Below are 102,313 nucleotides of genomic sequence, written 5' to 3'. Positions count from 1 at the left end.
ACATATCTCTAATCTACACGTAGTCTAGTCAGCATGCAGTATCACAATGTTTCACTAGAGAGCACCAAAACATGGTTGGCTATACTGTAAATAACAACGACATACACAGACAGAGAGAGTTTGATACTTTACATTTTCAGATTTATTCCCTTATTAAGATTGGGCATTTATACCTACAGTCAAGATTGTTTGTAAAAATCCTACACAATAATGAGTTTTAATATTAAATGTATGTGGACAACACAAACGTGTGACATAAATACACATACATTTGAATATATATATATATATGTGTTACATTATCAGCGAGAAGAATGATAATAGAACTACACACAATGTTCTTCACAAAAAGATAAAAGGAACAAAAAGACAAATGCAATGTAGAAACATTAAAAACAAACAAACAAATAAAATAAGCTATAAATAATTAATATGAGGTAAAATATTGTCATACTGTATACCTTTTTAGGTAAAAACAAGATTGTGACCAAATGAGAACAGAACAAGATATATGACCCCGTTTAAGGGGTTATGATCTTGATTTGTTATTACAGTAATAACTGATGGAAAGAAGTGAAAATAATAAATTAAAGGTTCCATATTATATATATGTGAGATTTGCATGTCTTTCATATCATAAAGTAGGTGTAAGTGCTATATAAATACTGCGAAAGTATCAAAACACTCAATCCACAGAGAAATACACACAGCCCGTTTTGTTTTCAGAAACTGCGTTTGAAACAAGCCGTTAGGATCTCTGTCCATTTGTGATGTCACAAGTATACAATATTTAGACCATTTCACAGTTTTAAACTTAAACATACTAAATGTGTCTCAGTTTATTTCCTGTTGCAGTGTATGTAAATAACATCAGCTGACAGGAAGTAAACATGGGCCCAAGCTGTTGCCTAGCAACGCAATTCCGTTGCAATTCCCTTGAATTGCACTAAAACGGAGCGTTTCAGGCAGAGGGTGACTACAGGTATATTCAGGCAGACAGTATGAGTAAAATATAGTTTTTTTTAACATTACAGCATGTAAACATGTTCTAGTAGAAACACAAATTACAGGTATGAACCTGAAAGTGAGCATGATATGGGACCTTTAAGGCTGCTTTAGATAGCCATTGAACTATCCTTCTCTATAGGCCTAAAGCTCCCTTAAAGTCAGAACTCAAAACGTGAAAGTAGTTGAATCTTTCAGTGACTAGCACATTAGTCACAACTGGCCCGAAACATCACCGCATGGGGGGATGGAGAAGAACCAGAGCTGCTGACAAACATATGATGGAGAGACTGACTGGAAAGAGTCCATCGCTGGAATGCACGCCTCGGTTTCAGGCTCCGTCCCAGAGTCACATTTCATCTGATACGAACGACACAAATGATTGTATTTTAGCCATATCACATCATCTAATCATTGGATGTACTTGCAGTTTAATTTTGTACAGACATTCGTGTTCCCCAGACGAATGAATCCTAATATCCTTCTGTGATCTCATACCCTGTATAAAGTCTATAAATGATCCCGGTACTTTTCCATTAGCGCCAGTGTAGGTTGATTTAATGTAACATCTCAACAATAAGATGGATTGACATGAAATTTGTAGCAGACATTCATGGCCCCCAGAGGATGAATCCTACTGACTTTGGTGATCCCCTTAACTTTTCATCCAGGGCGACCTACACTATTCCAACATCTATGGATTGGCATAACATTTTGTGGATGGTTTCAAGACAATCTTTAACACTTGATTCCCTTTTCAACATCACCATGAGGTTGAACTATCTGATGGTTTGCCATGACATTTGATTCAGACGTTCATGCCCCCCTCGGGATCAATTGTTAAACGTTTAGTGATCTATTGAATTCCCATCTAGCTCCATCACAAGGTCAAATGTTTAATTTGTAAAATATTTTGGTTTATGACCAAATAACTGCAAAATGACATTAGCATCAGTCTCAGCTGTAGTTTGCTAACATGCTAAACTAACATGGTCTTTGTGAGCATGTTAGCAAGTTGCCGTTAGACCTTTAGCTCAATTCAGCCTCATAGAACAGCAAACATGGCTGTTGTTAGAGTGCTGCAGGAATGAGTCCTAAAACCCAGAAATTAGTTTAGGCATTATAGCACTTCTGGTTCCCTCATCTGGAAGTGAATGTGTTTTTAGTTAGATGCCTGAAATAAGGTCTGTAGTTAACACAAGCTGAAGAGATTTTAACGTTTTGTTCTACAACATAAAATACATCAATAAATACCCCAATCGTGAATTTTGAAGCCTTTTATGTGTCTTCAAGGTCACATATTATAAAAAGTGAGATTTTCATGTTTTTTTTTTGTTAAAAAGCAGGCTTAAGTCCTATATAAATACTGTGAAAGTATCTAAACGCTTCATCCACAGGGAAATACACACAGCCCGTATTCAGAAACTCTGCATTTGAAACAAGCTTTCAGGATTTTTGTCCATTTGTGATGTCACAAATATACAATATTTAGACCATTACACAGTTTTAAACGTAAACATTCTAAATGTGTCCCAGTTTATTCCTGGACAAAGCTGTTGCCTAGCAACACAAATATGTTGCAATTTTGTCGCAATTCCGTTGAAATACGCTAAAATGGAGCGTTTAAGACAGATGGTGAATACAGGCATATTAAGGCCAACAGTATGAGGAAAGTAGTGTTTTTTGAACATTACAGCATGTAAACAGGTTCTAGTAGGAACACAAAATACAAGTATGAACCTGAAAAAGAGCACGATATGGGACCTTTAAAAAAGGCGGTTGTTAACAAGTGGCTAAATGAGATTACTAAACGTCATCACGCCGACTCGTCCACCTTTACAGCCTTGTTGTGTATAATCATGCGACCGTGGTATAGTTCGTTTATAGCCTAACGTTAGCTTTTTACTTCTGGCGATTGCATTTACACTTCAAAAAGTGGTGTTCATTTGTGGAGATTATCTTGCTGAACATAACGTGTAAGTATCATAAACGTTTGTTTGCCACAGAGCTTATTTTCTGCAATAATCCAAAACCCAATGGAGGAATCTTATTGGCTTTTTGTTGAGGGAACCAGGGCGATGCTAACTTCCTGGTTGGCCTACACAAATACGTCATCCCTGGAGCTCTCTATAGGCTTCTGTATTTTACCCTTTTCACCACTTTATTGCTCTAATATACAGATGTTAATGCTTTTTTCCAGGTTTCACTGTGGCCTTCACCTCTTTACCTGTGTTGGTGATTCATAACTAATGACAGCACACTGAGCATTTTCACAGGTTTGGAGACAGCACATAAATTATATCTCCTAGCTATATTATTACCTTGTCCCCTCCCATGTCTCCTCCAGCCCCTCCGACGCACAGATACTGCAGAGACCCGTGACTTAGACCAGGTATTACATGTCAGCCCATGACTCACTCACAAGTCACATTCAACATCGCCAACTACGTAATGCAATCTGGCTGGAAAAAGTCACACTCACACCAGCGTACATTCCAGGCGCTTAACCTCGGGGCGTGTGAGTAATGAGCCGTGAATGTACAGTGTGTGTGTTTCACCACTTAACAGCAGATCTTTGTTTCATTTCCTGTCACTTTTAGGAAATTATCTGGAAAGAATTGACCAAGGCAGAACTTTAATTGAGCTTTTGGGAGCCAAACAGGATTCCTGCAGTTAAACTTATAGGCTATATATGACTCAGCTCTCTGGCGTTTCTTGTACTTTTGAGTCCAGATTAGCAATTTACAACAAATTAGGAAAATAAAAATTGTAGTATAGGTCTTAAAAGAATGTGGTTTGCTGCCAAACACTCCAGTTTGCCTCAATTAATTTAGGATTGTCAGTTTCTCCTGGCATGGAAAGCTCCCTGAATGATTTTGTTGTGTTTGTTTCAGTCCAACTATGAAGAAACACAACAGCTTTAAATAATGATGCCTTCAACAGAGGGTGAATAATTGCAAACAACTTTACTTCAACCCTGCTGAGCTTTACTGGAAATGAAGTTTTATCTAATCTACTTGTGCTGTTTGTCATTTCTTGTGTTGTTGCCGCTCCGCTGATTAAAGGCCAGTCAGAGTACCATTAAAGGGACTGTTTGTAACTTCTTACACGTATAAATCAATCCGGCTCGTTGTCCCATGCGCGCTCCCGTGTGGCTACCCTGTTCAGACTCCGACTCCAACACAAACTACACGGAAGCACCAAAACAAATCAATAACCATCCCATTTTGGTGTTTTTTTTTTTTTATTTATTTCATTTCTTTATCTTATTTTATTCATTTCTTTAAATATTTTTTTATTTATTTTCTTTTATTTGTCTTTTATTAAGAGTTTTTTGATGTTTGTTATTCATGTTGTGTTAAAAAAATGTAAAAACAGGACTACTTTATGATAATATTGTTATTATTTATCAGGTGTTTAATTCCCTGCATAATATAAGGCATTCAAATCTGTTTTTTATATCAGTCAGTTGACAAAACAATCTCACCACAAAGGGAATTCAGTAGCTTTCCAGGAGCTTTTGGAACATATTGTATTGTATTGCAATTGTAGGAGTTCCCATTTCTATATCCTGTGAGCTCTCCGAGGACTTCTCGTCCGCGTTGACCCGACTTTTAGGACAACTGGACGGACGCCATCTGCTGAGGGAAGATCACATAAAAGCTTTAAAACAGCTCCCGAATGGAGCCTGTGGTGAGATTGATTGTGTTGCCAGTTGATAAATAGACTGAAAATGTCGGTTTCTTGGCTTATCCAGTTACTTAAATACCTGATGAATAATAAGAATATTGTCATAAAGCAGTCAGTAGCTGCAGTTTCCAAGTTCAAGTTTATGAATTTAAACATATACTATATCACAATATACACCGATCAGCCATAACATTATGACCACCTGCCTCGTATTGAGTAGGTGCCCCTTTTTGCCACCGAAACGGCCCTGACCCGTGGAGGCGTGACTCCACTAGACCTCTGAAGGTCTGCTGTGGTATCTGGCACCAAGCCGTCAGTAGCAGATCCTTTAAGTCCTGTATAAGTTGCGAGGTGGGGCCTCTGTGGATCGGACTTGTTTGTCCAGCACATCCCACAGATGCTCCATTGGATTGAGATCTACACGAGTCAACACCTCGAACTCGTTGCCGACTGCATGATCGGGCCACCTTCTTCCATTGCTCCGTGGTCCAGTTCTGATGCCCATTGTAGGTGCTTTTGGCGGTGGACATTGGTCAGCATGGGCACCCTGACCCGGTCTGTGCCTACGCAGCCCCATACCCAACAAACTGCTCCTCACTGTGTGTTCTGACACCTTTCTATCGGAACCAGCATTAACTCTGTCAGCAATTTGAGCTCCAGTAGCTCTTCTATTGGATCGGACAACACGGGCCAGCCTTCGCTCCCCACTTGCATCAATGAGCCTCGGGTCTGACCCTGTCACCGGCTCACTGGTGTTCCTTCCTTGGACCACTTTTGGTCAGTCCTGACCACTGCAGACATCCCACAAGAGCTGCAGTTCTGGAGATGCTCTGACCCGGTCGTCTAGCCATCACAATGTGGCCCTTGTTGTAAAAGTCGCTCACATCCTCACGCTCGCCCATTTTTTCTGCTTCCAACACAAAGTTCAAAATGTTCACTTGCTGTCTAATATATCCCACCCACTGCCAGGTGCCATGGTAACGAGATAATCAATGTTATTCACTTCACCTGTCAGTGGTCTTAATGTTACGGCTGATCGGTGTATATAAATACTGCGAAATATAAAATGACATACACCATTGTAGAGGATTTTATCCATATTGCAATCTTTGTGAGGCTAAAAGCTTTGAGAAAATCACCAGGAGAAAAGTAAAAAATAATGTCAACAGTGTCAACAGTTTTCATGATGGATATCTTCTACCAAAGAAATAGTTCCTTTTAATCTATTGACAGTGGATTTACCAGATGTTGCTGTTTAGTTTTTAATGCTGTGAGCACCACAAGTAAAATCCACTTCCACTTTATGTTGGTACAGAGGCAGGAGGAGAGATGCATATCAGCCTGACTAGAAAGCACAAGTGGTTAATGACAGATGTGTTTCGGGAAAAGTTTAACTGACCCTCTTTAAACCGATCCTCATCATTCAAACATTACTACGGAGTAAAAAATCCCACAGACACAGAGAATGTATTGAGTGGATTCCTGTTGATACTACGCACGTCATTTGAGGACTTTAGGAGTAGAAGCTGCAGGGTCTCTTCTGTGGTCAGTCAGTCAGAGTAATGTCGTCTAATTACTTTAACAGCCTCCGCCAGCAGGATCCATCTGAGTCTGAGTCCCCGGCCGCTGAGCGGGGATGACGTGAAATCTTAAATATTCACTGAGGAGCTTCAACCCCATCCTTCCTCCTCCTCTTCCTCCTCCTCCTGGGACCAAACAAGACTCGTTCTCCTACATCCCCGCAAACAAGGTCAAACATATTTCAGGAAGAGTCATGGGAAAAGCTCAAATAAATAACAGCAAGCACACCACATGGAGCTTTTATCATTCTCCATCTGGAGTTGATCCGGTGATAAGGTTTTTTAACGGCGTATAAAAGAACATGCTTGTTGTAGTAAGTCAACACTTTTAAAACCGAGTCATAAAAGATGATCAAACGCAGGAACAGGAATGTATATATCACTTCTCGACAGCTACATTTTCTCAGTTTATGAGGGAGTACCAGGCGCCTGGAGTGAGAGGAGCGGCTGTATTTTCACATAAGCACCTGTCAGGGACAAATCCATATATTTAGTCTCTTTCATATAGGCCATTAAAACAAAAGTGACATAGACCGAAATCACTTTTATGGACAAATGCGTCCTGTTTGTGTGTCCTAAACTACATCATCTTGGTTTTCTGTTCCCTCCTCCCGACATGGACACCAGCCTGGCACGGCTTCCGTATAAACACAATCAGGGCAGATCAGTGCAGAGGTTCTGCACTGTAAATGTTTATGTAGATTATGTAAGTAATATAAGGGAAAGTCTGCCCACAGAAAACCATCTTTGGGAAACAGGGTAAGGGTCTTTTTTTAAAGGAACCTTCTGCCTGATTTTTTTTTTCTAGGGTTATTAAAGCAGCAGTGGGTAGAAATGGAGCAAATATGATTTTATAAAACGGTCACTATAGCCTGACAGTAGTGCATGAGACAGGTAATCTAATAAAAATCATTTGCCTCGGTGTCCTCCGGTGTCCGGTGCTCCTAATCGCATCTGCAAGATTTCACAGACCGGAGGAAAACAACCAATCAGAGCAACCAGCCTCGGTCTGGGTCTCATTCACATGAATTGAGGAAGGAAAATAACTCTGTATTCGACCATCAGTGCATTTTACAACTTTTAGGACCTAATGATTTAAATAAAGGCTATTCAAGTGTTCGTACTGGGAAGTTGATTCACCTCAAAAAAAAATTATCCGCTGATTTACAGACGTCTCTTTCCCAATGTAAGTCTATGGGAAAAGTATTTTTGGGCCCAATGGCATCACGTGACGGAAACTTAAGTTGTAGTACCACCATTTGGCCACTATGAAAATTGGGATCAAAGACCAGCGCTCTTCCTGGGGGCTTGCGTCCAACACAGTGGATATTGCTTATCCAGACATCTCCACATATTTCATTGAATCACGTTAAGGCTGAGTGTTGTCTGTAAACAACCAACCTGTTAATAGCCAACCGTTGGAGATGACAGTCTGATGCTGCTATAACGTTAATGTATGACTGTATTACTGCAGCAGCCTCACACTCAAGCTAACGTTAGCTCGCCACATCATTTAGTGATTTACCACACTGACAGTGATCGTATGTGCCTCAAATGTCAGTGTGAAAGCCTCAGTTAACCCGCTACACACAATAGCTTTTCATCATTTTCTCTCCTGTGACGGCGAGTTTCTTTCCCCTAAAAGGAAGCGCAGCCTCGGCGATGACTTCATGCTGGTCTGGTCTGTAGCTTGGAGCCATAAAGTCCCTCTATTATATCTTGTTTAGGACACGGCAGGAGAGCAAATCAGAGATCAGCGTTTTTGGATTTATTGTTGGTGCAACCAGCTAAACAGCAACTCTTCGGCATAGCGTTATTACTATTACTGGTTTGTTTAAAGTAGAAGTTTGGAGACGTGTTTCAACTTCTTCTGTTACCGTCTACGAGGGGATTGTTTTTCCCCAAAAAGGGGCGTGGTCACGAGAGCGAACTCTGGATGACGTATTGCCGGTCTGATGTATTGAGGAAACCTTTTCACACTCACATAGACAAATAATTTACACACCACTCTTTTGATTTATCACTTCATTCTTTCATCATTTATTATTACTGCAGGTACGACAGTAAAGACTGTTTTAAGCTGAAAAAAAAAGAAAATATACAGTTCATTTTCAACAAATAAGCTGACATACAGCAAGAAGTGGGAGAAGAATAAGGGAAGTTTTATATATTGGAATATTCTTTTAAAAAGTAGAAACACGTTGCCAAGCGTTGGTCATAACATTCAAATTTTGGTTCCTTCTAGCAGTCATAAAAAAGTGTAAAACAGTTTAATTTAAAGGTTTACATATACGTTTTGTATATTTTATTTAGTCTTTGATGTGCAAACCATAAAAAATAAAGAAAAACAAAGTCATACACACACATCATTTCTGTAGAATTTATACAAACATGTCAATGTGCTAAAGGCCGAGGAGAGTTGTGAATACTGAGCTTTTGTATCAGCTTTACACTGTGAGTGAATTAGTGATATCGCAGTGTTCGTGTGCAAGGCTGAGGTTTAGTGTTCGATAATCGCTGCAGGTGTTGCAGGCGTAGGTTTGGTGGTGTGGTCAGTCCTCGTTGTTGCAGTCTGTACACAGAATCTGGTCGCGGTCGGGGAAGAAGCCGGAGCCCACCAGCGACACCGAGCAGCGCGAGCACTTGAAGCACGGCTTATGCCACTGCCGCTCCTCGAAAGACACGTACTTCCCGTCTCCAAACCCTGAGAAGACACAAATACAACACGTGAGCAACTAATGAAGGAATGTTTTACTAGGGGTGGACAATTTAATAACACCAGCAGCTGGCAGTAACAAAAAGAAAGCACTGCCAGTTCTGTCAACCTGCTGGTATTCTGCTTCATAGCTGTGGTCAAAGGCATCTAATTAAAGTCCTCATTTAACTCTGGTATGTTAAGTTTCTTTGCCAATACTATAAAGAGGTGAGATAAAGAGGATAATGGACCTAATAGTACCTGCATTGTTTTTTCTTTAAAGAGGACCTATTATGCTTTTGAGCTTTTTCCCCTTTCCTTTAGTGTGTTATATAGTGTTTTTGTGCATGTCAAAGGTTGTTACAAAGCACAAAGGGAGTTACTCTCCCCCACAAAAATGCTCCTGAACTGCCTGAAACGCCTCGCTTGAAGTCCCGCCTTTTCCTCCGTAACGTGGTGATGTCACCAAGTAACAAATTTGCATAATACCTGCTATAGCGGCTAATTTGCCACGCCCTCAAACAAAGATAGAAAGAGCGGAGCTGGAGCGGAGTCCGAAGAGTTTGGTTTGGTTGACCAAACACAGGTTTGTTTTCAGGATGAATCTCAGCTCATTGTTCAGCTGTCCGGCCCGCAATTTTACTGTTTTAGTTCATTCTCACAGTTCTCATAGTGTTGTTTTCCGCGGCAGCAGGCAGCTGTTTTCACTGAAAAAGCTCTAAAAACCCAATGTACACTTCCTGCTCAGCACCAAACAGCAGCGAGAGACAGTTAAGAGACTGGCTGGTGAACATAGTGGAGCATTTAGCAGCTAGAGAGTCAGATATTTCCCTCAGGAGTTGGTGGAGACCAAAAACAGAGCTAAAAGAGAGTGAATATTGAACGTTCATCAGGTGGACACAAACAGGACTCCAAATGAATGATAATGCTCACAAGTGGAAAAAGAAAAATTACATATTGCAGGTTTAAAGTTCATGAAATCAAAGTTTTTGGTGCTATTTATAGTCAGCATTTCATCAGCAATAGCCATTCAATGTATTACATTGTGTAATTAGCCCTCTACAGTAGCCTATATAGTCGATTTAATTGTTAGTGGCAGGGTCCGCCATTCCCCAATGGGAGTCAAATTGTCTTCATACACATGAAGGATTCATGGTAAACATATACAGTATCAAAACTGTATGAATTTACTGCTAATAACAGGACATTTTCTATTGCTGTTGGTTCACTATAAAAGCTCAAACACAACACGGTGTGGCTTTTATTGTGAAGTAAATTCTTTGGATAATAGGAACAAACTACACAACACAAGAAGAGGATATTATGCAAATGTGCAAACCACAGAGAAAGGATCAGAGCCAAGATTTAAAACCCTGACTCACCTTACTGCCTAAACCTGTTTGTTGAAGAGAACTGTTTTGACGTTTTATTGATAGTACATCGTCGAGACAGACCAGAGTCACAGTGAGAAAATGGGAGGTGATAAACAACCCCAGACAGAATTGAAGCAGGGATACTGTGCAGACAACAACAACAACTCGGTGGTCCTGTGCTCTCCACTGACCTGTGATGGCCGTGTTGCAGCCGGCACACTTCTTGGCGTACAGGCTGCTGAAACACTTGACGCAGTACGGACTGTCCCCCTGCGAGGTGAAGGGTTGGCCAGCCAGCGGAGCTTTGCAGCCCGTGCAGAGAAAACACTCTTTGTGCCACACCTCGTCCTTGTAGGTCACCCCTCCTTTAGTCAGAGCCTGCAGGGAACACAAGCACAAACTGTATCAGTCAAATGTGACAATTCAAGACGCTTCTTTTAATAAGTGATTTATCCTTTAAGTCATTTAAGAAACAAAACACCAGTCTCTGGTTCTAGCTTCTCAATTGTGGAGATTTGTGCTTTTCTATGTTTTATAGTGCTTTAAATGGAATATCTTTCCGTTTTTGGTCTGATGGTTTGATAAACAAGACATTTGAAGATGTCACCTTGAACTCTGGGAAACAGTGATGGATGGATTTTATCAACCAAATGATACATTGAAAAAGTTCTCGACGGATTAATCAAGATGCTGGTTGACCTTTTTGCAGTGGCTGCACTGAGGAGCGACTCTGCCCTCGTAGCACGGCACACAGTAGTAGTTGTTGCTGTCTGGGATGAAGGCCTCGGCACCTATCGGCTTCTCGCAGCCGTGACACACGAAACAGTCCTCGTGCCACGTGGAGCCTCCGTACTCCAACAGCTTCGATCCTGTCAGAGGAACAAAAAGAAAAGGAGCAGATGAGGATGGAAATTGAGATTGTTTGTTGATATCTTCCCTGACATTTGCAAACCCTTGTGGCATTCCTTCTTGATCTCTGCCGTGCTGTGTGATGTAACTACACTGGAATGAAGACCAAAATGATGATTCAGTGTGACGGCTAAACCTGTTTTTATGCAAGCCCTCCTGTACCGTACAATTACTCCAGCTTATCTTGCATCTAAACAACCTGACAAGCTGTAACAAAGCAAAGCTCTAGCTGGCATCCTTACACTGCTTTTTGTATTTATTTTACAGTTTTAACCATTTCATATGTGGCTGTTTTTCTTTGCTAAGAAACGCATGCTTCACTGCAGAGGTTTATAAAAGCTAGGAGCCGGTCATGCCTCTGAGTTCCTTTAATCACTGGCCTTGTTTTACGACCTTTGAGACCTGAACTGCAGCCCGAAGGCATGACGATGTTTTGAACTTGGCTGCACTTTTTAAGAAAACGTAGGCGGCTTTTAAAGGCATTCCAGGCTGAGCAGAAACTGAAGAAAATGACCGCTCAGTTCAGAAAAGAACTGGTGAGTTATGATATCCCACACTAGCCACAGGCCCGGGTAATTCTCAGTCATTCGACACCGCCGCTGCACCTCGTGTCGTCACAGCGGCCGGAGCCGAGAAACCCTGCCGAGAGATATTTTCAGCAGAGCGAGGAAACAATCATCCTGTCACATCTAAGCTGTCACACCCCGGATAACAACAACTCATTAGCCTCTTTATCCCCGCAGAGACAGGGTGTGAACTTTCTGACTATTTGAGCGATTACTCAATGATGCGTCCCGGAGGAGGTTTGTGAACTTGGTGTTGGAGGCATAAAAGCGATGCAGCCAAGTCTTTACTGTCGTCACTATACCTGGCATGACCGTCTTGTCGCAGGACACACACTTGGAGGAATACTCGCTGCAGTAGCAGTCGCTGCACACCAGCGCGTCCTCCTGGCTGGTGAAGGGCTCGTCTGCCAGAGAGCGCTCGCAGCGGAAACAGCGGAAACAGTGCGCGTGGTAATGTCTCTCCTGGTAGAAGAGCTCCTGGAGGAAGAGGAGGAGGAGAAGGAGCAATTAGAGATTGTAAAACCAGTCAGGATTAAAATGTCCCTATAGTAAATTATATGATCAAAGGTATTTAATAAAAACACATTGCTCAAAATCTATTTTGTTTCATTTGTAAGACACACTACATTTCTAAAATACAACGTATTGACAATACAGTCAATCACGTGAGTCTATTATTTTCTCATGGCATTTTTGTATTTAATAGAAAGGGACAGAAGAGGGCTGTCAAAGTTAACACAAATTGGTTTTAACGCCACTAATTTACCACGAAGGAGGCTAAATAACGCTCCAAACTTGCGTAAAATTTTGGCGAGGAAAAACTGGCATGGCCATGTTCAAAGGGGTCCCTTGACCTCTGACCTCAAGATATGTGAATGTAAATGGGTTCTATGGGTACCCACGAGTCTCCCCTTTACAGACATGCCCACTTTATGATAATCACATGCAGTTTTGGGGCAAGTCATAGTCAAGTCAGCACACTGACACACTGACAGCTGTTGTTGCCTGTTGGGCTGCAGTTTTCCATGTTATGATTTGAGCATATTATTTATGCTAAATGCAGTACCTGTGAGGGTTTCTGGACAATATCTGTCATAGTTTTGTGTTGTTAATTGATTTCCAATAATAAATATATACAGACATTTGTATAAAGCAGCATATTTACCCACTCCCATGTTGATAAGAGTATTAAATACTTGACAAATTTCCGTTTAAGGTACAGTTTGAATAGATACAAAAATGTGCAATTAATTTGCGATTAATGACGATTAACTATGGACAATCATGCGATTAATCGTGATTAAATATTTTAATCGATGTTATTGTTCCTCACAGGGAGATTCTCTATTTGCTGCCCCCCCATTTGCTTGGAGGTCAGAGGTCACGGTCAATCACAGGACTCAGTTCCTCGACATGGGAGTCTTAGTCAGCCCTGAAGTTTCCTACTTTCCACGACGCCCCGCTGTCCTCCAAACATGAGAGAGGTTTTTGTGCATTCCCTTTTCTTTCAAAAAAAAAAAATCTGAATAACCCACTTTTTTTTTTTCTTCCAACAGCTGCTTGTGTTCCAGTTCATCTGCAGTTCAGGAGAGCTCTGTGATAAATGGCTTCATTTAACGGTGGGTGAAAAACTTATTTTTGAGGCGTGGAGTTTGGCGGTGAAAGAAACAACCAAAGCAGAGGAACGGAGCGGGATGAAGGATGGATGTTGTTACGTCTTGTGCGGAGGAGGGACGGCCAAAGCAAGCAGGAGCGTAATTTACTGCCACTCCCTCACTGGGAGTCCATAACTCACAGGACACCGATGGCCTCATGACGTCTGTGGGTGTTTCCTTCAGGACACTGTTTTTAATTTTCACCAACTAAGGCTTTAAGCAACTTAAAGGGGATTACGGACAATTTGGTGTTCTGGAGGGAGAGTTTTCCAGGAACGCCAGCTGGTTTGTTATAGCAGTTAGAAAACTGATGCAGTCACGGCGTTCTGCGGTCTGTAGAAATTACAGACCGTTGATATGGGCGCAGTTCAGATGTCGGAATCTGGCGGACCAATTTTGTGTCAAAGTATTGATTTCTTCAGTAAGTAGCTGTGTAATAAGCAAAATAATTTACAGACAGCGGGTCATTGTTGTGAAAGAATTCCCTTCAGGGAGATGAGTGACCGGCTCACTGTACATTATCCCTTACTTAAATGTATGTAAGTATCAAAGTATAACTACTTGTTATGGAGGCAGTATGGTCCCTGGTAATGTCATTATATTCTTAAATATTATTGATTATTATAAGTGATGTATTAACATGTAAGCAACATTTTAAAGCTGGAGCTTGGTGAGTTAATTTCAATTATTACACAGCTATGTTGAATACTCGATTCTGACTGGTTAATCACGGCGACCTGCGGTCTGTAATTTCTGTATAGCAGACCGTTGCTACGGGCGCAGCTCTGATGTCGGACTCGGTGGACCGTTTTTGTGTCAAAATATTGATTTCTTCAGTAAGTTGCCGTGTAATAAGCGGGATAATGTACGGCTAGCGGGTCATTGTTGTGAAAGAATCCCCTTCAGGGCGATGAGAGACCAGTCGAGGATTCTTCCCACAACAATGACCGGCTCGATGTACATTATCCCTTACTTATTGTATACAGGCTACTGTTGGGTAGTTTTTTTTATGTAAAGCGATACATCATATTTATGATAGAGCTGAAACGATTACTTGATCAACAGAAAATTAATTGCCAACTATTTTGATAGTTGATTAATCCTCATTTTTCAATGAAATGCCAACTACTCTCTGGTTTCAGCTGAGGATTTGCTGCTATTCTCTGTTTTAAATCATTATAAACTGAATATCTTTGGGTTTGTTGAACAAAATAAGACATTTGAACCTCGGACTTTGGGACACTGTGATGGGCATGTTTCACTATTTTTAGAGGTTTAATAGACCAAATAATTAATTGATTAATCAAGAAAATTATTGTCAGATTAATTGACAAGGAAAAATGTAGTTAGTTGCAACTATCATTTATAAAAGCTTCACATATTTTGCATCTAAATCTCTAACCATAGCTTTCAAATAAATGTAGTGTAAAAAAGTACAATATTACCCTCTGAAATGTTGTTGAGCAGAAGTATAAATCAAAAACACAAATACTTCAAGATTGTTAAGTACAGTGGTTGAGTAAATGTACTTGGTCACTGTCTATCCCCATACAGCTTACCTTGGCATTATGGCCGATGATTTCTTTACATTCCTCGCAGGTGTTGGCGTGCAGGCCGTCGTAGCAGGGGATGCAGTGAGGCTTGTCCTCCACCTGGATGTATTTGCGTCCGCACAGGGACTCGTTGCAGTTTTTGCAGTTGAACTGGTCACTCATGATGTCTTTATTCTGGCTGAAAAAGAATTCACAGACACAGTTTAGCATTCGCTATCAGCAAGAAGACAGCGCAGGAAGGAGGAGGAGTGAGATTAGTAAGACACAGAGAGAAGGCAGGAAGAAGGGAGGCAGACAGTTTTTGGATATACAGCTGAGAAAGTAAGACCAACATCAGAGAGCAAAAATGGGAGTAAAGAAACAAAAGTTTTAGGGCGCTCAAAGACGCTTTGTACAACACGTTAAAAAGATCCTAGATTATTAAAAACACCAGAGGCACGGGGTAGTACAGAACATTAAATCAAACATTAAAAGCAGTTGTACAGTAAAAAGGTGAGTTTTGAGTCTTTTTGGATGTACTAAAGTTCATTTAGGACTTTGGGTGATGTACCATAAATAATGCTATTGCAGTAGTCGAGTCTGGATGTGATGAAAGCATGGCTCAAAGTTTCAGGGAAGCTATATGTTTGAAGTGGAAGAAAGGCTGTTTTGGTTAATGAGATTTGCGTCGTGCTCAAAAAGAGTCTGCTATTGAAAATTGAGGTTAATTGGGACCATTGATGATCATATCGGATTTATCACAGTTTGTTTTTGTGAAAATTGTCTTGCAGTCACAGTTTAATTTTGGCAGTGCAGTTGGTCAACGTGGAGTGAGTTGCAGTGACGTAGTGTATTTAATGGAAATGTAGAGATGGACATCATCGGCGTAGCAGCGGAAGTGGAAACCATTGAGACGGATGATGTTACCAAGGGGGGAGCATGTAGGGTAATGAACGGGAGAGGATGAAGCATACATCAGACCGGCACATACGGGTACTTGGCAAAAAGTCAAGGCTACGCCCCCTTTTGGGGGAAAGAAACCGAAAATCCCGTAGACTTCAATGCAATTTGACGTGTGTTTGAATTGTAATTTTGACAAATTCGTATGCATTCAGCTCTTGTTATACAAACGTTTGTTTTATACATGTCTAATAATTATTTTTGCTTGAACCTGAGCATTTACGATACCTTGATAATTTAAGGTTGATCGCCGCCATGTCCCTTCAGTCTTCCCCCGTCGAACACTGTGGCTGGATATTGCTTATCCAGAATCTCTACATATCTGATTGAATCACGTTAGGCTAAGTGTTGTCTTTAAATAACCAACTTGTTAATAGCCAACCGTTGGAGACGACGTCTGATGCTGCTATAACGTTAAAGTATGACTGTATTACTGCAGCAGCCTCACACTCAAGCTAATGTTATCTAGCCATGTTAGTCACTGTCACCTGCATCATTTAGCGATTTACCTCAGTGACAGTGAATATTCATGTATCGTATGTGCCTCAGATCTCAGTGTGAAAGCCTCAGTTAACCTGCTACAAAACAGCTTTTCATAATTTTCTCTCCTGTGACGGCGAGTTTCTTTCCCCTAAAAGGGAGCGCAGTCTCGGAGAAGACGTCGTGCTGGTCTGGTCTATGACGTGGAGCCATAAAGATCCTCTATTTTATCTTTTTTAGGACACGGCAGGGGAACAAATCGGAGATCAGTATTTTTGGATTTATTGTTTGTGCAACCAACTACACAGCAACTCTTCGGCATAGCGTTATTACTATTACCGGTTTGTTTAAAGTAGAAGTTTGGAGACATGGTTCAACTTCTTCTGTTGACTCCGTTACCGAAAACACGGGATTGTTTTCCCCTATAAGGAGGCATGGTCATGCGAGCCTACTCTGGATGACGTATTGCCGGTCTGATGTATCAAACCCTGGGGGACACCTTGGGACAAAGAAGCAGTGGTGGAGGAGGAGGTGTATATTTTGGATTCTGGATATCTTTTTATTGATGTTTTATATTTGCACTCTCTCCTACTTTGTATTGCAACTGCTGCAACAATTTCCCATCGGGTTAAATAAAGTTCTATCTTATCTTGAGGAAGAATGGTGTGGTTGATGGTGTCAAAAGTTGAATGAAAATGTTGAGATGACCAGAATCTGAGAGGAGAAGGTGGTTGGTGGTGATTTTTAAAAATGTGGTGAATCCTATTTAGATGAACCTTCAACAAACAAGAAATGGAGATGGTGTAACCAAAAGACATCATACCGCAGTTAACAGTTAACTATTGTTCAAAAATGTTCCACATCCGGAAAACATTTCCCGCAAGCAGAGAAAGAACTGAATGAACTCTGAGTTGATTTATGGTAAATCAGGCCTGTAATGATAAAACCTCTTCTGCTGTTTCATCAGTAATAAGTGAAAGCTTATAATGTCTGGCTCTCCCTCCCCCTCATGCTTGTATGAAACCCCCTGCGGTGGTTTGGCGTTGAGAAAGAACAACTAAACAATATTAATTGTTGGGAGCTGAACTGAAACAGCGGTCTCTATTTCAAAGGATCTCTCGAGGGCTTTTTCATCTTTGTTTAGCCTTCGTTTAAAGGGCAGTACCACTCGTTTATCTAGTTTAGATCTTTCGTCCACAACTCTCCCTTAAAATGCAAAACTTTCTCTTGTTATCAGTAACAAAATCACAATGCCATTAAGATGTTTTATTGCTGAAACTTTAGCTTTTTGTTTTATGTGAGATCTTGATAACGTACTCTACTCTATGGCAGCTAAGGATGATTACTAGGGCTTCCCCCAAAGTCACCCTTACTTGTTTTACATAGAGCACTTCACAGATCCTACTTCATAACTGTATAAGACTGTTTCCTTTTGTTTTCAGAGAACGATCTGTTTCATTCTTAAATAAATACTCCCAGGACACTTTTTAATTTCAGCAGTACTTCCTCCAAAAGCACAACTTTATCCAATTTTTAACTGCTCTGTATTTTCTAATAAAATGTTTGTTAATAGGGTTCATTGTGTCTCAAATCTCAATTTGCCTCATTATGGAGCTTTTTATATTCTTGCTTGCCATGCCACTAAACAAACTGGGGTAATAAAATGAACTCCAGATTGTGGTGGTGGTACTGATTCACAAGTTTTCCACAGTTTGGGAAGAAGCCTGAGAACCAGTTCCCAAACACATAATACGCAAATATTTACTGGGAGAAACTAATTCCACAAGTGCCTCCTTAATAATAAAATAAATGCCACTTCACTAATAAGGAAATGCCTCTTTGATAATAAGGAAATGTGTATAAAGGGGGTTTCATTGAAAACTAGAATGGTGCTCGGAGAGCACAGACCTCTGCCAGGGTGCGTGACTTTAAAAACAGATCACAGCTCACAGCTGGCGGTACCGTGAGATGGTCGGCTTGTTATTAACACGGTGTGTTTCTGTGTAACGTATCGGCAGATGCCGCTCTCATTCAGCAGCCTTGTTATGTCTGTGTGACGTTACACTATGGTGTCTTTCATCCCGTCATCTACCGCTTTCTTCTTTCTCACCGCGGACGGCCAGCAGCTCCTGCACCTCGATGTCTCGCCACACATCCACACACGTATCTCTCTGCTCTCACAAAGAGGCGGGGTCATTCCTGAATCCGGATCATGATCCGGATCGCCACCAAAATCTAATGGATTGTTCATTGTGCCACACCCCACCCCTCCAAAAGATTTCATTCAAATCCATCACAGACTTTTGGTCACACACAAACAAACAAACCAACCAATAAACCAACAGCAGCGAAAACATAACTTCCTTCCTAGGCCTTTGGCCTTGGTGGAGGTTATAACAAAATAAATCCTACAGAGGTAAGACAGCAACAAAGTCTCAAAGGGCCTAAAGACCAGCATTTCTAGCTGAATATCTCCTGAAACGACCTAAATGCCCTAAAGAAAGGGCGTCGTCATACCCTGATTGGCCAAGAGGGGAAATGCACCAAGCTGCTCTCAGTTCTTAATTAGCAGCCGGTCCACACACCCATCAACAGGTGATCTGAATAACCCTCCAATCAACTCAAAGGATTGGTGACATTCAGCTCAAATTAATTGGGAAATGACAGAAAGTATCAAAGAATGAGGGACTGCTACAAGTTGAGTGAAGCTTTTGGTTGTTTTTTTGCTGAAGATTTTTTGGCCCGTCAGCAGTGTAATTGAAAAGCCACACGCCAGCGGGCAAGAAATAAGAATGAGAAAACAACAGGGTTCAAAATGACTCAGCAAGCATGGGTTTATCCTAATTTGTAGGTAAAACAATGTCAGTATCTAGTTTTTTTTTTACATTTGTAAGGTTTGTTTATTCTGCGACTACATTTCAATGTGTAGTTACGCCCTGCTTATTGTCAATAATGAATAAAACATTAACTGTACAGGGAAAGAATTTTTGTTTTTCTCAACGATAGTCACCCGCGTCACAACCCAACAACCATCTGCTCACACTAAAAGCAAACACACAGGCAACCACAGCTGACCACAGAGGATATATGTAAATTCTGGATAAATAAAGTTAAAATCATAGACAACAATACAGAGAAATATACTGAATATATACCCTATCAGAAAAAGTAAGATGGGAAATAAAAGAAAAAGAAAATCAATAAATACGATAGGAGATGAAAAAAATAAATAAATAAAAAGATTTAAAAAATAAAATAAAATAAATAAATAAAAATATCTAAAAAATAAAATAAAATAAATAAAAAATATCTAAAAAATAAATAAATAAAAAGATTTAGAAAATAAAATAAAATAAATAAATAATTCACTTGTCTAGAGCCTCTTAAAAACAAGATGATGCATCTCAAGGGTCACTTAACCTTGAGAAGAAGCCTCCTTTCTTAATCTAAATCAATGACCTGATTGAGAGCTCGTGGAGCAGAGGAAGGATAGGTGGAAATAACAATAACATCATCCCACCATTATTACTGAACACAGCGAGGCATTAGCAGGGTATGTGACCCTATGTTCTGCAGCGGCAGAGGGAAATGAGCAAGGAAATGAAGTGTGGGAGGTTAAAACACCATCCCGTGGAATAGTTAAGACGGGGCAGGCATGGCTCAGAGATATATATATATACAGTGTGGATGAAGATTATGGATAAGGAGAGGTCTCTCTGGGTATATGTTGTTCATGCTCAGGATCACAACGTCTGGAACATTTACAAAGGCAGTCGCTTAAATATTTCACTTGGAAACTGTAATTGTTTATAATTTTTTTTCCGCCCTATTTTGGTCACGGAGGGGATTTGACATGTTTTTATAATGACAGAAAAGAGGAGGTGGGTTCAACAAAGTGCAGCCGAGAAATCGTGTGGCTTTGAAATCTCTCCGAGGGATCGAGGAATGAGCCGAGACCCCCCCGCATCCCTCCCCCTGGAAGACGTCACCGGCTCGGCCTGAACAATGAGACGACCCAGAGCTCGATCCAAACTAATGAAGGCCACTTGTTTTCTCAGGAATACATTTGTTTTGTTGTTTCATGAAGCTGGTATGAATTAAACGTCATGCATGATGATGGATTTCCCGCTCCACACATTTACAGGTAATGCGCTTCATGCTCTGTAACCTCCAAGTATTTGCATCTGGTCTGCTAAAGGAGTCATCGTGAGAGTACAGTTTACATTCCCCGTGTCTTACTGCTATCAAACATTTTGTTTCTTATAACCAATGATGCAGCAATTTCAGATAAACATGAAGAAGATAAACACAGTCTGCTCTCGGTCATGTTCTGCAGTCGATGCCAGAACTCCCGCTCCTCCGCAGCTCGTTCGGAGACTTTTTCCTCCCAATGCCATGTTAGCACAACACCGAGGACATCCCATCCATGCATAACCCCCCCTTGCAGATAACAGCACAGCTTCCTCTTACAGGGCACCGAGCTGGGTCAACAAAACAAGGAGGACCGAAGCAAACTGAGAGAAAACATCCCATCCTATGTCTGTTTTCTGTCAGATTGCTGTCTGGATGGATGGGGAAATCAGCCCCACTTCCCTCCTAAAGTCACTAAAGAGGGTTCGGGTTTCTATTCTCGTCGGTCCATGTCTACGATGAATGCAGTGATAGAACAATGGTTTTCCTTCCGGACATAGTCTTCCCAGTTTTGAGCTTTATGTTCCTCTTCCTGAGCCACGACATCTGTGAACACATTCTGTGGGTCTCCAGCTGTTTGTCTGTCATCAAATTCTCCTTTAAACGTCCAATAGGGAATTCTTATGGGACTCGAGCCAAAAACACAAAAGCGTCTAATTAAAATCCATCATTGTTGAAAACAATATTTTATGGTTCCTATAGGACAGTCAATTATGACTTTATAGTCGGCTGATATGGTAAGCCTCATACTGTAGAAACAGTAGTAGAAAAGTTGTAGAAGGTTTTTCGTAACCCTGTGTGAAACCAGAAGTAAACATTGGTTTATTCGTTACGTAACTTCGGTACTTAATTACGCCACTTCTGTAGTTATTTTAACCCAAACATTGACTTATTTGTCATGTAACTTTCAAACTTAAGTAACGCCACTTCCATAGTTATTTTAACCCAAAAAAACCCCAGACTTTTTCTTTTTTTTTCATATCCCTGTGTGAAACCTTAAGTTAATGTTGGTTTATTCGTAGCGTAACTTCGGTACTTAAGTAACGCCACTTCCGTAGATATTTTAACCCGAACATTGAGTTATTTGTCATGTAACTTCCAAACTTAAGTAACACCACTTCCGTAGTTATTTTAACCCCAAAAAAACACCAGACTTTCGCCTAGGAGACCGCTGTTAGTGTCCTGCATGAAACCAGAAGTCAACATTGCTTTAATTGTCACGTAACTTCCGTACCAAGTAACGCCAGTTCTGCAGTTATTTTAAATATATATATATATATATATATTTTAAATTTTAACTCAAACCACGATCTTGTCCTAAACCTAACCAAGTAGTTTCCTGCGAAGACGGAAGTTTATTCTGAAAAGACTGTATGCATGCAACGAGGGGAATTCGACACGTGTTGCTGGACATTCGTAGGAAAATGCACGAAAAATGAGGAATAACTTTTTGTAAGATATCATACGTGATCGAACGAATTGAACTTATTAAATTTGATGCCATTTTAATGCAGTTTTGATACTTACATTTTCTCACTGTACAAATTGTCTATTGAAAATTGAAGGGAATTCAGACCACATAAAGTCATGTAGATGGTTTTCAAAGTAAATTATGTTTGTGCTGAATTCAATGGGATTTAAAATTCAAAATTAGGTTTTCAGTCGTTCATAAGATTCTTATTACTACCCATTATTTGCTTCCATATATCTCGCTTAAAGGTCACGACACACTGAAAATAAACATCTGTTAAGAATGTGTTCATCTTCACACCCTGCAGACTGTCTGACACTAATAGTCTCTGAAACACTGACTCACATGTAGTCAGCTCCTTGTTTAGGAGGCGTTCACTTTACTCTACAGGTGTCCTCTTGGATCACACCCAAGAATACTTGTCGCCCCTGTTCTCCTCCTCCTCAACACAAGACATTAAACCAAACACTCATCCATCCTGTCTGAGCACTCGCTCTCTAGTAGCGTGGCTGTGAAAGTATTTAAGACCACAATTCACCTTGATGAGAGGACATGTTAGATTCCTCTACTGATACACTGACTGTCCCGGTGAGAGATTTACAGGAGTGCTTTGTAGCGGCGGCCAAATGGCAACTGTCTCCCAGGATCAGGGCCTCCTGTCTCATGTCCCTTCATGGCTCGCTGCTGTTGTTTTTACTCCTTCACAACCTGGACAGTTTCTTACGACCGCAGCCAGAAACTGTCTGCTAGCCATGAGGGCTGCTGCTGCTGCTGCTGCTGGGTGTTACTGTTTATTTTCCCCCCGTGGAGGAATTTAGACTTCATGTCTGAGGTTTACAAACCAGATTATTCCATGAAGAAAAACGCTGTCACACGTAATAAAATCCAGTGGAACAAAACATAAAGGTAAGTGTTAAATCTGTCAGAGACACAAAATACTAATTCATGCATTGTAAAACAGCCTCAGTCCTTTTTTGGGGGGGATTACAGTCCCTGTACCCCCTTCCTGTTGGGACTGTTTTCATATATTATGTGAGTTTTTAGTTTTTCAACGTAGCAACGACCAAAAACCAATATGGAGACATCCAAAACCCAACATGGAGACGTCCAAAAACCAATATGGAGACGTCCAAAATCCAACATGGAGACGCCCAAAAACCAATATGGAGACGTCCAAAATCCAACATGGAGACGCCCAAAAACCAATATGGCAATGACCAAAACCCAACAAGACGACGACGACCAAAAACCAATATGAAGACATCCAAAACCCAATATGGCGACAACCAAAACCCAATATGGCGACGACCAAAACCCAATATGGAGACAACCAAAACCCAATATGGCGACGACCAAAACCCAACATGGAGACAACCAAAACCCAATATGGCGACGACCAAAACCCAATATGGAGACAACCAAAACCCAACATGGAGACAACCAAAACCCAATATGGCGACGATCTAAACCCAACATGGCGACGGCCAAAAACCAATATGGAGATGACCAAAAACCAAGATGGCAACAGCCAAAATGCCAAACTCAAGGCTTCAAAACGGCAGTCCACAGACCAATGGGTGACGTCACGGTGACTACACCCACTTCTTATATACAGTCTATGATTGCGGCATTATGCTTAAATCATTCAAATTCATTTTCCCCTTATCAATACACTCCTTAATGACAAAACTGAAATATCACATTGACATACTGTAAGTATTCGGACTCTTTGCTATGACTGAAATCGAGATGTTGATGAGATGTTAGTACACCTTGATTGGTGCCACCTGTGATAAATTCAACTAACTGGACATGATTTGGACACACACCCGTCTATACAAAGGTCTCACAGCTGACGATGCACATCAGAGCAAAACGGAGCCATGAGGTCAAACGAACTGCCTTTAGCTACTTTAAATATTTATGGTTCATTAACAAATGAAATAAGATACAAACAATGTATAGCTCCTTTTTAAATGAGCTAAACTGATTGTAATATTGGGGTTTTATTTAAGATGTAACTGCCAGCGATGGCAGCTTTACAGGCGTGTTGCCAGTGGTTTGTTGAAACTTTATTATGGCAGATATTATCGCATTGTCATAAATTCTCAATATCTCTGTCTGGGAAATACCACTCGGAGCCTGATGTTTTTCCGATTCTGTTGCTCGTAAACGATAAGTGCAGCCTTACAGGGCTGCTAGCGTGACTGTAGACTCTTGGTTTTTATGCTTTAACGTAACAATCACTGCTTTCTCTTTTGCTGTACCACTCTATAAATAACCCAAACTGTGTGTGCATTCAGTCAAAGCAGGAAAGCGTGTAACAAAGTTGGCTTTTAATTACCACCCCACTTTACTGTTTATTCCCCTTAGAAATGGATTAGGGTACTTTAACGGCCTCTGAAGCTCAGAACAGTCCGTATATTGTGCGACTCGCTGGGTTGCATAACCTGGATTTTGGGAGGTGAATGAGAATATTGACAGCGGCACAATACTGTGTGGCAACAACAGAGGAGCCCTGAAGCATCGGCGGGGAAAGTGACACCCCTCATGGTTTTGCAGCTATTACAGAAAAGAAAATCAAGGCTGGTCTCTTATGGCTGTCAGATGACTGCGCTCCCTTTCATCCCCCGGTACAAAGACGCTCAATGTGGTGCGGCTTCCTGCAGATCACAAGGCTAATTTCAGCTACCACGACGCACACAAATCAACGCACATTGTGCATTTTGTTGTCGCTGATTAAAGATCTCATCAGGATGAAATTGCTTCTTATTGCGGTTTCAAACATTAACAATGTCCAGATGTGTGTCACTTTAGATGTTTAACATTAGTTTTGCTTACTTGAACATGAAAAAAAAACGCATCCTTATAAGGTCAAATTAGTGTCAAAGATGGTTATAATGACAACAACCTGTTAGAGCACCTTTAAAGACTAGAATAATACATGCCTGGTTTTGTTTTAAGAGTCTCCAGATGGCTGTTTGTTTGTCCAGTGAAACAATGTGGGCTGCAGCTGCAGTTTCTCCTCTGCTGCTGTCGTCAGAACTGACTAACAGATCTCAGTCAGACAACAAGTAAACAAGTCACCACCACGCCAAGACTTCATCACACAGTGACCTGATGCTACTGCTCCTTCCTTGGGATGGGGGGTCGCCAGATGATTACTGAGGTACAAAATAGGAACAAAATAAACTACGATTTCTTTTTAAATACCGTGTAGTTTTACTTCCTCTGACCTCTAAAATGTTTTATTTTATGGCTCTATAATATCCTCGTCATTTCCTTGGAAAGAAATATGTAATTTGGGTGCATATTTGGAATTTCATTGACAGAAATCCATCTAAACTCACATATCCATTTTTTTTATCAGAAACTTTTTTTCTTCAATTAACTAAAAAATAAAACATATATGTAAGGGATAATGTACAGCCCGACTGGTCTCTCATCGCCCTGAAGGACATTCTTTCACAACAATGACCCACTAGCTGTACATTATCCCGTTTATTACACGGCTACTTATTTAAGAAATAAATAAATTGACACAAAAACGGTCCGCCAGAGTCCGACATCTGAACTGCGCCCATAGCTACGGTCTGCTATAGAGAAATTACAGACCGCAGAACGCCGTGATTGACCAATCAGAATCGAGTATTCAACACAGCCGTGTAATAAATAACAATAATACATCTAAGTCAGAGTCCACATGCGAATCTGGTTACTTGCTATTGAGCTTTCAGCCAAACTCTATTCACAGAGGAAAACTGTGAGATGTGGTTAAAAGCTCCGGGGAAAAAGCTAGAAAGTGGACTCTTATGTTTTTGTCAAAATTCTGTTCCCAAGGTCGAGAGGAAACTTGAATTTATTGAATTGTATGCTTGTCAGAGGTCAAAATCCCCATTTTTGCAGATTGCCGCTGACAATTAACTGTAATTGAGTAATTGGAAGTGAACAACGTCTCCATTTCCCCTACGATTCTACCAAATTACATCATTCTCTCCAGGCCTGTGACAAGGGGTGAAAACTAAACATAACTTGGGAGTTCCAAGCAAAAGCATTTTTGGAAATCACTTATCTAAGGGACACATTAACAACACTCAGGCTGCTATCGAAAAGTCCTTTTCTGTTAGGAAGGTTCCTAACTGAGTGAAATGACCTGGAAGTATCTAAGTAGCAGCCATGATAAGAGCTGGTCAAATTCTCTAATCGCTAAGGAAAGGTGCTTCAATGCTTCCTTTCGTACTTCCTTTAGAAGAGGATACACTGGACCATCCTTTACCAAAGGAATGGAGAAAATAACATCCCACAATTCCTTGTGATCGCAACATTTTAAGTAGACCTCGCAGACACATTTTGCAGACTCCTATTGGACAAAGTTTGACCTGACGGTGGCGCTAGAGCCAGGGAAAGTCCAGAATAGGATTCATCCTCTGGGGAACATGAACATGTGTAAAACAAATGTCATCCAATAGTTGTTGAGATATTTCAGTCTGGACCAAAGTGATGGACCGAGTGTAGCTAAAAATATATGTGAAACGTCTAAATGTTTCTGCGAATGACGAAAGAATAAACGTAGAAAGGCAGATAAAAAAAAAGAATGTAATCAAGTGCGGTCATGAAGTCTCTTAAAATGAAGTACCTTTAGCGAAGTTACTTTTGGCAGCGTGTTTGTTGCACTTGGATTAAACTCGCAGTCGAACGCTGACCGATACAAATAAACAGTCGGCCTGATCTTAAAATACCGACAACTATCGTCCAAAACAAACACACAAGTAAACATATTTTCCCATCAGCTGCCAGCTGGCGTTGGAAAAGGTCAAGTCCTGGGTGTTGATGGTAACAGACGTTTGTTTTCTGAGGGACTCGGCCAGCCTTCTCTGTTTCATGTTTGCTGAGGGATTTTATTGGACTTCAGGAAGATGTTGGTTTCAGACTCAATCTATTGATGAGTCGTTGTTATCGGGTTGAGTTGAGAACAAGAACTACTGGTCAAAATCAAACTTTTACGCCTGCAGATAAATACCGATAGATGGATTTTAGGGTTTCAAGCAACTAGAGATGGGGGTGTAAATACATGCAGACTTTAAAAAGGACATTTACTCCAAACTAATGTGTGATATTTCCTATGATTCATTAAAGGAGTAGTTAGACGTTTGAGGAAACAGGTTTATTCACTTTCTTGTCCAGAGTTAGAGGAGAAGATTGATACCACTCTCCCTGCTGGCTCTAGCTTCATATTTAGCATACAGACATGAGAGTGGTATCAATCTTTTCATCTCCTCAGCAAGAAAGCAAATCAACGCATTCTCCAAAACGTCAAACTACTCCTTTAAATCTCTGTCCCATGCCGTGCAGCTGAAACGGGAAATGGAAAAGACAAGTGATGTGAGTGAGACTGACTCACGATGAGACTCTCTGTCTGACTTTTATGACCCTCGGTCGTTCTGACAATTCCAAAATATCATCTTTTATTTTGTGTCTGGCTCGTCTCCAGTGATTGTACTGTAGCTATACACATGCAGGCGCAACCTTCGCCCAACGCAAGAATCTCAGAGGAATGTGACCGTGGTCAAAACGTGGCAAAACGTTGTGGTTGAGAAGAAGAAGAAGAAGAAGAAGAAGAGGAAGAAAAAGCAAACAAGAAAAGCATTTTTCTTCCGCCCTCTGTTTTCTAAAAAAAGACAAACAGTCAGGAATTCCTTTCTGTGCGAAAATAACGACCCCGCGTGCAACCAGAGCTGCATTGTTTCAATGAATGTATTAATTTCACCCAAATGGATTGGAACATGATGGTGGTATGTATGGGGATGGGGATGGGTGTGCGGTGATGGAAACTATGAGCAGTGCCGGAGGAGGAGGAGGTGTGGGGGGGCTTTGCTGAGCCTCCAGAAGTAAATGTGTAATCTGTAGGAGACATGACATCACTCTAACTCAACCAGACTGAGTGGCTTGTTAACACGCCTCCAAATTAATATACATAAATACATTATAATAAGCTTTCAGTGTCAAGATATGAAGCTTTACTTTGTGCACCCGAGGCCAATTTAAGAAACATCAAAGCAAGGGGATTGTTTCCTCAAAGGCCTCCTTGTTCTCCTTCTCATAAATCCCACTTGAAAACGGGGGCCGCAGCACTTATTCACAGGATCAGTTACTCACTTTGGACCCCATTCAGGCCCCCAACCCCCAATAACATCCACCGTTTCCTCACTCTGAAGAAAGAACATCCTCTCTGCTCTATCCTGGATGTGGGGGGTCAAATATTTAACTTGGAAGTCTACCAAGTCACCCTTTATAATGTCTTTATCGATAATAAATCATTTACTAAAGCTTTAATAGATCAATTATGAGAAATTAATAAGAGCAAATTTTGGGTTGCCAGGTTGGGGGTCAAATATTTGACTTGGAAGTCTACCAAGTCACCCTTTATAATGTCTTTATCGGTAATAAATCATTTTACCAAAGCTTTAATAGATCAATTATAAGAAATTAATAAGAGAACATTTTGGGTTGCCAGGTTGTGAAAAAAAATCCCACTGGCAGGTGTTTGTCCTCTCAATTTGGTATGAAGCAGTTACACATGTTGATAATATTAATAAATGCTTGAGATTCTGTTTCTAACAAGCAATCAAGTCTGCAGTTATAAATGTAATTAACTCATTAATGCATTGATTTTTAGTTTAGATTCTCTAAGTGGTCATATGTTCTAACCAGTCAAAGGTCAGTCATTGTTTTCACAACCTGGCAACCCAAAGGTTGTTCTCACTAATTACATTAAATAAATAACTTATTAATCACTAAGAAAGCCCATTATTTACATCCTTTCTAAAGGAATCATTTCATTTTGAAGCATCCTTGTCTTAAAAAAACTTAAACATTTTTTATTAGATGCTTCATTAATGCACCAGGTGAAGACAGGTGAAGACAGGTGAGGGTCTTATATGAGATTATAATAATGCAAACTCACTGTAACACACTTTAAGTTCACTCATCATCTCCTGTTTCACATGACAGAGCTGTGAGTTGCAGCCTTCAGGTCTATAAATGGTCTGTAGATGTGTAACGTACCTCTCTTTGTGCAGCAGCAGCCTCTGGATGGAGATGCTCTTCAGGTCTCAGGAGTCTCAGGAGTCTCTCTGCAGGATCTCAGCAGTCTCGTGCCTCTCTGCTGTATAAAATGACAGATAATTAAATAAATCCTCCGTGAAAAACTCCTGCCGAGCTGCAGACTGACTGGTTTCCACTGACTGAAGCATGTGTTGCGTAAAAACCAACCGAACCCACAGACAGACACCTCCCCTTTCTGCTCTCCACTCCCTCTGCCTCTCTCACCTTGTGGAGACATCCAGCTGGAGGAAGGTCGACTGACTGATTCACTGTTTTGAATACATAATAGGCTTATAGCTGCTGATGTAAACCACTTTATTACCTCTCTAAATGGAAAGTCCCTGTAATAATAGGAGCTATATGTGCTCTACAGCGTTTTAATCTCATCATGATATATAAATATATAAAATATATAGATAATAAATATAATAAATATATAAATATAAATATTATAAATCATTTATTTACTATTCATACATGTTATAAAACCTTTATTAACTATTCATACATGTTATAAAATATTTATTAACTGTTTATAAATATTATAAATAATTTATTAACTGTTTATAAATATTATATATCATTTATTAACTGTTTATACATATTATAAAACATTTATTAACTGTTTATAAATATTATAAAAAAATTATTAACTGTTTATAAATATTATATATCATTTATTAACTGTTTATACATATTATAAAACATTTATTAACTGTTTATAAATATTATAAAAAATTTATTAACTGTTTATAAATATTCTATATCATTTATTAACTGTTTATACATATTATAAAACATTTATTAACTGTTTATAAATATTATAAAAAATGTATTAACTGTTTATAAATATTATATATCATTTATTAACTGTTTATACATATTATAAAATATTTATTAACTGTTTATAAATATTATAAAAAATGTATTAACTGTTTATAAATATTATATATCATTTATTAACTGTTTATACATATTATAAAACATTTATTAACTGTTTATAAATATTATAAATAATTTATTAACTGTTTATAAATATTATATATCATTTATTAACTGTTTATACATATTGTAAAAAAATTATTAACTGTTCATACATATTATAAAACATTCTTTAACTGTTTATACACATGTACAAATCTGACACTGAAAACAGGCGTTTGATAAAAGAATCCTTAACTCAAAGTCACTGGATTCCCCCCGGAGCTTTCAGCCGCAACTTGTCATGGCTTTCATCAGCAGATGGAGGTGAAGTTGGTTCAGTTGTAATGAGAGTTGACGATTTATAAATGAATTAATACTTCTTAAAATATAATGAATATTAAAAATAAATAAATATACTTCACATTTTATATTCTTAAAAATATGTTCTGTCTGCTTACGACTACATTATAACGTGTGATAGTTATAAACAAAGTATAAATTGCTTATATACTGTTTAAAAAGGCTAAAAAGGGGAGGTTAAAATACATTTTTACCATATGTATGGCTTCATTTCTCAGTTGGTCGTCACACATGGATGAGGCAGCTTTAAACCCTCCACACTTATTGTCTTTCACTCTCAAGTGTAACCTTTCTGCTGAGTTTTCTCGGCTACATGACATTTCATCTGCGGTCAGGAGCGAACTGGAGGGTCCCGGGGAAATAAAAACACACAAAAAAGAATCAACATATCATTTTCTCTCTCATTGACCTCCATTTTCCACAGTGGTGAGCAGGAGGTCTGGGGACGATTAGAGGCTTCAGCTGAGGCTCCATCCTGCCACCACCCATTAAAGTCACAATGTGAACACTGTGAAGTGATGAAGGCTTTTCATTCATGTGTGTGGCATTTTGAAGCCTCAGAGTTCATGGTGAGGATGTGTTGAAAATATTAACGTGTTTGAATTATTACCCTTTGCTTGAGTGAGGGTGAACTTTATCTACAGCATCCTGAAAATGTCAAATATTTACGTGTAAACATGCTGCCACCTGCTGTTAAAACCTGCTAGTTACAACAATTCATACCACACTGTTAGAGTTAAAACACATGAAGCTTTTATTATCACAATCTTCACTTTAACAATATATGTGGGGTCCACTTATGCTACTTGGGGGGGAAAAATAATCACTTCAGTTTTTCATTATTAGGTGTTTTCTCAGAATTATGAGACATTAATTACGAGAGTTTAGGAAAAGCTTGAATATTAAAACTTAAAGGTCCAATATCGTGCTCATTGTCAGGTTAATACTTGTATTTTGTGTTTCTACAAGAACATGTCTACATGCTGTAATGTTCAATAAACACATTATTTTCCTCATATTGTCTGCCTGAATATACCTGTATATACCCTCTATCTGAAAAGCTCCATTTTAGTGCTTTTCAACGGAATTGCGTTGCTAGGCAAAAGTTTGGGTCCATGTTTACTTCCTGTCAGCTGATGTTATTTACATACACTGCAACAGGAAATAAACTGGGACACATTTAGAATGTTTATGTTTAAAACGTGTATATTTGTGACATCACAAATGGACAGAAATCCTAACGGCTTGTTTCAAACGCACAATTTCTGAATACGGGCTGTGTGTATTTCTCCGTATATTGAGTGTTTTGATAGTTTAATTAAGTATTTATAAAGCACTTAAATCTGCTTTATAATATAAAAGACATGAAAATCTCACTTTTTACAATATGGGACCTTTAAACAGTATGATAGTTGCTCATAATATGGCATAATTATGAGATATTCTGATATATGGCATAATTATGTTACAATATTATGACAATATGGCATACTATGAGAGGAAAAAAACATGATTATGAGACACACTTCATCATAATTATCAGACAATTTGATTATGAGAACACAAAACAAAAGGAAAAAGGCGGTGGATATTTAACTAATTTTGTATCTCAATATTATGAGAAAGTTTCTCATAATTCTGCCTTTGCATCTCATATGAGAAACGTTGTCAAAATAAAGAAATATAATTATGACGTAATATCTAATAATGCATCATAATCAGGAGAAATAAAGCAGTGATACATAATAAAAAGTAAATATTTAACTAACATCATGCCTCATATTTGACAAGTATCTGATAGCTATGTCGAAGTATATCATAAATATACAAAACATTTCTCAAAATGATGATTAAAAAACATTAAAAAAAAAGACATCATCTCATAATCGAGAGAAAACGAGAAAAAACATTCATAGTGAGTGGTAGAAATGAGCTTCCATCTCAAAGATACAATTAAATTTGACTCAGCAAAATATGAAACATATTTTATTAAAGACTTATGTACAATAATAAAAAACAAATCTCTGAAAATATTATTCAACGCTCGCACAGAAAAGCAAAACACAAACCGCCACAAACTGAATCTCTGTGGAGTAAATTTGGTCAAAACGTTCATCACAAGCTACAACGAGTCGGACTGTGAGCAGGCGTGGCAGGTTCATCCGTTATTTCCAGACTCCATTAAGACCAACATGCTGTTAAATCAAACCAAAGGCTCTAATGGTGTAACTGGCACAGTGCTGGTCTGCGGGGATCCTGAGCAGAGCACCGGTCGCTGGTCTCATGAGTCATTATCAACAGAAAATACACAGTAAAACAAACACTGTGCTTCCATACTGGGGATTAAATCCATTTACAGCACTCAATATTTCAAAGTAAAATGTGCAGGAGCATGAAAGAAGTTTATACCGTAAAGTTTAGTTCATGGAAATACAGTCTGAGCTCGAGTCAATGGAGCTTTTTGCTCACAAGTATTTAAAGTGGATCAGAAGTATTTTTATGTTGCAGAATACACAGAGTTAACTGGCCAAGAAGGTAAACATAGCTGACATTTAAATACCGATAAATGTGCAGAAAGTAGGAGCCACTTTTTTTTTTAGACATTTGGCATAAGCTCAGTTCATCAGCTGCGGCTCTGACTGATTCACATTCAGTTGCACACAGTAAAAGGCAACATGTGTTTGACAGGAGGCTTTCATACGATCTCTCCACGTCGTGCCGCACTTCAGGAATCACGCACATCTTCATGCCCCTTTAAACGGCGTTTCCGTTCACCGCTGCGTACTTTAGGCCCTTCAGGTTGTTGCTGGACGAGCGTACGTCTTGAGGCGAGGCGCCGACTTCAAACACCTCGTGGATGGCTTTTCGGAAACAATGGAAGTTGTACTCTATCAAACCTGCGAAGAGAACAAACGAGTCATTTAAAGCAGTTCATTTTAAACGTGATAAGAGATGTTGCAACGTTAAATCCAAAACTCTACACGGTGGCTAAATGTGAAAAAGCCAGCTCCACACTAGCATTGTCTTCTAATTTCACACGCTGATAGCGTCAATCTCTAGCTTTAAAATGAGGGAGCACAATGAAAGATAGAAAGTTGTCTTCTTAATTTTACTGCCCACAGTCAGTCATCCTTTTCCAAAAAGCTCAGTTTTCCTCGTTCACACCAAAACACTTGGCAAGAAATTGAGTTTTTTGGGTGTGAAAAATGCCGGCTTAGTGTGTACAGGAATCCAAAACAGAGAGAAGAATATGTATTTTTTAAAATTTTGCCAGCTTAGAATGGAGGTAAAAACAGCATGCACTTTTGAGTTGGCAGCTTCACACTTCAATCACACATTCAGGACATCCTGTGTAATCAAACCACTCTCTACTAATGCCAACTGAACTGTTTATAAAATCTAAAAACCACTCACCTTTCCTCTCGAAGCTCTCCTCTCTGAGGATGCAGACGAGAGCGAGGAACTTTGTGACCTCTTTCAAATAAAGCACGGTGGTGTTGTTGAGCTTGATGATAGCCAAAGACTCGTTGTCATAGGCACAGCCGCTGCCGTCCTCCATCAGCCTGCCAAGAGGGAGAAGACGGAGAGGCACCTTTAAACTTTGAAACTAAAGGATACGATCACTGCCAACGCTTTAAACAAAAAATAACTCTTCTCACCCGTAAATGCAGGAGACATCGATGACAACATCTATCATATCGCAGCAGAGCTCGTAGGACTGCATGTCCACGGGGGAGCTGTCTGTGGCGATGTAAATCTTGCTAACAACATCAAACAGGAAGGCTTTCTCGATCCCAGAATGCTGCAACACATGAAGGATGTTAATAAGAAATAGGACACACTTACAGAGACCTTTTTTTTTTCTGTAATTAAATGTGACAAAAATTGAACATACAGAAATGAAAATGTTCAAAAGGTTCTCCAACGTCGGTAACTGAGGAAGGAGCTTCTGGACGACTTTGCTGAAGGCCTCGAATATGGAGTGGTCGTAGATACTGGTTAGGTAGAAGCTGAGGAGGGAAAGTGGAAGAGAGTGAAGATACTGCAAGAAATACACCAAGTATCTGCTCTTACACTAAAACACCAATGATGTCTTCTCTCTCACTGTGAGGACGAAAGAATATACCAATCCAGCCGTTCCACAGCGATAGAACAGAAACATTTACCTAGTCTGACCTTACCAATTAACTGTATGAGTTATACAATATTTGCATTTTAAAGCTGCATTAACTACGAACTACAAATTGTGAACATGTTTGCAAACAGTTTCCTATTTACACATCAGAAACTGACGTCAACTGAGGAGTTGCATGATAATAATAATAATAATAATAATAATAATAATAATAATGTGCAGCAACATCTTTCATTACACAGTTTTTACACGATTGAATTATATAAAACATTGATAAGTGCAGCTTAATGTAGCATCAAACAACTGTTGTCTATGTAAAGACATAGAGGAATAACGCCTACCTGAGCAGAGAATGAAGTCGCTGTCCCTTTGTGTGTGTTGTAATCTGAGCTTTTCCCTGCTTTGTTGACATAGCCGGGCCGGCTGTGCATGCTTTTAAGTGCATGTGAGCGTGCCCCACTGGCTAGCTCACGGCCGCCGCTCTGCACTGCTCTCATACTTTGTTTACAACTGATAATGTCGTTGGTTGCGGAAGCGGTTAGAGGTTAACACTGTTAGCCCTGTTGCCGTTGTTAGCGCTGCAAGCACCATTAGCTGCAAGTCACCGGCTCAGCTACCGCCATGTTGAGAGCCGTGTGGAGGCAACAGAAATGCTCTGAATTTTGTATTTAGCACCTTTAACTAATTTGTTGACTACTTGAGAGAAGCAAGTCAAGCTAAATATAATTATAAACTTATAACATTTTTACTGCAAACAGTTGCCTATTTCAAATTAACTGCTTTTCATACAGTGCCTTTCTACCTTACTGGATAAAGCCACTCATTCAGACACAGACTCACACGCTGATGGTGGCAAAGCCGCCATGCAAGGTGCTGGCCTGCCCATCGGGAGCAACTTGGAGTTCAGTGTCTTGCTCAAGGACATGCGAACAGGAGGGAATCGAACCTCTAACCTTGTGATTAAATGACGACCCGCTCTACCTCCTGAGCCACAGCCACCCAACATATGAGAAAGTGAGGGAGACTGATGAGTTGGGTTTGTCACGATGTTGCACAGTTTTTACACACGATTGTTGATATAAAAATATTGAGGGGTGCAGCTTTAAGGTACAGTAGGTAATTTCAATTAACTAGAAATCCTAATCTCTCTGGTATTTTAGTAGAGCACATACAACGTCCATCCCTGTTAGACTACAATTACAAAAGTTAACACCGTTTCTAGGGGTAGTCTGCAGCTAAATCTTTCAGCTTAAAGTATCTAACCTGTGCAGACGTGTCACACACTCACCTGAGGTGAAGCCTCTCCAGGCTGGCGTCTGCCAGATCATCGTTGGCCCTCTGGTGAATGTCCCTTTGTGTTTCTATTTTGTGGTCGTCTGACAGACCGTCTACTTTATGGATGAACACCTCGAAGTTGATGCGTGGATTCACTTTGTAGGCTCTGGATACAGTGAGATGTAACCGCCCCAGAGCCTCGACGTAGTCATCCTAACAAGGAAGGACAAGGTGAACGACGTGTTAATCAATCTCACACAGGAAGCCTTTAAAAGTGTTAAACAGTGTTCTTCTTCAGTTTAAACTAATGTCACCCTACCTGAGCATCGATGACGAAGATCAGAGCGCCGGTCCCGTTGAAGATCATCTCGCTGTCAAACGAGGGGTCGAAGAAGTCCACCTGGCCGGGGAAGTCCCAGATCTGGAAGTTGACAAAGGAGGTGGCGGAGATGTCGTCCTTGTGGATTTTGTTGGTGCTCTCGAGGAACAGCGTCTCATTCGGGGACATCTTGTGGAATACAACCTGGTCAGAGGAGCGGGAGGATTAATGTCTCGTCTCAGTCCAATGTTATTACTTTCAATGTCTTCTCTGATTCACAGGCTTCATTCTCTTATGTTTACATTAAACCTTTTAACTTAGTATGCCTAAAAATGATGTGTTTTACACTGTATTTACTTAATATTGTCATTCTGTTTATTGTACTTCTACTACTGCTACTTCTGTCTACTCTATATCACCAATTTCATGTCTGTCCATCCATGCTGTTCCAGAAGTTTCTTTAAAGGGAGTTTACCTCATCAGAATCAGTGTTAAAAGGATAATAAGTGTTGTATATTGTACAGACTATTTCTAAATCATCATTAAACAGTATTTTTGAGGCCAACGCAGATGGCCTAAACTGATAATGATATATTGGTCAATAATCCTTTTTTTACATAAACACATAACAAAAAGAGTTCTGACCAATGTACTGTATTTAATGAGCGAGACATTTTAGACTCTGGTTAACAAACTCTGGAGACAACATTTCTAAATAACCTCTGTACTGCAATTTCCTGTTACATATAAGCCAATACCGATATATATATCTGTGATTAGTTAACATTGGCCGATATACTGTATAAGCCTGGTCAATTTATGGGTTGGGCTTTAGAATAAACAGATGTCATGATGAAGAAAGTTTTTTTTGGTCATAATTACAGTCAGTGGTCAGCTTATCAAGTACAAGTAGTTAAAACTAATGCAACAGTCCTTCAGTAAATCATGAAGGTAATAATGTTCCGTCTTAGAGGTGTTTATTCAATTTAACGGTCATTCTGGTTGCTGTAGTTTGAGTTGAGTTTTATCAGGACACTCTGAGAAGTGTTTCTAATATTTTGACCACCCCATTTATATCAATGAAGGTAGATTAAATATTAGAAAACACCTCTCAGCATTTAATTCTCTACATGTTATATATGTTAACATTACCATACCACTACCTTTTGCACTACCCTCATTTCCACTATAACCACAGTTTTCTATCACTATAAATTATATTACTCATATTACACTGACTTATTTACACATACTGTACACATTTTCTCTGTGTATTAGAGCTGGGTAATGTAAAGATATCTTATAGATATTGTGATATGAGACTAGATATCGTCTTAGATTTTGGATAATCGTAATGTGACATAAGTGTTGTCTTTTCCTGGTTTTAAATGATACATTACAATAAAGTGTTTTGACTGTTCTAGCTGTTCTATTATTATTATTATTATTATTATTATTATTAGTATATATATAATATATATATATATATATATTATATTTATACTTAGTCATTATATCCACATTACTGATGATTATTTATCAAAAATGTCATTGTTAAAATATTTTTGTGAATATGCCAATAGTCAGCCCCTACAATATTGTCACAATATCAATATTGAGGCATTTGGTCAAAGATATTGTGATATTTGATTTTCTCTATATCGCCCAGCCCTACTGTGTGTGTGTGTATATATATAAATATATTTATAAATAAATATATATATATTTATATATATATATATAGTATATATACAGTATATACTATATGTATAGTATATACTGTATATATACTGTATATCCATCAAGAAAACAACAAAACAAAGATATTTATTGTTCAATTTATATTTATGATTAAAAGATTAAAAGAAAACATATCAAATTTATTATGAGAAAATATTTTTTTCCCATAATAATGTCTATAAAGATATGATCAATGATAAATCCACAGCCTCCACTGTTGTACATCATAGACTGTATATATACAGTAGTCTATGATGTATTGTATTGTATACTACATTAATATACTCCACAGTCTTGTGGTCTAGGTGTGTTTTAAGCTACCATAGTGTTTGTTTACCTTCTGAATAGATGACTTGCCACTCCTCCTCAGTCCCATCAGCAGTATCCTGGGTTTGTCAGCTGATGAAGAGTTCTCCTCCTCCTCATCACCTTCCTCCTCCACTCCATAACCAAAACTCTTAGGAAACGAATCCCGAGCATCATAACTCCCACTTAACGTGGGCTCCTCATCCGCATACTGAATAGACATCCTGTACTTAGTGTTTTAGTTCTCCTTTAAAGCTGTTAGTGTTGTTTATATCCAGCTAGCTGAGTGGCTAACACACAGGAACGTTGTTGCTAGCATGGCAAGCTAACTAGCTATCTGTCTGTAAACACGGCGTTTAATATGTTAAAATCACCACGTCATCCGTCACGTATCCACACGGGGTTTAAGATGAACGTTATTAAGAGGTTAAATCACCATAACACCGGAACAAATGTGATTAACTCGGACTAGAAACCTAAAACAGGATGACTATAAACATGAACGGCTAGTGGCTAGTCGTCATCACAGCAAGTCACATGTTAGCTCGGCTAAGCCCCGCCCACTCCAATCTGATTGGCTGTTGGTAGTGATGGGAATCACGGCTCCTTTTAGTGAGTCAGATCATTTGGCTCAGCTCACCAAAGAAGAGCCGGCTCTTTCAGCTCCCGAACGGCTCTTCGTTTTACCACTTCTGCCTTTTATACTTCAGCCAAATTTAGCTTTAGCTGTTTTGACCTATGATTAGTATGTGTGCACATATATCACTTAAAGGGACTGTTTGTAACTTTCAGAAATGCTTGTTAACAGCGACACCTGTGGCCGTTAAATCAACGAAAGGCAGCGTCGGGCTCGAGCTTGTGCTCGCTCTACATAGACATGAACGAGCATCGCTCAAAACAGTGAGGCGACACACGTCAGCTAAAACCACAATATTACTATATTTCACCTGCTTGGCAGTAATGTTAGCTGACCAGACGAAGGTCTCTCCATGAATCACTGCTGATCCTAGTGTTGGCTTTTCCTGCTTCAGCCTCCCGACCACGGCCAGAAGGAACAGGGGAGACACTGGAGTTTTGGTCGGAGACGATATCGTGTCTCTCTGCGGAGCCCCGTCACTTCACAAGACACAGGAAACCTCTGTTGGTCTGGAGGAGCTGCAGCATTTATTTCTGCACAAACATCCCCTGTACATTCACTAGATATTCTCAGAGCTACTAACTCTTCTGCAGTGTGTAGTGTGCGCGCATGCACGTGAGAGTGGAGCGAGAACAAGCACGGTGTGTGAGTGAAGGCAGGCAGGCAGAGGAGCAGAGTACAGCAGAGACTCCGGCCCTGGAGACCAAAGCTACGGTCTCCCCCGCGTCCTCCGACCGCGGCCAACACTGTTTAACAGACGGGCTTCACTAGATATAACTTTGTGGTTTTGGTGCTTCAATGTAGTTTGTGTTGAAGTCTGAGTCTGAACAACGTAGCCACACGTGAGCACGCGTGGGACACAGACTCGGATTGATTTATACGTGTAAGAAGTTACAAACAGTCCCTTTAAAGACAAAAGAAAAAGAAAACGGCTCTTATCGTTCACTTAAAAGAGCCGGCTCAATGAACCGGCTCGTTCGGGACCGTCACATCACTAGTCTGTTGGCTCTAAACACAGTCACATGACCAACGGTCGGGACAACACAGAAGCAAGGCCTATTGAAGGAGGTTAGGTCATTGGGATACAAACGCATGCGTAGTGTAACTGAAGCTGCGGTCGTGCGGCAGACCAGATCTTACTGCGCATGTGCAGTACCCCAATGATATGACGCGTGTCTTCGCCTCCTTCCATAGGCCTTGCACAGAAGCAGGAAGAACACACACAAGGTTGGTAATGTTTTTGTGGACATTTAGCTGCTATACTTTGATATAAAACAGTAATTAGACATATTTTATTATGCTTTTTAAAATGTTACGTCGATTTTAACTTCCTCCATAGCATAAATCTGCTGCTACATGTTTCAAAAATGTATTTAGTTATTGATTTATGTCATGTAAACCTCCTTTAATTGGTTAGTTAATGTTAGCTTGTTCATGATGATTCATTGACTTTATCTGTGTCTTTATCTCACAGTACTATATCTGGGTTGATTCTCTGTTTAACCTTGCTGTTTTGCTGATATATATATCTGAGACAATCTCTGTGAGGTTACAGTGAATTGAAAGCATTGCAGATAAGAGGAAATGCAATCAGCTTAGTTGGGTTTTTCCACATGACTGTTACAGTTTCAGTATCAGCACCTCCTGACTACCATTGTTAACTGTATTCTACTTTATAGTGATGTATATTATTAGAACAAACAGAGGACAACATACACAACAAACCTATTTGTTAGAAGGGAATGCATAATAAATAAAAAAGTATAAATCATTAAATTAAATTAATAACAGCAAAAATAATGTATGCAGAGACAGGTTACACATAATTCTCAGGGCTGGGATGATAGATTGAAAATATTTTTTTAAAGGTCCCATATTGTAAAAAGTGAGGTTTTCATGTTTTTTATATCATAAAGCAGGTTAAAGTGATATATAAATACTGTTTAACTATCAAAACGCTCAATATATGGAGGAACACAAACAAAGCATGTATTAAGAAATTGTATGTTTGAAACAAGCCGTTTGGATTTCTGTCAATTTGTGATGTCACAGATATGCAATATTTAGACCATTTCAAAGTTTTAAACATAAACATTTTAAATGTGTCCCAGTTTATTTCCTGTTGCAGTATATGTGAAAGTGACATTAGCTGACAGGACATAAACATGGACCCGAGCTGTTGCCTAGCAACGCAATTTCATTGAAATGTACTAAAACGGAGCGTTTCAGACAGAGGGTAAATACAGGTACATTCAGGCAGACAGTACGAGGAAAATAAAGTTGTTTTTTTTAATATTACAGCATGTAAACATGTTCTAGTAGAAACACAAAATACAAGTATGAACCTGACAATGAGCACGATATGGGACCTTTAATTAATGAAGTAAGACATTTTGATTGATCCCAGAGGGGAAATTCCAGCTGCACAAGAACAACAATATTACAGATGGATAAAATATGTGTGTGTGTTTTAGGGTCCCAGGATGACAGCAGTCCTCCTGTGTTTCCTCCTGGCTGGTCCAGTGCTGCTGGTTGCTGGCGGCCCAGTTTATAAGTCCAACAATGGGACCGTACCACTGGTGCTGTGGCATGGGATGGGTGAGTGACCTGTGAAAGGTTAAAAAGAACATTACATTTACCTATAGGGAGTTGTCTAATTGAAAATATGAACTGAAACTGGACTAGAATTATATATTTAACCAATAAACATCCAGTTCCCAGGTTGAAAAACTCTCTCTGACCGTATCACTTACAGTATAGTATCAGTTACTTCCAGTTCTTTATTGAAGCTACATGATTTTTGACTGACATATTTGGTCATATTTGGTAAGTTTTTGGAACCTCTACTAAAGATGAGTCTGGCTTCACAGCTTTGTAATGACGGACCCACTGGCCAAGAAGTCATCTGGGTTTAAGAGGTTAAGTTAACTGTGATTACATTTTCCTGATGACTATACAATGCACATGTTTGGGTGTCTCCTCCACAAAGAAAACAAACTACCGCTTCTTATAAACTTGACCCTTTACAGCTGACAGTTGCGCTGTTGAAATACAAACCTCACCAGACCTGTAACGTGAGAGAGGTGCGGTGTGCAACCTCAAAGTTACACTTATAATTGCACACCGTCAGGGGAAGTGAAAAAAACAAAAACACTTTCTCTTCTCCTTCAACAACAATGGTTTAAGGTGCCTCTGAGATCAAGTTATATAATCTGTTGTTGTGTTTTAACAGCAGAAACTTGTGTCTATGCACATCCTCCTTTGATAAGGTGAGACGATGAGGCTGGCATCGCTCGATATATTTTCTTACTGTCCATAAATCCGATGAAAAGACAAAACCAAACAATTTCTCAATTCAAACATGAGTCAAACAGGAATAAATAGGGCATTTTTGGGGAACTATTTTCAGCGGCCTATTAATACACATTTGTTGCTCTTGTGACGACAGCAGAACGATGCATGTGGGACTCTACAAGTGTATCTTGTAGAGATCTGTGGCACAGATGAATAAGATATATCAGACTTGGTTTTAGCATACACTACCATTTAGCATTGAAAAGTGGGTCAAGTTCAACTAAATCGTTTAAATGATAATGAAGTAAATGTCTGTGTGTCCACCAGGTGACAGCTGCTGTAACCCGCTCAGCATGGGAGCGATAAAGAAGATGATCGAGGAGGAGATCTCTGGCATTTACGTCCTCTCGCTGATGATTGGAAAGAATGTCATTCAGGTATTTTTCAACTGAAAACGTTTTTAAAAGTGGACATATTTCCTAGCCAGTGCCAGTGCCATATATATATATATATATATATATATATATATATTACAGTCGACAGTGATGCAACAAATAAACATCTGGAGAGAAAAAAATGATTTTTTTAGTAATGTTTTAGAAAAATCTAAATAAATATCCCACCTATAACGCCCAATTTTTTCAGTTAGACAATTTTCATTATTACAATCATTCCTTTTTGATAGAAATTGACCTTTTTTCTATTATTTTTTTCTGTTGGGGGGGATTTATTGTACTAAATACTACCTATAAATGGAATATAATATTAGTAAGTATGTTTTCTTTAGTGTATAATCACCTATGTATGTATGTTTGTCTAGCTAAAAGGTAGCTACTTTAAGTTCAGTAACTCCAAACTTAACCTCCCAAAAAATCTGTTATATTTTACTGAGACTTTATTTAATTTCTGTAAAGGTTTATAAATTAATTCGCTGCCTTCAATAGGAAAAAAGCAGGTCCTCTTTTCCTTTTGCACATGTGAAAATATGACCCAAGAATGTCACATGACATGTGAACCAAACAGTCCTACAGCAGGTTTGATTGAAACATCCACATGACATGTAAGGATTCCTATTCTGTGATATTTGCAGTGCTGGTGGCACAAGTTACATCAGAGAAGTGGCTCTTTTACAACTTCACTATGTCATTTTTCAGCGTTAATATTCATAGCGAACCAGCGTGACTCTGCTTTGATCCGTCGTAACGCCGTGACTTTATCTCTCAGCTCTTCTCCTCGCAGACGGCGCTCTTTTTTCTTCTTCTTTTTAATCTGCCTGTCATGCTTTGAACGTTTCATGTTTCTCCTCGTGCAGGACACAGAAAATGGGTTTTTCAAGGATGTGAATGAGCAGGTGTCCATGGTGTGCGGTCTGCTGGCTCAGGACCCAAAGTTGAAGGAAGGATACAATGCCATGGGCTTCTCCCAGGGGGGACAGTTCCTGTATGTAACTACTGTTCTGGACACTCAATGGTTTTGTGATGTGAATGTGGTAGAAATTGGACAAATTCTGTGTTTGTGTAGTTTCCCTTCCTGCCTGGTTCTCCTGCAGAGTGAATGAAATACTTAAAAATATCTTAGAGAATAGTGTGATTTCAACATCCTCAGGTTGCAGCCTCTGTTTGAGCATGTTTGTCTGTTTAAAATATTCATCTCCTGACAAGAATGAGGAAGCTCTGCGTTGATTCTTCTTGGTTCCTCTCTTCACAGACGAGCTGTGGCTCAGCGCTGTCCCTCTCCACCAATGAAAACCCTGATCTCCGTCGGGGGCCAGCACCAAGGTAACGTCATTATGAAAAACCGAAACACCACTATTAAAAAAACACAGCAATGAACCACACTGTTGCACTGGATGACATGTCCCTTCATTACCATCAACGTGGGCACTGTAGTTTATTTTTGAATGCCACATACACCACCACACACCCCCCTGCTGCCGTAAATACTCTCTAGTGCACCAAACGTGTTTAAATCCACGGCTGAAAATAGTCCCCCAGCAAATGCACTATTTACTCTGGTTTCAGTAACGGTTGTTAAAAGCTACAGTGCCACTTGTTTAAGGATATTATTTTGCCCTTTTTAGAAGTTAAACTAAATATTTGTGACCAGTTTTTAAAGATTTTTTATCCTCAGTTGGAACAAATATGTAGCAGCCCTTTGTCAAAGCCAGACAAGTGGAGTCTTGACCTTTTTGATTATAGCTCCTTGATAATTTTTTTAAAGCTCTGGAAGACATTGTGAATATGAATCATCATTATCAAAACTGTCTTGACAAGAGTGTGTTTCAATCCTCAGGAGTGTACGGGCTGCCCAGGTGTCCCGGAGAGAGCTCCCACATCTGTGACATGATCCGCAAAGCTCTGAACAGCGGCGCGTACACCGACTTGGTTCAGAAACAGTACGTTTCTTCCCTCCCTCTCTGATTGATCGTTTAATCGCTCAGCGATGCTGATGTGTTTTGGTAGCCTTGATACTGTGTGGCTACCCGTGGCCTCTGTACAGACTATTGTTCTGTAGCACTGACTGGATGTTGTGTTCTGTGGTTATCAGCCTGGTGCAGGCCCAGTACTGGCACGACCCTTTAAATGACGACCTGTACCAGAAGCACAGCCTCTTCCTGGCCGACATCAACCAGGAGAGGGTCAGTACGCGGCTGTATAGCACTTCAGAAAAACACATTATTCACATATTTCTATAGTCTGAATCAAATTGGCCATAATCAGCCTTCTCAATATGTTTGGTAATATCTAATTTCTGCTTTTAAAGGCTGTAAACGAGACGTACAGGAAGAATCTTCAGTTGCTGGAGAAGTTCGTCATGGTCAAGTTCCTGCAGGACACTGTGGTGGATCCCGTCGATACAGAGGTACCGAACACACACTCTAAATAATATATACTCTACATGTCTGTTTCACTGGATATAATAATGCTGCATCACCGATCGTGTTGTTCTTCATTTTAGTGGTTCGGCTTCCTGAAAACCGGCCAGGCCAAAGAGACTGAAACTCTACAGGAGAGCGTTCTCTACAAAGAGGTAACTGTGTTTACTGTCTGATGAGGAAATACCAGCTGATAGCGTGAGGATTTGCAGCGATAGAAGAAGTACTCAAATCTTTTACTTAAGTAAAAATAGTATAATAGTACTCTAATGCAGGTCAAAATATACTTAAAAGTACCAAAAGTACTCATTATGCAGAATGGCCCATTTCAGACTAATAGATATTTTCCAGGTATTAGCAAACCCTCAGGGTTACCAGGGAAACGGAGTGAATGCATTGTGGAAAAACTTTAGACTTTGGTTGTAAAACGTATGAAAATATAGATTAATGGTCTTGTTTTTTTCTTTGGCAAGTGACCATGGTATAAGTGGGATAATGCCCAACGAGTTATCCATTAATGGCCTCCACGTCGTCAATTAATTCCTGATAATGGACACCTTGTCGACTTAATCCAGAATTTGTTTGACATTTCATCCTTACTCTTCCGCAGTTAAAAAGGTCTTAAAGTTAGTTAATTTCTTTCAGACACCGTGGTATATTATCTTACACTCAGGACTGCCTTTAGACAGTTCTGTTTCTGCGGATGTAAAACTGAATTGTGCGTTTCCTCATGCAGGATCGTCTGGGCCTTGCAGCGATGGACAAGGCTGGAAAGCTGGCTTTTCTGGCATCCGCGGGAGACCACCTGCAGTTCACCAGAGAGTGGTTCGATGCAAACCTGCTGCCTTATTTGCACTAAAACACTTCCAGTCAGTCATCTCAGAGTAAATGTACTCTAAGACTTCAAACAACTATTCTGTTCAACAGCAATATAATGCAAAAATAAAAGCTTAATAACTTGGGCAGGGATGCAGAAAGCACATAATTCATTCCTTTTGCACTGATCACTTGTAGCATGTTGAGGTTTTGGGAGGTTGATTTTAGCAGCTAATTTTATGTGTTGGGTTTACTACTGCATTACTAACACTGTTCCAATAGGTCAAATTGTTGTTTTGTTTTATGCATCATTTATCTGCCTCTGTACTGATTACATGTTTAATCCAATAAAGACAAGCAAAAATACCCTTTTATTGCAACATTTTTTAATGATGTCTCCAGTACTAATGAGCACAACTCTGATTTTTGGACCCAAAAAATAAAAAGAGGTAAAAAGAAAGACAACATAAAAGAAAATTCAGCAAAAAGCTTCAAGAGCTGAAGAGAACTAAAGAGTGCAGACGTGAGCTACGAGCGAGTGGTGGAGAGACGGCGATGGTCGGGCTAATATTTTAAGACTATTCAGTAATTATTAATATCTACACAGATTGATTACAGCAGATATTTCAAATCTAGAGACTTGAGGTGGAGGTGATTACGTCCTTCAGTCTCTCTCTTCCACTTTGTGTCAACATCTCTTTGCTCTTTATCGCAAACTTTTTCTTACATGCCTCCTTTTATATGGAATGTTTTTTTGTTTTTTTAATACTCGGGAATGTCCTATGTGTGGGTTCAAGGGAAAAGCACATGGAATGATCATTTGTACTGCTATTTTAACTGTTCCAACATCATCTAGATGGAGAGTTTGATGTGCACACAATTTGTTTTTACTCCTATGTGCTCTGAGAGTGCTGACTTGTTTTTATTTTTTTTTATATTATTATCCACTATGAATGTTAATATTATTATAGTCAACATCAGCGGAGGTGATATGGATGCCATTAGCCTCTTTGTTTGACAGGTGTTTCACTGGTGAATTGCATATAATGGGACAGAAACCTACCAGCCCCTCCTGACCAGGAAGAGGAGAAAGAATGAGAGCTTGATAGTAGCGGCTGATTGGCTGCAGAGGAATCAAGATCCCCGTTCCCATGTTGGCTATTCTACATGTTAAATTTAGCTTAGCATCATCCAGATAGATACAAAATATGATACAGAGCATCCCAGCTATTGGCAAAACTCATGAATGTTGAAAAGTGCTCACAGGGGAAAAACCAATTTGAACGACAAGCCGCTCCCTGCTGATTGGCTGGAGGGTTTTGCTCCAGATAAAAGTGAGCAGTCCTCTCATTGGCTGATGGAAGGGACAGCTTAAGCTGTGATTGGCTGATAAAAAGGACGAAGGAGGGAGGGAAGGAGGGAGATATAAACGCATGAGGTCCAAATCTCAAGTCTACAGTGTTGAGAGTTAGCTGGTGGGGTGGTCGATCAGTCAGGAAGGCGTTTGCAAAAGAAGTGGGTGGTGGGGATGGTGTCGAGGAGGGGCGGTCGTTTCACACGCTGCCTCCGTCTAACAGATCTCTGCTGTTGTGGTGACGAGCTTTTTGCCGTCCCAGACGGTCTTGAACTGCTCGGGAACAGGGAGCTCCGTCTGAGAGGAAGAGAGAGAGAAGTCATGTTGAAATGGATGTTTGATATGCTTGTTGCGGCATGAAGGACACGGCTGGCAATATTCTACATTTTTATTATTGTCAACAAAACCAACACATTCTGACTTCCCTACACCCGTCTGTGGCTCTCAGACCCAAGCCCACTGGTTCCTACAAATATAGGTTTCAGTTCAGTGGGCAACCTCCGGGTCTGAGAAGTGAAGCCAATGCTGAAGTGCCTTAAACTTGCGTTCTTTATAATAGCCAGCAGGGGGCGGCGACTCTGGTTGCAAAATGAGAAAATGAGCCTACTTCTCACTTGATTTATTATTATTCATAAACATTGTAGACATGAGTTTATGGTCTTAATTGCTGGTTTCAAGTCTTCAATACAGCATGATTAGGAATGCTTATTTTGAAAAAAAAATGTAACCGATAACTGTCCCTTGTTAACAGGTTATTAACAGACAAGATTAGTGCGTTTCACGCAGCGGTGCTATTTTTTAGTGCCTAACGAGCCGCCCAGCTGCAACGAAAAGCCGATGCACAAACCGGTTAAATCAATCGTTTATCACCAGCTGCAGTGTGTGAGCAAAACAGACAACGGAGTCCCCGGTTCATCCGTCCGGGAGAGTTACTGTAGCAGCCACGCTGCTGCATGTATTGTCCCAGTAAGTCTCCACCACATACTTTAGCTGCGAGGTTGTCAGCTGTGTGTCTGCCTGGTGTACTCGGTGATAATAAGAGATGATCATTTTATGCCATGATGACGACGTGTGGGGAGCCAACAGGAAGTCAGCCGGGATAGAAATACAATACTTTTTACTAGGATCAATTCATTGTTGGTTTTGGTCTTTTCGTGGGATATTGTTGCCAATAAAAATATTAATATGGAATATCACCAGACTTATCCTTTAAACATGTTTTCCATTTTCCCTCCTGAAAGGATACTCACAAATTCTCCGTCTTTGTTGGGTACCAGGACGTTCATCTCCGAGCTCTTGGCGGTGACGATCTCGCAGCTCACAGAGTCTTTGCTCAGGTAGACGTGGCAACCGTCCGTCTTGTTGATGGAGATAGTGGGGACCTTACCCATGACCTGGATACAAAAACAGGCAACAAAATGCATGTAATAGCTGCTGATTAAAGGCATGTTGGTTGGAAAAGTTTGATTTTTTTACTGCTGTATCTGATGGGACACAAATTCATCAATGTTCAGCATAAAAAAAAACAAAAAACAAAAAACAATTACACCACATGTTTTCCTACACACCTGGATCTTGATATCCCTGCAGTTGATGACCTCGACGATGCCCACGACATCTTCAAACACCAGGCCCATTTTCTTACAGTTGTCTGTTGGGAGAGAAACAAACACATATTTAGAGTCATGGCCATTTTGACATTGTATTCCTTTTTTGTATTTTATTTATTGACCATTTTATTTTTATTGGTATTTTCAAGCTGGATGAGTGGGTTGACACAGGCAACACAATACTTGGCCATTCAAAGTCATTTAATTGGTTATTTTATTATTGTTATATTGTTCATATCATAGTCCTCAGATCAATCAAAAAAGTAAATTTCTCCATTCAGTGTATTTCATTGACTATTGTAGTCCAATCGTTCTTTGTTGAAGGGTTCACCCTAACCATTTGCATTTGATGTCTTTCTTACCAGTAGAAGTATTTTTAAAGAGAGATATTCTGTATTACTTTCAGATATTTTAATCCAAATCAACTGTGCTTATTGTTTGACTTGTTTGTCTAAATGTCCACAGGTTTCCAACACATCTCTTTATGAATGGATAAGAGTCAGTGTTACAGGTTCATAAGAACCATAACAGATTTTGTCCCTTCTATTAAGATTGTTTGTTTTATTTTTAATTCGGGGGATAATCATGCTAAGAGGTTTTGGAGGGTGGCTGTAGGGCTACAACTTGAGCTCCAGGTTTTTTAAAGCCATCATTTGTTTACTTTTTTGCAAATTGGCACCATTAAAAGTATGCCGAATCAGTGATTAGCAGATCCTGTCTGCAATGTACCGATGGATGTACAAACAACTGTGACTGGATTACTTTGATACTTGAGAAAACTTTAAATTGTGATTATTCTCAGGCAAGGTATGAGGTTACAAATTGCGTCTTGTTCTATTAATTCTAAGCAGATGTATTTGCAGGGCTTCCCCTCGGAAAAGAGATTCAAAGGATTTCTTAGTTAAATAAAAAACATATAAATATAAAACCTATGGCTTAGAAGATTCTGACGAGTGAGTTCAACTAGGGACGTCACGAGAACCGATACTTCGGTACTAAGTAGATGCCAAAATTGTGAAAGCGTGACGGTACTAATTTTTCTAGAGTGCCGTAGGTCCCGTCAAGGCTCGAGACTAACGGCAACCCGGCATCGATAAAAATTACTTGTTTAGGAACACACTAAACTCACCAGGAGACGCACCCTATTTTGTCCCTGATAATGCTGCATTGTGAACAAATACGCGTTGAAATCGGCGGGACGAGGGCAGCCGGTAAGCAGCACAGTCCTGCACAAAGCTAACGGCTAACATTAACTAGCCGATTTCAACACGGGAGGTGCCATTGATTTATGATGCCTTCAGGCTCTATTCGGTAAAAATGATGAAACTTGAATAAATCCAGTTGTTTGAAGGAAATGTTTTCACGACAATATAAAATAGATAATAGAGAGGGAATTATGACATGTTTAACTTCCTAATAAAAAGGATTGTCTGTCGAAGTATATGAGATTTATTGTTTTGTATCGTGGTATCGAAGTATCGAGAATCGTGGAGCGTCACTGGTATTGGCATGGACTAAATATCTGGTATTGTGACATCCCGAAGTTGAACTACCTGTAAACATCCAACGCACAGTTTTGTTCTTACCTAAAATGATGGAGTTGAGTTTGCCCTTGATTTGCAGGGTGGTCTTGTTACACTTGTAAGCATAAACCACTTGTTTCAGCTCAGTGTCGTTGATCACCAGGTCCTGTGCTCCCTCTTGGTTCTCCTGCAGAGGGCAAGAAGAGAAAAATAAAGAGTTGAGACAGTGAGATGGAGTTACTATAAAAAAAATAAACTATTTTATAAAAAGTTATTCTGGTTCAATGACTCATTCTGGCAGTCTGACAGCCTGCTGCATAAACAAATCATTCCAGTTAATCTGGCCCAATTCCTCTTTTCTAGGGCATTCCTTTTACAGGGATAATCGACTTCAAGTTAAAATAAGTTGGTTAAGCTGTACTTTCTAACGTTCTCTGCAACTTTTTAGTGAGAGTGAAACACAAACTTACCACTTTCCACTTCTTCCCCTCCAGTTCAAAGACGGGGGGCAGCGTGCAGGTCGTGGTGCATGACGCAGCAGGTTTGGGAGTGGTGAAAGGTTTTGGTCCGCTACGTACTGGAGCCGTACTCCTCAGGGTAGGATTCTTGTGGGTCTTCTGGTCGTCGCTCACATGCTTCAGGGCTGGATAGGTCAAGGGAAGAGGGGAAACGCATTCTAAGTCCTTCAGTAGAACATGTCTCTGGCTCAGAAACCAAATATTACACACCATTATACCAGTATATTACTTTTTACTTGACTTAAATATTTACCGTAAAGAAAATTGAACTTGAACTTATAAAATGATGATATTAATTGTGAAAGATCAAACTAAAATATTGCACATCAAAACTAATAGTATTAAAAAAAAATAGCTGGTCACCTACCACTGGTGATTTTTGATCCCTGGTTGAGGGCGGCAAACAAAGCGTTACGATCTTCATCACCACTAGCAGTGGGCGCACTGGGGGCGGACATCATGGGGGGAGGAGGTCCAGGTGGAGGTGGGGGAGGACATCCACCTGCAGGAGCTGCAGGAGCTGCAGAGGCTGAAGCTACGGGACCCTGAGGTGGACGGAACAACAGAGATGCTGTAACTGAGGCCATGTAATGTCACAGCAGATGATTCAACTAACATGTTTTAACATTTGTGCTGAGAAAAAGTTAATGGAAATCAGAACCAGATATCAGTGAAATAAATCCACTTTCCCACTGGACAAAAAACCCCACTAACATCTGGCTTTAATCTTCAGTGATATAGGTTACAACTGGCATTCATTCCCGGGACAAATAAGTCTGAGTGACGGAAGCATGACACCAGGGTGGACACGAATTGCCCCTTTTCCGGAGGTTACTCTTACACTTCACTGTAAGAGGGAGTAAGTCTGATAAATATGGTCCCATTTATAGAACTTTGTTACTCATACGTTGGCTCTTTAGAGGATTATTCTTATGAGACTCACGGTCTTGCTCCAGACCAGCCCCGTGGTGTGATGCTTTTTGATGTAGTTTTGCAGATCAGTCCAGATGGCGTTGTAGGCCCTCGCCCAGTCCACATGCGTCGGCTCCCTGTGAGGAAGAGACGGAAACAGGCATAAATCTCTGCATTTTTAGGTTTCTTTTCCCTCCTCTAGCAATTTATTGTTCCTTCTGGCTGGTCTCGGCGTCCCACAGGAAAACAGACAATGCGTGAGACCCGGAACACGCAGGAACAGAACCAGAGATTAACTACTTTAAATAGAACATTTTCTAACCCACATTAGCCACAAAGTCCAGCTCTCACACTGTACAACCAGACAGTTTTCATCCTATGCTTTGTAGACAGCATTCAACTCTGCTCTCTGACACATTTAATATAAGCTTCTTTTTTTTCTGTGCAACTGCTCAGCTTAAACAAGCTGATTTTAGTCTCATTACCTTCTAACCTGCCTGTAACTCTGCAAGTCTGCTCATAAACACAAAAGCTTTGATTTCAGGTCTAAAGACAGGAAGTCTAGCGGTAGCATGCGTCAGCTTGTCGTGTGGCAGCGCTGACTCAGTAAAACTGAACTTTAAAAAAAAAAAAAAAAGAGCCCGGAGGAAGTAAAGATGGAAGACAGATGGGTTGAGCAGGCTGCTTGGCTGCATATGAAAGTTAATCCGACCATTTTAGTCATCAGACGTTTTAAAAAGGTGCAGATTTTTATAAACTCTTACTTTGTATCTGTGTGGACGTGGAAAACGAAGCGTTTGGGAAACGATGACGTCCTCGCCTCATTTCGCACACGCCCATTGTCTTTGTGCTTTGTGTCACGAACATGCGCCAGAAATAATAAAAAAGATGTCGGACTACCGGCTTTTTTACGTTTTGCTAGCACCGCTCAGACTAATTACTACTTTACATTTGAAAAATTTCGCAGTCACAGGAGGCCAAAGCAGGGAACACATTAAACATGTGGAGACCAAATGGTGATTGAATGTCCTTTTGTATACGTGTAGACAGGATGGATGTGCATTCCTAGCGAAAATACTATTCGAAAATCACTGTGAATTAGTCAATTATTATTGGAAAATCCCCCCTACCCCCGGCTTCACTGCAGAATATAATGAAGCTTTACTTACGTTTCCTTGTAGTCCTTGATTACACGGTTGGTGTAGAAAGTGCCGGCGTCCAGCATCTCTTTAACAAAGGGGCCTGGCTTAGGAGCCTGGGACACAAAGAAAAAAAAAAGGTAAACACACAAACGCGTCCATGTCTAAACTGAGATTAAATTCAAAGTCCAACATTTTGGGAAATACACTTATTTGCTTTCTTGCCGAGAGTTGGATGAGCTTTTTATAGAGACTGGAAGCAGAGACAGAAAAGCGCGGCGGGCCCTCTCCAAAGCTACAAAATAAAGCTCTCAAATTAAAGAAATACTTTGATATTTTGGCTCATTTGCCTTTATGTGAAAGTTTGGAAAGATTAGAAGCAGTGCAGAAGTCTGCACGCTTAATATGAAGCTACAGCCAAAGGCCGGTTAGGTTAGCTTAGCTTAGCAGATAGACGGGAAACGGGGAAACAGCTACCCTGGCTCTGTTAAAGTAACACAATTAGCCTTTACACTTTGTTGTTGTCCGAATTACAACATACGCAATGTAGAATTATTGGTGCTGGTAGGCAGCTTCTGTTACCGTTGAACTAGCTGCTGGCTCTAGCTTCATATTTAGCGTCTAAACAGGAGTGGTATCTATCTTCTTATCTAAGTCTATGCAAGAAAGTTCACAAAATGTAGTACTATTCTTTTAAATTGCATACTACAGTAGCAAGTGAGTGGTAAAGTAATAAATTCAGTTCATACAACAAGTGTGTGATGAGATCTTCGAGATATTGGAGGAGGCGTACAAAGAATGAATGCATCCATTATGTGTATTTGAAAACCTGATGTATTATTCATAAGAACCAAAACAACAGCAAACAAAGAGTTAATCATTTAAACTGTAACAGTGAAGCTCTGTTGCTGCCTGGTGGCCGTGTGTGAGCCAAGAAACTGTCGCTCACCAGACGGTGATGACAGAATCAAAGAACGGCTTGTTTCCTGTTTTATACACTCGTTTATCCGACCCCCCCCTCCACACGCACACAAAGCACACTCACAGAGTCATTCTATGTAACACACAAACAGTCTCAAAAAGCTTCCCTTCCTGCCTGTTTACCACTCCCATCCCCAGTCTCACCGTGACGACCCATCCGAGGGCGGGCACGCTCTCGCTCACGGCAGAAAGGTGGTTGAACTGCTTCGAGCTGCGGTTCGCCTCGCGGAACGCCTGCACCTGCTGGATCACTTTGGACACCGGCTGCAGGAGAGCCGTCATAACACCCTGAAAAGGAAAGAGACGACACAAAGTTTAAAAATAATAATAACTTTCACTCATACATGTGGTAGATTTTTAGCAAGTTAAAGATTTATACTTTTTAATTCAGGAGACCCTTTTTTCCTACAATCGGGTGACTTTTTAGATACATGAACTTTACAAATTAAAAGCTCTTTTACAAAAGTCACTTTCTTCCATTTCTTGCATATTCAGCATGGCATGTCTGACTAAACCTGGATTTATAGTTGTAACGTAAATCCAGCTAGATGTAAAAGGTCACGCACGCTATAGCGGCTATGGAGTTACGACGAGGGGACAGCAAGAACTGTGATTGGTGAACTTGGGATGGTCGCATTTCCTCCAACAAGAATCTGAAGTTGAAGAAAGACTAAATATTCTACTTTTCAAAAACACATCTAGCAAAGCCATCTCCACTGATCCACTCTCAGTGACTGAAAGTACACCCCACTCTTATTTAGTAATGACTAAGGTAAAAGTTACCTGGCTGTAAATAGGTATTAAAAGCCTTGACATCATAAGGTGGTGGGAGGAAAACAAGCGGCCTGTGAGCGAAATCTGGCCCTCCAACAGAATTATTTGCTCCGTAACGCAAGCCGAAAATTGACACAATTTTTCATAAATCTACTGTAGATAACGATGTAAACAAAGGCTCATGTAAATCTAAATAAATGTGATCTCATAACAACTAATATTGCCTGAGGAAAAGCATGCAAAACACAGTTACTGGTCCTCCTTCTGCACAAGGCTAATTCAGCAGTGGATTAAATGAAAACTAATAAATAATACAACAAGCCACTTCAGTTAAATGTGATTTTGCGATGGCATCACACCAGCCGCAACGGCCAAATCGGCCACTTCCTACCCTCCTACTTCCGGCGCCCTTGCTCGCACCACACCCATCTTTGAACTCAACCTTCCATTTTAATTTCAACTACACATCTGTAAAAGTTCATGACTGCATCTTGCACGGTTGCGACGCTATTGTGGTCACAAAATCTCTCAGATATCTGTGGCAGGGCTCCTGTTAACCAATTGCATCAAGTATAAATCTAGCCGGAATATTCAACAGCAAGTCGGCAGATTTTTAAATGTAAATATATAATAATACAACAATATATAATTATAAATGTAACGGGGCAGGAAACAAGAGTGAAGGGGCTGCAGGGATGAAAGACAAGAGGCGAGCATAATGAATTATTCAAATTGTTGCAATTGATTAATCAATGCTGTTCAGTCAACTGAGACAATTAAATGACCGAGCAATTACGAAGTGTGTTTAACTCACTTCAGCGGGCCTCTGGGAGGAGGAGGCTGTTGCGAGGAAGTTTCTCTGACTGCAGAATGCCTGCTTCATCATGTCTGCCTAGAAGGGAAGAGAGAGAGGGAAGTTAGTTTCAAAATATCTTTACAGAAAAAACAGTCATCCCGGTGTTTTTGACCTTTTACTAACATTTTACATAATTAACAAAACAAAACAAATCCTTCTTTGTGCACGTTTGTCTCGTCAAGTTTTGTAATTTTGAATACCATAACCATATCTCCATAGATATGTGTGATTTGTAGTAAATATGTAAAGACAAAGATACTTTTGGTGGTGTGTCAACGTGATAACTGGATGTGCAGAACTGACTTTATTTCACTGTCACATTATAAAAAGGGACTGTATGTAAGTTTTGAAATCAAATAAACAAGTTTTAATGATTTTTTTATTGCCAATGTGTGAACAGGTTGTAACCTAACCTAAAAAATGAGACCTTCCACAACTTTCTGGGCTTCCTCCATCAGCCTGTAGACTGCTTTTAATGTGAAGAACCCGGGGCCAGTTTCTCCGGGACAAGCCAACGGATGTGACGTCATGCGCGCTCGCAAGTGCCTTTATGTTCAGCTCTGCTAACAGAGGCTAACAGTGTGCAATTACAGCTAACGTTCAGTTAGGAATGGAGTCCCCTAACGCCAACAAACGACCAGCCCCCACCCCCAACAGGACGCTGACTGTCGTTGACTTAACGACCACGGGTGTCACTCTTAACAAGCAATTTGTGATTCTTACAGAGAGACCTTTTAACGGTAACTTACATGTTTCTGGACATCGCCCCCGATCTTCTGGCTAAGGCTCAAGTACTTAGCCACGGAACCGCTGATGATCTCATCAAAGGCCTCCACGTACGCGGATACAGCTACAGAGAGAAACAAGGCATAAAAACGCATTTAAAAAAGACCATGATACTGTAAAAATTAAATAAATTATTGACTTATTTATTTAATTTATTATTATTATTATTATTTTCCTCTTTGTATATTTATTAATTTTTTTATTTATTCAATTTTTTTTATTTTATTTCAATTTTGAATGCTGATGTTTTCTCTTGTGTACTTATTGTGTTTGTTTCTAAGCTCAATTACTTAAAAATGTGTTTATAAACTATCATGCATATGCATGAAAACGACCTCGAAAAAAAAAGAGGAAAAAAGAAAGTATAAAAAAAGGAAAGATATTGTAAAATAAAAAACGGATAAAATTAAATAAAAAATAGTTATAGTGCAGCTACAATACAATGATACATATCTCCAAAATTAGTTACTGAGGCACATTTAAGATAATGATGATTTCATATTAGGTCTATAATTATTTAGTATTTGGAAGCATTAAGCCACCTACTAACGCCTTTTTTTTATGAGGGGGTTAATAACTACAATCTTCAGTGACTTGACCTGCAGTCGCCGCAGCAGGTGGACGATTTAAAAAGGTGCATCACTACAGCCTAAAGAGTTTACAGTTCACAACAATGAATGTTGACATCCAAATCAAATTATTTCAGGAGCAAGTGGTTGATGAGGAGGGATAGTCAAATATCTTTATTGCTACATTGCTGAAAAAAGGGGGGGAGGAGAAGCTGTACTGAATGGCTATGGCAGCACTGATTTGAGATTTGCATGAACACGTTTATCTGATTTCTTATCGAACAATTGTGAAAGAAAAAGCTCCCCTTTAGACTCAGTTTTGGTATCTACATGTAAATACTTGATTGATTTAGATAGAGAGAGAGAGATATCATATAGTCTACTTAGAGACACGTTCAGATATCTTATTCATGATAAGTGGAGTTAATCCATAATACTGATACTTGATCGTTTACCTCCTCCCCCAGCTGACTGTCCACCGCTGCCTCCAGGTCCCGACATGGACTCCAGGCGACCCACCGCCACCTCCAGCCGCTGCACCAGACACGCCATATCAGCCATACCTGTGAAGGAGGGTGCAAACATTGGCGAAATTAAGCAGGAGCTACAAGATTTACTGGTTCCTCGTCATACCATACATACAGCAGCCAGAGGTCATTCAAATCCCTTTTTTTTTTTGCAATAGCAGCAGTGTTATCTACAACTCCACAAGCTTCTTCACTTCAAAAGCTCTTCCTTTTTGTGTTTGTCTCAGAGCTAATATTTTAATCATCAAGACGCAGTGGTACTTTCTGTTCTAGTAGTCTTCTAATTGGAGACTGGATTACTCCTGGGACACAAGGTGAAGGCAATTAGTGCAATTAAAAATGAGCTACTTTGGTAGCATAACAAACAGCTGTGCTCTGGATCCTGGGCACGTTTTTTCCTTTGGTTGATTTAGTCCTACGAAGCTTGGTGGAAGTAGGTGTAACTGCCTGCAATCAGTTGTTTTGTTTTGCTCTCATGTGACACAGATCTGATTATTTCAAAGTAGTGTGAACACAGAAATAAGATTTTTTTTCCCCCAATCAGATCTGGGTTCACTTTTATATGTGGTCCTAAATCCAACACAAATCCTATCACTGGCCGTGCGACTGCTGTGAGTACGGTTATATCGACATTTACAACAAAACAAAAAAAAAATCTTTGTGCAGCGGAAATATGTCTATCTGCTTTTATATCATGTTAACCAACTTTGGGAGCAGCTGATGTATCGGACCCATCTCGCACAGTGAGACATGGAAATTAACCTGCAAGGTTGCAGTAATCAGTAATGTCGGGGCCTTAAGACACTAAATGGAACTAAAACAGTCTGCAAACTTTGCAGAATTTGAATTAATAGACCCAAAAGGAGGAAGTCCTTTCTGGCTCTATAGTGACGGTCACTGAATTCTACCTTTAGAGTGGTTGAGTACTGAGAAAGAAAAGGAATGGGTGTGTTGGTAAGCAGGTCAGGACTTGCTGAGTAAAGGTATGTCGATCTTTACAACAAGCTACTGCTGACTCTCTGCAGTGTGCAGACCTGCCCTGTTATCTCAACTATGTCATGTGCAGATGCTTGTATCTTTCGCAACAACAAAAAATCTAATTTTTAAGGTCAGCAGCTATAGTCTAAACTTAGGAGGCACTTAAAAAGATGGCACTCATTCTGATAAACAAAACAGCAGGAATGTGTGCCAACATGCAACCTGATTATCCTAACTTATCCCTTTAAGTACATGATTAACCAACTTCAATCCAAGTCTAGAATAATACACACACACCAAATGAGAAAGACTAACATTACATAAGACGGCTGTAACCTGACGCTGCCTTCACTTGTGTGACAGAGCGCCTCCCTCCAGTCTCAGGTACTTACACCTGGCTGACGGTGAATGGAGGCACACAGACCACTCTCACTAATGAGACTACGCAAAATAAACCTGTCGCTACAGTGTCACTTTCACTACAGAGGGACTGAACAAAATCTTTGCATATCTAATGACAGAGAGCACTTAACATTTTTGGCTGTGATAGATGACGTTAGAGGCACATTTGAAGGCACTTTCCTGGTTATAATACCGCAGGGAAAGGAGTTGTTGTTGTATAAATGGGTTGCCACCTAATTTGGATACATAAGGGTAGGGCTTGGTATCAAACGTCATCATTTATTGGTAGCAATATCAAAATTCAAATTCATAATCTTGTTTTCTTACTCTTTGATCAGAAAGTTCCTGATTTAACGAGGAAAACGGCAATTTTACGTGGTTTTATTTAGGCAAAGTTCATGTGCTTCTTCTTCTATTCTGTTCAGACAGGATATAAAATTTGAGAATTTTGACAACAAGTTTTTTGTAGAAAAACATCTTTCTCAAAATTATAGGTTATCCAAAAAAATTTAAATGTACCAATACCAGACATTCAGTGGAAGCTTTTGGTACCCAAGCATCTGGTCAGATTCATTACCTTGTTTACTTATTGTTGGATCCGATAGCTCCTGATTTGAATCGAAAATTTCGAAATGTATTTAATTGTATGTTAGAGAAAGGTAGAAAAACAATGTTTCTTTCGCAGAATAAGTTCTATATTGTAAGGTATTGTAATGGCACAAGTATTAAAATAAAATAAATTAATTTATGGCAGGTTCAGGTTGGAAAAGTTGCAATAAAAGAGTTATCACATGACTCAGACTGTCTACTGATGCCAATATTAATCTTGTTGTAAGCAGTATAACGGTGCCTAAAGCACCACTGGGTGAGGCAGGTTATATAATGTCAGACCTAAGTCTGTTAAGGGAAGTCATATCAACAGTATCAGCAGTATTACATTACTATAAATAGTTGACTGGATCTACTGCAGGAGAGGTGGTGTGATAGTGATACTACTACATTTACAAACAAAAGACCAAATCACTCACGATGACCAACAAAAAAGTACTACTCTCTTACAGCGGATGTGTCAGTCCCATTTCAAAATGCCTCAACTACTTCTCTTTTTCTGTCTCACAAGGCGTGGAGATAAAATTGGATCATAGCAGGACACACACCCTTACTACCCTTGACCTAAATGCCTAAATGTTCAGGGGCACAGCAGCATTTACGGTGTACCTTGTCTCAGCCGAGAGATGACTCACCAGCAATACAGGAAGGGAGTGGTCCCTAAAGGTGTAGGCTATGTGGGAGTCAAAACAAGCACCTAAATACTAAAGTTTCTTCAAAAAAAAATGTACTGCAGATGACAAACTGTTTATAATGACACTAACAAACTTTATCCGGCTCTGCTACATCAGTTTAGATGCTGGAAAACATTTCCTAAAGTTAACTAAAGTAAAAGGGTTCAAGCCAAGTGCTGACCACAAAGGAAACTCTACTGTCGAGTAAGAAAGTAGAAGCAACTTTCCAGAGACGCAAAAGGGCAGATACAATGACTCCAGCCAGGGAGTCATGCCTTTCATAACATTTTCCTTAGATTTGAGTACTATAAAAAGGCAAAACTGGGGCTTAACTGCAACTTCAGAGGAGGAGGATCGTGAGTGTGTAGCAGCCTTTTAAACTGGAATTTAAGAAAACGGGTTAGATGTGCATAAGATGATTGGACGTTTATAGTTAAAAGGAGGAGTCTTGTGATGACACTTCTTATTGTCAACAAATCTCATAAAAAAAAAAAAGACAAAACCATCAATGGATTATTGATCCTACTGTGTATCCAAATCTACAGCTGATAATAGTTCCCAAAACATATGTGAAGTAAAGATCTGTGTAGTTTGTTCTGCAGATGGACTTGTGAAAAGCTACCCAGCTAGTATCCCTGGCAGTCTGGTTTGAAAAACCCAGTGATCTCATTAACATCAGCCGCTTTGAACTTGATTTGTCGGGAGCCCTGAGCCCACCGAAGTAGGACTGTTTATATTGGTAGGGTTAGAGCTCTCTGCCATTGCTTTTGGCCTACTTCTCTGTCTCTGAAGTGTATGCATAGCTTACAAGAGACAACCTCTGGTAGAGGGTAATGCAACTAACTGATCATAAAAGTGTCATTTGAGAACATGTAGAGTAAAAGCACAGATTCCCCAGGCAGAGATGGTGTGTGTGGTTTTGTTTCATACCATGCAAGTGGATAGAAAAGGCTACACACACACACTCCCTTCTTTATGTCTGAAGGTCTTGTCCACACATGCAGAGAAACCCTCACACAGGTCTAACCTACTTCCCTGCCCCTGCATGCTCATGGTGCTTTATGCAGAACATTTGAGCCATATGTCCACAGGGTTTTACATACTGGAGGAAGGGCTCTTGGAGGGGATAAATTCAAACTCCTTTTGGCCAGTTTTCAAAAGGAAAAAAAAGTAGTACAAGAAGTCTGCAGAACAAACTACACAGATCTTTACTTCACATATTTGTTATTCCTTTGTAAAATAATGTCATAATCTCATGTTGATCTTCATCACAATATATGATTTATGCATTTAGTTGCTTTTCACTGTGGTACTTAAATAATAGTCAGAATTTTAGTTTAAAGGATAATGCAGGTGATTTTCAGGAGACAATGTAGCTAGCTGGGTAGCTAGCTTTAGCAGGGTGGGTGTTGTGTGGAATTCTGTGTCCCCAGCAAGTTTAAACTCCTCCTAACCGTTAAAACCGTTAAAACCGTTACAAGTCAAACCTCGACTAAAACAGAAAGGATGACGAGGAGGAAACATTTAGACAGCTTGACTTTTAACCAGAGTCAACATATGTTTCCCTTAAATAACGTTATCTTGCTCTGAAGACAGTTGCTTCTTCATCGATGAGGAAGCAGTCTGCGGGGTTTACGAAATATGTCATAACACCGACAATGAAAAAAGGCTGCTAGCTAACGTTAAAACCATGGCAACGGTTTCTGTTAGACAAAGACGTTAAACTGCTTTACAGTTAATCACGTATATATATATATAGATACGTTATTAACTAGCACAACTAGTGTGTGTGTTATTTTCCACTTCCCTATTGTGGAGAGTCTGCAGTCTAGTTTCGGCATTTCCTGGAACACACCCCTCCCTATGCTAACTAGCTAGCTCGCTAGTTAGCTCCCAATGCTAGCAGTTAGCATCACACCGCCTTCAGTACATAATGTCTGAATGGTTCGACGCGGCGACGCGCTGTTCGCCCATTTGACGCTATAGCGAAACTGTTAAATGCACAACATTGCCGCTTACCTGCTAACCTGGTTGGAGCAGTGATTTGGTCCTTTCTGTAGCTGTGGGAGTGGTTGCAGGTTGCAGTTTGCAGGTTGCAGCAGAGACTGACTGACTGAGCTTCGTCTGGTTTGTCTTCCTGTATGTCGGTGGTTTTTACCCAGCTGTCACCGCGCCGCCGCGTTTCCGCCCTTCTTCTTGTTCGCACAACTAATTCCTTTCCCATATAAGGAGTGTGAGAGGCAGAGGGCAGACTGCTATATATGATGAGGAGACTGATTTCCTTCCTCATGATGTAGCTGTGAAAGGCTGTGCAGCAGAGATATGTCATCATTGCACTAGTTTTCTTATAAAACTCACATACTGTAAAAAAATACTGTATATGCATCTGCAGGCATTTGCATAATTACTGCAGGGAGCATCTCAGTGTTGCATGCTTCTTGTGCTCTGTCATGCTTGAACATGTTGGGCTGTTCCTGGCCTCTGGTGTTAAGATGTATAATAAGACTACATTCAGTACTTTCAGCATCTTTTTTTTTTTTAAAGGTCCCATATTGTAAAAAGTGAGATTTTCATGTATTTTATATTATAAAGCAGTGCTTTTTTATTTTTATTTATCATTGTGGTAGGTCTAACGTACTATGGTACGACGGAGAATTAGGGCCACTTTGAGGAAAAAAAATCAATCTGAGATTTCGAGAATAAAGTCATAATATTATAAAGTAGTAATGTATGTTATTTTCTTTTTTCTCGTAAAGTTATGACTTTATTCTTGCAGTATTACAACTTTTTTTCTCGTAAAGTTGACTTTATTCTCGCAATATTACAACTTTTTCTTCTCATAAAGTTATGACTTTATTTTCATAAAGTTATGACTTTATTCTCGTAATATTACGACTTTTTTCTCGTTAAGTTATGACTTTATTTTCGCGATATTACAACTTTTTTTCTCGTAAATGTATGACTTTATTCACGTAATATTACAACTTTTTCTTCTCGTAAAGTTGACTTTATTCTCGTAAAGTTATGACTTTATTCTCGTAATATTACGACTTTTTTCTCGTTAAGTTATGACTTTATTTTCGCGATATTACAACTTTTTTTCTCGTAAATGTATTGCTCAAATGTTTTGCGGCTCTAGACAGATTTTTTTTTTTTCTTTGCCTAAAATGGTTCTTTTGATAGTAAAGGTTGCTGACCCCTGATTTACACCAATAGAGAAAGAAAAATTTGCTTGCAATTCTCAGCTAAACTCGCACACATTACCAAATTTCAGGCTTCTACTGTAACTTCAAAAAACACGTTATAGGACCTTAGAAAAGCCTTTGGTGAAGTCCCATAACAAATCAAATTCACAGGTAAATCTACGTGCACATTTTAGACTTTCTGTGTCAGATCCTTTTTGTTTTTGACCCGTGCATGCTGGGAGTAGAAAAGTAAGACAAAGGGGGAAACAGGAAGAAATGAGGAAAACTCTTTGTTCTGTCCAAAAACTGAAGAACAAACATTTTATTTTAATTTATAGATAATCCAGTTGCATCAGGTCTGGTCACACAGATGGAAAGAAGGGGGGGTAATCCTTCACTAAAAGCTCATCTAAAACATCTTTAAACTCCCTTCATTTAACAGCTCCTCCCCGTTTTCTCTGTCTGTCTTCACAGTGGACTCTGTCAGAGTCAAGGTCAATTTACCTACTTCTAGAAATCCCCAAAGTGACTGGCAAATGTTGTACGTGTAATAGAAGAAATGCTGAATTTTGTATTGTCAGATTAGTGTATAATTATCCTTGGAATGAGAGAGAAATGACTGAATCAATGTACAATCTTGGCAATTACTTCAAAAGCCATTTCCTATGATGTGCAAAAAAAAAAACATGGGAAGAATATGACATTATTTTAAAGTGATGCCATTTTACAGAGTTGGGCGCTCTTTGATTTTAGTTTTAGTTTTAACCAAGTTGGCAAAAGAAGGTCAGATAAATTCAGCTAATCTGAATTTGAAATATCTCCGCCCTGGCCTGATTGTGCACCTTGGTGCTTTAAGACCAAACAAGTGCAGCAGAAACATGAAGAAACAGACAATTTAGCAAATAAATTTAAATGATTGCTTATTTCACACAGAGTACACGTTGAAGTGAATCAATGGTGTGCCTCTTTTAACATTCAACAGAAAAAAACGAAAGAAAAAGAGACTCAATATGTGGACTCACAGGCCAGTTTCACATGCAAGGGAAGAGTCATTTGGTTAAAGTTTTCACTCAGTGTAGAAACACCCGTCGCTACCACTGATGCACACAACAAATAAATGGATAGATCTTCTGTGTTCTTGCAGCCTTCCTTTGTGTCCTGTTCCCTCAGATTAACCTTCTGCTCTTACATTGTCGGAAGACATCATTTTTTTTTAACACAGTTTCAGGTCATTCTGGACGCACAACTCACTAATGGAAGTTCAGTAATGCCTGATTTAAAGGGATAGTTCAGGGGGTTTTGAAGTGGGGTTGTATGAGGTACTTATCCATAGTCAGTACCTACAGTAGAAAATATGCTGCTGCCCCCGTCCACAGCAGTACATTGCTTTGTTACTGTGTGGTAACTCCTGTCTGCTTCTCCAAACTGGGGGTGTGCCGATCGTCAACTACTGTAGGTAATATGTCGACTATGGATTAGTACCTCATACAATCCCACTTCAAAACCCCCTAACTATCCCCTTAATGTCTGTTTTTTTCATGCAGATTTCCTTGTGTTTTTTAGTGTAATTTTGTAATTCCCAAATTGAACTGAAGCGGAATATTTGCCAAAAGGAAAGCAAGGATAAATAAGATCATCCTATTCAGATCCAAACAGTTCATAATTGGCTACTGAAATTGCACAGAAATGGCAAAATTACCTCACAGGATTAAAAAGTTGAAGTCCCACATTTACAGCTTACACAATCCTTTTACATTTCAAGCCTACAGGTGCGTTACAATTAGAGGTGCTTCTGGACTAGAGCTGCATTCACGTCTGCTAAAATATACCCTTTCATCTTAAAAAAAAAAAAAAAAAAAAGGAAATTAAATATTTTATACATCTTGAATGCAGTCAAGCCCATTTTCTTTATGGCTGAACATTTCCAACTTTAACCATCACAGATCTCCCTTTTAAACCAACAATAGACAAAATGAGACTGAAGCTGACAGACATGAAATCAAAGTGCATCGACATCTAATCACAGCCTGAAGGTTGTTTGTAAAAAAAAAAAAAAATACCTAAGTGGTCTTTATGGTACAAGCATTCGTTACATTAATGAATATTGAGGTGAGTGAGGAAGCGGTCCCATTTGTTGTGAACTTCTCCTCATCGTGTATTCCAGTGTTTGTCCCAGAGTCTTCATCCACAGAAAAACCTTCAGATTAAAAGCACGGCGTTATTTTTTTAAAGGATCTTCTGCCTCTGACCGCCATCGCTGACAACATTGTGACTCTTCCGCGGGTTAATAAGAGAAATAAAAACATATAAACTGCTCTGAAGAAACCTCTTTTTGACACAGCAGCCAGAATAAATCCACACATACACCCAACATACAATCATGCAGGCGATCATCCGGGTATCAAATTGCACCAGAACTGCAATCTGTCACTCTTCATGCACATTTTTTGTTTTTGTTTATTTGGAGGAGGGTCCGTTTGCTGTTGGTGGCTCTTGTTTTGGTTGTGTTTTTCACATCGTCGGCTGCTAACAAAAAATCATCGGAGCAGCGTTAAACCATTGGCTTTTACATGGCAGTTTGGTAGCATCAGGTTGACCTGGAACAGTGTGAATAGGACGTCTTTGTGTGCGTACATGCGTGTCTACGAGAGGCAAGGTGTGAGCGTGTCAAGTGGCTGGTTTTCGTGTCATTCAAGCAGTTTTTTTTTAAATCCAGAAAGTCAAGTGTCACTCAGGCTACTTTGCGTGCCATCGGTAAGAGGGGGTAACAGTACATTCTTTATGTCTCTGTGTTAAATAATAGGGTGATATCTGTACACTGTACAGTGGTCGACCCTGTTTTTCAGCTTGTTTTCCTTCCATAGTGGCTCAGTGAAGGCGCAGGGAAATGTCAGTACAGTGGTGGTATTTTTTCAGTGACAGTGGGACAACATGTTTCTCCTCTCTTTCCCTTCCTTAATCCAGGCATCACACAGTCTGTCTTCATGGATGAGAGGTGTGAGGTTACTGTGTTGAAGAACAACAAAAGAGAAAGAGGAAGAGAGAGGAACAAGAGGGAATGTGACAGCTGGATGACGAGCCGTGTGAGTGTGTGAGGGCAGCAGCGAGCTCCCCCTCCTCCTCCTCTCTTGCTATAGCAGCTCTTCTCTTTGCTTTTTGCCCCTCACCGGCCCCTGGCCGTTCCTCAGGGAGCCGTTCTGGGGCCGCAAGAGATGCCCGCGCTCCTGCTCCGTCCACGGGACCCCGCCCTGCCCTTCGTCACTGTCCAGGTCAGAGTCTGAGTGCATCAGGGCGGAGGAGGTGGGAGCGGGCACCGGCTTCATGCGGGCTGGAAGGAGGCAGGTGGAGGACAGAAAGAAACGGTAGGATGTCAAAATGATGCTGTGTCAAACCTGGACTATGCAGAATTTTTTTATTTAGTCCTTTATTTAAACAGGTAGTCTCAGATTATCTAAAACACTAAATACACGCCGGCTTTTAGCATCCTTTAAAGTCCGGGTAAAGCAGAAATAAATATGTGATCTGACTTTGTCACACCACAGAAAAATGTGTACTAAACCACCCAGCCCAATTATAATGATTAAAAAAAAAAAAAAGGCAAAGTATATAAAATTGTTTATTGGACGGAATTGATCAAATTCTGATATTGAAACAAGTCGTGGAGTTAGTGTGTACAGTATATAAGTGTGTATCTTACCAGCTCTAGGTGGTTGTAGCTCCAGACTGTCTTGCTCATCAGCTTCTAGCATTTTATACCTGCTTTTGCTTCTGCGCACTTTGCTCTTACGCCTTTCAGGAAAAACAAAAGAAAACATCAAATATCATCAGTGGGAGTGGAGGTAGTTATAAGAAGTGGGTAAAATACAGAAATAATGCACATACTGTATGTGTCCAATGGCACAGTAATAACACAGTTATTTAGTAATAACTGTAACAATATTTGATATTTTAGCAATTGTGCTCACCTGTTGCAGCAACACACTATCCCCCAGACAACTGTTGCTATGGCAACCACAATCATGAAGGATGCTATAGTCACATAGAGTACGCTCCATTCTGAAAAAGCAAAGTATGTTATTACTGTACTATGTAATGGAATATGTAAAACTTGAATACGTGAGGAGAAACAAATTACACACATTATGTGTCTGATTGCACTGACCGGCTAAAATATTCAATTAAGACGTATGTCATCTCACCACAATTGCTCTCTGCATCTCCAAGCTGAGCTGTGATGAAGTTCTCCATCCAGAACGGGTGGCAGACGCAGCGCCGTGTGAACGAGTCGCAATCGCCGTGACTCGAGCAGTTCAGCTGGCAGACTGAGGGAGGAGAGCGGCGCAGCAGAGTGGACAGTAGATGAGACCAGAGCTTTAATATCCCAGAGTGGTACATTATCTTACAGAAAAGCAGACTGAGGGAACTATGGAGCAACAACATACCACATGCATATCATAGAACATAAACCTAAAATAGGTGCATTGAATAAGATAACGGTGTATGTAAGTTTCATCACAGAGACAAGAGAAAAAGAGTTAAGAAGGAGAATATAGAACTGGTAGCAACAGCTCGAACATCTTAGAGATTTGACCTTTGAGTCCTATCAATCCCTGGCCATTATCTGGCCATTTTCTTAGGCAATAGAGGTCAAGAGGTCATTTTCTTTCTCAATACTCCTTTTACTCTGTTGTGTGCATCTCTTAAAAACTATATACTACTATGTCAGGTACTCACTGACTGTATCCACTCGCCGGGCCTTGTAGATGAGAAAGTCATTCTTCTGTTTGCGCAGTTTGTTGCGTAGGCTGAGTGCAACGCTGCGACCCGACAGAGGAGGGCGCCCTGGACCGCCTGACACCAGGAAGACCAGACGAGTACTGAGGAGGGAGGAAGACTTAAAAATCTCATTCCAGCCTTTTTTATGGTTGTTGTTTATTCATTACCAAGTTGGGGTTATAATAAAAGACTGTGAGCTTGAGGAAAATATGAGAAAACATTCAGACATACAACACATCTATTTATTTTTTTACAAAATCAAGGGGTTTCAGAGCAGAAATAAGTCAAGAATAAAATAGTAAGACTCACCTGTGCTCATTAAAAGCACTGATATCTCGCACAATGATGTCGCTGTCGAGCACGCCCAGTAGAACCCCGACCTGGCGCAGCAGCATGTCGCGCTGTCGGTGGGTGACCTGAGACACGGAGACCTCCAGCACCAACTCCACCAGGTCACGCTCCCATATGTCTGATAAACAGAGAGGTGAGAAAAGGAGATTAGAGCACAGAAGAGACGTGGACGGGGGGAGGTAGAGTAGAGAGGAGTGTAGTGGGAAAGAAAAAGTAACAAGGTGGAAAACATGAGACTGATTGCAGGACCCATCTGACACTCTGCAATCTGGGAAAGAGGCCAGAGCTCCCAGTGACGGATTAGTTTCTGGCTGCGTTTGTGTCCGAGCACCGTATGCTGCACACTGACCTGCTCAACCTTCTGCTGTTTGTTGGTGAGTCTCTTGCTGTGTGGAAAACATTTGCACGCACGGATTTGTTTCAAAGGCAAAAATAAACTCCAATACACCCTAAGAGGTATTATCTGATAAAATGCTGTAATTTAAAGTGCCATTGATGACATTCAGCCACTAGATGTCGCACTCTCCCTCCCCCCATTCCACTGCATTCACTTCACAACCAGTGGTTGCCAGTTTCGTTGCGCAACCTGCATATTCTATCTTCGAGTGGAGTGAGACTTATAGAGTCGTGTCTAGTGATGAATCTTTCATGGTAGAGTAATGAAGTCATGTTGCAACATGTAGCTAAAGGTTTACATTAGCTATAGATTCAGGTTACTTTGTGTGGTGGTGTTTCAAGATTCATGTAACGTAATCTATGGTCATTTGAGGATATGGCTAGTTTTAGGTAATGATTAGGTTGCATCTAAGCAGTGGTATAATGCAGGGAATATGCAGGTATACAGCATATATCTACTTATTTTTTCAGTCGGCCACCCACCGCTTAATCCCCTCTGATGCACATCTTCGTTATACATTGTTTGAGGGAACTATAGCGAGCAAACACAATAATGTTCACTTCACCTGGTTTGACCTCCACGGTGCCCCGGTCAGTGCTGGTCTGTCCCTTACTGTCAGTTACAGTCAGGGTGAAGCCGTACTTCCCCTCCACCAGGTTTCCCAGGAACAGCACTGACTGGTGGTCAGAGTTGTTGAGTACATCCTATTGGAACAACAAAACAAAGACGTGTTAAAATGTTTCTGTTTTAGTGTGGTTTAAGTCTTTAAATGTGTTTTCCAAGGTGTGACTTTCTTTGGTTTTATATTCCGTCTACTATAAAGCGTTATAAACTAGATCAGAGCAAACAACAATAATTTGTAATATCCAGTGAAAGGCCAGTCTCACCCCAGCGGCGGGGCTGCTATCATCTCTGGTCCACAGGTAGTTGACTCCACCTTTGTCATCAGTGGAGTGAGAACCATCTAGAGTGGCGCTCCTGACAGGCAGAGCGATGGACGGACTCGACACAACATGAGCCACAGGTGGTTGGTCCAGTTCTGATGGAAAAAAAACAAAAAGAATTCAGACACATAACACAGTAATGGGATCATAACATGAATAATAGTGGTGGCGGATGGGTCAAACAAACAGAACTTTTCGTCAGATCAGTCGTTAGTCACGTGACTCGTTAGTCAGTCAAGTTCAGGTCAACCACGACCGTTTCCTAACCCTAACTAAGTGGTTGTGTTGCCTAAACCTTCCTGTGAAAACGCAAGTTTATTTTGAAGACACTACGCACGTAACGAGCGTGTATTGACACACCGTCCCTGCTACGTCCAAAACTGACAATAGAAGGCTACCTAGAGAGTCATATTTCGATGCCAAGGGGCACTGACTGAGTATTTGACGAGTTGGGAGTGAGAATGTGTTGTGTGTTGTGTCTGTATGCGTATTATGTAATTATGTATGACTATGTATATCCAATTGTGTGTGTGTGTGCATTTATAATCATGTGAATATAGGATCAGTATGCGCGTGTATACGTGTGTTGTACAGTATTTCTGAAAATGTTTTTTATTATTATGATTTTATTATGGACTCTTGGGAGACTAGCTTTGAGCTGAAAGAGATACAGAATTAACAAACTGTAAGACAATAGTGAGTTTTGTATGCTCTAAGCAGCTGTGTGCTGTAAGATAAGAACGACTCCTGCTTTAAAAGACACAGAAATCTACTGATGATGTTTCCAAAGTGGAAATAGTTCCTTAATTATAAATCCACACACACACACACAAATATCTCCTGACCTTCTCTGACGATGACCGTGACAGTGTCGCTACTCTCCAGCTTCCTGTCATCAGTCACGGTCAGGGAGAACATGTACGTGCCGACCTCGAGACCTGTCACCGTGGCAACGGCAGTGTCTGCATTCTCAATCTTCACACCGTCAGGACCCCTGATGGAGGGACAGAAACAGAAACGAGTGTGAAAGAGAATTTACCGTAGAAGGACGGATAAACCTTGGCTAGTTTGTTTTTGTACATTTTTAATCAAACTGTATTTGCAATGAAGCTTTTTAACTGACTATGTTTCAGTTATTGCATGAACTAGGGAGCCTGCAGCCAAAGCAAACTGCCTTTGTGTCCGACTCACTTGGTTAGTTTCCAGTGGTAGGTGGCTATCTTCTGGTCGTCTTTGCTCTTACTGCCATCCAGCGTGGTTCGATCGACTGGCAGCGTCAGCTCTTTCTCCGGTCCTGCATCTGCTACTGGTGGCTTGTTGTTTTCTGGAGGATGGAGAGCGAGAGATGAAACTAAAAATACACCTCTGTACAACCCACATGAAGGTTACAGTAGTAAGTGGGCTGTCAAAAGTGTCTGGTTGTCCTCAGAGCTTAAATGAAAACCACATGAAACATTTCCTCTTCTTTAAAGCCCTTTCAAACTATGAAATTCTGAACATTGGTCAATACGCATAATTTCTGCCCCGCGTCCTGCGACCGCCAACACTGCTTTGCAAGACGGGCTTCACTAGATATAACTTTGCGGTTTTGGTGCTTCCGTGTAGTTTGTGTTGGAGTTTGAGTCTGAACAGCGTAGCCACACGCGAGCGCGCATGGGACACCGACCCGGATTGATTTATACGTGTAAGAAGTTACAAACAGTCCCCTTAAAAAATCAATTTATAACGAATAACATCTTAGAAAAAAACCCCACTCATATAAATGACAACCTGATACAGAACATAAAGGTCAAAGTGTTATCAAAGAACAGCAGCACTGTTCTGAAATACCTCTGACTAATAAACATGCTGCCATTTCTTTTTAGACATTAGAACTCACACGGTTGACATAGTTTGACCTTGCAGGTGGATGTGTACTCGCATAACCGCTCCTGTTCAAACTGGCGTCGTGCCAGTGTGTGTTTGCCGTCTACAGTTCACACCGGGTGCTTATCAGGTGGAACGTACTAGTGCATCCACACACACCTCCCATTTACTGAGTCAAAAAGCTGTTATCCAAAGGTTAAGCAAATAGAAGTTCTTAACGGCAGCTTAAACCCCGACATCAGCTTTGCACATTATCTAGGCCAAGTACTGTTGCATACTATGCTCTTCACACTTCATGTGTATATTTGTATATAACCTGTGGAAGAGAGTGAGAGCAAACAAGAGGAGACACAGGGCATATTGAGTACAGAGGACGAGGAGATGAGGAGTTTAATTCTAGTCTTGTCTGTAAGTGGTGCATAAGTGCACACAGCTGAACCAATAGGCTTTAAAAACCACAAGTTAATGACTATCAAATAAAGAGTGTCAGTTGAAAGGAACTGTAATTAATGCCCTCAGCAGCTGAATAACCTAATATTTCTCTCAACTTTTCCCTATTCAAAGTGCTGAGGCGGCATAAACGTGAGCATCTTTTTCTTTCTTTTATCTCCAGCTGTTTACCTGGCTGCACAATGACGGTGACCTGCGCCGTTTCCTGCTGTCCAGCCGAGTCCGTCACAGTCAGCTGGAAGGTGTAGTCGCCCTCCTGCATGGCTGACAGCTGCAAGATCGGCGTCCGGACGCCCTAAATAAAAGAGCACACAAAGAGATGTCAGCCGTGATTCTCTTGAAACATGAAGATTAATTATGTATATGCATCGTCCTCCGGTATCTCACCTGCATCTCCACCACCTTGTCTTTGCTCTCAGGGCTGAGGGACCACTCGTAGGACAGGGAATCGTGGTCGTCGGTGCTTTGGTTGCCGTACAGCGTCATGGAGTTGCGTGGCAACTGGATCACCTGGATGAAGGGAGAGGAAAGACCAGGTTATCAGCAGTGGCCAGCCGCGTATAGGTGTAGAGGACATTTCTTGACCAGAAGCCCTTCAAAAAAGAAGCGGTTTCGAATCCCTCCTTACCCAAATATAATGTCCCATATTTGGTTCAGAATATGTTGCTACATCTTGTGTGTATAATACAAAACAATTAGACCTTATGATTTAAAGGTTAGACATGCTACTTTTACATGTTGCTACTGGTAAAAGTTTATTTGAACTTAATAATATTGGTAATAATAATAATACTTTATTTCTATAGCACACATGCTTAAAACACAACATAAAGTGCTTGACATCATAGATTATCTAATGCTAACTTTTGGTGACTTTAGGAGAAAAAATCTACAGACGCAAACAGACAAAGTAGTAAAATAAACACCTAAATGTGTATTTTGTTGTGTGTTTTCTTTCCGCTAGTCTGAAAGGAGACATGTTTTGGAAGTAACGTAGCCAGTGAGTGTCCCCCCTTTAGAACAGAGCCACGACGATAGAAGACAGACCTGGTTAGCGCCAGCGTTGGCCACAGGCCGGTAGTCCCTGGCTTTGTTGACCAAGAGGGTTGCCTGTGTCGAGTTTGTGGCTCCGTCTGAGTCTGTCACTGTCAAACTGAGAAAGGACATTCATTAGGTTCAATACTAAAATAGAAATTGAAAACACACATCTATAAAATCACAAGTTAGAGTGAAACATAGTAAGAATTTGAGTAACTTTAAGCCAGACGTTCCTTTACTTTTAATGTTATACTTATGACAGATATATATAGAGAAATGAGGCAACAGTATTCAAAATCCCGACAGTTTTTTTTCCCATTTATTTGTCTTTGTAAATTATTTTTATCTAAAAATACAACTGAAAACTTTGGACCTCTCAAAGTTAAAACAATGTCACGACTGAAGACCACCTGTACCTGAATGTGTAGTTCCCGGGCACCAGGCCGTTGAGGGTGAGGACGGGGGTGTCGGCAGAGACCTTCTCCTCCCTCAGGGGACCTTTCACCTCCTCCCAGTGCCACACCACCACCTTGTCATCATCTGTGCTCTCTGTAAGGAGGAGGACATAAGAGGACAGCACAGTTAAATACATTTAATAGCATGAGAGGAAAAGGTAACATATCTTAGGTGCAAGGTCTCTCTCTTTAGCTGCTTGTGGGACACTCACGGCTGCCGTCGATGACCGTCGAGCTGGTTGGCAAGGAGATCTCCTGGAACTTTGGGGAAACTACGGCAACAGGACGCTTGTTTACCCGCGGCTCTGTCAGGTGGAAAACAAAGAAATCAGCTCGCTTTGCTGGAGCCCTGCGTCAGCTGCTGCTTGTGACTGAGGCAGCGTGCACGAGTCACTGGCTAGCTCGGCTAAAGTCACACAGTGTGCGTGGGAGGAAAAGCAGCCTCGTCTGCCAGCGGTAACATTTATTTAATCAACATGAGGCTGAACTGTGGACTGATTCCTGATCATTTACACCGAAAGACAGACAGGGGAGACGATACCATCAAACATTAAGTCATGCCCTTCTGAAGGCCTACTGCAGCAGAAGAGCCACTCCATACTACTGCTGAGCTTCATTAGGATTGGACTATTAGACACTGTTAATATCAAGAGAGATAACTACATACAGGCACTGGTTCAAATAAGAAACATTTCAATAGCTCTGTCATAAAAAGCTTTTTTTTAATAGCTCCAAAGTTTTGCAAAATTTTGGTGAGGAAAAACTGGCATGGCCATTTTTTTTTTACTTCTTACCTCAAGATATGTGAATGATAATGGGTTCTATGGGTACCCACGAGTCTCCCCTTTACAGACATGCCCACTTTGACTTTACTAAATGCAGTACCTGTGAGGGTACAATATTTGTCATTGTTTTGTGTTGTTAATTGATTTCCAATAATAAATATATACATACATTTGCATAAACGCGGCATATTTGCCCACTCCCATGTTGATAAGAGTATTAAATACTTGACAAATCTCCCTTTAAGGTCCATTTTGAGCAGATAAAAATGTGTTATTAATTTGCTTTAATCGATTGACAGCACTAGTTTTTATGTCTCCAGCAGGCTTCATTCGTTTTGAAAGGGGGCACATAAACACTCAACCCTCCAAACAACTTCTAAGATCACCACAATATATGAATGAGATTTTACACGTTCGTCCTCACCTGGTTTAACTGTGACATTGACGTAACCTTCTCCATGAGCCCCCTCCCCGTCCACCGTCACCTCAAACTCATACAGGCCCACAGTCAACTGAGAGAGAGAGAGGAGAGAGAGAGAGAGGAGAGAGAGGGAGTCAAAGAGGAAGTAATCATTTTCAGACGCAACTGAAACCTTCTATTCAATAGAGCTCCAGCTGCACATTTTATTTTGAGCAGTTTATGAATGTGAAGGCTGTGATGTGTTACCTGGCTGAGTTGAAGTGTCTTGCTGTGCTTCCCTGCCATCTCCCCGCTGTAATCTTTGGGATGAGTTATCAGACGCCAGTCAAATGCATAGTTTGTCCCTGTAAAGGAGTGGTGACGTCAAACAAAACTGCTCATGCATTTCTTTCAAATCTATCAGATAAGGATCATTTCCAGATGAGAGATTTTGGGATCGTTGGAGCATGTCGAGGAGGGATCAAGGGATTATCTGAATGATGACGTTCGTCCCCTCTTCCTAACTGTATAATCTTTTTCCAGTCTGGATTTGAAATTCTCCAGCAAGTGTTCAGTGTGATGTACAGTACCCTGATGGTGACTCAGGAATATAACCTTCAAGACCAATTACATCACAACACGCTAAATGACAGTCAGTCTGCTATTAGAATACATTGAAGTCAGGTACATTTTCCAGATATTTCCAGACTTATCAGGTTTTGATAACTCTGTCTATGCAATGGAAATGCATTAGAAAATCAACCTGCATGTGTCAGGTAATGAATTTCAATAGTATGTAATATTTCCATGGTTTTACCTGGGGGCGTCGGGACCACAAAGGCGTTGAGCTCGACCTCGTTGAGGGGTAACGTGACCTCCACACTCTCTCCTGCTGAAACCACCAGCTCCCTCACTGTCGTGGAAAACAACACAGGGATCAGAGGTGATGCCAAAAGTACAGCGTGACAGGCTATGGGATAGGAAGTGGTCAGAGAGCGGAGTATTCCAACAGAAGAGGGACAAATAACACACCCTGGGGGGGCAGTTTACATATACTGTACTCTTTCCCCACCGAAGGCTCAAGCAGGGTTGATTTACAGCGTTGAATTTGTGTTTGAAAGGGTTAACCCGCGTTGACCGACTCGGCTATGCGACCCAGGTCAGACCAGGGTCGATTTTCAACGTGAACGACATGCACCGGGGTCATTAACAACCAGGGCACGTAGCTCGAACACACGGTGCGACGTATGGCAGTAGGAATGTATTCCGATACACTGGAGGTGAACGTCGGACGAGAACAACATGGATATGTGGCGAGACTTTTAGGTGCGGAAGCTCCTGGCCGTCCGTGAAATTAAGCGGTAGATGAACGGGACGGTGAGGGACAACATAATATATACGAACATAACAAGGCTGCTGAATGAGAGAGGCATCCGTCGTACACAGAGGTAAAAAGTAATTGTACAGTAACAAATGACAAATGAAATGATGTCGAAAAGAGTCTCAGCTTTACAGTGATATCCAATTTATGTAATTCAGTTTAGGGACCCCCTAGTATGGATCAAGCTCCAAAAACATCCTGGATTGTACAACTGACATAATGCAACTCAACTGTATTTATTCACTAAACCCTCCCTGCCTTGTAAACGGCAACATTAGGTCACCCATTCCACACCCAGCTCATAACAAAGGCTTTCCAATGTTCTAGTCTCCGAGCCTAAACTGAGATGGAATCTTTTTTTTTTTTTTTAAATAACCCTTATTACATTGTCAGGGTTATTATCTCAGTCTTTACAAAACCCTCTTCAGAGCCACAGGAGACTTTTTGCAACTGTTCTCACATGACTAGTAAACTGATCATGATGTGTAAAATTGGTTTCCCTCTCAATCAAACTCTGAAAGTGAGATGTTCCCCTTGAGAATCACGGGTTCTTGTTGTGTATGTAAGTCTGAGCTCCTCATAAAATGCAGCTGACTTTTGGACAACTTTTCAGTCAAACCAGCTCATCCTGTTATTGTTCACTCCAGTAGGAGTGTTACCAGTTAAACAAGCTAAACATATTTTATCTGTAATGACATTCATTAATTCATACACACCATCAGGATCTGATCTAAATGCTCATTCACACACCGATGGCACAAGGAACAATTTAGGGGGGTGGACGGTGGACGGGGCAGGGGGGGGGTTCAGCATCTTCCCCGAGGACACTTCGACATGCTGGAGGACCCGGGGATCGAACCGCCAATCTTCGGATTAGTGGCCGAACTGTTCTACCTCGTACTGAGCCGCAGCCTCCCCGGGATGGAGAGAAACGGACAATACGAGTTATTCCTGTTTGCAGAAGGCCAGCGTGTCTCAGCACATTCCTGTAGCTTACACTCATTTGGCTTCACACCCACAGCCCATGTTGCTTTCATCTGAATAATCTCTCCTCAAAATAACAACGGAGCAGTCTCCCATAAAATTTGTGGGCAAAGGAAAGGATCTTTTGCAAATTTTGGGTGCGTCTGACAGAAAAACGCAGGCTTAAAAAAGGACAATTATTTATTCATTTTTTTTCATTATTATTATTATTATATTTATTTATTTTTATTTATTTATTATTATTTATTTATTTCTCTCTTCTTCTTCTTATTTCATGACTTATTTGTGGATACTCTCCCTGTATTTTCTATAATTTTAATTTTATGTATCCATGATTGAGTCAGTTATGTCCTCTGTGGCCCGCTGTGGCTGTCTGTGTGTATGTTGTTGTCAGGTATGATTGATGTGTTGTGTCACGGGTGGGTGTTGTTCCGAAAAACAAAAAAAATAACTTTCCCTGCATAGTGACTGTTCTATTGATTATTGATAATTAATAATAAAAAAAGACCTTGGAAGAAACAATAATTCAGACATAAAAAAAAAGGACAACAATTTATTTAACAAATTTGAGTAAAGAATGGACCTGAGTGTCGTGTGAAATCTTCCTCCAAGGCTGCAGTGCCGTTACATTATTTAGCAGCTCATAATTAATAAATGAAGACAAGACATATTACTGAACGAGCTGAAAATAGGTGATCGCTGACACCAACCGCTGCAGACGGTAGCTTCCTTACCGGTCTGTGTTGGAGTTGTGATGACAGCGGTTGCGGTCGTTGCTGATGTGCTCACATCACTGCTATTGGAAGACGCGGCGGTGTCGACGGTGTCCGTTGAGTTCTGCTGCGGTGGAGCTGGAGCGATGTCTGCACTCCCATTGGCTAACTGGCTGAGGTTCTTTTGGGCCGTTTGGACAAATGCGGCGGTGCTGGGTACTGTCGGAGTTTCCTTTTCCAGTTCAGGGATTTCCTGTAGGAACAGATAAAGATTGTAGGTTTGAATGATGTGATAAAATTACACGCCGAATCTACCACCACACTCTGACTAGTGTGACTGCAAAGAATGAGGGTGGGGAGCATTTAAGAAAGGACGACAAAGAAAGGGGAAGAATATTGGCTGCCTTATTTCAGTGTTGGTACAGAAGGTTAACTAATTAACAGCAGCTGCTACAAGAAAACAATGCAATATAAACTTTCAGAAATAACCCATATTCTGTGAAGTTACCGTGCTGGTAAGGTGTCCAGTGTGCGGTGCTTGGCCTTCTGCATGCTTTGCGTGAGGAGCTCTTCTACGTCTTGCTGTGATGATGGGACTCTTAAAAGTAAAGTTATAGACAAGAAAAATAGTTTATAAATTACAACAGGAACAGTGTGTAGCATTTAGGGGGATCTATTGGCAGAAATAGAATATAATATTAATAAATATGTTTTCTTTTGTGAATAATCACCTGAAAATAAGAATCGTTGTGTTTTTGGTAGTTTAGAATGAGCCGTTTCTATCTACATAGGGAGCGGGTCCTCTTCACGGAGCCGGCCGCCATGTTTCTACAGTAGCCCAGAAGGGACAAACCAAACACTGGCTCTAGAGAGGGCCATTTGTATTTTCATGTTTTCGCCTCAGCCACCGTAGTTCTCCTACACGCTTGGCACATGCGAGAAGTTTCAGTTGGTTGCAATTTGCAACCTCACCGCTAGTTGCCGCCAGATCCTACACAATGTACCTTTAAACTCGGGGTATCTGCAAATACCAAATTCCCAATGTCAGTGCTCTCTTTTTACCAAATTTAAATTCTGTGTATGTCATTGCATGGTCATCCTTACTATAATAACACTATTTTAGGAGCAACTGAAGTCAGACGGCGGCTGACGGTACCACATTTTAACACTCTGCAGCTCACGTTGCTACTACAGTGAATGTTACTACAGTCAGAAAGTGTGTCAGAGAACTACGGTGGCCTTCAGGTAACGCAGAAACATGAAGGGCTCTCTCTAGAGCCACTGTTTGGTTTGTCTTTTCTGGGCTACTGTAGAAACATGGTGGAGCAACATGGTGGACTTCGTGAAGAGGACCCTAGCTTTAATTGTAAAATAATATATGCAAATGCTCTGCTCAAAACGTCTAAATAGATGATTAATCTTCAAAATAAGAAAGATAATTATATAGATTGTTATCAATAATTATATGGAAGTGTTTTTAAGTTTAATTTTCTCCTGTTGGCGTCACTGTACTTTAATCAATGACGTTAGTACGCGTCTGGAAAAATGATATATGACAATAAAAATGTGGTCAGATGATGTTGATGTTGTTTCAGCTGCTCTCTATACCTTTGAGAGCAGCTGGAGGAGGCCGAGGGACTCCTTGTGTGGCTGCGGCAGGGAGGTGATGGGGCAGCCCCCCTTCTGCGAGCAGCGGAGGAGCACACACTGCCCGCCGAGGCTCCACACGGCGTTGCAGCTCGGATTCAAGCAGCAGGACTGCCAGCACGTCGCCCCGCCTATCCCTCTGGCCAGAGAGTGCCAACCCAGGCCGATGGCGCCGCTCCAGTCGATCCCCAGCACCCCGCCGGTCACCCTGCAGAGATTTGCTGACACACCTGGGACGGGGGACAGGAGGAAGGAGAAAACAATGTGTACCGATGTTCAAAACTACAAGTCACTGTGACAGATTTTTGAACTTGTTTCCTGGAAGAGAAATTCTAGAGTTTTGTGTAGCGTGTAGTTTGATCAAAAGGATCTGCCAAAGGCGACATCACGGATCCGCCAGCGGGCAGCGCTTCCCAGGCCTTTTCATGATTTCACTTGTTTATATCAATCAGGGCATTGTTGGCTACTCTTGGCATTGTCGAAGGCAAAGGGGGCAAAGTGAAACCCACAGTGAGACTTTTCACAGATTAGGCTCTGACTGAACATTTCTCAGAAACGCCGAAATGCAGCCGTAATTTGAGCAGTCGGCCAAGTCAGCAGCGGAGAGAGGAAGTGAGGCTTTTCCCTGACAAAACAAGACACTGATTAAAACCCAAAGCACAGTATGCAGAACGCACCAGACTCCACCCTCTAAGCCAGACCATATCAGACTCATATCAGCAGTGCAGTGAGCTGGTACAGTTAGCTGCCCCCCTATGTGCATGTTGCTCTTTTAGGAGCATTGCTCTGGGTGATAAAAACTACTCTTATTCAAGCTTCACCAAGCAGTATCAAATGAGCTCAATTCAATCCATCCATTGTCCAACACACCAGAAAGTCATTTGTGTAGCCAGGTACAATAAAATCCCACAGACTGTAAAAGTAACAGCAGGGAGAAATAGGAGGATATATTTCACCCCTAATTAAATTAATGTCCACACAGACAGAGAAGCCAAACTAGCCGTGAATAAGAGTCCAGGACAAAAGGAAAGCTGCTGAGTCACTCTGTGAATTAAGAAAACTGCAGCTGCGATGAAAAAGTGCGGTTTTATTTTTGTCTTGCAGTTCAGCACGGTCAACACACGAGAAGCAGATTAAATCTTTAGATTGTATACGCACATAAGCAGGTTTCAATCATATACTAACTGCAAATACTGGTGATGATCACTTATCATTTGCTAGTAGCCCTCTTTGAACAGTATTCTATACTACATCTGGAAATATGCTGTCAATGAATGCACAACAAGTACTGGTTCTTCTACTAGGCTTAGTGATAACTGGGTATAAGCTCTTGCTTTACATTGCATCAAAAACTAGAATGGCACTCGGAGAGCGCAGACCTCCGCCCCCCCTCTCCGTTCAGCTTGCACCATCATCCACGTGTATTTTTGTCTATGATGAGATCAGCTGTACGTAGCGGAGCATCGTAAAACACTTCATTCAAATTGGACAGAAACAAAGTAAAACTCACCTAAACCGTCGTCGTTACTCTTTCCAACAATCACCAAGTGTGCTTTGGTCAAATTCAACTGTAATTTCACCGAGTTTAATGTGAAAAAATGCAGATTCTACAGGTGTCGCCACCAAAATCTAATGGATTGTTCATTGTGCCACACCCCACCCCTCCAAAAGATTTCTTCAAATCCATCGCGGACTTTTGGAGGAATCCTCCAAACGGACAAACCAACCAACAAACAAACAAACCAACAAACAAACCAACCAACAAACAAACAAACAAACAAACCAATGCCGGTGAAAACAGAACCTCCTTCCTAGGCCTTCGGCCTTGGCGGAGGTAATAATTACTTTTATGTTTACCTGCATTCAGCTGGTCAATATTAATATCCCTACATAAGAACAAGATTTTTCTATCATTGACAGGGTTGCCAACTCTCAGGCACTGACCATGAGACTCACGCAATTGACTCTTTTCACACGCTGTCGCGCCACACGTCCATTTTCTCACCCAGAGAAAAACTAATTTAGAACTGATAACATATGCCCGAGGATATTTAAACCTACAACAAGGTCAAAACTGCAGAACTGAAAAGAAGAAGGAAAAACGGGCTGATGATTACCACTTATTGTGTGTTGTTTTATTTAACATGTTAGCAGTTTAGTTCTTTCTCTGCAACAGAGCATTTTGTTGTCAATGGTTACTGCTGCTCTTTGTGCTCAAGAGGACACCGCAGACTTGTGAAGCCAGCGGTGCGGCCCAGATTGCAGTCAAGTGCACCTTGCCAAAAGCATCCCGAGCATGCCAAATGCATTTGTGGTAATTTCGTGGGCCATGCTCCCCTTGGCGCACCTGTGGCGCACTTGATTTGGGCACAATAATATCATTTTGACACTCGTGTTCTGTAGGCAAAAGTAGCAACAATATTTCAGGATGTTTCTAAGATAAAATTGAGCTGACTGCAAGGTCAGTCAGTTGAGAGCTTGTCCTGCTGATGGCAAGGCCGTTATCAATGATGGTGGCTTCACTAAAAAACTGAAAAACACAGTTCATCAGACAGTGCTATACCCGTAACTGTTGCTACCATGGCAACAAGTGGGCTAAGGTTTACTTCATAGGATGTCAGTGTAACTCAAGTCTGGAAAAACACAGGTCTTGCCACACACACAAAAGCACTGTAGTTTGTTTTAGAAAGGACCCTTTGGCCTCTGTTTAGTCATCCCACCCCTTGTCCACCCTTCTTCTGTCCCCCACCCCTCAACACACACACACACACATACACAATGTCCACACACAGAGCCCCTATTGTCCCGTTTCACATTGTAACCCACTGAGCGGAGTGGCATCAGAAAGAAGGCACACAGTAGGGGTGCCAACAGCCCTCTGTCCCTCCGCCTCAGATTAGACGGACAGTAAACACCAACTGAACCATCCGAGTATCATCTGATTCTAAAGACGGATGAAGACACACCCTGAGTAACCAAAAGGTTTGTAAATTTACTGTGCACTCGAGCGTGGAGATGAGGCACAGCTGTGAGCTTCCTTATCAGTTCTCGGTCAACAAATTAGGTTTGGCCAGTTTGTGTTCAGAGTGACGGTTTGTTTTTACCTGTAGGAGAAGCCAGGAGCAAGAGGTAGGTCAGCGGTAGGAAGAGGAGGTGAGGTAAGCTCCAGGTGAGCAGCTTGTGGTGTGCATAGGACATTTTCCACAAGGACCAAGGACCTAGAAAAAATGAAATGGAACTATGTTAGTGTGCTTTAATGTTTCCTCTATATTCATTCAACAGAAGTGGGCTACCTAAGTGGGCAAGGTGAAATTCCTAAATAACAAAAAGGAATAGTTAGACATTTTTTTGGAAATACGCTGATTCGCTTTTTTTTTGCTGAGAGTTAGAGCAGAAGATCGATACCACTCTCATGTCTGTACGTTAAATATGTAAAAAAAAGTCAGTGCCGAGACTGCACAAGAAGAAATGTAGATTTGAAGGTTATTTTTCATTTCATCAGTCTGGTCTGCCTCACACCCCCCTCTCATAGACTCTCATCAAACTGAATCTACAGATGGTTTATTCGAATACCTGTCAATAAGTACTCAAGCACACCCTCTAAACAAAACCCCCCCCATCACATTTACCTTTCTCCCGGCCAGGCGGTGGAAGAAAGAGATGTGGGAAGAAAGAGGGGGAGCGAGGAGTTAGGTCGGCAGCCAGGTGCTGTGAGGCGACGGGTGAAGACGGATCAACACCAGCACTCTGAGGAAGAGATCCAACATGGCCTCCTGCGGGGGGCCTTCACAGGCTCAGTTGCTCAAACACTACACTGCAGAGAGAAAGGAAAAAAATGAGCGGATCATTTAATATTCATTTCAGGATGAACAAACATGTGGCCATATGGGACTGAGTGATAATTCAATATACATGTATGCTGACTTTTAGTGGAATTGGATCGCGAGATGCCGATGTTGTGTTATTGTTTTACTAAAAAACTAAGTTATTGATGTCTTTGTTTGACACATGAGAAGAGTTTTGTCTGATGCGATGTGGGACAAAGTTATCAGAACAATATTCATATATTTTTTCAGCCATATCTCGCCCCCCTGATATGAATTATTCAGGTTTTTCCCGCCTTCTCTACCTTGATTACAGACAACTGTGCTTCAGCTCTTTAGAGAAGCACTCCAGAGGATTTGAACAACCTATAAACACATCAACTTGATAACAAAAGTGTATGCAAATAAAATTCAACTGCTTCAAGTGGAGCTATTCTGCAGAGAGAGCAAAGAATACTTCAATCAATTTCCCCTTTACAATAATCTAAATATGGAAATGACAAACACTATTATCATCAAAAACAGAGGATGAAGGGGAAATAAAGAATTATTTAGTTTAGTGCTCTGTTGGAAACAACCGTCTCCTACCTTACATAAGAATCCAGACAACTGCTTTCTGTTGTAATTACGACACAGAAGGAAATACAACAAGTCTGTTTCATTATGCAACTCTTCTGCTGATATCCTGTTGACCGTGACTCTTAAGAAAGTATGATATCATGACTCACAGTCCTGTGACCTCCCTCCTTTTCACTATTAGCTCAAGCACCACGGAAGTTTAAGAGGAAATGACAGAGATAAATAAATTTACATACACTTCTATGACAGGTGACTAGTCCCAAAGGCATATCTCACAACACATTATGCAAAAATCTGAACTATGCAATCTAATCTGTCGTTACACTTTGGAGGATTGCTGGAAGCAAAAAAAATTAATAATTCTAACTCTCTCTTAAGCTCTTATCTCTTTCCTGTGCAACAACCGCAGCCATCACTCTATACACATCAGTTTTATCACACGATTGCATCCCTCACTGGTCCTTCATACTGTGCGTTCTTTGTGGCACTTGTTGTAAGTCACTCTGGGAAAAAAAAAGGATCAGACTCCTTGACGTAAAGGGGATATAAGTGCAGTCACAATATATGAAGTTACTTTATCCAATCTGACAGCACTGTAGAAAATGGTTTAAATTACACTCAAGACCCCGTCACAGGCCCTCCAGACCCCCCGAGGCAACTTCCTAAAGCGTAATGTCCTTTCCCTTCAGGAAGTGGGATGAGGAAGTTTCTAATTTCCAAGTCATTAGCGATGATAATAAATTCATGCTGGAGAATAATTACCTTGCTGACGTCTTGGAGGTGCAAAAGTAAACTCTATTCTTTCATGCAAAGTAACACTTCAGGAACTTGTGATTTGATGAGGAATGCATGGAGTTAGTCTGAGTAAAAAAAGAGCCATACTGCACTTTTTCCTCCACGCAAATTATCATGCAAGTTCTTCAGCAGAATGGGCAAAAATAGAAAAAAAAAAAGGGGGGAGTGAACAGTACAAGTCCTGGGACACTGTGTTCAAGACGTGAAGAGCAAGCCTCTTCCACCACCACGTCCCACCACGTCCCACAAGGAGACTACTATGGGGAAATATAGCAATGAATCAAGCAGCGATCACAAACATCTGCTGAGCAGACAGTCTGGAGATGTTAGCTAGACGCTATGTATCCATAGGGTTGTAAATATTGTTAGGGTTAGTGTTTAAAGACATGCAGACACTGATATTCTTTTCAGAGTTTGAGATTCATGATAGCAGATCATTTTTGTTTAACCTGAAAACATCTGTTGCAACTATATCATATGTTACTAGATGCTGTTTAAAAAAAAAAAAAAAAGCAAAGTTGTGATCACCAGGCACAGATTATAAATCCTCACACACTCACACAACAAGAAACTGCTGACACAAACCTGTATGGTCTGGCTCCATATGTGATTCCTGCACATGGACGCTTGAGCTCCCAGCAGCCTCCTCCTCCTTCTGTTGCTATAATAAACAGCTCAGTAAAATCCCAAATCCACAAACAGTCATTAGTCCGCCCGTGCTTGTTTGTCTCTCCCAGGTAAGCCACCAAATCAGCAAAAAGAAGCTCCAGGTAATCCAGACAAAAAAAATGTGACGCTTCTCCTCCTCAACCTACAGCACTGTAGAGTTGCTTTTTTTTGTACTGCGCAGCAAAAGCCCACCAGCTGCTGGTGACTGAGTGTTTGCAGCACCAGTAATGCTCAGGTGCACTTGGTCACCTGGGCTGATGACAGCTCGGCCATTAGAGACATTTCAATGGCTACTTTTCCCTTGAGAAGCTTCTGGAAAACAATGATCTCTGTGACCAAAAACCCCCCTATATCCAGAGAGGACAATCTCTCTCTCTCTCTCTCTCTCTTTTTGGCTGTTTCTTCCTCCTCTTCCTCTCCCTCAGTCGCAGCAGTCAATAGCACGCTTGTTAGTTCTGTATTTGCTTCTAGGCTGGACAGGTTGCTGGAGCTTTCTCTGTAATGACGCCAAGTCCCACGCACAGTTTCTTCTGTCTGCGACAGGGAAGGTAAATTAAATTGGTGTTATTTCTCTCCCAGATAGAGGCCTTGAAAGAAAATCAACAAAATAATCAGAATAACCACTCACCGTTTTGCAGTTTACAACTACAGAAACATCCTTACAGCCACACCTTTTATAATCCTAGGACAATATTTAAATGGATGCAACACAAGTATAGGCATATCTTACACAATGAGGCCAGTAAAACCTTGGACTGTATATAAAACATATGTCATTTAGTCTCTAACTTCTTATAGATGTTTCCCCTTGTACTTAGGTTGTTTTTACCTAATAATCTTATTCAATTTAGTCACCTTTTCTGATTCACTGTATTTATTTTGACTTGCAGAAATAGCAATAACAGTATATGACTTTTCTTAACTGCTTTTAACTTGTTCCTTTTACTTATTGCAGTCACTTATTGTTTCTACTGCTATTGGATGTCACTTTAACTAAGCGATGGTTTTCATTGCTTCCTTTTTAAAAGAATATATTTATATTTATTTTAGGATGAAGGAGCATTATACAAATATGCACCCTCTTTTCCAACCTACTTCATTCTGTTTACTGATGGATGAGTCTGTTTTTATAATGCTGCAAGTCAAATGTACCCATGCCGTCCAATAAAAACTTAACTGAACAGACAAGGAATTGATTTATGGATCAATATAAAATATAAAAGCCATTCATTATTTGCCACACATTTGCTTGTTAAAAGACAAAAGAGTTGGATATGGAAGTTTTTATTGGACTTTATTAGTTGTAACCCACAAAAGACATTCCACAAATGTGTACCATGAGAGTCTGTCTTGACTGAAAAGGCGATTTGCACATACGCATAACTTACTCTGTAAATACAAATGTCATGTGGCCCATAAATCCACATGAAGCAATCTGCAAATGCGCAAATATCTTTCCACGTGTAGAAATAGATGCACAAATGCGAAAATATCACTTTACCTTAAAATACGTATTTACAGAGTTAGTTATGCGTATTTGCAAATCGCCCATTATTTTTGTGGATGTGACTTTACACAACACAAATACAAAAATACATGTTTGTGGATAGTGAAATATTTGCAGATCATGGTACACATTTGTGGAATGTCTTCTGTGGATTACAATTAATAAAGTCCAATAAAAACTTCCATAGTTGGATGTCTAGCATTTTTTTTTATCAAATATGAAAACTTCAGGCTTTTTAAAAAAAAAAAAAAAAAAAAAGCTGTGTTGGGATCTATTAACAATTTTTTTTACTCTACCAAGTAATTGATAAAAAAAATTGCAAAGAAAAACCAAATCATGAAAATAATAATCGCTCTATAAGAATGATTGATTGTTGCAGTAGTAGTGGGGGATTAATTGACTGCAATTAACTGATTGATTGACTGCATGAATGGAGGTCTGTCAGTCAAATGAGACGCATGAGTAAACCCACTGCTGGGATAATATCTCTCAGACATTTCATCCAAAATGGTGGGCTCTTGCATTATGTATCTCTACCAGTATGTTTATGTAAATGTCTGAGTAAAACCAAATAAAAGAAAAACAAAATGAAAAAAAACAACAACAAAAGAGTTGGATGTCTAGCTTTTTTTTTTATCAAATATGAAAACTTCAAGGTTTTTTTAAAAAGCTGTGTTGGGATCTATTAACTATTTTTTTTTACTCTATCAAATAATTGATAAAAAACATAGAATGCAAAGAAAAACCAAATCGTGAAAAAAATAATTACTCTATAAGAATGATTGATTTTTTATCTTGTAAAGTTATGACTTTATTATCATAATATTACACATTTTTTTCTCATAAAGTTATGACTTTATTCTCATAATATTACGACTTTTCCTTGTAATATTATGACTTTATTCTGGAAATCTCAGAATTTGTTTCCCCTCAATGTGGCCCTAATACTCATAGTACATTTGCACTTTGGCCTTCACTGCATTAGACTTATACACTATATTCTTAGACTATAAACTGTGTTACCTTCATCACAATGCTCAAATGTTTTTCGGCTCCAGAGAGATTTTGTATTTATTTATTGCCTGAAATGGCTCTTTTGATAGTAAAGGTTGGTGAGCCCTGTACTATAAGAATGATTGATTGTTGCAGTAGTAGTTGGGATTAATTGACTGCAAATAAGTGCATGATTGATTGACTGATTGACTGCATGAATGGAAGTCTGTCAGTCAAGTGAAACGCATGAGTAAACCCACTGCTGGGATAATATCTCTCAGACATTTCATCCAAAATGGTGGGCTCTTGCATTATGTATCTTTACCAGCCTGCAAACAGAAAAAAAAATGTCTCTTAGCTGTGAGATAATTTAATATAAAGGCCGATATAGTCTGCAGTGTGCACTATCACACAATTACAGTCAATAATATGACACCTTGGTATCTAGTATCTAGTTTCGTTTTTACAAGCCTATACTTGCCAGTGCTGACATGCATGTTTAAGGTAGATATATCACCTGTATAATCCAGGATCTCTCCTGTATTAAAGCACCTTGAGGCTAACAGCTGATGGCATCCTCTCCTTCACTACAACACACCGCACAAGAACACGGTTTTCAATGACAACTAGCTGCCTCGACACCTTTTAAAAAGACAGGAAAGTGTAGCAGGACTTACAGTAAACGTTAAAGGTCCTTGTGTCGTCGTTGTTATTGTTGTTGTCCTCTTGTACAGTTAATCAGGTCAGTATTCCTCTCGCATGTACAGCTGTGTCTCTGTGTGTGTGACTACTGTCAATCCAGTAGGAGCGATAACATGACGCTTCCGGTGGCTGGGGTTTTCAAAGTAAGAGTACTTCACTGACAACCGTTTTAGGAGCATTTTTGCGCAATATATAATAAGATAAAATAAGATCAGATATTCCTTTAATAGTCTCGCAGTGAGGAGATTTGCAGTGTACAGCAGCAAAGGGGATAGTGCAACAAACAAGATGCATCAGCTAACAGTAAAAAAAGAGCTAAATAAATTATAACGACTTTTGTCTCGTAAAGTTATGACTTTATTCTTGTAACATTACGACTTTAATCTCGTTATATTACGACTTTTTTCTCGTAATATTTTGACTTTATTCTCTTAATATTCCGATTTTTTTCTCATCATATTTCGACTTTTTTCTCGTAATATAACGACTTTATTCTCGTAATATTATTACTTTTTTCTCGTAAAGTTACAACTTTATTCTAGTAACATTTAGACTTTAATCTCGTAATATTACGACTTTTTATAGTAAAGTTATGACTTTATTCTTGTAATATTTCGACTTTTTCCTCGTTATATTACGACTTTATTCTCGTAATATTATTACTTTTTTCTCGTAATATTACGACTTTTTTCTCGTAAAGTTATGACTTTTTTCTCAAAATATTTAGACTTTTTTCTCGTATTACGAATTTTTTCTTGTAAAGTTATGACTTTATTCTCGTAATATTTAGACTTTATTCTCGTAATACTATAACTTTTTTCTCGTAAAGTTATGACTTTTTTCTCGTAATACTATAACTTTTTTCTCGTAAAGTTATGACTTTTTTCTCGTAATATTAAGACTTTTTTCTCGTAAAATTATGACTTTTATTCTGTAAATCTCCGATTTTTTTCCCTCCTCACTGCATTAGACTTATATACTATATACTTAGACTATAAACTGTGTTACCTTCATCACAATGCTCAAATGTTTTGCGGCTCCAGACAGATTTTTTGGGGGTTTTTTTATGCCTAAAATGGCTCTTTTGATAGTAAAGGTTAAGATAAGATAAGATCAGATATTCCTTTATTAGTCCCACAGTGGGGAGATTTGCAGTGTACAGCAGCAAAGGGGGATAGTGCAAAAAACAAGAGGCATCAGCTAACAGTAAAAAAAGAGCTAAACAAAGTGTTACAAAATATGAACCATTTAAATAGAATAAAAGTATAAAAATAGGTGCAGTATATACAGTATGACAATAAACAGACTATTAACAAAATTGCACAAGTGGAAAAAATGATATTGCACAGTCAGAATGAAGAAGCACAATAGCTTAAATTAACAATATTTCTGTGAAGGAATATATACATATATATATATATATATATATATATATATATATACACACATATGTGACTACTGTCAATCCAGTATGAGGGATAACATAATGCTTCCGGTGGCTGGGGTTTTTCAAAGTAAAATACTTAACTGACACAACCGTTGGAACATTTTTGCGCAATATAGAAGCACAATAAATTAAACCAACAACATTTATGTGAATGAATAAATGTGATAAATCAAGTTACACGCTCTAAATGTGTATGTATATATATAAAACAGACACTTACCCCGGTAATAAGATGCTTAATTAAATAAAACGGACGACGGTTAACGGTTAATCTGAATACTACTTCCGGCCGTTGCTGCGCCACCTGCCGTGCAACTGGCAAATGGCGAACAAAACTCAACAGAAACAGTTAACCTGCTGAGCTTTTAGTCTTTTTTTTTTCATTTAACGTTGTATTAAATGCTATAAAACAACAATAACAAAAAAGATTTAAAAAAAAATGTCTTCTTCGACCTCAAAAAATATCTTTGCGTCGTTTCTCCGACGTTCTTACAGCATGAGCCAAAATGGCGTCCCCGCCTTCCAACTACCCGCCTTCTGATTGGTCGCTTCAATATTTAACATTTAACATGGAGCGTTCTGATTGGTTCATACGGCTTCGTGTTGACATTTTACTTCCGGGAAAGTGCTCATGCGGCTTGTTGCCGCCTTGCTGATAAAGCTGTAAGTTATCTCATTTATAAACGTTTATAACCTCCACTTTAACTGTTTAATGTTGCCAAACGTTAGTTAAATGACTCAACTAACTAACTGAACATCATTACATTAGTAAACTGCTATTGTTGACCCTCAAAAGGTGTGGAGAACTGATTTTCAGTGTGATTTTCTGTCACTTTGCTTACCTTTGTTGTTTTTATTCCTCTCTCTCATCTCTTACACAGTTACTAAGCTCATATAATGGCTGACTGCACCGACCTTATACCTGTGGTGAGCAGCCTGTCTCCTGTGAAAGAGGAGCAGGGTGATGGAGGAGGAGGAGAATCAGAGAGAGATGCAGGAGGAGGTTTGACTGATGCTCAGAGAGAGGTGTTGGAGAGATGTCTTCATTCACTCAGACAGGCTCAGAATGACAGCCACACTCTGGCTGCTCTGCTGCTGGTGAGTATCTCTTCTTCTATGTGTTGCTGAAATACTCACTACTCACTATTTCACTGATCCTTAGCATTATTATTGTTAATACCAACTGCCTGTAAAACTAACACAATGCCATCTTGCCAAAAGTGCAGATTTTCATGTCTTTTTGTATCATAAAGTAGGTTTAAGTGCTTTATTAATACTGTTATACCAGGGGTCAGCAACCTTTACTATCAAAAGAGCCATTTTAGGAAATGAAAAAAAAAGAAATCTGTCTGGAGCCGCAAATCATTTGATCATTGTGATGAAGGTAACACAGTTTAGTCTAAGTATATAGTATATAAGTCTAATGCAGTGAGAGCCAAAGTGCAAATGTACTACGGAGTATTAGGACCACATTGAGAGTAAAAAAATCAGAGATTACGAGAATAAAGTCATAACTTTATGAGAAAAAATAACACATAAAATTACTACTTTATAATATTATGACTTTATTCTCATAATACTACGACTTTTTTTCTCATAAACTTCTGACTTTATTCTCATAATAACAAAACAAGCAATTTCACAGAACCTTGGGATGTGATTTTCCATTATTTATGATTAATTCCATTATGATTTTAAGAGACTAAATGATTAATCATTTAGTCGCAGCCCTAACTAGACCCAGCAACTACATTTACATGAACTGCAATATTCCAATATTAACCTCATAATAAACACATAGTCTTTAGTCTAGTTACCCTTAGTGATATAAATAGGCAAAATATAGATAAAATCAGCATATATTACTCAGGTATAATTCAACAGTATTTCAAATTACACCTTGCAAAATAAGGACCATCATTTTGAATCAACATCTTGCTAGACCAGTTTCAACAAAATCTGAACATCATAACTTTCACAATGGTAGAATTTATAGCAGAGGTGCAGCATTAGTTTTACTTTAGGATTAATTATATATACTGTAGAGACCAAGTACCAGACCTCAGCACTGACAGGTGGCTGTTTCCTCTCTCTGTCTTCAGATAACTCGCTTGTGCCCAGCAAGCCAGCTAGACAAACCCACCCTGAAGCACATCTTCGAGGCCGTTGGCCTCAACCTTCCGGCTCGGCTTCTGGTGACAGCTGTCAGAGGGAGCGACAACTCCGGCTTACCCCCACAGGAGCTCCTTTCTCTGGGCGCGGCTCTGCTGGCTGCCCTGAGCACAGACCCAGACATGGCCTGCCATCCCCAGCTCCTCACCACCGTCCCGCTCCTGCTGGGCATTTTAGCCAATGTTCCCATGGACCAGCAGAAACAGGATCAGAACCAAGACGTAGAGATGGAGGAGCCGAGTCCAGATCGTAAAGAAAGTGATCCTGCCAATGCAGCGAAATCAGCAGGAGAGGTCCAGACCAGCAAACAAAAGGGTGATGGTGGCGGCGATGAAGCAAACGGAGTGTCAACATCTCAAGAAACCTCCAAGCTGGATGAGGCCATGGCTGCTGACTGCTACCAGATTCTCACAGCTGTGTGTGCCTTACCCAGAGGTCCCGACCAGCTGTTGAGCAGGGGTGCCATTCCCGCTCTGTGCCAGGCAGTGGAGGAAAACCAGACTTTCAGCCGCGAGAAGGGGCTCCCCTTGCTCGGTTGCCTCCTCTCAGGTAAAACCAAGGACAAAGTGTGGAGTAAACACCGCGCAGAACTCCTCGATCTGCTGGTCAGGCTCTCCAAAGATTTCTGCCAAGCCAAAGACCACACCCAGCTGGACATGTGTGCCCAGTTGGTGCAGTTTCTCCCCCCAGTGGGAGTGTCAGCAGAGAGCGAGGAGCTGAGGGGAGTCGTGGCCCGCGTATGGGAGGCGTTGAGGCCCATGTTGCAGGCTAAGTTGACGCCGAGACAAATCGGTCCCATCCTGGTCCTCAGCGCTTGTCTGCTGGATTTGCACAGGTGGGAGCTGGTGGGGCCGCCAAAGTTCTGCTGCTTGCTGGTGAACCGAGCTTGTGTGGAGGTCAGGATGGGTTTGGAGGAACTGCCTGGTAACGTGCTGAGCCCGGAGCTACAGCACACACTCACAGGTAGTGTACTTTTTGATTGTAATTCCAACATCTGACAGTTTTGTGTTTGTTTGTTCGTTTAGGCCTACTCCAAACTGCTTCCTTTGCCATTTTCCTTATTTATGAAATTACTAATAATTCTTTTAAGCAGGGCTGTAGCCAAGATTTTAGAAAAGCTGATGTGTAATCCCCACATGAAATTTTGACTAGCCACGAAAAGAGTCTTTTAAATGTTCTTTTCCCACATAATAATAAATCCGAAATCACTTATTTCAATTAGTTTTTTTGCCGTAACTGGGCCAAATGTAAGAATTTTGACTCTAAAAATATCTGAATCAGGGTTCAAAACGTATGCTATGTATAATTTGTTTGTGTAGAATGTACCTGCTTCTCAGGTTATTTAAAATGCCCTGAAACAGCACTGAGGACATGACCTTGGTGTCCTCAGTGGAAAGCTACCTCTCTGTTGTTAATATCTGTTTTGAAACCATGACGTGGGTAAGATTTGATTAAACATGATTAACCTTGTTATTCCCAGGCTGTTACCGAATCATGGAGGCCGCCATAGAGCAGGCCTGCTGTCTGGCAGTGTCCCCGACCGCCGAACCCACTCAGAGCTCCATCCCTTCAATCAGTCTGCAGCAGAGCAGGCAGGTCCTCGGGGTGCTGGAGGAGGCCTTCTCCGCTTTGATGTACCACCTGCAGCAGGTCAGAAGATGACGTTTAAAGGGATAGTTCGGGTGTTTTGAAGTGGGGTTGTATGAGGTACTTATCTGTAGTCAGTGTATTTACCTGCAGTAGATGATGGTCGACACGCCCCCAATTTGGAGAACCAAAGCAATGTACTTCTGTGGACAAGGCCGGCAGCAAAATGTATTTTAGCCGACGAAAAAAGAAATGCTCGCCTAAAAATATAAGTTTAAGTGTACGCTATATTTAGAATATTTCCACTGGTTTACCTCGCCATGAGACAGCTATACAGTCTATGTTTTCGACGGGAAACTGAAGCTGTTGACCAGACTCCATTGGGGGGAAAAAACAGTGATTTAACGTCGCAGAACACGGGAGTTGCTGGTCTACCGCTGCCTCGATCAGTTAGTTAGTTTGTTTGTGTAACTTTGGTCAGTTCTGATTCACCAAACTCGCCTCATACAACCCCACGTCAAAACACCCGATATGTCCCTTGAAGCTTCTGTTGATGGCACTCGCATGTTCTTTGTTCTTTTATATTACTTTTTATACCTACTTGTAGATTAATCAAGTAGTCAATTGACAGAAATATAATCTTTTTAAAATGTCATTCATTTTTAAGTCATTCTCTAAATAATAATGCCAACCATCCCCTAGTTACAGCCTCTCAAATGTTGTTTATTCAATAGTAAACGGAATATTTTTTTAACCTTTGGACCATTGATTGGAGAAAACCTGGTATTTTTCATGACATGGCTTTGGACTCAAGAACATTGTAATGGACATTTTTCACTGTTTTCTGATGTTTTATAGACCAAACAGTTAATCAATTTTATGATGGGATCATATTCTTCTTTTCAGTCCTACTAAATGTTCTATGTTTTTTATCATTGCCATTAGGGAATGTAACATTAGGAAAGCAATCCAAAGAAACATTTTGGGCCTGTTTTTTCCTGGGCAAGACAGTAACAAGCAAATATGCACTGCCAGGGGAAAAAACAATGTAGGAATGAAATATTTAGGCAGACTAGGAAGATTTTGAAAGAAGTGTAAAACATTTCATGAACTTGGTATATGTTAAAATACTTTTGTATTATACCAGTCAATGAGAGAGGAAAGCTAAAAAGTTATATATAAATCCTTATTTATATGAAAATCTTATTCTTAATCTTATATTTTGAGGTTCTGTAATAACAATAACGGTTCTTTGTCAAACATGAAATCTCCTCAGAGCTCAGTTCTCGCACACACTTTTCTAAAAGACTCTTCCTCGTCTCTTCCTGTTATCGTAGGTGGATCCAAGTCGCTATGGCGACCCTTTTATTTTCGCCACATTCCGCTCCCTGTGCTCATGGCTGGCCGAGGAGACTTCCTGTCTGAAGGAGGAAGTGACTGGACTGTTGCCATTCCTGATCGGCTACTCCCGGAGCCACCTGCAGGGCGAAAGCCCAGAGCAGGGCCTCTCTGACTGGATGGCCGAGGTGTCCGCCAGAGAGGAGACGGGGGCGTGGACTGGCAGAGAAGCTCTGAGGTAAAGATGACGATACAGATCAGAGGGAATCAATCATATAGATTATACCTAGTTATCTGACTATACTTTCTCTCCTCCTCCTCTCCAGGTATCTCCTCCCAGCTCTGTGCCACCTGTCAGCAGAGGAAGGTCCCAGGAAGGTGCTGCTCACCCTCGACACCCCGGCCCTGCTGGTGGACTTTCTGTCGCGGTGCTGGACTTCCCTCAAGGGGAAAAGCGGGGTGGCGTCGGCCAGGGATCCCAGCATGGAGACGGCCTGCTCGGCACTCCTCAACTTCACCGTCACAGAGCCAGAGAGAGTCAGGTAGCTGGTTCACAACATCTGAAGCCTGCTTATTAATGATCTGTTGTTTCATTTCTATCCATCAATGCTGAGATATCGCCGTTCACGCTAAGTGCGAATCCCCACTGGAAGCGAGACGTAAGCGTAACTGACTCCGTCTTCAGCCGCCTGGAGAGCTGAGTGGACAGCGGCTCACTAACCTGCCTTCACCAGGCTCACTGACAGCAGACATTTACTGAACCAAAATAGTTTTCATGTCGGCTCCATGGGAGGAAATCAACAGTTTTTGTATGTATTGATTGATTTTATTTCCCTGCCCACTGTACTGCACGAGTGGAATCTTCCTGTAGTGAAACAGGCGAGCTCACAGACAGACCTCGATCTGTCAATGTAGATACGGTTAATAAGTTTAAAACACATACACAGCGGGTAATTTGTGTGATTTAAAGAGCTGTCAATGCAGATGACGCTTCGCTAAACGTGACAAAAATAGACTTGGAAGTGTAAAAAAAAGTGGGAGGTCAGTGTGAATCAATACATTTAATAAAATGGATCTGTTCCTTGAGACACGCGAGTGACGAACGTCAAAAACAGTTTCAGTGGGGATTGGCCGTAACTGTTTATGAAGGTGTAAACTTAAACTTTTCTTGTTTTTGTTGTCCAGGAAGGACCCGTGTTTCCGAACGCTGGAGGTCCTTTTGAGTGAAGCACTTCCTGTTTTGGTTCATAAACCCCGCCTGCTGGTCCTAGCAGCGAATTACTGCACGTTGGGACTGATGATCGGCAGACTCAAATCACCTCCTTCAGGTGAACATTTTTTGGTTAAATCACACACTTGGTACCAATTTGTTTTCCTGTTGTGTTGTCCAGTGATAATACACTATGCAGTTTGCATCATGTTTCCTGTCCTACAATTTAGTGCTTATGTTTTTATTCAAAGTTGTCGACACAGTTTCTAGTCCCAGTGCTTGTAAAGAAGCCTTTTTAACATCAGGCTTTTGATGTGTCATAGCAGGAAAAATCACAAAAGTAACATTAACAATGGCCAGGAAGTCCTGTGACAGTGAGTCAGTGAGCTCACAGAAACTGAAACAGCAGCTCAATGGAATTCAGCCATTCGTAATTTGATTATTTACACCTGTGTTTTTCCTTGTCACAATGTCCTATAGCAGGGCTGTGGAAATGGCAAAACTAAGTGCAATGCAGCCATTACTAATGTTATTATTTACCCTTGTGCATTTCCTTCTATAACTGCTTTGAAAAAGACATGTGGGAATGCAGATCATGTGGGCTCCAGGTTGGACAGGAAAGCCTCTGTAAACATTAAAGTTACTCTTAAATCCTCAGCTAATATTGACGGAGTCTCTCTCTTTAAATCTGCATTAATCAATCAATCTGTTGACTCTCTGTTTTGTGAAATGGGTCGCATGTAGTGCCAAAATGATCGACTTTTTTTTATCACATTTTAAATTTAAATATAGACACAAAATGTTATTGGCAACTTTAGTTCACAAATATATGACTACTAACGATGCATACCTTTTTTTTATTTTCCAGACTCCGTTGAAGCCGGCCAGAGGCGGCTCTTCTCCACGGCTCTCCGGTTCCTCCGCAGCGCCCTGGACTCCGGCTCGAGCCCCGGCCCGGTGAAGGTGAGCCTCGGCTGGGAGGAGAGCTGGGACGAGGCCGCGGAGCTCTGGAGGTTGTGTCTTCAGGCTCTGGGAGGCTGCGTCCGCGCTCAGCCCTGGATCGCCGCCCTGGTCAGAGAAGAAGGTTGGCTCAAACACACGCTCGCCATGCTGAGTCAGTGCAGCGCGCTACCTGACCAGCACACGCAGGCGGCGCTAGAGGAGGCTCTGTGCGCCATGGCGGACCAGTGCCTGGTCTGCAAAGGGGAGATTAGAGACGTGATGAGAAATGATAAAGGAGCTCTTACGTGTATGAGGAACCTGAAGAAGTCAGTGGGAGTGAAGTGAAAACTGCTGCCAACGGACAATCCGCTCTTTAACGGAGTATTTTGAAGTACTAAAGGAGGGCTGTTACTGAAGCCAACCATGCGTGTTTATTGCTTGTACCAATTTGACATAAATAATGTGTTAACCCAGACTTGCCCCAGACTTTGTGCACTTTGCAAATGAGCTTGCATTGAAAAAGAGGGCACTTAAAGTTATGAACATATTTTAGTGTAAAATAATGCAAATGTTTAGACAGCTGTGCTCTGAAAAGACACAGTTTCTTACATGTCAATTGTGAAATGTCTTTAATAAAGAGCTATTTTGTTAGAAAACCTACCAGAATCTCTTTTTGCTCATGTTACTTTTCTTCTTCTTTTTTTCCTTGTACCTTTTGAACAACTTTTTTCCCCACCAACTAGTTGAACACTTCAACGTAGAGCAGAGCTGTTTTTAAGTCGTATTGGGGTGAGTCCTAGTCGAGTCTCAAGTTTATTTGAGCCTCAGGCAGTCAAAAAGTATTGAGGGATGGATTAACTCATTGATGTGTTTTGGATAAAAACAAAAAAAATTCAAACATTGCCAGCCGTTTTATCAGAAGTCCTCATAATGTGAGTCAAGATGTGAGTCTTTAAGGTCTTTAAATGCTGACCATTAAAATAGGGCTGTCCTCGACCAAAGAAATTCTTTGTCGACTAACACTCCTACGATTTTGTCGACTTATCGATTGATTTAATTGAGAGCTCTGCAAACCGAGTTTCTCCAGAATGAATCACACAAAAGCACCACTTTAAATCTGGTGTTTAATAGAGATGTGCTCATAAGTTCCTTAGAAATAAGTCATTCAGCATGAAATGAAATCTTAGTCACCTCATTAACTAAGAGGGCACCCGTAATTACAATGACAAGTAATTTCTGCATTTCCTATCATGAGTGTTAATAGTGTTTTTTACATAAAGTACCTAGTCCTATCTGGGTCATAGGCTTAATCATTTAATATTCAAGGTGTGTAGCAATGCAAAGAATGACTATGCATTAGTATTATTTTTATTGCTCTGGGATTTTATCATGTTTGAAATTTGAGAATTTGGGTTTTTAAGTCTCAAATAAGCCGATTCCAGGTATCAGATAACAAGTCTGCCACTCTGGCCTGAAGACAGCTGTATAATTTGCCCAGTTTAAATGGGGAAAAAATTATACAGGTGTTAAAATCTTAGAAACTAGGAGGTCTCAGCAGGCTCCTGTAAAGGTGGATAAAAAACTGTTCCTGTGGTTAATCAAGAGCCCACAAGATGGCGCACTGAGACTTGTTTGGATCTAATGTGCCTTGAAGTTCTGGATACGCTCAATGCCTCCATCTATATATGTCTGTATATTTGCAGAGAGAGATGTGTGAATGTAAAACTTTAGAGGGATTTAGCAAAATAACTAGTTTGGTCATTTGATGCAGTGGAGAAAGTAGACGATAAAGGAATAAAAAAAGAAATACAGATTGACCACAATAGTTTTAGTTATTAATACAGTGCTTTTGTTAAAGAAGTTGGAAGAAAAGTGACTCCTCCTAATAAAATGTTAATTAATATTTGTTGTACTGCAAATAAATGTATTAATTTCTCAGTTTAGAATTTTCTAAATGTACAAAAAAGCACAATGAAAATGTTTTTTTAAAGGAAGACAATCACATAGTTAATATCTTTGCCTTGTGGTTATCACCGGCCATGTTTGTCCTTATTCACCCTTTCATCCCTGAGCCTTTAGTCCATGCACAAGCCTTGGAAAAAAGTTTATTGTCACCTCCCGCCCTCTTTCTCTTTGTCCCCGCCACCCCACACCCCTCCTTCCCAACATCCACCCATACAAACTCCTGCATCATCTCTCAAACTAACTCACTCCTCTCTGTACCTCCAGCCCGTCTCCTCTCCATCTCCATCCACCGCATCACATTAACCCCTCAGCTGCAGTGTGAGAGAGACACCACCACCACCGGCACCACCATGCTCTGGAAATCCCGATCTAAGACTGACATTCTGCAGGTAAAAAATAAACAACACCTCCGAGATTTTCTGCTTTCATTGGTACAGTTTTGGGTTACTCTGTTTATGTAAAAAGTCCATCATCATCGGCAAAAGGCTGCACATGGTGGGCCTGTTGGCTTGTTTTTAAAGGGATGCTGAGTCCAGAACATTTTACTTGTCGTTTATGAAACATGTGAATTATTCAGCTTGGGTGAAATGTTTGGAAAAAAAACTGCTTTGTTGAATATAATATCCAATATCTCTGACCTGGATACCCGTGGTTTTAATTTAGACGATAATAATTAGATAATATGGATTTGTGTGCCTTAGGGTGTTGTCTGTGTTTTATTTATTTATTCATGTTTTTTTGTTTTGTTTTGTTTTCCTTTCACTACTTATGTTTTTTTGTATTTGCTTGTCTCCATTTTTTGTTTGCCCTTAGTTCCTAGTATTGTCTGTTTTTGTTGATATATATAAAAAATGAGGCACCCCACAGAAGTCTGTATCACTGACATGCACATGCTTCTTAATAAAAAATATTTGAAACAAAGAATTAGATAATTTTCTTGTTTAAATGTTTCTTTGTTAAGATGCTTCTTAAATAAAACATCTGAAAACTCTGATATTTTATAATATTTATCTGTGCGTAAAAGCCAGAATATCCATTTTTAAAAGAAACAAACAAATATAAAAGTAGAGTGTGTGTGTGTGTGTATGTAATTGAATGAAAATATCCCTTTAAGAGAAGTGGACCCTGTCGACCCCTCCCCTCATTCTGCTGGCTGCGCTCAAAACCTATAAGTAGTGCGCTCATGGAGCGTCTGCAGGACTCTGTGTGTGTGGAGCGCGCCTTTGTGTGTGTGTTGCATCTGACAGCAGCTTTTTCATCCGTGCGTAAAAAGAGCTCCATCAAAAAGAGACACAGAGAGAGAAGGAAAAGTAAATAACACCTTTTTGAATTTAATGGACCTTTAAAAAAAAAACAGCTTGGATTACATCTCTGGAGAATCTTTCAGTCATTGGAAGCCCCAAGCATCCTGTTGAATTTTTACATTTGGGGGTATCCAGAGTGGTCCAGATGTTAATCCACACCTATTCAGCTATGGTGAGTTTTTTGATGGAGATGACGATGTTTTTTAAGCTTTTTTTTTTTTTGGACTGCTGATGTGTGTAATTCACATTTTAGGAGAGAGTTTATTTTCTGTGCCAAGTATCAGAACATGCGCACAATGTGTCATTATCACTTAAAAATAGCTAATTTGTGGTTAAAAAACAAAAACAACTTTATGATTTAATCAATATGTTGTATTTTAGGAGAGAGTTTATTTTATGTGCCAAGTGTCAGAACATGCGCACAATGTGTCATTATCACTTAAAAAGAGTTAATTTGGGGTAAAAAAAAAAAAAACTTTATGATTTAATCAATAATTTTTAGACGGTGTGTCAGCTTGTATAAAAATCCATGGGATATTTTTTTTAAATTAAATATATTTCTGATTAATTTGGTTTGCTCTTTCCTGCTTTTTTTTTGGACTGCTGATGTCTGTAATTCAAATTTTAGGAGAGAAGTTTATTTTCTGTGCCAAGTATCACAACATGCGCACAATGTGTCATTATCACTTAAAAGGAGCTTAATTGGTGTTTAAAAAAAAAATACTTTATGATTTAATCAATATTTTTTAGACGGTGTGTCAGCTAGTATAATGCTCCATGGGGGATTTTTTTTAATTAAATATATTTCTGATTAATTTCTCTTTCCAGTCTTTCCTGTCAAATCATTACCTTGTGTCAGTGGTAATCACCCTGTATTAACTGAAACACTTTTGATTGCTGCTTACATTCTCAATCTGTGTGTAGATGCCAGACAGTGGACGTAATGGTAAAATGGATCAGAAGCCATGTTTTATTGACATTGCTGTATATTTATTTTGTTGTTATTATGTAATCTCCTAAATGCCACACTGACATCTCAGAATACATTTATTTGTATTTATTTGAGTCACAGACCAAAGTGATTTATCTCTTTTGTTAAGACAAAACTTGTCAGGTGTCCATACTTCCCACTGAGCCTTTTTGACACAGAGTTTAGTGTTGCAGCTGTCCACGGAGATGCTCTTTGTCTGCACAGTGTCACAGCGAGTGAGACCGGCTGACTGTGAAGTGTCCACACACTGCACAAGCTGTGGCATGCCGAGACAAGAGTCCATCTTTCTGAAGGGAGTTTTTATTACAGCCTCAAATATCAACTTTGTTAGACTAAAAAATTATGACCACACAATCCTGTACATGTGTGGTTGATGTATGACAGATTAATGTAGTGTATATGAGGGTGCTTTTAAGCTGGCAGTGGGCCTCAGCTGCCTGGCACATAATGGACATTGTTCCACAACAACACCATTGATCTGATTGACCCAGCTTTAAAAAAAAAAAAAATCCAATTTGAACCAGGATGTGTGTGAGCAGAAATGTAGGCTAGTGGACTACATGTTTTTACGCACACTGCTGCTGCTGGTGCACTGTGGCATCTCTTTTACGCGTTGGGTTAAACTTGTAAAGTCAAAATCACATTTGGTTTTGTGCGTCAGTCTGAATGCACCTCTTTCATTTCCAGTTGTTTTCAGGGGTCAATGTGGTTTTGTTGACACGATGACAGATTATTATTTACAGATGTACCCGGAGCAACGTGTTGTTGTTGTTGTTGTTGTTGTGTGTTACCTGCTGTCCTTTGTGCATCTT

The 102,313-nt window shown here is 40.3% G+C and overlaps 7 protein-coding genes across 19 annotated transcripts in view; 3 read left to right on the top strand and 4 right to left on the bottom strand.

Moving 5' to 3' along the window:
- Nucleotides 1-8,285: 8,285 nt before the first annotated feature.
- Nucleotides 8,286-29,393, bottom strand: LOC119503359 (four and a half LIM domains protein 3-like). 2 transcript variants are annotated; one of them, XM_037795105.1, is made up of 6 exons: nt 29,072-29,393; nt 15,033-15,204; nt 12,121-12,295; nt 11,043-11,212; nt 10,535-10,721; nt 8,286-8,979 (listed from the first exon to the last, which is right to left on the bottom strand). In XM_037795105.1, the coding sequence occupies exons 2-6, from the start codon at nt 15,186-15,188 to the stop codon at nt 8,828-8,830; spliced, it is 840 nt and encodes a 279-aa protein (XP_037651033.1). In that variant the 5' UTR covers nt 15,189-15,204; nt 29,072-29,393; the 3' UTR covers nt 8,286-8,827. The 2 variants fall into 2 exon arrangements, with proteins under 2 accessions (XP_037651033.1, XP_037651032.1); XM_037795104.1 differs by having other exon boundaries at nt 29,173-29,392.
- Nucleotides 29,394-32,465: 3,072 nt separating this feature from the next.
- On the bottom strand, nt 32,466-38,816 carry rragcb (Ras-related GTP binding Cb). The gene is made up of 7 exons (XM_037795087.1): nt 38,302-38,816; nt 36,225-36,428; nt 35,919-36,118; nt 34,391-34,505; nt 34,155-34,297; nt 33,910-34,058; nt 32,466-33,392 (listed from the first exon to the last, which is right to left on the bottom strand). Exons 1-7 carry the CDS (start codon nt 38,491-38,493, stop codon nt 33,250-33,252), a joined length of 1,146 nt encoding a protein of 381 aa, XP_037651015.1. The 5' UTR covers nt 38,494-38,816; the 3' UTR covers nt 32,466-33,249.
- Nucleotides 38,817-41,381: 2,565 nt separating this feature from the next.
- ppt1 (palmitoyl-protein thioesterase 1 (ceroid-lipofuscinosis, neuronal 1, infantile)) lies at nt 41,382-46,258 on the top strand. The gene is made up of 9 exons (XM_037795088.1): nt 41,382-41,505; nt 42,529-42,638; nt 43,514-43,641; nt 43,909-43,979; nt 44,494-44,596; nt 44,749-44,839; nt 44,965-45,063; nt 45,160-45,231; nt 45,813-46,258. The coding sequence occupies exons 1-9, from the start codon at nt 41,391-41,393 to the stop codon at nt 45,933-45,935; spliced, it is 912 nt and encodes a 303-aa protein (XP_037651016.1). The 5' UTR covers nt 41,382-41,390; the 3' UTR covers nt 45,936-46,258.
- Nucleotides 46,259-46,641: 383 nt separating this feature from the next.
- On the bottom strand, nt 46,642-62,291 carry cap1 (CAP, adenylate cyclase-associated protein 1 (yeast)). 3 transcript variants are annotated; one of them, XM_037795082.1, is made up of 13 exons: nt 62,124-62,291; nt 57,370-57,477; nt 56,309-56,409; nt 55,518-55,595; nt 54,074-54,217; nt 52,979-53,064; nt 51,841-51,946; nt 51,265-51,442; nt 50,850-51,022; nt 50,443-50,566; nt 48,815-48,897; nt 48,497-48,640; nt 46,642-47,543 (listed from the first exon to the last, which is right to left on the bottom strand). In XM_037795082.1, exons 2-13 carry the CDS (start codon nt 57,473-57,475, stop codon nt 47,463-47,465), a joined length of 1,404 nt encoding a protein of 467 aa, XP_037651010.1. In that variant the 5' UTR covers nt 57,476-57,477; nt 62,124-62,291; the 3' UTR covers nt 46,642-47,462. The 3 variants fall into 3 exon arrangements, with proteins under 3 accessions (XP_037651010.1, XP_037651012.1, XP_037651011.1); XM_037795084.1 differs by having other exon boundaries at nt 62,132-62,282; XM_037795083.1 differs by lacking the exon at nt 62,124-62,291 and adding an exon at nt 57,557-57,698.
- A 2,460-nt stretch (nt 62,292-64,751) lies between these two features.
- On the bottom strand, nt 64,752-90,459 carry kiaa0319l (KIAA0319-like ortholog). Of its 8 annotated transcripts, XM_037795072.1 has the most exons (26): nt 90,213-90,459; nt 88,521-88,618; nt 85,260-85,877; nt 83,106-83,290; nt 82,581-82,694; nt 79,438-79,706; nt 78,338-78,427; nt 77,827-78,082; nt 75,569-75,664; nt 75,019-75,116; nt 74,776-74,863; nt 73,779-73,871; nt 73,528-73,660; nt 73,121-73,226; nt 72,461-72,583; nt 72,245-72,368; nt 70,949-71,081; nt 70,603-70,751; nt 69,701-69,852; nt 69,379-69,517; nt 68,375-68,534; nt 68,024-68,166; nt 67,489-67,611; nt 67,255-67,345; nt 66,987-67,078; nt 64,852-66,617 (listed from the first exon to the last, which is right to left on the bottom strand). In XM_037795072.1, exons 5-26 carry the CDS (start codon nt 82,672-82,674, stop codon nt 66,421-66,423), a joined length of 2,949 nt encoding a protein of 982 aa, XP_037651000.1. In that variant the 5' UTR covers nt 82,675-82,694; nt 83,106-83,290; nt 85,260-85,877; nt 88,521-88,618; nt 90,213-90,459; the 3' UTR covers nt 64,852-66,420. The 8 variants fall into 8 exon arrangements, with proteins under 8 accessions (XP_037650999.1, XP_037651006.1, XP_037651005.1 ...); XM_037795071.1 differs by lacking the exon at nt 90,213-90,459 and having other exon boundaries at nt 64,752-66,617; nt 88,521-88,674; XM_037795078.1 differs by lacking the exon at nt 90,213-90,459 and having other exon boundaries at nt 64,752-66,617; nt 67,489-67,646; nt 68,083-68,166; nt 88,521-88,674.
- Nucleotides 88,447-97,901, top strand: ncdn (neurochondrin). Of its 2 annotated transcripts, none has more exons than XM_037795081.1 (8): nt 88,447-88,585; nt 90,874-91,090; nt 92,095-93,127; nt 93,645-93,814; nt 95,089-95,327; nt 95,416-95,631; nt 96,275-96,417; nt 97,168-97,901. In XM_037795081.1, exons 2-8 carry the CDS (start codon nt 90,890-90,892, stop codon nt 97,584-97,586), a joined length of 2,421 nt encoding a protein of 806 aa, XP_037651009.1. In that variant the 5' UTR covers nt 88,447-88,585; nt 90,874-90,889; the 3' UTR covers nt 97,587-97,901. The 2 variants fall into 2 exon arrangements, with proteins under 2 accessions (XP_037651009.1, XP_037651008.1); XM_037795080.1 differs by lacking the exon at nt 88,447-88,585 and adding an exon at nt 90,524-90,655.
- Nucleotides 97,902-99,243: 1,342 nt separating this feature from the next.
- The window catches only part of tfap2e (transcription factor AP-2 epsilon), a 19,165-nt gene continuing 16,095 nt past the window's right edge, over nt 99,244-102,313 (top strand). Inside the window, exon 1 of one of the 2 annotated variants that reach the window (XM_037795085.1) lies at nt 99,244-99,595. In XM_037795085.1, the coding sequence (XP_037651013.1) occupies nt 99,281-99,595 (315 nt within the window). In that variant the 5' untranslated portion in view covers nt 99,244-99,280. Of the gene's footprint in view, nt 99,596-100,408; nt 100,683-102,313 lie in introns of those variants that run through there. The other variant, XM_037795086.1, reaches the window with a different exon arrangement.

Source organism: Sebastes umbrosus, chromosome 15 (genome assembly GCF_015220745.1).
Source record: "Sebastes umbrosus isolate fSebUmb1 chromosome 15, fSebUmb1.pri, whole genome shotgun sequence".
NCBI lineage: Eukaryota > Metazoa > Chordata > Actinopteri > Perciformes > Sebastidae > Sebastes > Sebastes umbrosus.
The sequence above is the reverse complement of the archived record's forward strand: the minus strand, read 5'-3'. Positions and strand labels throughout refer to the sequence as shown.

What these genes read in the sequence shown, in the direction of transcription:
- LOC119503359 (XM_037795105.1), bottom strand. Translation starts at nt 15,188, where the DNA reads ATGAGTGACCAGTTCAACTGCAAAAACTGCAACGAGTCCCTGTGCGGA. An exon ending in TCATCGGCCATAATGCCAAG is followed by an intron (nt 12,296 to 15,032) that starts GTAAGCTGTATG and finishes CTCTTCCTCCAG; the next exon opens with GAGCTCTTCTACCAGGAGAG. An exon ending in CGACAAGACGGTCATGCCAG is followed by an intron (nt 11,213 to 12,120) that starts GTATAGTGACGA and finishes TTCCTCTGACAG; the next exon opens with GATCGAAGCTGTTGGAGTAC.
- rragcb (XM_037795087.1), bottom strand. Translation starts at nt 38,493, where the DNA reads ATGTCTATTCAGTATGCGGATGAGGAGCCCACGTTAAGTGGGAGTTAT. An exon ending in TCTTCGTCATCGATGCTCAG is followed by an intron (nt 36,119 to 36,224) that starts GTAGGGTGACAT and finishes CTTCCTTGTTAG; the next exon opens with GATGACTACGTCGAGGCTCT. An exon ending in TTTTGAACATTTTCATTTCT is followed by an intron (nt 34,298 to 34,390) that starts GTATGTTCAATT and finishes CATGTGTTGCAG; the next exon opens with CATTCTGGGATCGAGAAAGC.
- ppt1 (XM_037795088.1), top strand. Translation starts at nt 41,391, where the DNA reads ATGACAGCAGTCCTCCTGTGTTTCCTCCTGGCTGGTCCAGTGCTGCTG. An exon ending in TTGGAAAGAATGTCATTCAG is followed by an intron (nt 42,639 to 43,513) that starts GTATTTTTCAAC and finishes CTCCTCGTGCAG; the next exon opens with GACACAGAAAATGGGTTTTT. An exon ending in ACCGACTTGGTTCAGAAACA is followed by an intron (nt 44,597 to 44,748) that starts GTACGTTTCTTC and finishes TGTGGTTATCAG; the next exon opens with CCTGGTGCAGGCCCAGTACT.
- cap1 (XM_037795083.1), bottom strand. An exon ending in GGGGCGATGTCCAGAAACAT is followed by an intron (nt 55,596 to 56,308) that starts GTAAGTTACCGT and finishes CTTCCCTTCTAG; the next exon opens with GCAGACATGATGAAGCAGGC. An exon ending in GCAGGGATATCAAGATCCAG is followed by an intron (nt 48,641 to 48,814) that starts GTGTGTAGGAAA and finishes TTTTGTATCCAG; the next exon opens with GTCATGGGTAAGGTCCCCAC.
- kiaa0319l (XM_037795072.1), bottom strand. Translation starts at nt 82,674, where the DNA reads ATGTCCTATGCACACCACAAGCTGCTCACCTGGAGCTTACCTCACCTC. An exon ending in GACGGTCATCGACGGCAGCC is followed by an intron (nt 73,661 to 73,778) that starts GTGAGTGTCCCA and finishes TCCTCCTTACAG; the next exon opens with AGAGCACAGATGATGACAAG. An exon ending in ATAGTGTGTTGCTGCAACAG is followed by an intron (nt 67,079 to 67,254) that starts GTGAGCACAATT and finishes TTTTCCTGAAAG; the next exon opens with GCGTAAGAGCAAAGTGCGCA.
- ncdn (XM_037795081.1), top strand. Translation starts at nt 90,890, where the DNA reads ATGGCTGACTGCACCGACCTTATACCTGTGGTGAGCAGCCTGTCTCCT. An exon ending in GCTACAGCACACACTCACAG is followed by an intron (nt 93,128 to 93,644) that starts GTAGTGTACTTT and finishes TGTTATTCCCAG; the next exon opens with GCTGTTACCGAATCATGGAG. An exon ending in ACAGAGCCAGAGAGAGTCAG is followed by an intron (nt 95,632 to 96,274) that starts GTAGCTGGTTCA and finishes TTTGTTGTCCAG; the next exon opens with GAAGGACCCGTGTTTCCGAA.